At 36.8% G+C, this 144,179-nt stretch overlaps 2 protein-coding genes across 7 annotated transcripts; one reads left to right on the top strand and one right to left on the bottom strand.

Annotated features, from left to right (window-relative positions):
• Positions 1 to 15,924: 15,924 nt before the first annotated feature.
• LOC115930219 (histone-lysine N-methyltransferase SETD1A) lies at positions 15,925 to 23,711 on the bottom strand. The gene is made up of 2 exons (XM_063694537.1): positions 23,615 to 23,711; positions 15,925 to 18,919 (listed from the first exon to the last, which is right to left on the bottom strand). The coding sequence occupies exons 1-2, from the start codon at positions 23,709 to 23,711 to the stop codon at positions 18,237 to 18,239; spliced, it is 780 nt and encodes a 259-aa protein (XP_063550607.1). The 3' UTR covers positions 15,925 to 18,236.
• Positions 23,712 to 61,360: 37,649 nt separating this feature from the next.
• ATP2B1 (ATPase plasma membrane Ca2+ transporting 1) lies at positions 61,361 to 139,988 on the top strand. 6 transcript variants are annotated; one of them, XM_063694206.1, is made up of 22 exons: positions 61,363 to 61,382; positions 72,091 to 72,519; positions 85,616 to 85,813; positions 92,711 to 92,965; positions 93,058 to 93,183; positions 97,397 to 97,537; positions 100,308 to 100,346; positions 101,419 to 101,580; positions 103,641 to 103,855; positions 106,234 to 106,476; positions 107,789 to 108,030; positions 110,977 to 111,214; positions 116,647 to 116,826; positions 117,510 to 117,597; positions 117,977 to 118,083; positions 123,649 to 123,840; positions 124,070 to 124,283; positions 124,744 to 124,955; positions 126,564 to 126,671; positions 128,711 to 128,893; positions 129,267 to 129,420; positions 136,742 to 139,988. In XM_063694206.1, exons 2-22 carry the CDS (start codon positions 72,312 to 72,314, stop codon positions 136,765 to 136,767), a joined length of 3,531 nt encoding a protein of 1,176 aa, XP_063550276.1. In that variant the 5' UTR covers positions 61,363 to 61,382; positions 72,091 to 72,311; the 3' UTR covers positions 136,768 to 139,988. The 6 variants fall into 6 exon arrangements, with proteins under 6 accessions (XP_055213891.1, XP_055213889.1, XP_063550276.1 ...); XM_031000581.3 differs by having other exon boundaries at positions 61,364 to 61,382; positions 129,267 to 129,353; XM_055357916.2 differs by lacking the exon at positions 126,564 to 126,671 and having other exon boundaries at positions 61,361 to 61,382.
• The last annotated feature ends 4,191 nt before the right edge of the window (positions 139,989 to 144,179 follow it).

Below are 144,179 nucleotides of genomic sequence, written 5' to 3'. Positions count from 1 at the left end.
CCATCTTGAGTTGATTTTTGTACATGGTGTAAGGAAGGGATCCAGTTTCAATCTTCTGCATGTGGCTAGCCAGTTATCCCAGCACCATTATAAAATTATTTTTAGTATAATATTTGTTTTGTTGGTTTGTTGTTTTTATTTTTTAACTTTTATTTGAAGTTCAGGGGTACAGGTGCGTGTTTGTTACATAGGTAAACTCATGTCACAGGGGTTTGTTGTACAGATTATTTTGTCACCCAAGTATTAAGCCTAGTACCCATTAGTTATTTTTTCTGATCCTTTCCCTTCGCCCACTCTCCACCCTCCAGTAGGCCCCAGTGTCTGTTGTTTTCCTCTATGTGTCCATGTGCTCTCATCATTCGGCTTCTACTTATAAGTAAGAACATGCAATATTTGGCTTTCTGTTTCTGCATTAGTTTGCTAAGAAACATGGCCTCCAGCTCCATCCAAGTTCTCTCAAATGACATGATCTCATTCTTTTTTTGTGGTTTGATAGTATTCTATAGTGTATATGTACCACATTGTCTTTATCCAGTCAACTACTGATGGCATTTAAGTTGATTCTATGTCTTTGCTGTTGTGAATCATGCTGCAATGAACATACATGAGAATGTGTCCTTATGGTAGAATAATTTGTATTCCTTTGAGTATATATCCAGTAATGGGATTGCTAGGTTGAATGGTAGTTCTGTTTTTAGGTCTTTGAGGAATCATCACACTGTTTTCCACAATAATTGAACCAACTTACACTCTCACCAACAGTGTCTAAGCATTCGTTTTTCTCCATAATCTCACTAGCATGTTATTTTTTGACTTTTTAATGTAGCCATTCTGACTGGTGTGAGACGGTATCTCATTTTGGTTTATGATTGGCATTTCTCCCATCCAAGTACTAACCAGGCCTGATCCTGCTTAGCTTCCGAGATCAGACAAGACTGGTTGGGTTCAGGGTGGTATGGCCATAGATTGATTTGCATTTCTCAAATGATCCATGATGTTGAGCTTTTTAAAATATGATTGTTGGCTGCATGTATGTCTTTTGGAAAGTGTCTATTTAAGTCCTTTGCCCACTTTTTAATGGAGATGTTTGTTTTTTTCTTGTAAGTTTAAGTTATTTATAGATGCTGGATATTAGACCTTTGTCAGATGCATAGTTTTCAAATATTTTCTCCCATACTATAGGTCGATTGTTTACTTTGTTGATAGTTTCTTTTGCTGTGCAGAAGCTCTTTAGTTCAATTAGATCCCATTTATCAATTTTCGCAACTGCTTTGGAAGTCTTCATCATGAAATCTTTGCCATTTCCTATGTCCAGAATGGTATTGCCCAGGTTGTCCTCCAGGGATTTTGTAGCTTGGGGTTTTACATTTAAGTCTTTAATCCATCTTGAGTTGGTCTTTGTATATGATGTAAGGAAGGGGTCCAGTTTCAATCTTCTGCATATAGCTAGCCAGTTCTCCCAGTACCCTTTATTGAATAAGGAGTCCTGAGTCTTTTCCCCATTGCCTGTTTTTGTCAGTGTTGTCAAAGATTAGATGGGTGGTAAGTGTGCAGCCTTCTGTCTGGGCTCTCTATTCCATTTCATTTGTCTGTGGGCCTGTTTTTGTATCTGTACCATGCTGTTTTGGTTCCTGAAGCTCTGTGGTATAGTTTGAAGTTGGGTAGCATAATGCTTCCAGTTTTCTACCTTTTGCTTAGAATTGCCTTTGTTATTTGAGCTCTATTTTGGTTCCATATGAATTCTAAAATAGATTTTTCTGGTTCTGTGAAGACTATCATTAGTAGTTTGATAGTAATAGCACTGAATCTATAAATTGCTTTGGGCAGTATGGCCATTTTAATGATATGCATTCTTTCTATCCATGAGTATGGAATATTTTTCCATTTGTCTGTGTCATCTCTGAATCAATCTTTGAGCAATGTTTTCTAGTTCTCCTTGCAGAGATCTTTCACCTCCCTGTTAGCTGTATTCCTAGGTATTTTATTCTTTTTGTGACAATTGTGAATGAGATTGTGTTCCTGATTTGGCTTTCAGCTTGACTGTTGTTGGTGTATAGGAATGCTAGTGACTTTTGTACATTGATTTTGTATCCTGAGATTTCACTGAAGTTGTTTATCAGCTTAAGTAGCTTTTGAGCTGAGACTATGGAGTTTTCTAGATACAGAATTATGTCAGCTGGAAATAAAGATAGTTTGACTTCTTTTCCTTTTTGGATGCCATTTATTTCTTTCTCTTGACTGATTGCTCTGGCCAGGACTTTCAAAACTGTGTTGAATAGGAGTGGTGAGAGAGGGCATCCTTGTCTTGTGCCAGTTTTCAAGAGAACATTTCCAGCTTTTGCCCATGCAGTATGATGTTAGATGTGGGTTTGTCATAGACGGTTCTTTTTATTTTCAGGTATGTTCCTTCAATACGTAGTTTATTGAGAGTTTTTAACATAAATGGGTGCTGAATTTTATAAAAAGCTTTTCAGCATCTATTGAGGTGATTATGGGGCTTTTGTCTTATGTTTATGTGATGAATCACATTTATTGATTTGCATATGTTGAACCAAACTTGCATCCCAGAAATAAGGCCTACTTGATTGTGGTAGACACACTTTTTGATGTGCTGCTGGATTTAGTTTGCCAGTATTGTGGTGAAGATTTTTGCATTGATATTCATCAAGGATATTGGCCTTAAGTTTTCTTTTTGTGTTGCCAGCATCATTTATTGAATAGGGAATCTTTTCTCTGTTGCTTGTTTTTCTCTACTTTGTCAAAGAGCAGATGGTTGTAGGTATGCTGCTTTATTTCAGGACTCTCTTATTTTTATCTGTTACTTTACAAGTATTAGAATTATTGAACTATTCAAAAACTGCTATCTTATTTTGTTGCAGTACTGAAAATAATGTAAGATAAGTGTTGCTCTCCCTGTTTTAAAGATGAGTGACTAGGATTGTAAAGAATTCACTGATTTGTTTTATCTTCTTGAGTCCACTACAACAAAATTAAAATAATGTAACATATTTTATGCCCTCCACAAAGTTTCCAGTCATAAATGTCTCCATATCTTATTCCTACCATTATTGCCCATGCATAATAACTTAAATAATGACAGCCATCAGCATTTACAATAAAGTAGGAATTTTGTTTATGATTTAGATTTCTAGATATAAATTTTAAAGCCCAAGTTTTATTAAGACTAATTAAGAGGGAAAGTATTATACTTCACAATAATTTAAAATATTCTTGTCTTACACATGCCAGTTATGACTGATTTCCAAGTTAATTAAATATAGAATTGCTACATATTTCTCTCTCTCTCTCTCTCTCTGTCTCTCTCTCTCTCTTTCTCTCTCTCTCTCACACACACACACACACACACACACACATATATATATATGCTAGATTCTAGCATATTAGTCATCATCAGTATGTCTTTCAGGACTTTAGAGATAACCATATAGAATATAATTTTTTTTGAAAGTGCTCTCAGGATATCTAAAGTACTATTTTTATATTTTGATCTCAGAGTGCAATAGCTTCATTATTTTGCTTAGAAATTCATTGCTTAGTTTTTGCATGTACATGAAGGATGTCATAGGCTCCATCTATAATAAGCAGCTTATCCAGTATGTTAATTTTTTAAATGCTGCTCAAAAAAAAGAGGCTGCCTCCTTCTGATAAACCCCAGAGTTTAATAACATGTCCTCTGAATTAATTCTGTAAATGCAGTACTAAAGTTTAGCACAACGATCTGGGCTGTTTAATTAGCTCACAGCTGCACTGCTGGGATAACATTTCTTGTTGAGGAGGTAGCTTGATATTCATTATTGGGCTTTGGTTCAGAGTTCAATGGCCATTTTAAGCTTTCTTAAAGAATTGCTTGTCTTTGTTTTCAGGGAAGAACATAATCATTACTCAGAAACACTTGTTAGTTTTCTTGCCATGCCTGTATAGTCATTGATTTGACCCTAACATAACAAATTGTGGCAATCTTTTAGACACCGAAGGATCCTATAAGATAAAAAACGTTATCTGACTTATTAGTTTGACTAATATATGTCACATCGATAGAGCCTAAATCTCAATTTCTTTACTATTTCAAAATTCTTTAAATTTTTTAAATCTCCTTTTAAATGATGAACATGGATAAAATTTAAAAATTCCCTTTGAGGCTATATAATTATATAAAAATTCCCTTTGAGGCTGTATAAATTATAACTATGTTTTCTACATTTTTCAGTACATTATATTATTTTTATACACACTAGAGAATATTAAGACAATATCAAATGTGGCAGATTATGTGGGTAAATAATGAATTTAAACACCTATTTACTGAGTATCTATCATGAAAAACTACATTAATTTCAACCTCACAAGAACCTTAGAAGTTTATCCTCATTTTATACAGGCAGGAACTAAAAAATCAGAGCAGTTAAGGAACTTGCCCAAGATCACACAGCTGATAAATTTCAGAAATGGAGTTGGAATCCCTACATCAAAGCTCAGGCTCTTTCTAACATTATGTTGCCTCCTTCTCAAAGCTAAGTTTCAGATTTATCTTTCTCATAATATTCTTTCCAATTAACTTGAATTCCTTCAGCATGAATTGATACAGCATGTATTACACTGTCACATTTTTATGTTTTTCTTTGGACTTCTCTCTCTTGCTGTTTCACTTGTCAGCACCACTAGATGTATATGTTCCCTAAGTCCAGACACTCTATGCTGTATCCTCTATTTCCTTGTATGTCCCCACAGCAAGAACCACTTTGGAAAAATAACAACTTTTTACCCTGGTTATGCTGGGGTATGATTACAGGGATCTTTCACTTTTTACACTATATATATCTGTATTGTTTGAATTATAAAAAAACACACATACATACATACATACAGATAATTATCTATACCTAATATTTAAAAACTTAATGATAAATGTCCAATGCGAAAAAAAACAAAGAATATATACACATTTATATAATATACCTAGTTTTACCATTTGAATTCTAGGAGATTAAAAACAAAAGAGTTAAATGAGGGAGGCATCTTAGTATTTTTCTATTTATAATAGTAATGGAAAAGGTTCTAAAAATCTGGAAGAAATGTCTAAGACACAGAACTAAGAAAAATACGAGGATATTCAGTGCCCAACACTTCATTTTTAGAGACACAAAAAGGAATGATTAAGGAGAATAAGAATTTATATCACTGTTGGAAAGTGATGCAAAATTTAAATGTAAACATGTATGCAAAACAAGCATTAAAACAATATATAGGTTGGGCACAGTAGCTCACGCCTGTAATCCCAGCACTTTGGGAGGCCAAGGCAGGTGGATCATGAGGTCAAGAGATGGAGACCATCCTGGCCAATATGGTGAAACCCCGTCCCTACTAAAAATACAAAAATTAGCTGGGCAAGGTGGTGTGCACCTGTAGTCCCAGCTACTCGAGAGGCTGAGGCAGGAGAATCACTTGAACCTGGGAGACGGAGGTTGCAGTGAGCCCCGATTGCGTCTGAAAAAAAAATAATATATGTGAGAAAATCAAAGAACTAAAAACATGATTTTTAGTTAGACTAGGGCCACCCTCCAAAACGTTAACACAAATACAGAAGTTATGTATTTATATCAGTAACAGCCCAAAGAAAACGTATTATGACCAAATCAAAATGATTAAATCTTCATTCTTTGTGATAGATTATTTAGGTAGAAGTGTTCTTGAAGTCCTATAAACAAGACTGTATTGGGAAAAGCAATTTTGCTTGGTAAACTTTGTGTTTGACAGTAGAGTGACTTTCTATAGCTTACATTGAAAGAAGGCATTTGAGAAATGTGTACTTTTTAAAAAACAAATTAGTTGAATAAAATAAGAAATGAAACTGGTAATAGAAAAATACAGTTAACTCTTAATGCTGTGATTGTGATAAAGGATAGCCAAGCATTATAAATTGGCTAGAATTTGGAACTGGAAAAGCCAGAAATTCAGCAGAGTTGAGAATTTTGACAAGGTATGGGAATCAGTCATCAGGACTTTTTCTTTTTTCAGAAACAGGCATAAATAAAGTTCAAGACGAGCCAGTGAGGTCAGAAACTAAGCAACAAGTAAGCAGAAGTGAGTATAAATAGATATGAGAAGTAAGTCTAATCATTGGGCCAGCAATTGGGCAAGCAAGAAGAATAAGAAAGTAGTTATTGGAGTTCAGGGCAAACAATGTGGACCTGGAGGATACCGGCTCCAAAAGAGGAAAGGAAGTAAATGGTCAGAACCCGGCAGGTGGTCGGGAACCAGGAAATTCACAATAGCCCGATGGGGAGAGTAAGTTGGACAACTTAATTCTGTGACAAGCTGTCTCCAGAAGTTTCTCCATCATTACCATAAAGAAATGTCATGAAGAAATCAGCATTTGTAGGTCTTGAGAGTAGAAATAGGAAGGTGCATCTGACCAGACATAGCTCATTGCCAGGTTTTCATGGTGTTAATCATTCAGCAGTTTTATATATAAAATTTTAAAATTGATTCTCCCGCCCTGTCTCTACCTCAAGTACGTCCTTAACTGTCACATCAGCCCTCTTTCTGGAAAGCTACCTAAGCTGTGTTTCGTGTATCTGTGATCTGTAACTGCATCATGTCTTCCAATTCACTCATGTGTTTATTCCTACTCTGATTTCATTTGCCTACCTATTTGGTTAGGGCCTCAAGCTCAGCTCAATGAGGTATTTTTCTTGAACAACTGATTTCAACCATGATCCAATGAATACTCCACACCTGTTCCTCAACTACAGCTGAAGCAGAGCCTTTAACTTTCTGGGACCTTTGAACTCTTCTGGGAGTTTTTAGAAGAGGCCAGCAAAGCCTTCTACTGCCTATCAATGAAATTTTAATCTACTACTGTTAAAATCTTAAATCTCTATCTGAGTAAAAGGTTCTCTCCCCCATCACTGTCTGTGTGTATTGAGGAGTGGAGAGTGCTCACTCAGTATCTGCATTTTACTCCCCTCCCCTTTCCCTTCTGGAAGCTGTGGTTCTTCCAGTGTTGAGGGCACGGAAGGTGGAGAAGAAAAGGGCAGTCCCTTTGCTTGGCTAGCCTCTATCGAAATCCCCTCTGGCTGTCAATACTTTTAATGTGGCAGGCAACCAAACACTGACTTTTTTGTGGGTCTATGTGGGAGTTTCTGGAAGAGCTCAGCAAGGCCTTGTACTGCTGTCTCCTATCATATGAGATAGGCTTCTTACCAATAGGCTTCTTGTTCCTCATTCTAACTCTCTTCTCTGGAGCTGCACCCTGTAGTCTCCTGATAGGTGCTCTCACCTGGCTGGCAGCTTCATTCCAAGCTGTCTTACAAGGAAACTTAAGCATCTATGCCAAGCCACATGGTGGGGACAAAAAGATGACTCTCCTTCCACTCTTCCTCTCACTCTGGCTCCCCTCTCCATTTCTCTTTACTCTCCTAAGTTAAAAACAGATATGTCAACACATCTGTGCCTATGCAGACATCCAACAGGGTATGCAGAAACTTCAAATGTTTATGAAAAGGAGCGACTTTCTTGGGAACTCTGCCTTTTTTTTTTTTGAGATGGAATTTCGCTCGTCGCCCAGGCTGGAGTACAGTGGCACGATCTTGGCTCACTGCAACCTCCACCTCCCAGGTTCACGTGATTCTCCTGCCTCAGCCTCCCAAGTAGGTGGGATTACAGGTATGCACCACTACGCCCGGCTGATTTTTTGTATTTTTAGTAGAGATGGGGTTTCACCATGTTGGGCAGGCTGGTCTCAAACTCCTGACCTCAGGTGATCCAGCCACCTCGGCCTCCCAAAGTGCTGGGATGGGAACTCTGCTCTTTTGGTTTGTGAGAAGTATGTTCCTAGTGTTTTTCTGAAAACGTTACATTCATCTTCACTCCTATGATATTTTACCTCAATATACATTCTGGGAGAGTTATTGTATTAGTCCATTTTCACGCTGCTGATAAAGACATACCCAAGACTGGGCAAATTTACAAAACAAAGAGGTTTATTGGACTTACAGTTCCACATGGCTGGGGAGGCCTCACAATCATGGTGGAAGGCAAGGAGGAGCAAGTTAATCTTATGTGGATGGCGGCACTGAAAGAGAGGGCTTTTGCAGAGAAACTTCTGTTTTTTAAAACCATCAGATCTCATGAGACCCATTCACTATCACAACGACAGTACAGGAAAGACCTGCCCCCATGATTCAATTACCTCCTACAGGGTTCCTCCCAGGACATGTGGGAATTGCGGGAGTTACAATGCAAGATGAGATTTGGGTGGGGACACAGCCAAACCATATCAGTTATTTCCCTAAAAACTTTAAAGATGTTATTCCTTTTTCTCTTGGCCTATCTACAATTGCCAATACAAAGGTGGCTGTCATGCTAAATTGTTTTTGTTTGTTTTATCCTGTCTGGTTGCTGCTAAGACTTCTCTTTGTCTTTTAATGTCATGAAGTTTCTCAGTGACGTGACTAGGGTAGATTTATTTTATGTCTTTTGTTTTTGGTACCTCTTTCCCAAAGTCTTGGGAAGAAGATGAGATTCCCTGATGCTTTTGTGACACTTCCTGAGCTAGGTAAGTTGGTAGGAAGTAGTACCAGCATACCACTGGCTATAAAGCAGGATTCTGGCTTTATGTGGTGTCATGGTCCATTTGGGCTCCTACAACAAAGTACCATAGACTGGGTAGCTCATAAACAATAGGAACTTACTTCTCACAGTTCTGGAGGCTGGGAAGTGAAAGATCCAGGTGGAGGCAGTTTTGGTGTCTGGTGAGGTCTCACTTCCAGGTATCATAGATAGTGCCTTATAGCTGTGTCCTTCCATGGTAGAAGGGGCAGAATAATTTCCCTGGGTCTACTATATTTTAAAAGGGTACTAATTCCATTTGTGTGAGCTCTGCCTTATCTCCTAAAAGGTTCCACCTCCTCATCCTATCACCTTAGTGGTCAGGATTTCAACATGTGAATTTTGGGACAACATAAATATTCAGACCATAGCACATAAGGGTTCAATTTCAGCTCCTTGCCTCACTCAGATCCAGCCACATCTCCTACCTTTAAAACTCCATGCTTACACATATCTGACTTATTTCTGAGTATGGTAATCCCCTGGGCTTAATATCTGCTTATTGTGTACTCACTCTACCTTTGAGTTCTCTATTTCTAGCACTGCATTTTTCTTCTGTTTTTGTACTCAGTTGTATATTAACATTGTTTCATATATTTGTCCCAGCATTCATACATAACACCACACACATATATACATAAACAAACATTTGAGGAGTGGGGTTGCATAATACAGGAAATCTAATCCAGTGGATCTGAAGGACCTTGTTATGTGAATTTTGAAAAATGCTAACCAAATGAGTCTGCATTATGAACTGAATTTTGTCCTCCAAAAATGTGTATGTTGAAGCCCTAATCTCCAAAGTGACTGTTTGGAGATAGGGCCTTTAGGGCTGTAATTAAGATTAAATGACATCACAAGAGTGGGTCTTTAATCTGAAAGAACTGGTGTCTTTATAAGAAGAGGAAGAGATACCTCTCCATGCACTCGCACCAAGGAAAGGCCATGTGAGGACAGGGCAGAAGGTAGCCATTTGTAAGCCAGGTAAAGAGACCTCACCAGAAAGCAATGCTGATGACACCATAATCTTGGACATCTGGCCTCCAGAACTGTGAGAAAATAAATGCCTGTTGTTTTAGCCACCAAGTCTATGGTATTTTATTACGGAAGCCTGAGAAGACTTCATAAGCAGTCTGGTAATACAGCCTGGTAATCAGTGCCCAACTCCATCCCTCTGCACCAGAATATCCTGAACTCTTAATAGCTTTAACTATAATGGGAGACCCAAGTTTCAGCCACCAGAGAATATCATGTAAACCTATACTGCTATAAAATTGTACTCTATTTATTTACCTGGGCCTTGGATAACATTTTCTTTATCCTTTGCTCGTCCTTCAGTTTCTTTAATCTGCCCATTTCAGTCCTTAGCCTCATTCAATTCTGGCTAATGATCATAGGCAACAATTATATAAGGAATATTAAGACTGACATTTATGTGCCTATGTCATCCACTCCTGAAACTTCAAATTTTACTCTTTCTTCACATTTTTTTTTTTTTTGCCTTTTTTCTGCCTCAGAGAAAGAGATGTTCCCTTTTCTACTCATGGTGAATTCTTTCTATATGTTCTAGATCTTACCTTCCTTTTAACTCTCCACTCACTCACCAGCACTTTTCAGCTTTCCTCCCTTGACCCCTTTTCCTCTGACACCAACAATACATAGGTCAACAAATTGGTTTTCAGTGACTTTCTTTTGATGATTGGTGAATTGGCTTCATTCCATTTTTCCTATCTGAAAGACAAAAAGAATTGACCCTGTAAGAAGTTTGTCAGGTCATCAGAATAAAGGAACAAGGCTGTGGGTATAAATTTAGAATTCATCATCAGGGAGGTGATAGTTCATTTGTTTGTTCATTCATTTGGGACAAATCTTTATTTCAAGTGCCAATTATATGCCAGTTTCAGTTAGGCATGGCATGTGTATTAGTCCATTGTCACGCTGCTAATAAAGACATACATGAGACTGGGTAACTTATAAAGAAAAGAGATCTAATTGACTCACCGTTCAGCATGGCTGGGAAGGCTTCAGGATACTTATGATCATGGCAGAAAGGGAAGCAAAGATGTCCTTCTTCACATGGTGGCAAGTAGAGAAAAATGAGAACCGAGCAAAGTGGGAAGCCCCTTATAAAACCATCAGCTCTCATGAAAACTTACTCACTATCAAGAGAATAGCATAGGGGAAACTGCCCCCATGATTCAATTACCTCCCACCAGGTCCCTCCCACAACACGTGGGGATTATGGAAACTACAATTCAAGATGAGATTTGGGTGGGGACACAGCCAAACCACATCAGCATGTAATAAGTGATTAATAAGCTTCTTTGTATAAATGAATAGATAAACCATCCTCTTATTGCCAATGCCTCCTAAAAAGACATTTCGTTTTCCTACCTTATAACAGAGGAGGGATACAGACAATGTGGTGCATCAGAATCAGCTAAACGGACTGTCAAAAATGCAGATCTGCTGGCTCTAGTCCAGACTCCATCAGAAGCTCTGGGAGTGGGACCCAGGAATCTGCATCAGTAAACTCATAAAAGTGATTCTTTTGCGTACCCTCAAAAGTGGAGTTTTGAAGAAAAATGGGCAACAATGAAAAATTATATAAAAGTATAAGCATTAGAAAACCACAAATGTGAGAAAATCCTGCTGATATTCTTATTGATATCATATAATAGGGATGGTTGAGCCTGGATCTTCGATGGCTATGTTTAACAGCTGAATCAACCATACCATAATTTTAAGAATAATAAACTGCTATTCATTAAAGCCACTACTAGTTTAGCTCTTGGTTACTTGCAGCCAAAAGCATGTCTTACTGATTCAGATTAAGATTTTATTTGCTAGGAAGAGGCTTAGACTTTATTTAGTCAAATTAAGTGATGATTAGTGACTAAATTTGGTGCACTTTAAAAGTATCACAAATAATGTCTGTCTCACAGTATGCAAAAAATAATAATAATTTTAAGATAATAGTGTACTTGACCAAATGACACAGTTTGCATGTTGTCCCCTCCAAATCTCATGTTGAATTGTAATTCCTGACATTGGAGTTGCAGCCTGGTGGGAAGTAATTGGGTCATGGGGGCAGATCTTCATGGCTTGGTGCTGTCCTCGCAGTAGTAAATACTCATGAGATCTGGTTGTTTAAATGTGTGTGACACCTCCTCTGCTTCTCACTCCTGCTCTTGTCATATGACATATCTGCTCCTGCCTCACCTTCTGCCATGAATAAAAGCTCCCTGAGGCCTCCCCAGAAGCTGAGCAGATACTGGTGCTATACTTCCTGTACAGCCTGCAGACTTGTGAGCCAATTAAACCTCTTTTCTTTATAAATTACCCAGTCTTTGGTATGCCTTCAAAGCAAAGCAAGAACAAGCTAACACAGAAAATTGGTACTGAGAAGTAGGGCATTGTTATAGAGATACCTGAAAATGTGGAAGCAGCTTTGGAATAGTGTAATAGGCAGAGGTTGGAAGAGTTTGGAGAGCTCAGAAGAAGATAGGAAGATGAGGGAAAGTTTGGAACTTCTTAGAGACTGGTTAAATGGTTATGATTCTGACAGTGATATGAACAGTGAAGTGCAGGCTGACTAGGTCTCAGATGCAAATGAGAATTTATTGGGAAATGGAGCAAAGGTCATCCATATTATGCCTTAGCAAAGAACTTGGCTGAATTCTGTTCATGTCCTAGTATGTGGAAGTTTGAACTAAAAAGTAATGACTTAGGGTATTTGGTGGAAGAAATTTCTAAGCAGCAAAGCATTCAAGAAATTATTTGGTTGCTTCTAACAGCCTATCTTTGGGTGTAAGAGCAAATAAATGACTTAAAGTTGGAAGTTATATTGAAAGGGGAAGCAGAGCATAAAAGTTTAGAAAATTTGCAGCCTAGCTATGTGGCAAAGAAAAAGCATTATCAGGAGAGGAATTCAAGGAGGCTGGGGAGCAACCACTTGCTAGAGTTATTAGCATGACTAAAAGGGAGCCAAGTGCTAATAACCAAGACAATTGGAAAAAGGCCTCAAAGGCATTTCAAAGATCTTCGAGGGAACCCCTCCCATCACAGGCCCAGAGGTCTAGGAAGAAAGAACAGTTTTATGGGCCAGATCCAGGACTTTGCTGCGTTGTGCAGCCTTGGAACACTGCTCCCTGCATCCTGGTTGCTCCAGCTCCAGCCTTGGCTCAAAGGGACCCAGATAGAGCTCAGACCACTGCTTCAAAGGGTGTAAGCCTTCCACCATAAGGCTTAGCAGCTTCCATGTGGTGTTAAGCCTGTTGGTACACAGAGTGAAAGAGTGAAGGAGGCTTAGCAGCCTCCACCTAGATTTTAGAGGATGTATGAGAAAGCTTGCATGCCCAGGAAGAAGCCTGACACAGGGGCGGAGCCCTCAAAGAGAACTTCTACTAGGGCAGTGCCAAGGGGAAATGTGGGATCTGACTCCCTACACAGAGTACCCACTGGGGAATTACCTAGTATAGCTATGGGAAGGTGGCCATCATCCTCCAGACCCCAGAATGGTAGATCCACTGTCAGCTTGCACCCTGCACCTGGAAAAGTCACAAGCACTCAATTCCAACTCGTGAGAACAGCCATGGTGGCTGAATCCTGCAAAGCCACAGGGGTGGAGTTGCCCAGTGCTTTGATAGCCCAACCCTTGTGCCAGTATGCCCTAAATGCAGGACATGGAATCAAAGGAATTGTTTTGAAGCTTTAAGATTTAATGACTGCCCTGTTAGATTTCATTGTGTGGGTCCTGTAGCCCCATTCTTATGGCTGGTTTCTCCCTTTACAAATGGGAGTGTTTACCCAATGCCTATAGCCCCACTGTATCTTGAAAGAAAATAACTTCCTTTGATTTTACAGGCTTATAGGTGGAAGGAACTCATCTCCAGATGAGCTTTTGGACTTGGGACTTTTAATTGAGTTCATGCTGGAATGAGTTAAGACTTAGGTGGACTATTGGCAACAGATGAATATATTTTGCAGTGCCAGAAGACCATGAGATTTGAAGGGTCAGGGTGGAATGATATAGTTTGAATACTGTCCCCTCAAAATCTCATGTTGAATTGTAATCTCCAGTGTTGGGGGCGGGGCCTGTGGGACGTGATTGGATCATGGAGGCAGATCCCTCATAGGTTGGTGCTGTCCTCCCAATAGTGTGTACTCAAGAGATCTGGTTGTTTAAAGGTGTGTAGCACCTCTCTCCTTCCTCCTGCTCTGGCCATGTGATGTGCTTGCTCCTGCTTCACCTTCCACCATGAGTAAAAGCTCCCTGAGGCCTCCCCAGAAGCTGAGCATATTCCAGTGCCATGCTTGTACACGCTGCAGAACTGTCAGCCAATTAAATCTCTTTTCTTTTTAAATTATCCAGCCTCAGAAACTTCCTTATAGCAACACAAGAATGGCTTAATACATCAAACAAGTAAAAATGAGTAACATTTGCTGCTGTTGGTATATCTTCTTGGTAATAGAGAATGTTTATGAATGATAATTATGACATTTATTGAACATATACTATACATCAAGCACTATGTTAAGAACTTTATATACATATCTCACCCAAACCTCATCACCCTGTATCATAACTCACCATTACTGATGATTATGAAACATCATAACTCACCATTATTAGTGAGAAAATTAACGAGTTCCACTTCGGGAAGTGAGGGATATCAAAGGTAGTAAACACGTTTCTTGAATATTAAAGGATAGAAAAATAAATGTGGTAAACTTATTAGTTCCCAGGTACGTTTCCTGGCATTACTACTGCGGATCTTTTGCATTAATTTAAATCCTATATCTTTCAGCACAAATCAAGTCCAAATCCTCCTTAGAAAAACTTCCTCAACATTTAGGTATGAGCTACGTCTTTTTCGCTTCTCTGGAATTTAGATTTAGGACCATACTACGTGGGTTAGAACATTTGGGGTTAAAAAAAATGTGTTATACCTAGAAGAGCACATTGTATGTAGGCACTAATAATTCCTGTCAAATGACATCTAACGATTTTGCATTTTTCACCTACAAAAATTTTCCATTATGTGACTTGAAAATTCTTATTTTAGGCTTACACATAATTATACTCCATTTAATTCAGCAAATGTAATTAATTTGTTACTAATAGATAACAGTTCTCTGTGGGTTTCAGCTAAGTAATCTTTCTCTTGACACCTCTCTCTGGTGATTCAGGTTAATAGAAATTTGAGAACATATACAGCTATTTTAAATTAAGAATTTAATATCCTCCTTCTCTGCCTCCCTGTACTCATCAGTCCTCTTTAGGATTCTGTAATGATCAGGACTGATGCATTCACATATGTAAAATGTGTTTATGGGGAAAGAATATGTTTTTTAAAATACACTGCAGTTGATATGTCTTTATTTTGTCCTATTGCTAGATGCATGTGACAGAATAAAGTTGTTTCTCTTTACACTTAATTACATTGAGGATTTTAGAAAACTGTCTTCATGTGTTGTATCTCTTGAATCGATCAGCTTTTCAGCAAATATCTCAGTTGTTTAGATTTACTCTATGAAAAAGAGCATACCTTAAAAATACCAAATATATTATTTTGAATCTGCAGCCACTCTTCAATGTTAACATCTCATATAGTAACTTGTCATGGGGTTTAAATACTTTTTTGTTTTGTTTTGTTTCGTTTTGTTTTTGAGACTGAGACTCACTCTGTCGCCAGGCTGGAGTGCAGTGGTGCGATCTCGGCTCCCTGCAACCTTGGACTCCCTGGTTCAAGCGATTCTCCTGCCTCAGCCTCCTGAGTAGCTGGGATTACAGGCATGAGCCACCACGCCCAGCTAATTTTCGTATTTTTAGTAGAGACGGGGTTTCACCATGTTGGCCAGGATGGTCTCAATCTCCAGACCTCGTGATCTGCCCGCCTCAGTCTCCCGAAGTGCTGGGATTACAGACGTGAGCCACCGCACCTGACTGGATTTAAATACTTTTATAAGTTTTGCATTGTAGCTAAAATGCATATTAAAAGAACTTTAAAATATTATTTCCCCAGTAAATTGTATTATTATATTGTTCCTTATGCAAAGATACATCTCTAGATCAGTTAAACACATGGGATAAGTTAGGTCTAAGATTAAGAGAATACTGTTACATACAGTGGTATCTTTGATTTCAGATAGTTCAATTTTTTTTCAAGGAAACAGTAAGCAATGCAATATTTTCTTGATATTTACATAGAAAAATATGTGTGAGGGATGCTTTAGTACTAAGCCTGTGGGAGAAAAAAATTGAATTTCTTAATGTAATGTGAACAGTTATTTCTATATTGCTTTCACCCTTTATTTCCTATTTGAAGGATAAAAATATAAAAACCAAACTACAGTACAATTTTCTTGACTATGACAGTAAAAGTTTGTCATTGCATATGACTCACATTTCATTAAAATGCATACAAATATGTTCCGGGATACACACACACACACGTTTTCATTTATGGATATACATGAATATATATATTCCGTATGTTTCATTTATAGATTTATCGATATAAATGAAAATTTAATTGAATCGTGTTCTTAAATAAAGATGCTCAATAATTGTTTCATGACCACAACACTTTAAGAGCATTCATTCTATAATCTGGAACTGGAACAAACCCACAAAGTGAACAGATTCTAGTTTAATCTATTACCCATTTTGCTAGTGTACTATAGCAATGATTCACATTACTTTAATGTCAGATTCTTGATTAAAGTAGAATACATAATTCAACATTGTATTGTAACTTCCTTGGAGGAAAAGTTGGAAAAAAAGCCAGTGATTCTTAAATGTCTCTGAGTCGTTTTGAAAGATATTTTAGGGGGAAATAATATTGAAATTTATTAGGTGAAATTTAGGTTATTCTTCTGTTAAAAAGATTAGAAATAGTGTCAGGAAGGGCTATTTATTGTACCACATTAACCAATTCTCCATCAGTGACTGAAGAGAGGAAAAATGCTATCATTCTGTTCAACGTTGGTTCATCTTACACATCAAGGGCACAGCTCAGAAGGCTGGTAACGTCTAGCCTAGTGAGATACATAAACTGATAAAAAAAATTATTTGCAACAGCATTGATTTATATTTATTCACTTTTAAACGTCTTTTACACATTTTGTGTCTAATCTTTTAAAATATTTTAAAACAAACGCTATCATCAGATCGTGAACATAATACCATACTTCCTATTGCCTGTATGCTTTTGAGGAGGCTATACAAATATTAATTTTCCAGTTCTGGAATTAAGAGAAAGAAGATTGCAGAACTTATCTTTTTGTTCTGATTAACTGATACTGAAAATAGCACTGACAAGGTCTCTGGGCCAGTGGCGACGGTGAGTTCAAATAAAGATTAGATGAAGATGAAGCGCGGTATCTTAGGTAAGATACACATCTTTACTGTGTATATGCGTGTACAAGAAGGAAAACTTGCTTTTTTTTTTTAAGTAGATGTTACGAAGGATGGGTTTTTTTTTTTTTTTCAACTTGCAAAATCTCTTGAAGGTTGGAGCAGAGCCGCCGGTTACCTTTGAGCATCGAAATACCGCAAGTTATCCCGTTTCCTTTTCCCCTCAGGAAAGATGGGTGCAGGGTTGAGATGTTACAAGAGAATTAAAAGAGAGCCACCAGCTTGGCTTAGAAGAAACAAACCCAAAATGAAAACACCCGGATTTTAAGCGCGGATCCTGCGAGGCCGGTTTGCACTGGCAGAACGCCTGCGTTAACCCTTTGGGCGCCGCAGCTGGGATCCCCGGTGTTTGCGGACCCGACCGGCAGGAACAGAGATGGGGTGTCCCGCGCCCGCATGGGGAGTGAGCTCTCTTCCCCAAAGAGGGAGCGAGCCGAGAAGCACTTTTGTCCTCCGGTGCGTGCGTCACGGCCCGGGACAGGCGTCGAGTCCGGTTTGGAGTGGGGGCAGAGACGCGGCGAGGAGCCGCTCAAATGCCCGCTGACTGGGGGTTCGCCTTAATCTGTCCTCGCCAGGAGCGCTCGCCCTCGCCCTCCCGCTGGCTCGCTCCTGGGCCCTGGAGGGGCATGGGCCCGGGGGCGGTTCGGGATGGGCCCCAGGTGAAGGGTGCCCGCACTTCTCCTGCGGCAATCATCGCTCTCCTGCCTCCACACGTCGCGGCAGCGGCCCGGCCCCGCGCCGAAACAGCAGCTGTGACTGACGGAGTCACCTCCCCGCGCGCCTGAGCCACCCCCTCCTCCCCCGCCGCTCCCTCCTGCACCAACACGTCATGGAAACACGGACGTCAGAGCCTCTCAGCCAATCGCAGGCCGCGGCAGGAGGGAAGGGGCGCGCTGGAGGGGGCGGGGGCAGCGGCAAGCCAAGGCGCTCAGGGGAAGGAAGAAAGGGAGGGGCGTGCGAAGGCGCAAGTCCCCACCTCCGCCCCTCACTCCGGCCACCCTTTCCCGACCGCGCGGCAAGTTCTAATCGCCAGGCGCGCGCTCGCCAGCCGAGGGCGCGCTCGCCGGGTCCTCCCCTTAAACGCCCTCCCAGTGCCGCTCAGCTCCCAGTCCCGGTCCGAGCCGCGGTTCCTCCGCGCGCGCGCGCGCGCACTCGCCCGCCCCCAGGCTCCCCGCGGATCGCGTCACGTGACCGCGCTCAGCCAAGGCGGCAGCGGCGGCGGCGCGAGCTTCGGCGGCGGTGGCGGCTGTGGCAGCGGGAGCAGCTGCGCCGCCAGCGTGGAGCGGGAGGCGTGTGGGTGTGGAGAGAAGGGAGCGCCAGACCGGAACGGGTGAGCGTTCTCCTCCCCCTGCCTACCCCGGCAATCTTGCAGGCCACCCGGTGCAGACGGGGTCCCTGCCCGGAGCTGCGCGCAGCCCCCTCGTGCTCGGCCGTCCGCTCTCCGGTGCCCGCGGGCCCCGCCCCGAGGGGGGCGGGCTGCGGCGCTCACGGAGGTGGCTGCACCCCGCCCGCGGCTGCTGTTGCGGACGGCGGCGTGAGGCCGGCTGAGCTGCCCGTGCCGAGCGAGCGCGGCGCGCCCTGTGTGCCGCTCTGCGGAGCCGAGGAGGCGGGTCCTGCGGGGACGCGGGCGGCCACTCGGTGGCTGCCGGGCTCTGGGCGGGGACGGCCGGGCGCCGCCTCCTCCTCCTTCGCTGCCGCCGCCGCCGCCTCCTCGCAGTGCAGCGTGAGTAGGGAGCCCCGGCTGGTGGACGCCGAGCCTCTCGGCTCCTTGGCCGCCCCATCCCCGAGGTGCAGCTGCACCTCCGCGTGGCGCCCCGAGCCCTGCGAGCCGGCTGAGGACGGAGCCCCCATCCTCTGCGTTTCCCGCTGCCCCTCACCGCCCCGCGACCCTCCCGCAGCCTGCCTTTCCTTCCCCCTCGGAAAATGGTTCCCACTGCCGGGCGAGGTGAGTGGCGGCCGCCGCCCGCCCGCGGCCGGGGGCGGCGGGGCAGGTCACCTGCGGGGGAGGCCAGGCGGAGCACGGAGGTCGGGCGTCGCGGCGGGGGTCCTGATAGCTGGGTGCGCGGCGGGTTGCGCCGGATTCGGGAGAAGCTGACGGGGGCGGTCGGGGCCCCTCGCAGGTTGCCTCTTGCCGGGAGATTGTGAAGGTGAGCGGGCTTCTCGCCGTGCACCTCAGCGCCGGGTCAGTCTGGGAGTCGCTGCTCCGGGCCCGAGGGATGGGGCTCGTTGGGGCTTCTGGTCTACACCCGCAGGTCTTCGGCTTCACGAAGCCGCCTCGGCCGCGCCACAGCCCATCCCGCCACCGGTCGCCCCCGCCACGGCGCGTGGTGACCTTGAGGGCACCGTGCCCGGCACTCCCTCTCCCCGCGCCCCGGGAGGGTCACCCCTCTAATCCTTGGCCTCGGCCCCCCAGACGCACTGCGGGAGGGGAGCGGGGGCCCCTGGTCGGCCCCTGGCCCTGGTGGTTGATTGTTGGCGTGTCAGGACGGTGATTCCTCGGGAGTTGGAGAGCCGCCTGGTCTTTCTCCTCACGCCTTCCGTCTGGCCCCCCAGGATGTTCACAGTTGTTTCCGATTCGTGTTTATTCACTTAGTTTAAGAGAAAAAAGCCTGCGCCCCCACCTCCCTTTTTGGGGAAGGAGTCTGTAGGAGGACCGCGTTCCAGTGGCAGGGGTGTGGGGTGGGGGCTGTGCTCTCTTTATCCTATCCTGCGGGAGAATCCTGTGGCTAAGCTGGTTAGCGACCCCTGGTTCTGCGCCGAGGTCACCAGCCAGGTTGGTCTCTGTGCGCATTTCATTCACCAGTTTTCTGCGGGACTCGCAGCGCTGGGAGTGCTCGCACCCTGTGCGCTGCTTGGCTCGGAGGGGAGGGCAGGGCGTCCGGGTGGGCTAAAGAGGTCTGCAGGTACTTGGAGGGCTCGACCCTCCTCGACAGGCTGATATTTACCTTTTCCTTGGGTTAGAGCCCTGCAGACAGCCACCTTTCACTTCTGTGCCCGCTACTTTTCTTGGTTTATTAATAATCTAATGGCTTCTGTTGGTATCGATTGCTGTTCGTGATAAATTAGCTACATAGATTTTTTTCATACGTGTGTAGGTATATGCATATATCTGAACTTGTCTGCCTGTCAACATGGAAGCCTTTGTTGTGTTTAACCTCCCCCACCTGAGGACAGTCTTATTTTAAAATAAGGCTTTTGTTCAGCGTGGGTGTATTTTATAATAAGAAGTACTTGTAAGGGCCTGGTTTGTATGAGGCTCTCATCTGGCAGAGGGTGTGTAACCCTTTGGATGGTGGCCCACGTGAGTGAATGGAGGGCCTTCATCACTTGCCCCGATGCCAGCCTTCCCGAGACTCCCTGTCCTTGTGTGTGGCAGGGGTGGATTGGGGGAATTAAGAGGGATTGGAGGAGAATCTGCTTTTTGTACTTGTGCGTTTCATTTGGGTCCTCCTCCTCCCCTCTCTTTTTCTTTATCCTCCTGGTGAGTTCAAATTTGAAGTAAATAGAAACATTTTTTTTAATTGGGAACCTTTGATAGCTAGTATATGAAATGAGCTTATTTAGCTATGATTTCAGGAGGACGTTTTAGTTTTTACCTTGCTTTAGATAAGACAGCTAAATTGCTGTAATTAAGGGTGGATCTCTGTCCTGATTTTGGCTTGGGTGTAACTGCAAAGATCTTTGAAAAGTAACTGTTAATTTCCTACCATATAGTCTGCAAAAGTGAGTCACATTCGGGTGAGTTGAGGACAGAGCGCCACCTTTAATTTAAAATTTCGTGATTTTCTTTTATTAAAATGGTGAAAATTCGGGGTACGCCTTCTTGATTTTTATCGCAGCTGTCATTATTGGCATCCCCATTTTGACGTGTAAGAGGGAATTGTCTTCATTTTTCTGTATTCTCTCGTTTCTCTTTTGAGAGAAATTTCTGCAATTGTATGGGAAATCTTTTTTTTATTGAAGCTTGGGATTTTAGCATTCTGAGATGAGATGAGAAACTAGTTTTGATTTGTGTTTATAATAATATTGATGGTCTGGATCTTCTTGGTAAAAGAAGGAAAGTAATAGCTGCTTTTAATAGGTGGTTTGAACTAGCCATTGCCACCAAATAAAGGTACCTACCAGTATGACAGTGGCTTTACAATTTTTTTTTTTTTTTTTTAGCTGTAGGCCTATTAACAGATTCTAAAATAAACACGCAGGATCAGATATAGTAATTCTTTTTTGTTGTCTTCCAACAACTTACCTTTTGTGATTTTACTGTTTTACAGTTGCTTGTTCTTAAATAATATAGATGAACACTTCGAGCAGGTGTACTTATATTCAAAGTTTAATAAAGACCATGTTAGAAAAAGTGGTTTGTATACATCGCTCCTCTCAGGTGCATCTCATGTAAAAATAAATGGAGATTTTAATACTTAGAAAACAGATACTGTAGTGACAGCTGAGATTTCTTTCCCTTCCCTTCCTTCCCAAATCATAAGTATAAGGAACACTGTCTCTTTAGGCACAGCCTCCTTTTTTGATGTAACATGAGAAAAGGGATTTAGCTCCCAAGTAATGAATTAAGATGTGGATATTATTACATATAGTCTTACTTACAAACCGCAAAATATTACTGCCCTTCTATCTGCATTTAAGGTTTCATTCAACACTTGCAATTTCTCTATAGACAATGTAAAGCATTGGCTATTGAGCTGTAGATAAGTCTTTATTAAACTAAAATTAGCCAAAAACTCTGAGATGAAAGGTGTTTTATCCCCTTACTGCTATGTGTTCTCTGTCGAACTATGGAATATGGCCCCGGGATAAAGGACATTATTTGAGCTATTAGATTGTTGCATGTAGAGTAATTATATGTTGTTATGTATACTTTGATAGATTCCTTGATTTTAGAGTAAGATTTACTAATTTCCTTTGTCTGACAGACATGTTAACTTCATTTCAGATGCAACAGTCTCTTACCATGGGAAATGAGTTTTAAAAGGAACGGCCACTTATAACTATTGGTCTTCTGTAATACTGAACAAAATAATATTTGTTTTTTTTCCCTTACATTTTACACATGAATACAGTAAAATTGATGTTTTCACTTTTTTATTCTGGAATTTTGTAATGAATGAGCAAAAAACGATAAAAGGACTGAGAATCAGAAAGCAGAAACAAAGATTTAGGTTTTTGCATCTTGGGCAAGAGTATTGACCAGTTGGAAGGGAATAATTATTTTCTAGTAGCTGTCATGATATGTAATAAAGGTACTAATAGTAGCTTATTTAGGACTAGGTAGAATCTGAGGTGACATTGCAAGGAAAATAACATACAATGGTTATGGGAATAATTTTCATAAAGATAAATAACTTCAAAAAATTCACTTTTTAGCTTTTAGAAATGTTATCTATACATACCACATATATTGTTGTCTTGTTAAAATTTTTTATTATAGAAATTATCAAACATAGGAAAGTAGAGAGAATGGTATACTTACTGGCCAGTTTTGACAATTACGAACTCTCGTGGTCCATCACATTTCATTTATATCTTGACACAAGAAATGGTTCTGTTATAAATGGGGACATAGGACAGGTAATCGAATCGAATTTTTGTATTTGTTTTTTTTCAGAATACGGTATACTCAATAGTGTCCAATATCTAATTAAATCTGAATGGTCAGTTTTTATGTTCTTCATTGATTCTTTAGTGGCATATACATTTTAATTTTTCTGTTGATAGTTTGTGTATTTTACAGCAGGTGTCCAAAGATAGTGTCTCTCAAATTTTGCTGTCTTCAGAAATCACAGGTATTATTATTAACTACTTTACAGTTTTCAGAATGTATTTACATATGACCTCATTTGATTGTCACAATAATCCTGTGTGGTGAGTAAGGTAGACAGTTGTACTTTTTTTTGTTTTTTGTTTTTTTTCTGGTAGGTAAAGTGATTTGTCTAGGCCCTAAGGTCATATAACTAGCAGCTTTTTTAGCCCAAACTGGACTTTAGGTGGCTTCTAGATTTTGCTCATTGCTCTTCTCATTATACACGTTTATGTAAGTTTATGAAAGTTATGTATGGAAAATCAATTTTGATCAGAGTAAATTTAATAGAGAAATATGAATGGGTTTGTTTGGATTGAGCTTTATAAATTTAATCATTACTTATATTTGGTGTAATACAAACAGTTTGTGTTTTGATTTACTTAACAGCTGAGTGAATGTGAACGTATCTGAAATACTATATTTTTAATATTGTGGATTTTTTTTAAGTTAGGACTTTTGATTTCAAAGAACTGTTGGCCTAGGGGTGTCTTAAATCTTGAATAAAAATAAAATGTGCTGTACTAAAAGTTTCTTCTTTAAATTTCTGCTGTAACTTTTTATGCACTTGTTTTTATACTATAACATGTTTATTACCTAAATCTCTTTGAAATACTGATTTGTTCTGTAATGAAATTTACTTTAAAAGGTTCCAAATGAGGAGGTTTTAGTTCCTGAAATCCAAAACCTGGTTATAAATCTCACAAGAAAGGTGTGGTTCTCCAGCATTAATGTGCATGAAGAATCACCTGGGGGAGTTACTGAAAGTGCAGATTCCTTGGCATTGCCCCTGGAATTTTGATTCAGCAGATTTGAGGTGGGGCCAAATGCTAGAGTAGTCTGCATTTTGAGAAACATTGACATTGCATTTATAACTAAGTTAAAGTTACGTGGTAGAGATATCTAAATCAGTAGCAAAGTTTGATTTGTTGATGTCGGTGGTTTTTGTGACAATCCTAGAACTGATAAATTGAAAATATTTCTGTTATCTATGTATGCCCAGTCTTTCAGAAGATCCATCTGTGGTTACTTAAGTTACTTACTAAGCACTGTAAACTATTAGAGAATGTTCTTTTATTTTCATGTCTTAATGTCTGCCATTTTCAAATGACTTGGACACCAGAGTTTATATTCATAAAAATAATGCATGCTGTATCCTTACAGTAGTGTGTGTTTATCCTTTAGTCTAGCTCTTTGTTAGAAGAAAAGATCGGATATTCCTTCAGACTAAAAGGACATAATTAGTGGATAGATAGCTCTCTTTAATTTTAGTTAACAAGCAGTTGCTCTTTCAAAAACAGCAAGTAGATCTTCCAAGAATATTAGTGATAGCATACTAATTGATAATTTACTATTTTATGCATTAAAACAGAAGTTACTGCTGTCTCACTTAAATGTTAAATAACCGTTTGTGTAGATCACCAATCTACTCTGACTTTTGGAACTATTTTATCTAATACCATATACCACGTGAATTACCTGCCTTTAATAATTTTCCTCTTTAAGACCAGTTTTGAAATGCAGTTGTTTTTTGCTTCATTTATAACAGTATAGCAAATAGCCTGTATCTGCATTTAAAATATATTTTATAATAAAATTAATTTCAAAGCAGGTTCATCTCAAGACTGTTGGGAACCTGTTTTTGTTTGTTCCAAAACTTAGTCTTGTTGGCTACACCTTAAGGTTTATTTAGGAATCATAGCTTGTAATTTACTAAAGCTTATGGTAATCTAAATTAATAAATATTTTTGGCAGAGAGGTCTAAATAAACTGTGGGCACATTTTTTTTGCCATATTTTTAAAAGCTATTTTCTATTAAATTTTTCCTAGGACAGTGTCAGCTATTCCAAATAGTATGTGGTGTTTTTAGTTATAAGAATATTTGGTATTTCTAAGTACAGTGACTTCCAACAATATGGTTTCTTAAAATATGGGATACCTGCTTTTGTAGTAATACTACTGTCACCTGGGCCTCTGAGGGAACAAATAAAGGTAGTTTTGAATGGACCAATGCTTGCTTACACTGTGAAATCTGAGATTACACTGCCTAACTGTAAACTGGCATGACTACTGTACAGACCTGATAAATTTAGGAGTCAAATTTATGTTTTCTGAAAAAATAGGTCTTAAAGAAGATTTGACTGTTTAACTTGAAAGATGCTTTTTAAATACTTTTTTATTAACAATGTGGATCTGTTATTCATTGTATTAACCCTGTGAGTGAGTTCTCTCTCAGGAGGATTTTAAATAATAATCTTGTACTCTCAAAACTCTCAGATCTGCTGCTTTAATCTACCTTTCATATTTGTGCCAGAATTTTCTTTTGTTTTTCAATAACCTATTTTAAACCACAGTTTCTTCACTAAAACTTTCATCGTTTTTTTTATTTTTCTCTTTATCAAAACACAACTTGACTCTGAAGGCCTTTTATAAAGTAGCTCAGTGTTTTCTAAATTGTGTTTTAGAATGCTGGTTCCAAAAAATATTAATAGGGATTTCCTGGGGGAAAGAGGCACAACCAAACTCCAGGATATGCTGGTTTATGCAGTTTGGAACTTCTCTGGTACTTCAATGTGCTAATAAGGGCTGAATCTAAATATGGCTAGTGTTTTGTCCTCTCATTTCACAAAACTCCCTTTAGTGGAACATCTCACCTTGTTAACTTTGTGTACCAGGATCACTGCTTTGCACAACTCCAGGGGACGCTGTTCACATACAACACAAAATGAATTGTGTTTCCTGGAGTTGAGAGCTGTGTTGCATACTGTAGTATTGCTGACTGTCCACTGTGTGACGGTCTTAGAGTCTGGTGGTCCCTCATCCTTTTGTTGTGAACGTGTATGTGTTTTTCCTCTCACCTGATAGGACCCTTAGGGGCCAGATGCTGTGCTTGATGCCTATAAGTCCTAGCACTTTGGGAGGCTGAGGCAGGAGGTTCGCTTGAGGCCAGGAGTTCGAGGCTGCCTGGGTGACACAGCAAAGAACCTGTTTACCAAACAAAAAAACCAAATTAACTGCCACATTGAAATTCAGAAGTGGAAAAGTCCTGCCTGTAGAGAAGCTAAATTCTACTGTCCTAGTAACATTCTGTGAAATGTATGTAGCTGTCTTCCAGAAATAAAACATTGCCTTATGAACCCATCTGAGTAAGGTTAAAATTCCAAAGGTAAAAAGGTTTTAAAAATCTCCCAGAAAAATTTCCTTAACCTTCTCTGCTTTACCTTAACAGAAGCTACACAATGTCCAAATCCTAAACCAATATGCCAAAAAAATAGTACCTGAACATTTGCTGGATAAAGTTCTATATATCGTCATATAGAACCCTATATCTTATCTCAGTTCTTTTATGTTATCTCCAAATGAATTACTAAGACAAAGGGATAATAAATGGGAAGTGTACAACCCAGAGGACTTCAGACCAGAAAATCAAAGAGAGATGATGGGAAAGGGTGGAGTAATGCTGAGTTTTGAAGAATGGGCACATTTAGACAGACCAAAGACTGAGCATCATATCATTGCTGCCGTTCCATGAACTGAGAGCAAACTGTTAGCTCATGACCTGCTACAGAATCACTAGGCATCAGGAAGAAGAGTAGGTATGTGGTCTGTATTAGAGTATAGCAATGGATTATTCTTCCAGCTGCCAAGAAGTCAAGAAGGAAAGCCTGTATTTGACTTTATCATTTCTATTGAATGACTGAGTGATACATAGAGTAGTAATTTTAGACATTTAAGTAACTAAAGATTTATATAGCTTTAGTATGTAAGCTGTTATATTTGAAAATGCTTGAAAAAATAAGAGTTGTTCTCCAGAAATTATTCATTTTCCTATGATTAGCACAGCTGAGACCTTACAGGTGCACTGCTATTGAGTATTCTCCCAACCTTTTAAATTTTATACGTCTAATTGTTGGTAAAGTATTGTGGAAGGAGTTCTAAGACTTGCTCCTGCTTTAATTGACGTTGCAGTAATAATCATAATAAAATTGTTGGTCAAAGAGTAGCACAGGAGTGGTTTTGGTAGTGAAGAAAATAAAAAGAAATCTGAAGGTAGAGGTGAATGGAATCAGCAAAAGTGAAATTGGTTAGATTAGTAAGTTGTTTTTCTACTGGGACACTCATGGATGATACTGGCATATACTCCATTCTCCCTTGCTAATGTCTAGATTTTTTTAATACCTCTAACACTAAGAGATTTTTAATTTCTTTGCTATACTTCTGTCCTTTTCTTCTCTATTCATGCTCAAAAGCAAGTAAGTGCTATAACTACTCTTTTTTTGTTTGCTTAAAAAATGACTCATGAACTTAAGGTACTTAAGTATGGACACTCCTGACAACTAATACCATAGCGGAGAACTACTGAGTTAAAGGGTACCAGTGCAAATAGAGGGCTGAAAACAAGGAAGGTCAGTCAGTGAATGGGAAAGAAATATGACAAAGCCTAGGAAAGGGAGCTCCTCTAGCATCAAACTGTCTGCATGTCGAGTCTCAGAAAAACAAGGATTCGTCAGTCAACCCCTTTCTGCATGCACAGTGGATTTAGGGTAAAGTTTATGTTACCCTGTCTTTGGCCGAGCGCAGTGGCTCCTGCCTGTAATCCCAGCCCTTTGGGAGGCTGAGGCAGGAGGATTGCTTGACCACAGGAGTCTGAGACCCGCCTGGGCAACATGACAAAACCTCATCTCTACTAAAAAAAAAAAAAAAAAAAAAAAAAAATTAGCCAGGTGTGGTGTCGTGTACCTGTAGTCCTAGCTACCTGGGAGGCTGAGATAGGAGGATCGCTTGATTCTGGGAGGTAGAGGTTGCAGTGAACTGAGATTGTGCCGCAGCACTACAGCCTGGGCGACAGAGGGAGACCGTCTCTGTCTCAAAAAATAGATGACCCTGCCTTTGAGCTTAAGCACTACTGTTTTTATGTACGTAATTTAATGCTGGAACTTGATCACCTCCGGCCCTCCTGCTGACAGCATTTCTTTTGCTAGAAATACCCACCTTTCTCAGAGCCTGTGTCTCCTTTGGTTTTGGTTTTTACTCCGTGATATGTTAAGGACTCACCAGATTTAAATGTGAAATTTATCTTCACCACTAAAAAGCCCACTTGTCTTGGATAAATCACTTGGTTTCTTTAACTCCTCAAAAAGTACAAAGTCAGGGGGTTTTGATTTTTCTCTCTTGAAAATCTGGCTTTTAACAAAATTTGTATAGCAAAAACAGGTTACTCGCTCCCCCCAAACTTTCAACCATTTATTTCTTTATTCTCTTAGGTTTGCCTTCCAATTTTGTCTTTTAACTACTTTGTCATCATTTTGACGTTTCATCTGTGATATGCCATGTTTGATTTATGAAGATAAATACATTTATTGAAAAGCTAAATTATCTAAGATTTCAGTTAAACAAGTGGCATATTACTAGCATTTAACTCTGCCTCTTGCCAAACATATACTAAAATGAGAATAAGGGAATTCTTTTTTAAAAAAGCCATAAATCCACAAGGGAGAAGAGAAGCCCACACCAAAATTTTAGAAGGAGTTGACTTAGTAGACTTAAAAAGCTGATCTCTAAGTAATAGAAAAGCCCAGAAACAAGTCAGTTTATAGAATTCCCTGAGAGCTCAGAGCTGGGAAAACATGGTACCCATGGTGAAGAGGGGACAGGGGGGCAAAACGGGAGAACTGGTTGAAATTTTAGGAATTTGATACCCAGATATCTTTCCCTCTGTCTGTACTCTGTGATCTCTTTTCCTTCATCCTTGCAGAAGGCTGGAAGCTTGCTTTCTGGAGAAGGCTATGCACACTGGGAATACAGTTGAAAACCAGGGTACCACACTCAAAACCGAGTGTTTACCTATTTATGTTAAGATCACCAGTCTTCTTCCCTCACCCAGCTTTCAGAATTCTGGCCAGAATAGAAGTGTCTTATCTAACCTGACCAGCTCAAGGTAAAAGACCTCAAGAATCGGACATTGGCTGTGTCTGTGTCTCCAAAGAAAATGTCCCAGTCAGCTCACCCTACTGTGAAACCCATATTGAATCCAGAACTTCTATTTAGTTTGTGTCCTTTTTTTCTCATAAACAAATTTGTTATAGTCTTACTAAGATATAATTGGCATAGAATAAACTTTACACTTAAAGTGAAAAACTTGAGTTCTGAGGCATGTATATATTTCCACAGTCGCCACCACAGTCAGGTAATCATTCCCCTAAATTTTTTGTGCCTCCTTATCTTCCTTCCCTTCCCCTACCCCAGCTCCTCCTTTCCTCAGGCAGCCCCGATCTGCTTTCTGTCGTTATAGAATAATTTGACTTTTCTGGAATTTTATGTACATGGAATCATACAGTATGTGTTCTTTTTTGGTCTGACATTCACTCACCATAATTGAGGTTCATCCATGTTGTGTATATTAATAGTTCTTGTTATTGCTGATGAGGATTCACTGTATAGATACACCACAATTTGTCCGTTTGCCTGTTGATGGACATTTTGGTTCCAGTAACATATAGTCTCTTCCTATTATCAAGTTGTAATTTCTTTATATGTTCTTGATAAAAGTACTTTAGGAAGCATTTGTGTTTGTGCTGGGGATGGGAAGAAGAATGGTGATAAAAGATGAGTGGATCACTTGAGGTCAGGAGTTCGAGACCAGCCTGGCCAAAATGGTGAAACCCCGTCTTTACTAAAAATACAAAAATTAGCCGGGCGTAGTGGCATGGGCCTGTAATCCCCACTACTAGAGGCTGAGGCAGGAGAATTGTTTGAGCCCAGGAGGCGGAGGTAGTGAGCTGAGATCGTGCCACTGCACTCCAGCCTGGACAACAGAGTGAGACTCCATCTCGGCAGGTGGGGGAAAGATATATATGAAGCCTGTAACTGAAAAAGCAAGCGGTAGCTTTGTAAGCATTATTTGTGGAGATGAAGGATTTGAGGGTACTGTTCCTAGTCGCTTCAGAGTAGAAAATGGGATGGGGGACTAAGAGGACTGCTGATATTTAAAAAAACGGTGGGGGTGGGGAGGAACTAAGAGGACTGCTAATATTTAAAAAAAAAAAAAAAAAAAAAGCCTTTTGGATCTGTTTTCCTAAACAGACTTTATGCATGTATAAGTTTGTCAAAACTGAAAATGAATACATGTATGAAATAAGTTTAAATGTGTGGATAACCCAGATATGTCATCTGTCATTCATCTCCTGTGTCTTTGTACAGTCTTGTGCAATTTAGATACACAACTCAATTTTACTTTGGGTAAAATAATCCATTTTTACAAAAGCAGAAGTGAGCAATGTGGACATGAAGGAACATTTCTTTAGTGAAGACAGTCTATGGATAACTCTAGAGTCCCCTTCCTTAATTTCTCCCTCCAGTCATCCTCTACTTTGCAAATCCAGATTCCTCATTTCTTTATTATATAGAACAATTGATTGCCTTATTTGGTTTCTTGAGTCTTCCCCTGGGATTCTGACCCGCCATACCCCAAGCTCATAAAGACATATAATGACATTTTTTCCAAATAATTACATCATATAGCCCACTGCCTGATAAGAGTCCGGTGTATGATTTCTGTTTCTTCATCTGGATAAGGCCAAATTCCATTCCACTCATTAAATTTCTGTCTTCCTATTAAGGAACTTGATATTTGAATTACTTCTTGTTTTTTTTTTTTTTTTTTTTTGAAGGAAGTAGAATCTCGGGAAAACAGCAGTCATTTCTTAAGAGATGTTAGAATTTAGAGGGTGAAAAAAAAAAACAAAACTAATGTTCTTTTGTTAACATGCCATGAAAAATAGACTAGCTCCAAAACACACTAGTTACTTTGACTAAAGGGAATGTATGATTATTGAATAAAATGAACACCTGTGTAGCTGCCTTCTACTTGCTGGTACTGTTCAAAGCAATTTACACATATTAACCCATTTAAATGAGTGGGTTCTGTGTAATATATGGATGAGATATTCTCTATAGAAAGAGATGAAAAGGGCTATGAATACCCTAAAATACAGTGACTTACATAACCTTTTTACCAGTTAGAAATGTAACACTATATAATGTTTGGAAAATAGGACAATGTAAAGTGAAACAAATCACTCATAATCCTCCATCTGAGAAATAGCTAGTTTTAACACTTTAATAGTTTTTATCTTTTGAAAAACTTACCTATTAACATCCTTCAGATAATGTAGGTATAATTATGTGCTTTTTAGAAACTTTGTATTATTTTCTCATGTCATTAAATTTTTTCATTAACATCATTTTAATAATGTTGTATCCTATGGCTAGTCCCTTGTTATTGGATGTTTTGATTTTAATTCTTTTCTATTAAATAATCTTCCAGTGAGCATCTTTATTTGCATATGTTTGTCTTCATTTATGATTGTTTCTCTGTAATTACTGTATTTAAAGGATTTTGGTAGTTTGTGGTCTTATGACTAAAATTTTCTTCCAGTCTCCTTTCTCTGAGGCTGGTCAGATTTTGGGGAGTCTGTCTTTTCTTGCTGTGTCTATAGTATGTCCCACTCATTTCCAGGTCTCTGCTTTACTTTTCCAAATTTCCATAGCACTTTTAAGAATTCATATTTTGTTGTTCACATGTTTGACACTTCCGTGACATGTTCAATTTGGGAGCAGGAACTGTTCATCTTTCTGTCACTCACCCTTGGCACAATGCCCTGTTTATACCTGTGAGGTTGTTAATGATTCTTGAATGAGCCTCTTGTGTCTGGTCTTGAGCTTGAATCCACTGACACTGGACTTCTGCATCTTATAGAAACTGTAGTGTGCTTGGGGTGAGAATTTATCACAGATACTGTTTCTTTTAAATTTGAGCTGAATGATATGTCAGGTAAATGACACAAAGATTGGAAATATTTTCTTATAACTATGTTATATAAATTTAATTTTTTGTGAAACAAGAATTTTACTATCCCTGCTTCTAAAGAGCAGGATAGACTTTACTAAATAGAATAGAATACTAAGAAGCAGCCGATGGAAATGGGTATTACTATTTAAAAATGCCAGTGAGTAGATGTTTTTGTAAAATGTTGCTTAACAGATTAATGTATCTATCTTTTTTTTTAATAGAGGAGAAAACTTCAGAAGTTTGACATCTAAACTTAAATACAACTACAGCTAAAGAGTTAGTCCAAAAAAGTTAAGTTTCAGTATTGTAAACGAGGTAAAACTTTAGGGAAATTTAAAGGTGTCTTGGCAGGCTCTTTCTGTGACATCATATATGAATTTTTTTCTTTTTTTTAATTCTCATTTCAAGTAGAAAATTTCAGATTTGAGATAAATATTTTCTTTTAAAAAATATTTATATGATTGCTAGGGTAGACCGTAACAACTGTGACCTGCTGAGAGGAGAGACTGTTATGTAGAGCTTTAAGTCAGCCTTGCTTAGTGTGTCTGGTGTTCCTTCTTGGTTTCCTTTTTTGTGCAGTGATTCATCAGGTGCTGTATGCTTCCAGAACCAGTGTAAATGTGTGCACATGTCCCATTCCTGGTCTGTGATCTCTTCTATAATGAATAGGGGTATATTGTTTCCAGCTATTCTTATACAAGTAAAGAAGAAAAGCGTTCTAGAATCTGCTGTCAGACCTTCAGACTTCAGTAGTTTTGCTACCATTGTATCCTATTCTTATAATTCTTTTCTTTTTTTTTTTTTTTTGAAACAGCATCTTGCTCTTGTTGCCCAGGCTGGAGTGCAATGGCACGATCATGGCTCACTGCAGACTCGATCTCTCTGGGCTTAGGTGATCCTCCCACCTTAGCCTCCCAGGTAGCTGGGACTATAGGCGTGTGCCACCATGCTCGGCTAATTTTTGTACTTTTTGTAGAGATAGGGTTTCGCCATGTTGCCCAGGCTGGTCTCAAACTCCTGGGCTCAAGCAATTCCCCTTCCTCGGCCTCACAAAGTGCTGGGATTACAGGCGTGAGCCACTGTGCCTGGCCAGTTCTTAGAATTCTTGTTGGTGATCTCTGGCCTTCTGTCACAGTTACATTTGGAGGGTTTTCTAAGTTGTGCTGAGCTCTGTTTGTACTTCTGCACACAGCCTAGTTAGCAAGCCAGGCTATCAGTTTTTCATAATGTTGGACTTGCTCCTCCTGTCTCCCTTCCTGAAGTATACCTGTGGCCCTAGATTTAAATTAAATGTTTCCACAAGTGGGAATTGTATTGGTTGAAGGCCTTATTCCCGAGTGGAGGGAAAGCTCTTTTGAGCAGATTCTTTGGCCGTGCCCCTTCAGTGTATTTGATACCAGGTAACCCCCCAATAAGCAGATACCCTAAGGAGTTGAAAGGAGGAAACTTTGAGTGGTTTGGGGGATGTTGAGAGATTATAGTTTAATCTAGATCTGCACATGCACAGAAGGAGTTTGAGGTTGTCATTAAAAGTTATAGATAATAGTGGCATTGGGGATTTTTTAAAATTAAGGTGACAGCTGTAAGTGGGATATGAGAGGGAGAGAGAATAGGACAGATTATGTAGTTGAATATAACTTTTTTATATCTAGTTAGTAGATACACATCTTTATATATATGTATTTGAACATTCAGTGCAAGTGTTTCTTTTGGCTACTCAAGTAATTCTTAATTACTTAGAATAGTTATAGGTATAAAAGGACGAAATGTATCAAATTAATTGTACCATGACATTCCTCTAATTTTGAGGTCAGTGGAAACCAGTCTTCTTGTCCTGGAATGTAACTTAGTGGACTAATCGCTATCTGGAATGCTACTGGAATGGGGAGGAATCAAAGAGAAAGCAGAAATAGAAGAAGAATGGAGAGAGGTGTAGGATAATTTTTCTCCCAGCCTAAGGCTATTATTTATCCAGTTTCCTGAACCATGTAAAACAAAGTAGAGAACCAGGAAATTGGCAGAAAAGCCCTCTAAGCCGCCAGAAGTTCATGAATCAAGACTCTCAGCACCTTACTCCACTTTAGGTGTTTACTTGCTGTATTTATTCATATTTTAAATACATTTTGATAACTGGTTTGCCAGCACACTGCAGATGAAAGAGAGCAAATTTCAGAAACTAGAAAAACTATTTAGAATCAAGCACAAATATCATAGGAACTAATTGAAAATTTACATTTTAGTGGTGGAAAAGAAGGTTTTTAAAGTAAAAAATAAGAATTCACAAAACTTAATAGGCATGGACAATTTGGTTAAAAAGCAATGGCTGTGTGCTGCTCTTCCTATCTGGAATGTCCTCATCCAAACTAGTCATTTTTTTAGGACTCATTATGAAGCTCCTTCATGAAGTTCTTCTGTCCTGTCCAGAAAGTTAGGTGCTTATCATTTAGATTATTCATTAAGTTAGTACTTAATAAATGAATGTGTCCAGTTAAACTCTGAGCCCTCTATACTGCTCCATTCCTCCTGTCACAATGGTTACTTCGTATCATAGCAGGAGTTCTTCCTGTATTAAAGACGTGCCCAACCTTTTCATTGTTTATGCCTTTGTAAATCATACTCCCCTTGCCTAAATATTACAAAATAGGACTCTTCATTCAAGACTCACTTTAAAAGTCAGTTCTTTGATAAGGCATTGCTGCAGCTTCCCTAGGCACAGTCATTTCCTTGTCTGTGTTGCCATCACTTCATATTCAGTATTTACTTAATTCTGAAATAACAGTTAGAAAATAAATTATTGGCTTAATACTACTTGTAGGGAGTAAAATGGAAAATTAAGTAAACATTCAGAAATACTTTACTGACAGAAGCATACAGTACATCCTCAGTGTGGCCGATAGGTTCTTGGACACTGCAACATTAAGTGAAATGATGTGTAACGAAACCAATTTTACCATAGACTAGTCGATATAAACAAGAGTTAAGTTCTTATGGCATATTTCTGGTCACAAAAACATTACCAAATATCTGATATTAAACATTGAAATAAGTAATTCCATACATACATTTAAGAAAGATTAATAAAACAAGACAACCCAATTTTTGGTGAATCAGTGAGTGACAGTGGTCATGGTAGGTAGTAGGTTAAATCAAAGAATAAATGTTTGCTAAGTGAAAATTGTAAGGAGCACCTCCTACCACACGAAGTTCAAAAACAATCATAAAAACAGCAAGCTTGCAGATTGCTCTCATACCACATCATTTATTATAGAGCATTTGTATGATTATTGTATACTTTAGTAATTTTTATTTGACAATAATTTGTAATTATTAATTCATTTCTCTGATCTGCTGATTCCAGTTCAGGGTCATGAGTGGCCAGAGCCTCTCCCTGAAGCACATCTTTAGTATGTGGGAGAAAACCAGAATACCTGGAGAAAACCCATGCAGATATAGGGAGAAAGTGAAGATTCCACACAGTCGTCCCAGCCTGGAATTGATTTTGTTTTTTCTCATCAATGTCGTAATGAAACCATGTTAAATGAAATATTATTCAAGGATCTGCTGTCGTCTAGGCATAGTTCACTTTCTTCAATATAGAAAAATTTGAGTCTTAGCCTGAGTTTTAAGTCAACTAAATCATTTTGGCCATTGATTAAGAATAACATCATGGTAGCATGTTGCTTTTTTTTTTAACCTATGTTCTATGATCTTAACCTCTTTAGCAACTTTGTCATTGACCTGTAACTTTGAAACTTAAAATGTATAGGTTTCATTAGAATTTCCTACTGGTTAATCCCAGCTTTTTCATTGTCTTTGTGTTTTTAATTTTTATTTTTGTCCTTAATGTAATAGTGACCCTGAGTACTAATGCATGAAAAGGAAACACCGTCCTTTCTTAGTTTGAAAATTCTGTGATTTTCTGAGTTGGCAAATTCTTTAATTGCTTTGCCTGACTTGTGACAGGCAATCTGTGTATAAGCTAGCTTTTGGTTTCAGTGTTACTTCTTAATTATAGGCTTCTAAAAGATATTTTAAACAAAAATTAGGGATTCAAATTCCCATAGACTCAACATGGAAAAAGGGGTGGAATTTCCTGTTTTGTGGGCTAAGAATGCTGGGAAGTGGAAAGAATGATTATTTGAGTCGGAAATATGGCTCTTAAGTTTATCTGTTTGCAAATCTGTCTCCCTAGATAGACTCAGTTCTTTGTTGGGACCTAGCATAGTATGTGACATGTATTATAAGTCTTAACAAACTGAGTAATAATCCTGAGTGATCACTTTCTGGTTAATTATGTTTGACTTTTACAAATTATCTAGGATAAATTATGTGGTACATTGACAGAAGATTTTTATGTAAAATATTTAATAAAGGTTTGTCTTTATAATGATAAGTTTTAGCTTATGGCAAATATCTTATAACCCAATTCTGGTGAATAAATAAGTGTTTTTGACATGGAGAAGAGTTTGAGTATTATACTAATAACAGTCACAGACTTCAAACCATTGCTTTCCTTAAAGAAAATGGAGTTGGCTTATAGGCTTTAATATTTGAGGTCATAAGGATAAAGAATCTGATTTTCTTTTTTAGTTAGAAGAGGACTGATTGTATCAGAAGCATGTTGCATGTAACAGTTGGTATTATTTAATCCATATAATAGCCCTCTAAATAGGATGATGATTTTTTTTTCCCTATAGACAGAGAAATGAGTCAGTTTACATGCCCAAATGCTGAATGGCAGAAAGGCATGTGGGCCCAGCTGTCTAACTCTAGTCCACTGCTCTTTCTGCTGTACACAGTTGAGCCTCTCACATGTTACTAGAAGTTTGAAATAATGTCAAAAGCTAGATCGTTTTTCCTTTTTGGAATTAAAATGTTCTTGGATGATTCTTAAAGTGCTTGCCTAATTTACCCAAAGATTGATGGAAAATGTACAAGAGGCTAGGGATTTGGTTTATTCTTATTGATTCTAAATATTGACTGCAAAAAAGCCAGATTTAAATCCGGTTCTCCTTAGGTTGTGGGAATATTGTGCCACACACTTAAAGTGACAAGCAGTGAAGATTTGATATTATCCTGATTTTAAAGGGAGAATTTATACTACCAGAAGTTTTAGGAGAAAATAGTAATTCTTGATTAAATGTGGTATTTCCAGTGATAGCAGGGGAAAATAGTTAAGGTCTGTAGTAGAAAAACACAATAATCAAGATCTTAGAAAGCATTCATGTCAAAATTAGTAAGTGGTAAGTAATAAATGGTAAAATATGTGTTTATTAGTTTTTTTTTTTTTAAAAAAAGCAAAACTGTTTAATTCAACTCACAAGAATGAGCAAGTTCTTTGGACTTAAGTTGTTGACATTCTGAGTTGATTCAGGGGATCCTGTATTACAAGACACTTTATTGCCTTGCCTCTGATAAACAACAATATTTGTGATATAATTTTTACCGATGTCCCTATACTTAAAATGTGTGAGCTACCCACTTTATTAATAAGACTTTTATACAGAATTACTCTTAATGATAAATCTTCCAAAAAAAAAAAAAGATTTGCCATCATTGAGGATATTTTCTTTAAAAAGTATCCCAGAGTATGAAGGAAATTTCAAAAAAGGAGAGCAAATGTTTTAAGCAATGGCAGCATTATTAGAATGATTTAAGTTAATTCTTGGTAGAAAAATAAACATTTATTAGGCTATGTATGTTCTGGTATTTATTTTGAAATATCTGTTATTGCTTTATAGTCATACCACATAGTAAGCAGCATATAGGACAGAGTTTAGAGTATCTTAGCTATTCAGTAAAAGCTTACCGCAAAGAATCCTAGCATACAGAAAGTTCATAACTGGGGTTTCTGTACATTTTATGCCTAAACTATAGAAAAGTAAAGCAATTGATAGGAATTTATTCAAAAGTTGAATTCTAGGTTTGTGTTAGGATTAGTAGGAATTCAATTCAGACCATTACAATTTCTGTATTTACAGTATTCTACAATGACATTTAATATTTAGAAAACATTTGCTAAACTTTTGATATTCAGAAAATATTTGCTAAACTTCTGTACACATGACTTTGTGTGTACTATGTGTATGAGGAAGGATAGGAGATGAAGGTGAGGATACAGAAGGTATCTCCCTTACTAGTTTCTAATATGTGTGTTTAAAATAGACAAATAGAAGTCTACAAATATATAGCAAGTTAACAAATAGATAAGGAGTAAGAAGCCATATTAAATATGGGCCAGATGTGGAATAAGGCAGCCCCAGAGCTGCAAATTGGGAATTTAGTGTTTTTAAATTCCCTCTCAGAGGCATGATGGTTGTTAGTGCATTTGTTTGGGGCCAGAAAGGCAGGCCAGATGGAAACGCCATTTTACAGTTCATTTCCAATGTTTTGTAAGTGTGGTAGGTTGGGAGACAGAGTGAGTTTATACTCAGCTGCTGGAAGACCCAATTTCCTTCTGAATCAAAGAAAGTTTAAATTTTATTTCGTGTTTACCTGCATTGTAAAATTACATTTCTTTGAAAACTGTTAATTTATGACACTAGGAAATCAGGACCAGATAGCCAGTGAATAATTTTTTTTAGTATGAGTGTCCTAAGTATTGTATAGGACATACATGGGATTAAAAAATTATTTGTTGATTATCTGAAATTTAAATTTAACTGGGTGGCTTGTATTTTATTTTGTAGCCCTGTTAGGACCTGACAAGAGAAGCTGAAATACAGACTGTATGTAAGTTTTAAAAAGAGTGCTAGCATTGAAAACAACGTCTAAAGAGCATCTGTTTATTGCCAATCAGAATAGGTGGTTTTTAGATTCACTGAGGTCAGTGAATGTGGTGAACTAAGGTTCTGAACTATCAAAGAGAATTTGATAATGAATCTAAATAACAACTAAGGTTGAGGCTTCTTCCTGTGTATTTTTTGGTAAAGTAACCTATAAGCAAAAGATACGATTAGCCCTAAGCTTATGGATGGCAAAACCAATATTTTATACTTGGACTGGGAGACATAAGGAAGATTTGGGGGGTAGACAAAGAATTTTAGAGCTAGAAAAGTGCTTTGAAAACCTGGTCCAACCCTTTCTTTAACAGATGAGAAGACTGAGTCCCAGGTACACAGCAACCTACCCCAAGATCCTGCAGTAAGGATCAAAGCCCAGATCTGACTCCCACCTTAGTGCCTGTTCCACTGTTCAATGTTTAGCTTTCCTAAACCGTGACAAAAGTAGTATTCATTCAACAAAGAATTTGAGTGCCAGCTGTATGTAGTGCCACCTATAGTTTCAGATACTAGGCTGGATTTTGGGGATAATATTGGCCAAAGCAGGTAGTCTCTGTCCTATATAAAATGAAATTTATTGTCTGTCCATTTATCATAGTGCTAAATGAGCAAGACTTAGGATAAAATAGTTTCATTAAAATGTACAGTCCAGAGCTAGAAGTCTGACTCCTGATCCCTGGAGCTCACTCCCCATTCAGCAGTTTATAATAGTTGTGAAAAAATTTATGTGAGTCTCCAGATATTTTATAACCTAAAACATTTGTGCAGTTAATAGTTTGAACTGCTGCTTTATTTATAGTTCATTCAGTTATCCTCAGTAATGAAGAGTAACATTGATGAGACCTCAACAGTTACATGAAATGAAGTGCTGTAAATTCATCACCTGGCACAGTGAACAAAAATCTGACCTTGGCTGAAGGCCGTATCTTCTCCTTGGGTTAGATTCCTACCTGCTGAGAGCCTTGGTGTGGAATGATGTCTAATTTATAAGAAAGTGAGTGCCTTTGGGTGCTTACATAGGAGCTCTGGATTTGTCAGCGCTATGGTCTTGATTTTCTTCTCCTCACCTGGAGGAGAGTGTTCTTACATGTTCTTGGTTTTAGTTTACTTTTGTTTTTGTTTTTAAATAACTATCTGATTTAGCATTCTACATATAACTAAATTGATGGAAAAGGTGATATTGCACATACTGTATGAGTTTTGCCTCCTAATTCACAGTCCAGTGAATTCTTGGATATGTTTTAATGGTTCCTAAATAAATATATGAAATATATTTTGTTTGATTTAAACGTTTAAAAAGTAAATATTATTGTAAGTTGTAAAATACTAACATTGCTGTTTAAGCAGCATTTATTTTAATCCCATGTTGAATTTAATCCCAAAATATTAGTATCTTTCTCTCTCAGTAAATAGAGTGTATGGAATAAAACTTAATGTTTCTTGTAGTGAGAAAGACACTAGGTGATTTGACCACTTTCTTGGCCTTACTGCCTAATAATTTGAAAGTACAGTTGTCCCTCAGTTTCCATGGGGGATTGATTCCAGGACCACCCCACCTTCACCCACCTAGATAGCAAAACCCACAGATGTTCAAGTACCTCATGTAAAATATGTTTGCATGTAACCTACACACATCCTCCCATATACAGAAATGCGTTGCAATTTCGTTATTGTGCAAATTCACACAGTGTACTACACAAACCTAGATGGTATAGCCTACTACAGCCCCTAAGCTATGTGGCATAGCCTATTGCTTCTAGGCTGCAAACCCATATAGCATGTTACTGTACTAAATATTGTAGGCAGTGTAACACGACAGTAAATGTTTGTGTATCTAAACATAAAAAGGTTACAGTAAAAATTGGTATTATAATCTTATGGGACCATTATCAAATCTGTGGTTTGTCCTTGTTGACCGAAACGTTATGCAGTGCATGGCTGTACTTTAATCATCTCTAGATTGCTTATAATACCTAACATAATTAAATGCTATGTAAATAGTTGTTATGCTGTATTGTTCAGGGAATAACGACAGGAAAAACATGTCTGTAAATGCTCAGACACATCCTTTTTTTTTCCCCCGAATATTTTCTTTTCGTGGTTGGTTGGATACAGAACCCACAGATAGAGAGGGTCAACTGTATTAGTAACCCCAGGAGGGGTATTATATTAAAGGAATTATAGATATGTGGTAGAGACAGGATCTGTATATTTTTATCTGGACTAATACTCAGTTTTCTCTTAATGTGTATGTGGCCACTGTAACAACACTTATTGTCACTTTAATATAAATTTATGTGCATCTATGCATGTGTATACACCATATACATGAATCGTGTAATTTCATATTGAGAATGAACATAAATATGCCATGCACCGATGTAGGCATAGTGAAACATGGAAATGGCCTTTGTCCAGAGAGTGCTCTTAGACCAGTTAGGTTGTTTATCAGTATGATTAGTTGGCCATAACATTCATTTATTACAGTAGTATTTCTTAAGGGTATACTCACTGTAAAACAAATTTTGCTAAAATTTCCTTGGGAAATTTTTTGGAAGGTTTAATGATAATGTTGCGTTACATTGGATAAAAGGCAAAATACAGTTATGGTTTTAAAAATTCTAACTACAAAGTAAAATAAAAGTGAGTGTACGCAAAAGCATGTCAGTATCTGGCATTCTTGTAGTAGGGGAGAAGAGAGGAAAGGAATTTGAGAAAGGGGTCTGGTCTTTGCTTAGGGTAAAGAGTAAATCAAATTACAATGGATTGTAGATATTGGAACTGCATTATTTAGTACTTGGAAATACATTTCTAACAGCTTAAGCTGGATATACTTTTGGTTTATCTTCTCAAGGGATTAGGGTATAAAATAATCCATCATCTAAAAATGGTGAAAGATTGCCTTGAAGAACACATGCTGAAGGAAATTTTAGAAAATTTTCTTTCTTTAAAAATGGTAGTGTTTTCATTCCATACCTGGAGATAAAAAGTATATTAAAATTAAATAATGTCCGAAGCAAAAGTGGATCTGTTAGTATGCTAGGGCTCCATAACAGAATGCTACAGACAAGGTGGCTTAAACAACAGAAATTTATTTTCTCATAGTTCCGGAGTTTGGAATTCCAAGATCAAGGTGTCAGCAAGGTAAGTTTTCTCCTGAGGCCTCTCTCCTTGGCTTGCTGATGGCTTTCTTCTTGCTGTGTCCTCATATGGCCTTTTTGCTGGTGTCTCTTCTTAAGGACACCAGTTCTATTGGATTAGGGTCCCACCCATAAGACCTGTTTCAATGCTTAATTACCTCTTAAGACCTTATTGCCAAATATGGTCACATTGGAATTTAAGGCTTTAACATAGGAATTTTAGGGGGACACAATCCAGTCCATAATAGAGAAAGCAAAGAAATTCACACTAAAATGTAATTTTAGTCAACTAAAACATGGTTCTCAAACTTTAGCATGCACCAGAATCACTTGGAAGGCTTGGTGAGGCCACACCCCCAGAGTTTCTGACTTAAGCAGTCTGGAGTGGGTCTGAGAATTTGCATTTCTGCCAAGCTCCATGGTGATGCTGATACTGCTAGTCTGGGGACCATACTTTGAGAGTCACTGATTTCATATTTACTGTTTGGATTGAAAGAAGTTGTTGAAGAAAGCCCCTGAAATAAGGGAAACTGTCCTGAGGATGGGGGAGGGAGGATAGTGACCAGAGGGATTGCAGTGGGAAATAGAAGACACAGTGGACATGTTGGTGAAACATTGATTTCGTTTACCCATAGTTACGTTTCCCAATTCAGTGAGTTGAAGAGATACTTTGATTGGAGGTTAAAAGCAAGCACTTCTGTTGTCTGTTACAAGAGGAAAAATGACTCTAGGCTTTATTATTAAGGAACTTAATTCCCAGACTACTTATCACCTCATTTAGATTTTTGGTCAAATGTCCCACTCTTGGTGAGGCACTCCCTTGATCATCCTGCTAAATTGCATCTATGAATGACTGTCACAATAAAATATGGCAATGGCGGAGGCTACATTGAGAAATACAAATTAGGTAGACTGGTGCCTGAAGCTTGGAATTTAGAGTTTACTTAATTTCAACAAACTTTTTGAGTTCAAAGTATAGGCAGTTACTAAAATTGGATTGTGCTCCAAAAGTTCTCTTTCATTGATTTAGAAATTGAAATGAATTTTTCTGTAGAAATACAACTGTAAACAATGGTCAAGGAAATTCTAAAAGGAAATGAAATCGCTCGTATTAGTAAAATGAGACATGAGGGTCCTGTTTAGATTAATATGGGTTAATAGGCAAGAGGGAGAGAAGCCAAGTTTCTCTCCCCTGTCCAATCTCAAATGGTCCAAAAGGAAAAGATTAAGTTTTAGACAGTAAACATAAAGCTCTGCATTACCTGCTCTAAAATAACTCACTTTTTTTTATTTAAAAATTACTCTTTTCTTGGTGTGGCTGATTTTAGCTGAGTGCTGAAACAGTCCTAATTTGTTACGTAGTCTGAATGACCACTATTTCCCTAATCCTTCAGAGGTTCTTGTGTTTTAAGAAGTGGATAGGCATGTATATGTTGTCTGTATATGTGTGTATAGCTGTGTATAAATATATATGAAACATGAGTTCATACTGATAGCTCCAATTCCAGTCCAGTTTACAGGGTTCTTCCTTGCCTTCCCCTCATCCCATTTTTGTCTTTATTCTTCCATAGCGAGAATGGTAGCTCCCAGCGTTAGCACATTTAATTCTTGGCCCTCTGCCCCAACCCAGTTTGTTTCAGTTTTACGTTTTGAATATGTAGAACATTAATGTGCTTCTAAAAGTTCAGAACTGCCTACACAAAAAATGTACAGTCAGTCCTTTCCTTTTCTACTTTCCCGTCCCTGCTCTTTTTGTAAGTAACCAATTTTCATGTTTTTTGATTTATTATTTCTGTGTTTCTTTTCCAAAAATAGACATGTATGTTTTCTTATTTCTTCTTTCTTACACAGAAAGTAGCATGTGTTTTGTACTTTGCTTTTTTTCCCCCCCTAATGGATATATCTTGGAAATTCCACCATATTGACTTGTAGACATTGTCCTCATTCTTTTTTACAGCTGTATGGTATTTGGCCATTCTGCATATTCCAAACATTAGGATATTGAAGTAGTTTCCAGCATTTTGAATTTATTAATAATGCTGCAATGAAAAACTTGGTTCATTTGTATTTTCATAGTGCTAAGGTTTATCTTCGAAGTGGATTCCTGGAATTGAGATTGCTGGAATGAAGGGTAAATTAATATATAGTTTTATTAGCTATTGTCAGATTCCCTTCTCTAGCAATCCGTTACTGCATAACAGACCACCCCAAACTTAATTGTGTAAAAGAGTTGTTTTATTATGCTCCTGGATCCTCAGTCAGAAATTTGGGTTGGGGACATCGGGGTGACTTGTTCTCTCCTCTACACTGTCTGGAACTTTCATTGGAAAGTCTCAAATGACCAGGGGCTGGATAGAATAGTTATGGGCTAGAATTACATGTTGATTTCTTCATTCATGTCTGGTGCCTAGGCTGGGATGACTGCTGATATTGGGCTCAGTTTAGACTGTCAACCAGACATGTACACATGGCCTCTCTTTGTAGCTTACGCTTCTTTACGGAATTGGGAGCCTGATTTCTGATAGGGCATATCCTAAGAGTGGGCATTCCAAGACAGTCAGACAGAAGCTGACCTGGCTTCAAGTCCCATAATGTTGCTTCTGTGATATTCTTTTGGCCAAAGCAGTACTAAGTCTGCCCAGATTCAAGTGTAGGGACATAGACTACAACCTCTCCACATGGCTGTGTAAAAGAAAAATTGTGACTAAGTTTTAAAATTGCCATATGACATTTTAAGTACATTGCTGGTGAATTGATTGTTTCCCCCAAACCTTGCCAAACAGTATTTTCTGGCTTTTGAACTTTCATTAATGTGAATGATGAGAGACGATATTTTCAGCATAGTTTTAATTTGCATTTCTCTTTTGAGTGAAGTTGAACATCTTATTTTTTAAGGGCTATTTTTATATTTTGGTGAATTGTCTATGGCTTTCAATCATTCTTCTTTAGGAGATTTGATTCTTTTTTCCCTCAACTTAAAACATTTATTTTATGTATTAGGGAAAGTAGCCCTTTTTCTGTGATATTGCTAATATTTTCTCCAAATTTGTTACTTCTGTCTCATCTTTGCTTATGTTGTGTTTTGCCATGCAGAAGTTTAATTTTGTGGTCAAATTTATCAACGCTTATGTAATGCCTCTGATTTTTAAGTCACAGTTAAACCTTACCCTATACTCCGATTACAGAGTGGTTCACCTATGTTTTCTTCTAATTCTTGTGTAGTTTCATTGCTTTGTTCCATTTGGAATTTATTCTTATGTGGTATAAGAAATTGATCTAATTTTATCTTTGAATGACTGTTCAGTAGTCCCAACACAGTTTATGGAAAAGTCCATTTTTGCTTCCTCTCCCTCACAAATGATTTAAGCTACTACCATTGTCATATATTTATTTCTGTATGTAGTTAGATCTGTTTCTGGACTTTCTATTTCAGTCCATTGGTCTTTTTATCTATCAGTGCCATACTGTTTTATTCATAGGGACTTTACAGTGTATTTTAGTATCTGGTAGAGCTAATATTTCCATCATCTTTATTCTTCGCTGTGGTTTCTTGGCTATTTTTGCATGTTTCGTTTCCCCTAAACAAAAACTAAACTAAACACTAGCTTGTTTAGTTTCAGGAAAAAAGCTTGTTGTTTTTATTAGGCTTGCATTAAATTTACAAATTGACTTAGAGAAGTCCTAATCATGACAAAGAATGTCTCTCTTTGTTTAAGTCTACCATGTTATATTTCAGGTGTTTTTACAGTTTTCTTTATATAGATTTTAAACATTTCTTGTTAAATTTATTCATAAGTGTCTTTAATCTTTTTTGGTTGCTATCGTGGTGGAGTTTTCTGTTATATTTTGTAATGGGTTATTGTGTATATAAAGGCTATTTTATGTATGTTTTGATTTTTATATTTAGTTGTTTCATTGAATTAATTTTCATTGGCTCTCAGTCTGTGATATTCAAGGTCTACTATTATGTCATCTGTAGAGATCATTTTTCCTTCCTAATTCTTATGTTTCTAGTTGTTTTCTTTTGTCTAATTCTTCACTGGTATCTTTAGAATGGTGTTAAATAGTAGTGGAACTAGCAGGCATCCTTTGCCTTGTATATTAAATGCCTCTAGTTTTCCCCATTAATTAAGATAATTGACTTTAGAACTGAGGTGGATATAATTTATAATGTAAAGTACTCATTTATTTCTGTTTACCAGATTTTCTAATATTGGACTATATATTCCTGGTATAAATTCCACTTGATCATGGTATATTTTTTCTTCATGCCATTTGGAGACTATTTGCAGAAATCCTAACTAAAATATTAGCATCAATTTTTGTAAGTAATGTTGGTCTAAATTTTCTCTTTATTAGGTTTAGATGTCAGTGTTTTATTTGCTTCATAAGAAACTTGCATTAGCTGGGCGTGGTGGTACACGTCTGTAATCCCAGCCACTCAGGAGGCTGAGGCACGAGAATCGCTTGAATCTGGGAGGCGGAGGTTGCAGTGAGCCAAGATCACGCCACTGCACTCCAGCCTGGGTGACAGAGTGAGACTCTGTCTCAAAAAAAAAAAAAAATTATAGGGATTTTTCTTTGCAACATTTTCTGTTTCATCTGTCTCTGTTATGGTCAGTTTTGATAAGCTGTATTTTCTTAAGAAATTATTTCATTTAGGTTTTAAGATTTATTTTCATAGAAGTCTTTAATCTCTTATTTTGGGGGATTTCCTCTTCTGTCATTTTTATTCAGTATATCTGTGCATTTTTCCTACGTTATCAGCATGTGTATAACATATGCATTCTTTTCTTTTTACCGTGTTCCACTTTTGTTTTAGTCCTACGATTAAATATATTAAATGCTTGCCATTAGTCATTTTGCTAAAGCTTCCCAGATTAGCTCTTAGTTGGATGAATTTCACTCTCTAATAAATTCCTTAGGAATGCTCCAATGTATTGCTGAGTTCTTGTACATTCAAAACTGTTTTTCTTTTTGTATACTTAATGCTTGAAGGAAAGCTCGGCTCCCACATTCTGAAGTTTCTTGAAAATGCTGTTCCATGGTTATCTTTCTTTGTATGTTTTTGAAGTCTAGTTTTCTTACTTTTTAAAGTAATGTTTGTTTTTTTGTTCGGATGCTCTGGGGATTTTTTTTTTTTAATCTTTAAAGTAAACTAGTTTAGTACATGTCTTGAAGTAGATTGTTCTAGGTCCAGTTTTCCAGATATACAGTGGACCCTTTCATTATGCTGGTTTAGATTGCCTCTTCTCTGTGGAAAGATTTCTTGAATTATAGTTTTTATATACTAGTTCTGTTCCATTGTTTCTGAAAAGACTCCAGTTATACAGTGTTGGATCTGTTGCACGTTTTCTGTTTCAGCTACTACCTCTTGACCCTTACTCCTTTTTTAAAAAATCTAATTTTCATTCTCTTATTTTTCTTAATTTCTTCAGTGACCCTTGCTAGATTTTCTACTCGAAATCCGTTCTCCAGTGAGCATTTTGTAATTCTTAATTTCCAAAATAATTTTGTCTTTTTTCTTTCAATTTCCTCCCTGAGAATGATCAGGTGTCATTGTATTTCTTCCTGGATTTGTGTTCATCTCTCTTTTTAGTTTTTGAAATTTTGGTTCCAGGTGATTTTTGTTTCTGTTGTTAATATCTGCAAATACTTGCTTGAGTATTTAATTTAATTTGAAGTATTGCTTTACAGTTTTCTTCCATTTTGTGGAGTGTGTTTGGGGCAGGGGGTGATTGTTTTGTGGAGAGAATGTTCATCAGCTGAAATGTGATTTGCATTTTCTGTTTTCTTCCTCCAGTTCCTTTTCTACGGAGTTGGCTTGATTTTTATTTTCTTTTATTCCTTGGTAGTTTGTGAACTAGGTTCTTAGTTTAAGAATGCTTATTGTCAAAATAGCGAAGTACATCTTTTTAATGGATAATGATGGTAGTGAAGAGGAGGCAGGAGTTTATGTGTCTTTCTCTTTGGTTTCTATAAGATCCTTAATTTTCTCTTCTTTTCCTTTACTGCCATATCTCCAAGGGACACCTCCCTTCTCTGTTTATCTTCTCCCCCAGAAGCCCTAATTGTGCCTGCCATTTCCGCTGCTATTCCCTTTCAATCTCTTGTATAGCTGATATTGTGAAATATCAAATTCTAGTATTTAGTATTTTGTCAGTGTGTGTTGGACTTTCTTTTCTATGGGTGATTTTGTCCATACTTCCTCTATGTCCTTTGGTCCCCTTTTCTCTTTTGTCATAGAGTCTTAAGCCTCCCCTCTCCTACGATGTACCCTCAGACTTGCATTGGCCAAGGGAGTTTTGTTGGATTTTGGCATTTATTTCTCTACTTACAGGTAATTTGAAGTTTGTGGTACTCAATTTGCTATTAATACTGGAGGCTACCTATGGTTTTATTTGTACTTCTTATGATATTGTGCTTTTTGGGGGAAAAGAGAGATTGGGATCAGGCTACTGCCATTATCCTTCTGGCTCAGAAGTTCCACAGGAGCTTTTTAAAATCAAGATTCTTAAATCTTGGTCCTGGAGACTGATTCCAATGGTATGAAGTGAATTTTTTAAAAGAGTAGTTCCATTATGTGGATATAGAGCTAATTTTAGCAACTGGTTGCTTTAGACCAGGGAGAGGCCAATATTTTTGTAAAGGGTCAGATATTAAATATTTTAGGCTTTGAGGACTATCTTTGTTGTGTATTCTTCATTTTTAAGCCTTTAAAATGTGAAATAATAAAATAAAAATTCTTAGTCTTTGGCTGTGCAAACTCAGGCTGTGGGTGATTTTGGCCAGCCTCTGCCTTAGACCACCTTCAGAAGTCCTTTTTTTTTTTCAAAAGCTTGGCTTAAAAGTTATTGTAATGTTTACCTTTTTCTGAGAGCCTAAAATAGTGATTTTTTTTTTTTTTTTTTATGCCTTAAGTAGCTTTGGATCTACTCTGGAGCATAAACCAAGAGGTACAAACTAGAAAACATGGAAGTAACAATATGAAATGGGAAATGTAAATGTAGTTGTTACCAGTTAGATGCTTCAGCAACAGAGGAACTTTATATTATTCCTGTAAAACACCTAACTTTACGAACACTGTGGATGCCTAGCATATTGACCACCACAATGAGTAGCAGCTAGTATGCATGTAAATGTGCGAATGAGAAGTTCTTGGAGAATAAGTTGCAAATGGCCCTCCAGAGTTGTTTAAATTTTAAAAATTTATGTCGAAACGATTTTGACTTTTGCATGGCTGAAATTGAGCCTTTCTGGCAGTATACAGGTTCAGTTGCTTCTTAGGGCAAGTCTTGATTTTTGTTAGTAAGACACATGCAAAATAGCTTCCTATTTGCCATGGCCAGAGGGCATATCCTTAGTCTTGAAGCTGTATCCCATTGTCTAAATATATTGGAGAAAGTGTGTGAAATCTTACTGTGTGTGTGACCATCTTTACTACTTCTGATTTTCCCCAGCAGCAGTAGTAAATAAAACTAAAGGCGCCAAAGAGATCATTTCAGAAGAGTAAATAAGATGAATAACAGCATAGTGTTGAGAACAGATAAAGCTTAGTTTGCAGGCTCATTAGTCATTGAGCACCTCTGAATGTCACTCACTGACAGGTTCTCTCTACACCCACAAGAAGAAAACATGAAACGGAGGCCAAATGGCCACTTCAAAAAATATCATTTAATCCTTCTGTATTCCACGAGGGGATTGATTTCTATTATGGAATCACTATGGTTTGAAGTATGGGTTATTGGGGTTTTTTTAGGGAAAAGAAAGGCAGTATGTTACGCATCTTTAGTTTTTTGGTCACCAGTCATTTTATCTTCATTATTCATGGATGTGTAGTCAGTGTGTAAAAATCTTTTGTTAAGTAGGGGCCAGTTAGGTTAGTTTGTAGTGAACTGAAACCCTTGGATTTTTTTTTTAAATGATTTCTCCATTCTGTGTGTGTGTGTGTGTGTGTGTGTGTGTGTATAATTCCTGCATGCCCCCAACCCCCTGAAATCCAAAGGCGGGATTTAGTATTTGTAAAATGTCATTTGTTCCTTTCTTTGTCCCATTCTGTGAACATCTAGTTACGGTATTTGAAACTTGTCTTTTATGCTTTCCTTTAGGTTTTTGATTAAAGAGTGAAAAGGATGAACATATAATTTAATTGGTATTCTACTACTGGTGGAATTCTGAATAGTCACACCCGATTTTATGATACTGTCTAAGAAGAAGAAATGAACATTGGTATGAAGTTTGGTATCAGGAGAAATAAGCAAATGAAAAGAGTTGAAGGAACCAGTTTATGTATTTTTATGGAAGTAAGTAGTAGTATAATGTTACTTCCAGTACAGTTTTCCTTTGAAGGTAGTAGAGGAGGATGCAGAGAGGGTACATTTGTTCTGTGGCATTTTCAGTTGTAAAATGAGTAAATCATAAGTTTCATTATAAGCTTGGTCTTGTGTTCTTCCATTTAAAGTGTGGTGAATCAGATATTGCCATTAGTGAATAAAGAGGAGAATATTTGAAGGACAAATTAATCTCAGTTGGAGACTATTCCTTAAAATGTTCATTAGTGTGCTAGAAAGATTTGGGAGAAGGTATAATCACTACCTCCCGCTTCCCAGCATACAATTGAAATTAAACTCCTGTGGATAAATCACTCAAAACAGCTGGGCTCTGCCTAGGAGTATCTCAAAAGCTGGGCCCTAGATCCATGTAAAATACAAGGTGTTTAATATCCTACAGGGTCTGTATTCAGTATCATTTGGCAGTGACAAAGGAAGCTTCTGTCTGCTGATCCTTGTGTATCCCTGCACATATACAAAGTAGTTGTTAATCTTTAAAATTGCGAAATGCTTTTCAGGATAGCACTGTGATTGTTTTTGTTTATTTCTTTGTTTGGTGGTGGTGGTGGTGGTGGTTTTTATTTTTGAGAGAGAGTGACTTCTGAATTTTTTGGTCCATAATGCATACAAGTTCCTACAGAGCTTTCTTCTGAGGAAAGAATGTGATTTGCCACCGTGTAGAAAAGGCTCACTTTTTTTGTGTTCTATAATAATAACTAAAAAGTCTGCTTTATAAATTTGGGAATTATTCTTTTAACAATGAGAATTTAGAACGATAAGTATCTTGTAAGACTGTGGAGCCAGAATGTTTTGTTTTATATGTGTGGCACAGCTATAAAATGAATAAGCTGTATCTATTTGCAATTTTTATACTCAGTTAAGTAAAAGTGTCTTCCCTTAGGGAAGACTGCATTCCCCAAACTTCGCATACTACTTTATTATCCTGTTAAAGCAGATATTACCTACATAAACATCAATAGTAGAAATATTTCTTCTCATTTAAAAATTGTAATATAGCTGGGTGTGGTAGCTTATGCCTGTAATCCAAGCTTCTTGGGAATCCCAGCTACCAGGAGGTGGAGATCAGCCTGGGCAACGTAGTGAGACCCTGTCTCTACCTAATATACATATTATATATATGTGTAGCGAGAGAGGGAGAAAATATTTATTTTTCTAGACAATTATGACTTTAAGATGAGTGTTCTAAGGCATATGCAGTTGTATCTGATGCTGCACAAAGTCTGACAAAATACATCACCAGTAATTCTAGCAACCATCAATTGTGTAAACCTTGTCTGTAATTTCTTTTGCAATACCTTACATGATTCTGTACATCCAAGGTAAATTCAGAAACTATTTATTGTTGAGGGTAAACTGAACACCTTCGGTTTTAACCTTGTAATCTGTACTTCCCAGAGCCTCTCAGGAGTACCTACAATGGGAGAGAGGAGATTGGGAGGTTCTCTAAGATTGGTAGGTTCTCCGTCACTGCACTTCTTTCCCTAACCTCCACCTCATCCAAACTCCTAGCTTGGATTTTGTGTTTTACATATCAGACATAATTAACCCCCTCCCCCAATGAGGAAACATTTGATGACAAATTTCTGAAGTTGTTTAAAAAAGAAATTCTTCCAGTCTAAATTGATTTGTTAAATATTCTTCAAGTAATGTTATTTTCTGGGAATGTTTTATTATTTGTTTTTGAAATAATAATACTAAAAATAACTCCTGGCTCATCAGGAAACTTTACAGTAAAAGTAGTATCTTTCCCCAGAAAGTTAACAGAACACCTATCACTGGAATTATAAATGTGTCTGGGGCAATCCAGAAAAGACCCCTCTCTTACCTGTTTTACCAGTCATGTGAAATATTTTGGTGGTCCTGAACTTGAGTTGTGGTGGTCACTTTTTTTTGGAATGTAGTAAAAGCGCTTCATTGCTTCAATTGTAAGTTATATGACAGCAATATATATGGAAAGGGTGCAGATTTTATATTTCTGTGTTTTTCTAGCAGTGCCATTTATTCATTTAACAAATATATAAGTGCCTAACTTGTGTTCGACCGCATACTTAGGCTCATTGCTAATATAGCAATAAGACATATTCTCAAAATTCAAAATAATAATTTTTAAAGATTGAGGAACTACAGTAATTCTGCTTTCAGAATACAGGTCGTCATCCATCAGAATAGATTAATTAACTTGTCTTGAATATTTTGATTCTGAAAGACGTAAGTTGACATTTATATAACATGATTTTCTCTATACTGTTAAATTTACGCATTATGTATGAAAAGTATAAGCTTATTGCTAGAACAAATTGAGGTTTTCTAGTTCATTTTTAATGAGCAATTCTTGGATTGTAAGCTAGACGGGATCTTTTCCCTTTTTCAGTCTCTTTGTGTTTCCTTAGTGTAATATGATGCCTTTCACATAATGGGCTTTATTAAATATTGATGATAATGAAAATTGTTGATCCCTAAAACACAGGACACTTCCGGATTAAAATTCCCAAGAATTTTGGTGACAGCTTCTTAATACATAATATCTCGAGTTTCTGAAATACCTGTAAGAGCTTTTCAGATTTTGGCTAATCTTAGCATGTGACAATTTTAAGTGTTCAAATATCTGATTCAAGCAAGTATACTTTATGTAAAGGCTAGTGTTTTCAGTAATGTGAACAATATTTTACATTTACTTGGTAGTCTATTTTTTGTTTTTAATTCTATGCATTGCTTTTCCAAATAGATGATTGTCTCAGAGAGGTGTGGTTCCATGCCTCCATAACATACATGCAAAGGCAGAGTGCTGAGGAGCAAACCACACTGACTGGGTGTGAATCCCAGCTCTGCCCCTTAATAGTTGTGTGAACTTGGACAAATTTCTTAACCTGCCTCACTTCAGTTTCCTCTATTGTAAAATGGAAAGCTGATTAATACCAGTCTCATAGGAGCACAATAAACCAAAAACGCTGTTGAAATGTTAGCTGTTGTTACCGTCATCATTAATAATCATCCACTTTATGTAAAACTGGCAGCATAGTGCTCTCTATATAGTAAGCATTCAAAATTGGGTGGTTTTTCATTTAGATTTGGCAGCAAGCCAGAGGTAGTACTTTGAGATGTGTTTGCTAGTATAGGTACAAGTTCAAAGAATTTGTTTCTAATACTGCCTTGTGACCAGACATTTCCCATTTACCCATCCTTATCTTTCTCCAGATTCCTTTCCTTTTTTTTTTTTTTTTTTTGCCAATTCTAAAAGGCTCTAATCAGACACTGCTTTGAACCCTGTGTGAACTTCATGCCTACTTTTTTCCTTTTTTACTGAACTATGAATAATAAAAGGTTAAAAAAAGAATCAACCAATATATACTTACCACAATTGTAATTAAATTGTGTAATTAGTAGTTTGATTGATTGATTGATTGATTGATACCTCCTTCAAAGGAATATAAGTTCCATGGAGACAGGAATTATTGTGTCTTGCTCACCACTGTGTCCCCAACACCTACCATGCAGATAAGCCTTGAATGAGGAAATACTATATGAATACCTGGTCTTTTCTTGCCCATGTCAGTAAGAGGTTAAACGACAAGAAAGTCAGTCTTCACCTCTTCAGAAACATATAAATTAATTGAGGTATGCAGTATACAGGTATAAAGAGCTAGAAAAACCCAACTTGAAATGCTCGAATAAGAAACTAGCTGTAAACTGTTCCTTGTTGTTTATCTCCTGATTGTATTTTGGAGGGAATGATGACCCAGTGCTAGCTGTGACACCCCCTGTACCACTGGTTTTACTCATGTCATATTCATAACATTTTCTAATTACCTCATCAGCCCTCAATCATAGCTGATATGTATAAGACCACTGCTGCCCTTATCTTGGAGATGAAAATCCATACACTTCAAATTAAAATTTGGCATAGTAAAGAACATTTTGCAACTATCAGGTAGAAATGTTGGGTCCTTATGAAAGAGATAGTATGCAAGATGTCGTATTTGTTGTCTTTTAGTCCTCATGGCACCCTCACAGTGTTGATAGCAATGTATCTAATGTTTTATGGACAGGATTTGTAACTGTTATATATGACCAGATCTGAAATTTTGTGGTTTAGAGGGAATAGAAAGAAAAGATGAATGTGATAACTTGGGAGGAAAAAGGAACTTAGCTACTTATTGGATATTGGGAAACAGAAATCAGAAGTGCTTTTATATTTAAGTGGTGGATACTTTGAAATAGGAAAGACGAGAGCAGCATATATTATTCTGTGAAACAGTAGTTTGAAGTGATATTAATAGGTTCTCTGTAGGAAAAAGTAGGTAAAAACAAGTGCAGGAAATGTTGCATATAATATTTCCGTCTTGTAGGTTCACAAATATGCAAGGCTATGAAAAGTATCTGGCTGAAGAAAACCTATTTAACTGTACTGAACACAAAACACCTTTTTTCACAGCACAACTATTAACATACTATGAGATAGCTTCTCCAGCTCACCAGTTTGGAAGTCTAGTCTAGAGGAATTTGGAAGTTCTTAATAGCAATAGAGTTTTTGTGTTTGAGTTTGAGGATAGGACTAAGATTACTGTCAAGATTTTGGAGATGAAAGATAAATGAGGCTTAGAATTATAGTTTCGTAAATTCAGCTAAGTGGAAACAAGAGGCTAAACTTGGAAAGGAAAATACAAATATCCAATTGTAATCCTGAACCCATTATTGAATTGCATGTGGGTCTTTCAGACAAGGCACAGTATTTCAGTACCTCAAGTGTGTACAGATAACCGCACTAGACTTAATATGATTCACAGTAGTTGGGTAATGAAGGGTACAGGTAGTGTTTATAAATAGAAATCTACAGTCATAAGTTTGAGTGCCAGTGAGATGAAAATAGAAGACTCCAGACTCTACTGTGGTGGGTGTGGAGATAGTGGTTGGGTGGGAGAGAGGCAGAAAGTACATAGGGGAGCCAGTCAGAGACAGAGAAGGAAGGGTCAGATAAATAGATATAAAATTAGAATTGTACACGGAAGGCAAGAGACGTGTACAAGGCAAGAGGATTTGGCGCGATAGGCAGCCATATGTGCTAGATAAGAAAGGAATAGAAAGGAATATACATACATCAGAGGGCCCAGTTTCTTTTTCTTCCTTTTTAAAATTTTTTTTATTTTTTATTTTTTGAGAGGGAGTCTCATTCTGTCACCCGTGCTGGAGTGCAGTAGCGTGATATCAGCTCACTGCAGCCTCTCCCTCCCTGATTCAAGCAATCCTTCTACCTCAGCCTCTTGTATAGCTGGGATTACAGGCACCCGCCACTATGCCCAGCTAATTTGGGTATTTTAATAGAGACGGGGTTTCACCATGTTGACCAGGCTGCCCTTGAACTCCTGGCCTCAGGTGATCTGCCTGCCTCAGCCTCCCAAAGTGCTGGGATTACAGGCGTGAGCCACTGCACCAGCCAGTTTCTCTATTTTACACATGAGAAAAATGAAACCAAGGGAGATAGAGCAATTTGCTTAGGATTAAGTGCTAGCACAGCAGAGTCAGAATTAGAATTTTGTCATTTCGTTGTTGCTTCTTTCTACTCTAGAGATTTCAAAAAGGAAGAGATTGCTAATGATGATACTGAGGTATCTCCTCTCTTGGGGTAAAGGAGACTTGCTGTCTCTAAAGGGACCTCTCAGGATAGGGATTGCATTTCTTAGTAGTTTACCATAGTAAAGAGTCTGAAACTTATAGACCCTGAAGCCTAGTATTTCTACAGTTACCTAATTTTTGTCTCAGGTTCATATTTACAGAGTTCATGAGCTTGATATAAAAATCAGAATGTCCATTAATTTACAGTAAAAAACAAAAAAACTGCCTTGGGAAACAGACTCTCAGGTCTTGGCTAGCACATTCTCTTCCCTGTAGATTTACCACATGGGAAACCACGTTATAATTAGGAGGTTGCTTAGTGAGTATGTAGGCAGAACAAGCAGTATGTTTGGAATGTGTGATGGACTCAGGCTTTTCTTAACTTCTCAAAGACCGGTTAGTTACCTCATCTGGCAATTGGGGGTAATAATATTAAATACTACATTGCATAGGGCATTGGGGAGATTAGGTGAAAGGATCCATGTAGAGTATACTGCAAATTGCTAAACACAGTGTCTGGCACAGGTGTCCTCCTCTTAACTCTCGTAAGTAGTCAACATTTTAATCCCTCAGTTAGGATACAAATACTACTGTAACCTCATTGTGAACGTAGAAAACTCTTCCTTCTAAATACTGCTTGAATGAGAAAGGCCAGATTTTCTTTTCCTCTTCTAATGATCGTCCTTTGCCTGTGCTTTCATGTTTGACCAACCCATTTCTGACTGTTAAATGCTTTTTTTCTCCCATTGAATTAAACTGACTCATTCAGTCTACCTAATGTCAGATCTTGAGACCTGGGCTCCATTTTGCTCTTTTTAGGTTGCCCATTTTGAATGTTCTGCTCAATCCATTTTATTAGGTTGAGCTCTATGAAATTGCTGATATTCTACTGGTTTTCATCCACAAAAATGGCAGTGTCATATGGTTTAACCTGATATAATATATAATGATTTTAAATTTTAATTCCTTTCAGATGATCCTAGCAGTTCCTATTCCAAGTCAGTTGATGAGGTCTAAGCCCCCCCACCCCCTTTTTTTTTTTTTTAATGTATAAGGCCTGAACTGTTATACTTCTTTCCCTGTGATCAGGTTCCAAGAAGGTTCTTCTGTTGTATGTGGGCATGTGTCTTTTGTATAGTGTATCATTTTTCCTTTTCTCTTTACATTTAGCTCAGACCAGCATTAACCAGGCGAATGATTACTTGTACTTCCTTAACTGATAGTTTACGTTTTGCATTTATTATTAATTTTTTTGATTGTTAAGCCAAAGTTTGCTGCTCAGTATACATTCTGTTTATTATATTCTAGGACATAAGCATTAATTTTAAAACCGTCACAGCTTTGGTAAGGATATTGTGGATTAGTACCAGGATTGGTAGATTTCTTCTGTTATACTAGAATTTCAGTGTAATGCCGATAGATCAAAGTCAGAATGTTGGATACTCTGTTCAATACTTGCACGACGGGATCTTTCATACTCCAAACCTCAGCATCTGGCAGTATACCCAGGTAATAAGCCTGCACATGTACTCACTGAATCTAAAATAAAAGTTAAAAAAAACAAACCAAAACAACAACAACTACAAAAAGTCAGAATGCGTAACAATTGAAAAAAAAAAAAAAACTTTGGTTTTATTTTGTGCACATAACATCCATTGCATTTAGGAAATAATCTGTATTTATTTTTTATTTATTGTTAAACGTATTTATTATTTTTATTATTATTTAGAAAAGAATCTGTTGGATTGCTCCTCTGACAGATTAGCTCCTTTCCCCTCCTGTTTCTGGTTCTTGTCCATTTCCAGTATGTCAATTCTACATGATTATATCTATCTTTGGGTAGATACATTTCTGTGCTTTCCCCCTGAATATTGTGTCACAAAGAGTTTTCCAGTTTGGCATTTAATTTCCTAGTCATTATTTTTAAATCTCTAAGAATCTTAAACAGTTAATCATCTGATTTGAATTGTGAGAAGAAAACTTTTTTCTCCCACTGGTGTGTCACTCTCCTTTTCTTCTTAAAGTCGACCATTCTGGTTTGGAGATCAGCAGTTATAAAATTATAGATACGTAATACATCCCTCTTGCTTTTTAATTCTTAAATACTGTTTGATGTCATATATAAGGACATCACATTCATATACTGAACTGAATATTTTTGTTTATTTAACAAATATATATTGTGTGCCTTCTATATCACCAAGCTAACTTAAGCATTATGTAATGTATGCAAAATAGGAGAGTTTATTAGAGACAAATTAAAAATATTACTATTAATTATTACCATAGTTATTACACTTAATAATATACACTATACAGTTCATGACTGTTTTTTATTAAGTGCCAGGCCCTAGCTCTAAGACATTGGGATGATTCTAAGATACTTCATATAGTAATTCATTTAATCTGCTCAGAAATTATGAGATGGGGGTGATATCCATATTCCACAAACGAGGAAGCTGAAGCACTACGTAAGTTGTTCAGGGTCACGCAGCTAGTACGAGAAAGTGCTGGGAGGAAATCTAAGAAGCTGTGGACCTGTCATCATCCTAGTTATGATTTAGTGTCAGGTCAGGCATCCTCTTGAGTGCTGAAAAAAATCTTTGCTTCTTTGGGATTGACAGTCTTTTTTGCTGGCACCTGAGATGGGCCTTGCTAAAGGACATCTGTTTGTCTTCAATATCATTGCCACGTTCTCCAGTTCCGTTAAGTGACCCTGTGTTGAGCAGTTTCTGTGGGCAAGGTACTGTTGCTGGAGTGGTCACTAGGAGATACAGAAATGAACAAGACCATCCTGCCCTCAGCTTACAGTTTAATCAGAAAGAAAGATTAAACTGTAAGCTGAAAATGTACACAAGAAATGTACACAAGAAAATGCACAAAAGAAAATGCAGTACACAAGAAAATGCAGTACATACTGAGTGTGTGCACAAGAAAATGCAGTACATACTGAGTGTGTTGTAGAAGCTCAAAAAGATTATAGAAGCACAGATACATATTTTAATTCCATGCCATGGAGTCAGAGTAGAAGGAGCATTTTAATTGTTCCTTGAAGAAGTTAATAGAAAGGCAAAGGGAATCGACTAGCTTTCATTAGGGAAAACTCTTTAGTATGACAGTAGGAGACTGTTACTTGGAACTTGTCCAAAGAGAGAAAAAAGGAGATGGGAAATCTACGAGCTATGTTGGAACAAATGGATGAGAGAAGGGATGCTGATTTGGGACATGACACCCATACTGAAGCTGTCAGTATCAGTACCTCCTCTATTGGTCTACTACATGTATGATCTGTTGAAAACCTCGTGAGAGGGGAGATGTTTATAGGCTAGATGCTGTGCAGCTTCCATCACCATCTTGAAAGTAATCCCTCCTTATTATCTCCCTGGTTCATTCGTTTTACCTTTTGCAGTTGGTAAGAATGGAAACATCTTCTCAAAAGATGGTGCAAATCTCTCTTTAGGCTTATAAAATAATTTCAATTGCCTATATTAAAAAGTTACCAGAAAGAATTAGGAAGTCAGGAGCTTTTGAAAACTGTATGTTTTTTCTCCCTGAGTCCAAAAATAACCCAGAGTTTTGGTTACATTTCTTTTTTATGTGTGTGCTGGTTATCTTATTTTAGTTTTCTGTTAGGAGAGCTTGAGGATTTTAATAGCATTAATCTTTTGCAATGTAAATTTTATTCTAATAAACAGTGAAGCAATCTGTTAGCCTCTGTAGGGGCTATAAAAGAACATGAGTTGTGGCTACTGCTCTGCCCTCAGGAAGCTTAAGTTGTATTTGAGAAGATGAAATTTTAAGAAAACCTCCGGAGGTACAAATAGGTAATGTGTTTTTATCACGGTAGCAGCTTTTTTCTGTGTTGCCTTCTTGTTTTCCTGTGTTCAGCTATATTAAACTATCATTCACACTGCAGTGTTTAGCCCCTTCCCCAGCTGTGCACTACTCTGCCTCAATTTAGGTATATCCTAGACAGTGAAGCTGTTCTTGAAGTCACGTGCCTGGCTAACACTTTGTGTTCATCGTATCTTTTGTGATGTTCTCTGTAGCACTTAATTGTTTGCTTGTTTTGGCTATTCAGATTCTTTTTTGGTTCCATATGAATTTTAGAATGATTTTTTCTAATTCTGTGAAAAATGGTGTTGGTAGTTTGATAGGAATAGCACCGAATCTGTAGATTGCTTTCAGCAGTATGGCCATTTTAACGATCCTGATTCTTCCAATCCATGAGCATGGATGGAATGTTTTTCCATTTGTTTGTATCATCTATGATTTCTTTTAGCAGTGTACAACACTTAATTTTACTTTCTAGTATGCTTGTCTTTCTCCCTCATTTAGACTGTAAACTCCTTGAAGACAGAGCCTTGGACATAGAGTTTACTCAGATACCTTTGGGACTGGTAAGAACTTTGGAGAACAACAACAGGTGTTGGGGGACAGTGATAAGTTTAATATTGGTGACTGCATTTGAAGTACAGCAAGATACTCAGATAGAAATGTCTGTTAACAGAACATGGCCTGGCACTTGATTAAGGTGGTAGATGTAGGCCATAATATGGTATGAGTTGCCAAGAGGCCTGTGGATAGATCCCTGGGTAATACCCTCATTTAAGATGTGGTAAAGATTTTAAAAGGGGGTGAATGTGAGCAGAGGAGGATGGGTTAGAGACCTGTGAGAATAAGTAAGTGATACAATGGACAGGAGGGAACAGTACTGTCAAGTGACACAGAATTAAGAGGAGGATGAGGACTGATAAAAAGCCTGAGATCATTAATAGATGATGGCTAATAGAAGCATTAATAGAAGATGGCTCTTCATACAGAGCCATCTTAGTAGTGTGTGGACAGAAGAATGGATTCAGTTTGTCAGGGTCAAGGTGAGAGTGGGCCATTAGGAGGAAGCATTGTGAATAGATCTTTTTAAAAAGTGGGATAAAAGGAGGGGGAAAAAAAAGAATAGCCTGATGGGTTATCAAAATCCAGGAGAGACATGTTTTTTGGTTTTTTTTGTTTTTGTTTGTTTGTTTTTTGTGGCAGGGAGGTGGGTGGAGAAAAATGGTCTTTTATGTAGTAGAATGTATCTGAATATTGGCTAGTCTGAGGAAACCAAGAGAAGGGGGATGGAAGTGGTGGTAGCTTGCAGTGGCAATCAAGGAAGCAAGGTCTTGGAGCAGACTTGAGGACCCTGGAAAGAGCTGGAGTAATTTAAGAAAGTCTTGGAATTGAAAGAGGAACATGACAGGAAGTTAGAGATATGTCTGTGAATCATATATGACTGAGAAAAAATTCTGATGGAACTAAGAACTCAGTTTTTAAACTTGTACCAACATTGCTCAGCCAGATGGTATGTCTATTCAGGGGTAGCTAATTAACCATATGGGTGGTAGGAGGATAAAGAGCAAGTGAGACATAAGAGCAAAACTGGAGTCGCTGACCATTGAGAAGTAAGCATTTTTAGGGAGGCAAGTGTTGATCAGAAAGGATCTTGACTACCTTTGAGCTTGAAGGTCAGAATGTTTACACAAGACTCAGTAGAAGTGAAGAGAAATAAAGTGAGATAAGTTGTTCACTGGAGAGGAAATTTTGAAAATAGAACAATTCCACGGGATGATAAGTTTACCTTGTGGCCCTCTGCTTGAATAGCAGGTAGAGAATACAGATCAAAGTCTTAGAATGAAGGTCAAGAGTGTGTGAAACCAGAGAGTTTGAAGGATCACCAACATGTTGTGATGGAGTGGGCTACAGTTCAGCACATCCCTGTTGCCCATATTCTTTGCACTTTGGTGAGTTAACCATAAATAAATTCTTGTCTGATATCCTCTTAAAATAGAATTTACCTTATTTTCCAACCAGATTATTTAAATGTTTTGCAGAAGTGAGTATTGATTTACTGAACTGTTCTTTAATAATCACAGCTGGAAATTGCAAAAGATCATCAACTATGAAACTATATAAATAAAACGAGATAAAGAAATGGGAAAGTGCCTTCTTCCCTTAGTTCTCTATTCAATTGGTGAAGAACTGTAATAAATCTTATTGAAATCTAGAGTTTTTAATTAAGAAAACAGAAAGCTCATGTTAAATTTACAGATAAGAGTTATGCCTCCCTCAATATTGCCAACTTTATTTTTGTGAGCTCTTTCAGTGACATAATGAGCATCCTGTTTCCTTAAGCATGTAAGTGTAGGTTCTTGTGAATTGACAGGATAGAAGCTCTTAAGAACTGAGTAGGCCGACAGAGCAGCTGGTGTGACATTCAAGTGTTCATGTTGCCTTCTAGCTCCTGAACAGAAGGAAAAACACAGTTTTAATTTAGAAATCTCTTCTTTGACTATAGCTGAAAATTTCAACACCAGTGAGACTGGAAAATGATAGAACATTTGGTTCTCATATTTAACTGGAGATATAGTATGTTCTTATATTTGGTAAACTGCACAGGATTATATAAAATTAACTTTATTTTTTGAGCTTTTCAAAAGCTTATTTTACTAGGAAACTTACTGTAAAGATGAAAGGTTTATAAAATGCCTAAATAGAACAATAGAATAGGAGAAAACAAAGTAGTTTATTTTCTGGGAGAGCAAAAGAAAGTAGGTACCTAAGATTCTCTGTTAAACTCTTAAAAATTTCATATTTTTTAGGTGTTTAAAGTAATTTAACATACGTTCAGAATGTATCAATATGAGTCTCCACATATTTTGAATAAAAGAAATTATTTGCAGTGTTTATGTATATTTGTGTATTGTAAGGCTTAAATGGAAAAATATTAGTATACTTGATACTAAAAATCAAAACACACAAAAAAATCAACTCAAGTAATATTTTTAGAAAGTAGTCTGCTTTCAGTTATCCATGCACATCAAGAATAGCATAATAGGCCGGGTGTGGTGGCTCACGCCTATACTCCCAGCACTTTGGGAGGCCGAGGCGGGCGGATCACGAAGTCAGGAGATCGAGACTATCCTGACCAACATGGTGAAACCCCATCTCTACTAAAAATACAAAAATTAGCTGGATATGGTGGTGCATGCCTGTAATCCCAGCTGAGGCACGAGAATCACTTGAACCCAGGAGGCGGAGGTTGCAGTGAGCTGAGTGCACTGCACTCCAGCCTGGCAACAGAGCGAGACTCTGTCTCAAAAAAAAAAAAAAAAAAAAAAAAAAAGAATAGCATAATAAAGAACCATAAGTAATTTGCTTATATTTGTTTGAGGAAACTTTTGGATCAAGGTGACAATCCAGCAGTTTGTTCCCTAGTCAAGGTTGAGGCTACACTTTGTCAGTAGTGGCTCTCCAGACCAGTAGCATTGGCATCACTGTTATCTGAGAAGTTGTTAGACAGTCTCATGAAGTCTTCGATCAACTGAGTGAGGCTCAGGAATCTGTGTTTTCACAGGTAATTGAGGTGATTCTGATGCATGCTGAAGTTTAAGAACCACTAATCTGTAGTGTGTTAACTTTTAAGTTTGTTCTGGTTTTGGTAAATTCAGAGGGATTGTTTTTGGTTTTGTAAGTATAACCTTGCAAAATTAGACCAACCTCCCAAGAGACAGCTATCATAAATGTTTGGGATAAGATGATACCAACTGACTTGACCATAGACCAAAAATTTCTATAGTTCAAGATACCTGTGTATGAGATCATTCACATTAAAATTTTATCATATACTCTGCTTAATTAAGTACTTTGTTGGCATGAATGAATAATCTGTACTGAAAATGACAGCTATCAAAAGCCAAAATAGTTATCTAACAGCCCCAGGGAGGGAGGTGAGTCACCTGTTCTGCTTTGGGCTGGCATATTTCTTTATAAACTAAAGGCTGTGGGAAACAGGAGCTGTGCTTGGGCCTTTAGGATAAGAAAACCTGGGTGTTTTTTTTTTTTTTAACACTTTCACTGAGCCAGACTGTTACATTGTGGTTTCATCATTTTAATTGAATTGTGGAATTCTGAAATATGAGAGAAACAAAATAAATAGGCCCTGTAAATGCACATGCAAATAAATTTTTATTATTATCAATAAACGAATCTCGTTTCCTCTGACTAAAAACAGATGAAAGCAATTATAAAGGCTGCTGTGCCATCCAACCCCTCCCTACTGACTGCTTTGACTTCTTTGAAAAAAGGGACAAACAGTGGAAAGTGAAAACAAGCAGCTAGAGATGACAGTGTAGTGGGAATAAGTGTCAGACATCAGAGAAATGAAGGCAGAAGAACATTTCAATAGGGAGTGGTTAACAGTAGCAAAGGTTGCTAGTAGGTTAGATTAGGGCTAAATGTGTCCATTAGATTTAAGAACAGGATCAATGGTCACCTGGAAGAGTAGTTTCAACGCAGCATAAAAGAGGAAGCTAGATTGTCATGGGTTGATTTATGAGTGGGAGATAGTGTAGAAACAGCAAATTTTGGAGCAGGTGTTAGTTAGATGTGGAGTTAAGTGTTTTTTTTTTACCAAATGGTATTTACTGGGTAAGATTGTATTCATTATTATTTAGACCTACTTGCCAACTTTATTACCATGTTGATTTGGCAGATTTTTATTTAGCATGGGTAACCCTAACAAATTATTTTTCAAATAAATGTAATGTTTCTTTCAGGCTGTATGAAATATTATAATTCAGTATTATTTCTTTGCATACCCTCAAGAATCTAAGACCCTGGTTAAAAAACTTTGCCATGTAGCAGGCGTGTAATTCATTTTAAAATCTGAAATATCCTTTAACTTATTCTGCTGTCTAAAAGGATTTAAAGGAAAGCTATAATATATCTGGCATACCAAGATGGTTTGGAAACTCCTTGAAAGCTGTGACTTTCTCTTAACTCATCTAACACCTAACATATTCTTTTAAACAGTGTTAGGAAGTTTTGTTTAGCTCTGCTATTTAAATTGTGGTTGCTTCCATTGTAAAATCTGTTTTTCAAATTTATTTTAACTTATGGTTCAAGAGTACCTACTATGTTCCAGACAGTGCTGGGGTTAAAAATGAATGGCACAGATTCTCCCATGAGTTACAGTTCACTGGGAAAGACAGAGAGGTAAACAAATCATTGCAGCTGTGTGATAAAGGCTATAATAGAAGAACAAATTAATGCCTTATTCTAATCTAGTTGTTTCCCACCCTGAGAGATTTGCTAAAGTGTTTATGCCAAGTTTATAACTGACAGCAGCTGTAACTTGCCCTTTAAAGTACTGTACTTAGTCTCTGCCTCTGGAAGAGTCTACTAGATAAGTAAGTTACTTAGGGGAGTAGGACTAATTTTAGTCAACACAGACACAGGGATGGTATTTAGGAATCCTTTGAGACTAATAAATCAGGCATTTTAGATAATGCTTATTTTCTGCTTTATCAGCTCTATAAAACTAAAATCCTTTGAATTTACTCTTGTTTATGTGTTATTCTTGACTCATCTAATATAAATTACTTTTCTAAACAAGCAGTATAGGTTTAATGATCTTTTATGTGAGTGTGTATGTTTTCTTGAAGCCCCTTAAAAAGTGAAAAATGTGACTTGAGTAAATTTAAATTTGAGTCATTCCTTGATTTCTTTAAAGCATTTTAATGAAATAATTTGAATGTACCAAAACTTTGTAGAATAAACTCTTTACCATTCTTAATCTTGTAGTGTCTGTTTGATATGTATAATAATAAACCATCTGCTCGTTTCACCATGAGCGTGAGATATTACATGCAAGCACTTATATTTAAGTTTACAGTAAATTATCATGGTTGAAGGAGTTCAGATTTTTAGGGTGTGAATCGGGTAAAAGGTTGTTGTCTTTCTGCAGAAAGTGACTATATAAGAAGGTTGAAAGATCATAGTCTTTTTGGAAGACTGAGTAATAATAAAACTCCAGTCTCGTGTTAAAAAAAAAAGAAAGATCATAGTCTCTCTTGATAAGATATGGAGATCAAAGATGGATAAAGCATGGTTTGTTGCCTTTAAATAACTTTTCAGTGTAATGGGTCATAAATTTAGGCTCAGTTATGTAGTATACTATCCAAACCTTCTATAGGACATTTGCAGTGCTAAGTTTCAGATTGTCCACACTGATTGAGAATCACTGCTGATATCTAAGAGGACTGGGTGGGGTGGGGCTGGATTTTTAAACTCACGAGGTAGCTGTCACTGTCAATAAAATGCCAATAGCAACCACAGTGAGAAACAGCTATGTAGGCTAGCTGTCGCTCTTGCTGTAACTGTGTCTGTGTGCAAAGGAAGTGGAATTGATTTTGTGTTACAGAAAAAAACACACACAAAGAAAAAAACACACAATGAAAATGGAGATCTCTTGAGTTCTTTTTTGAAAGCCCGTGTCAAAAATTATTTTTTAGTTCTTTGTCAGTCAAATGGTGCATCTAATGGTCAGGGTGTCAGTACCAGTTTTAAAGTACAGTGCCAGTTATTTCCCTGATGGTAGTAGCCTCCTTAAAACTTGGATATTGTTTATCCTGCGATTTAAATTTCAGCTATTTACTCTCATTTTTAATGATTTTGTGAGTATTTAATGCTTGCTTTATTTTATAAGTATCTTTATCCATTTTGGAAGTAGACAATTATGAGTGTTTGGTTTTAATGGCCATAAAATGAACTATTGGATTTGATCTCCAGCATCCCTTTAGCTGTTAAATTCTAGAATTCTTTGCTTTGTAACCATGATTTAACAGAAAAGTCTTTTTAAAATAGTGTTTTATTTTGATTTTGATTTAGTAACTTTTATAAAAAGTAATACTTGCTTAATCACTCCAAAAAATCAGTAATTACTCTGATTAAGGTATCATATTAGTATATTTGGGTCCGGGGAATAAGCTCTAATTGTGTACAGTTATGTCAAAGTTGATACTAATTTATGAGATGGTACACATTGACTTCTAAACACCAAAGAACTAAAAATTTGAAACTTAAAACTTTGTATTCTCATTAAATGAATGAAAATAAAGTGTCTTTATCTTTAGAAGATTTTTTTTTTTAAACCCTAAATCAATAATTTGTGCTCATATAGAGCACAAATTCATGCTTAATCCATGACTGGTCATGGATTAAGACCCTTTGTAAATACTAGTTTTGGATTTAAAAATTTTCTGAGACATGTATTAAAACTAATAAATCAAAATTTGACTTAACATTTAAATTATTTCAGTATATCAAATCATATACTGATTCTCTCTTCCTCTAATTTTAAAAATCTTATTAAACCTTCCATATCTGAAATGGTTTGAGGTCTTCCTCATCTGGGGTGGGAGAAGGCTATTCTCTGCAGAATGGATCTGCAAATATTCTTAAAGAACAGTAAAAATAGCTAAAATGTATTTGTCATTTACTGTGTGTCAAGGTAAGTTCAAAGTGTTTTACATGTATTTACACATTTAATAAGATGTGTACTGTTTTTGTATCTCTATTTTACAGATGAGCCTGTTACATAATAGGTGTGTATGTCCAAGGCAAAGTAAAACAGATCTGTTACCTCTCTTTGTTAGATACTATATTCCTGTCCCTACTGCCTGAGAACACACATGCTTTGGGAGTGAGGGAAGGCACTTACATCAATCATGCTAATTAACACCAAATTAATGCATTTTTTAGCTTTGAGTAAACTGAACTTTTGTCTTTGCATATATGGTGTTGCATTTCTTATATGCCATATTTGTACAGTTATGTTTTGGGAATTAAATGTAAGAGGCCATACTTTTATACCAATTAAATTTAACCTCTCATTCCCATTTGTCCAGATCCCAATTCTGTCATGTAACGTATTGCCGATTTTTACCTAGCTTTGAGTTGCTTATAGATTGGGTGAATACAACTTCTAGGTCTTCAAATTTCTAACAAAAATTTCGAATCATTCAGGAATTAGGAACCCAACAATGCGTTAAGAAAACACCTCTTTCTAGATTGGTCCTTTTCTATCTAATATATTTAGTTGTATTAGCATATATTTCTGTCTTGCCTGCAAAAATCTCATGCTGATGTACAATATTAATAATCATTTTTAGCACTCCATGTCTTACCTGTTAATTTACTTTGCTATTTTCTTATATTTATTTAGTTTTTCTAATAATTGATTTTTTATTGTTGAGTCTGGATAACTTTTCTCTTTTTTTTTTTTTTTTTTTTTTGAGTCTCGCTTTGTCCCCAGGCTGCAGTGCAGTGGCGCGATCTCAGCTCACTGCAAGCTCTGCCTCCTGGGTTCACACCATTCTCCTGCCTCAGCCTCCCGAGTAGCTGGGACTACAGGCGCCTGCCACCAGACCCAGCTAATTTTTTGTATTTTTTAGTAGAGACGGGGTTTCACCGTGTTAGCCAGGATGGTCTTGATCTCCTGACCTCGTGATCCGCCCGCCTCAGCCTCCCAAAGTGCTGGAATTACAGTCATGAGCCACTGCGCCTGACCAAGTCTGGATAACTTTCACACAACTTTTCCTTGATCTGTAAAGTAACCTTGTGAAAGAAGGAATTGAAATTGTATTATTAACCAACCTCTTTATGAGCTCTACTAACTACTGGGATATAATCTCCTTTTGTCTTTTTCTAAGGCCCTACCCATTCACAGTAAAGATTATATGTCAGTAAAAATCCACCTTATTGTTCTTTTTGAATATTGTAACCTTTTTTGCCCAACTCCAGTCTTCAGCTACGTGTGCGTGTGCGTGTGTGTGTGTTCTGTAATACCTCAAAGACTACCAACAGTGGTTTGTTCAGAGACAACATTTATTCTGGGATAAATTTTGTAAGCCAGGAGGCCTACATGTGCTTTCTTTAAAATCTCCCTCTTCTTGGGCCTCAGCTTGCACTTAACATTTTTTCTTAGACTTTTCAAGTAGAAGATAAAATTCTATTAGAAAATGAAGAGAAGCAAAATAGATGTTCTGCTTTCTGTTGTATATCAGTCCCAAATAGCCTGTGTCTCAACTTGATTGTCATGTTGTAGCTAACAAGTGAAAAGCAAAACTTTTTTATTGTCCTTCGTATTTTTGTCAACCAGCCAGTTAGATGAATGGAAGAGTAGGTAAAGAAGAAAATAGTAAAAGGAGCTATAGGTGATCTAGAAATAGACAACAACCTGCTGCATAATTTGTAGGTGATTGGTAATTCAAATAGGTCCACTTTGGGAAAGTGGCTCATTTGCATTTGGTGCTTTTGTCTGGGTTTCCTTTTCTTTAAACAGTGAGGGAATTGAGCATGATTAATATTCATCTGCTTATCAAAGCTCTGTGGCTTGCAAAGTAATAGAAAACTCAACCCCTGAAGGGCATTTATTGACAGATTACGGAAAAGATCAGTGATAGGACAAACTTTAGTCACTGATTGACCCAGGGGCTCAATTGATGTTCAGGATTGACAGGCACATGCTATCTCTCTCTCTCTCTCTCTCTCTCTCTCTCTCTCTCTCTCTCTCTCTCTCTCTCTCTCTGTCTCTCTCTCTGTCTCTCTGTTTCTGTCTCTCTGTCTCTCTCGCCCCTCCACATGCTCTCTATTGGATCCATTTTCAGAGGCTTTCCCCTTGTGGTACGAGATGACCACAGTAGCTCTTCATGTGTCTCTCAGATTTAAGTTCAATTAGTATAAACAAGCGTTTGCCCCAGAGTCACAGCAGAAGTCTTGTTACCACCCATTGGCTCTTGTTGGGTCACATGCACATTCCAGAACTGATGATCAGAATGGCTGCTGGGGATGTCTGGGAATGGGGATAGAACTCTGCTCAGACTCTGTTGAGCGTTGGGGAATCACAGATTCCTAAACGAAAAGTGAGGCTATTGCTGAAAGATAGGGAAAGGGATGCTGAGATGGCAAATAGCAAATACAACAGTGCTCCTTCAGTTCTGATTTATTGTATAAATTGGTACATTTGGTAGTATTTCACGATTTTGTGACCTACAAAAATGTCCATTTTGACCTATTAAATGTGAAGACCTAATGTGGAGGCTGTAGTGGATAATAGGTTCCAGTCTTAGCTGTATTATGTATCCTTATTGTTGAGGAATTTAAAGGCATTCAATTAATAACGTTCTTTTCTCCTGTTTGAATTATGTGAAAAGAAAAGACAGATTGGCACGTAGGAATAAAAAAAAACAGTTTTATTACTGATAAAAGCTGGAATGGATGACTTGGTTTTTGTGTGACAACAACGCTCTAGTATTGAACCCAGAACTAAGCAATTATTTACCTCTACTCCAGTAGGCTTTTAAACCTTGGGGTCTGCCCCTAAAAGTTCAAACCAGAATACATGAGTCCTACAGTTATCTGGCTCCCCAAAGAAGGCAGAGGTGAAGAAGCTACATATGTCTAGTTTCTCTAGGAAAATCTCCTATCAGGCAGGTCATTTCACATCCATGGTGATTGATGGGATAGCAGGCCAGGAGTTGTTGAGGAAAATTCCTCTTTGTGGAAACCAGAGGACAGATGAACAAACATGCCCTCAACACACAGACTTATCTTAATTATTTTATTTGTTAAATAATAATCTATTTTAAGGTTAGTGTGATGTTCAGGCCAACAAATTCTGGATATAGAAACCTAAGGAGATTATGAAATAACCACCCTTTCCAGTTTTTCAAGTTGGATTATTATTATAATTGATGTGTGCGTAGGAGGGAACCCACTTTGCCTGGGAGATGAGTAAAATTGGTAATAATTAGACAAGCATAAGGATTTGTGAAGTGGGAGGAAGGAGGCAATGCAAGAAAATGTCTTGCAGAATCTGTAACTGTCACATCTTTGCAAGTTTAACCTAAGGCAAGCAAACTTTTCTCACCCAGCCATCCTCAACTCACTCATATGAATTCTAAGTTTTTAGCCCATTCTCCAGTTCAGTCATTCTCACAAGTGTGCTCCCTAGACTGATAGCATCAGCATCACCCCAAAAATTATTAGAAATGCAGATTATTGAGCCCCACCTTAATCTGCCTGAATCTAAAGATGCTTGAGGTGTGGGGCCCAGCAATCTAACTGATTCTCTGGGTGATTCTGATATATGCTGAAGTATGAGGACCATACACCATGATTTACAGACATCTTCATAGCAATTTCATAGCTGAAGATTTATTGCATTTGCCATTCTAATCTTTTCTAGTTCTAATCATCAAACATTTTAAAAATATTTTGGAGCGCAGGTAGATTGCTTGAGGTGGGAAGACGTTAAATCTGTAAAATGGAGCCAGACAGTCATGAGCAGTGGGACTGCATTTTCATCTTGTAGGTTTAGATTTAGTGGCATGATGCCTATTTCAAAAACTAAATGTAGCAGCAAAATGCTTAGGGCATTGTATGTGTGAGACATTAGAATGAGGAAGAACCAAGGGGTTAATAATTATAATTTGCATAGAGGAACTTGAAGATCAGGAAGAAAAGGGGTTATATACAGAAGAGACTTTTCAAAGGTAGAATTAACTTAGTAACTGACTGAAGCCAGAAAGGATGGAATCAAAGATGATTTAAGATTCCTAGCTGAGGTGATAAGGATAATGGTGGTGGCAGAGCTATTTAATGAGTGAATGAGATGAGTCCATTGTTGGGCATGTTAACTTTGAGGTGATTGTGTGGAGAGGAGAGCTTATCTTTAGGCAGATTAGTATAATAGGAGGACTTGAAAGTATGATGAAGAAATAAATGTGATGCATGTATTCGTTCCTCAAACTTTTACTGAGTGTCTACCATGTGTCTGGTACAGTTCTAGGTTCTCAAGATGTAGTAATGGGCAAACTCTGCCCTCAGAACTAATACTGTAGATGGAGGGAAAAAAATAACATATAAACAAATGAACAAGATAAATTCAGGTAATAAGAAGACTGGGCAAGGACAACAAAAGAGTAGAGAATTTCTTTAGATAGGGGGTCAAAGGAAGACCTGAGGTGGTAACATGTGACAAATCATATAGAGTATAGTTTTTGCCGGCCAAAAGATTTTAGAGTCACAGAGTGGCCAATGAGAATTACAGGAAATAATATTAAAGGATCTCTTACGCTTTTTGTCCTTTCAGGGGCTATTCTATATGAAAGACTTGGAGAGAGAGAGATCCAAGTATAATGTTAAAAGGAACTTGGGCTTGGAGACAGTCCACCTCAGACATTTCAGCCATTTGTTAGCTGCGCAGAAAACTCACTTTCTTGAAGTCTGCTCTTATCAGTAGAAGAAGAAGGAGTAACACCTCATGGGATTAAATTGTAATGATTAAGTGAGAGAATGAATTTAAAACAACTAGCATAGTGCTTGGAACAATAACAGTAATACTGAGTGGATCATAAAATTCAGTCATGTGAAGTGCAGTTTTATTTAATAGTGTAATCTAATGTCTTCTGATATACAGTTTTATTTAAAAGTTGTGCTTTGATCTTTTATCATGCAAAGCACTTTAAAAGCACAAGACTGGAGTTCAAAAATATTTATATATTAAATAATCTACTTTAGCTACCTGATGACATTTAGAAAATATGCTTACATGCATAATACTCTTAAGATAGATTTTATTAACTTTTAAATATTTTCTTCTTACAGATGTGTATATCTCATGATTGATATGGAGAAACTAGTCATGGGCCAAAGGTCAAGATACTTCTCTGGGAAATGTTGCTGCTGATGCTGCTTTACAAAGTCATACAATGAGTGTTTGGTTTAAGAAAGATTTTCATATTTAAAAGATTTTCATCTTGGAAATACATCAAGTGAAAATTAAATTCTTTTGGGAAACATTTTCCTTCTGATATATTATACTTGTAATGGGCGATATGGCAAACAACTCAGTTGCTTACAGTGGTGTGAAAAACTCTTTGAAGGAAGCTAATCATGATGGAGACTTTGGAATTACGCTCGCAGAGCTGCGGGCTCTCATGGAGCTCAGGTCCACAGATGCATTACGAAAAATACAGGAAAGCTATGGAGACGTCTATGGAATTTGCACCAAATTGAAAACATCTCCCAATGAAGGTGAGTTTTATTATGCTTGTTTTTGGTTCTTTGTGCAAAGAGTTCTATATATTTGGCTTATAAATGAGCATGCTTATATTATCTTGGCGATTGTATGATTATGACATAATTATAGTGACATTAAAAATGGGTTAGTTATCAGATTAATACAGTTAAAGTATTTTTATATTAACACATAAATGTTGCAAATTAATTTATATGTTTTAGATTGGCGGGATGAAATATTTTGTTCCATTATATATACTACTGCTGCCTGTTTATGATAAAAAGATTGTCTTCCCTTTGAGCTATAGAGGATGGAACCAGGCTTGGATGCCTCCCAGGGATTTGGTGGAAATAAACTCTCGGATCACTATCCTTCATTTTACTGGGTGGCTTAAAATAGTTGTCACTCAGTAGTTGATTGAGTTGGTTTTAGCATATGAGGCTTAACCTAACCTTTAATAATTAGCTCAGGAGTTCCTAAAGCAAATGAAATAGAAGAGATGGAAGTTAGTTTTTCACCTAACAGACATTTCCTTTAATGAAACTAGATTTAGTCTTTGAATTATGTTGAATATTCCTGTGTTCACAGAAGCCTTTGGTTTCATAAATTTGTATTTGTGGCAGGTTTTCCTTTTGAGAATCAAAAAGGAAAATTCATTATAACTTTCTGGCATTATGGTCTTTGAAATGATTTCAGAAGATTGCCTTTTATAAATTAATCAGATTAAACATAAAATAAAGGTTAGGACATTTCAGGAAAGCATTTCCAAATTGTAAAGGCAGGGATGGGAAGGGACACATATGAGGATGAATGGGGATTACAATTTATTTTATTAAGGATGAGAAATTATTAATGTAAAATTTTAAAGTATATTAGTATATATTCCAAAGCTAACTCTAGAGAAATTAAGCAAAAGTATTTTTCTTAATATTTTTCCTGAAACATTTTATGCCATGCTATTGCTTAGATAATATATAATGTAATAGCAAAAAGTCTTTTCCAAAATTAAATAACTTTAAATTGTATTTAAAAATTCTTTAAAACCTTTGTAACCTATGTAATTCATTGTGAATTGTTAATTATTTTAATGATAGGTAGTTACTTTGATTTCTCTGAAGTAGCATGATCTTGAGGAAGTCAGAGTCAGTATTCACACATGTCCCAACAGGGCTTCTTTAGACTATTTGGAATATATTCTTTGCCTGCAAGACCTGTTAACTCTTCAAGGTTTTCTGTATCTTTTCAAATTGGAACCACTAGAAACACCAGCTTCTTAGTTATACCTTAGATATGCTACACCATTTTGATGTAGTTAGGTTTGATTACTACAAGATTGATCCCAACTATTAATACATTAAAATGGTATTGCATATCTAAGGTATAACTAAGAGTATCAGGAACAGTTCCCATGAACTTGAATAGACAGTAATTTGACAAAATTGGTTGCATACTTAAGGTATAACTAAGAGTATCGGGAACAGTTCCCATGGACTTTAATAGACAGTAATTTGACAAAATTTGAAGCTTGTTCATTATGCAAACTGACTTTGAGATGTTATATAGCATCTTAGAGATTTGTACATTAGTATGCTATTCTCAGCTGGTAGATCTATTAATTCAGCTTAATCATTAAAAAATCTCATTGTTTTATCATCATCAAGTTGATAGGGGACACTAACATTAAGGAGCCCTCAATATAACAACATAGTTTGTTCATAAAAGCAATATTGAACTTTAGTTTCAAATCTTCACTCAACTGTACTTCCCCTAACCAGGTCCTTGCATTTCTCTATTAATCAAAGTTCTTGTCTTCTGATAACTGAATACCCCACCATTTGAGAATGAGAATGGCTTCTCATTTTTATAGACATGATTTCTCATGAGTTTGCACTACAGTTTCTTTCACGGTATTATTTGGAGCAGTGCCTTTTAAATTGGTTTAATTAGTGAAGTTAAGTTAACTGAAAATTTTGCCTCTAGTACAGTGGTTTTTAAAATTTGAGAAGGGGATAGTTATGTACCCTTTTGACAGTATGTTGGAAGCTATGGATAATCTCTAGAAATATCCACTTGGCACTCAAAATTCTATGAATTGTTGCTGCTTTGGGCTATTAGATAAATTCATGCATTATCCCCTCTTTAATTCGTAGAAAGTTTTTGCTCATGTTCTTCCTAGTATTGTGAATTTAATATTTGCTAAAATTTGTATAAACTGTTGTCCTCACTGTTTATATATACACAATTTGTTTTTTTGAAATGTTTTAAAAAGAATGTGAAGCAAGCCATTTTAAGCATTATACTTATATTTACAGTTGAAACTACAAATGAAAACAGCAGTGCAGTGGCTCGCACCCGTAATCCCAACACTTTGAAAGGCCAAGGCAGGAGGTTTTCTTGAACCTAGGAGTTCAGGACCAGGCTAGGCAATGTAGCAAAACCCCATCTTTGCAAATAAAAAGATTAACCACTGTGGTGGCACATGCGTCTCTGCTATTCAGGAGGCTGAGGCAGGAGGATCACTTGAGCCCAGGAGTTTGAGGCTGCAGTGAGCTATGATTGCACCACTGCACCTCAGCCTGGGTAACAGAGGGAGACCCTGTCTCAAAAATAAAAAAAAACACAGCAGCAGCCTTCACAAGAATGTTATTTCCAAAGGAATATTCATAGTTTTAGTTTAACTTAGTGGAAATAATTCACTCAGAAGCATTTTGTCACTGATCAAGCATACAAATGGTAATAAATGAAACATGACCAGGAGTAAGCAATTAGGAGTTTGTACGTCCAAGGAAATGAACTAGACAGCAAGTACTCTTTCGTTAGAATACCCTGTGTATAGTCAGGGAAAGTGAGAATTAAAATGATTCTTCAAAGTACATGAATTTCAATTAGGTAAAACTGAAGTTGTCTTACCTGTCCCTTTAGTTCATTCATTTATTGATTCATTCATTGACATATACTTTCTTCAGACTTGGGATATTGATTGTCCTGTGTTTTATATACTTCCTCTAAAAAAGGTGGTGGGGCCTGGCAGTTACTGGAAGGCAGTTGTTGGTGTGTAATTAAATCATCACAATTTTAGAGACTTTATGTAAGAATATGTGCATCTTAGAATTGCTGAAATTTTGTAGTATTTATTAGTATCTGCCATGCAGTAGGCATTTTTCTAGGCCCTGAGTATACAGCCATGAATAAAACAAATATCTCTGCCTAATTTTCACATGTTCACATGGGGAGACAGTTCACAAGACAACTAGATGAAATGTGTAGTGTGTTGGCGATACATGTTTAAAAAAAATGAGTGGAGAAGGGAAATCAGAAATATTGGGGGTGTCAATATTGGATTTCTGTCAAGTATGGAGGAGCAACCCAAGACATTTCTTAAGCAAAACCACAAAAATGATAGGCTATCCTTATGATGGGTAACACTTTTTGTGCCATATTGGCTATTAGCACTTGAAAATATTAAAATAAGTTAATATTTTAACAAGTTTATCCTATTTTACAGCCAAAGAACCCTCAGGACAAAAAAGTTAAGCAGTTTACCCAGAGTCTCACTCTGGCTCCAGTCTTATTCTGGCTTCAGAGACCATGCTTTAACCACTGCATTGTATGTTACCTGTTACAAAAGTTCAGTTTACATAGCTTGTAAAAGAGTTGCACTATGAAGAACGAGGTATCTGTGTTCCCTCTTCTCAATAGTAATTTTTGATAGGGAAAAAAATTTTTGGAATTACATGGTGAAAAAAATTTTGGTTTAAGGTTCTGCTTATCAATTTGTTCTTTATTTAAAAAATATACCCTGGCCAGGTATGGTGGCTCACACCTGTAATCCTAGCATTTTGGGAGGCTGAGGTGGGAGGATCGTTTGAACCCAGGAATTTGAGACCAGCCTGGGCAACATTAAAAAAGGAAAAAATGAGCCAGGAGTGGTGGCACATGCCTGTGGTCCCAGCTACTCAGGAGGCTGAGGTGGGAGGATCGCTTGAGTGTGGGAGGATCGCTTGAGTGTGGGAGGATCGCCTGAGTCAAGGCTGCAGTGATCCATGTGTGATCCCACAAAAGAGTGAGACCCTGTCTCAAGAACAAAAAGTGCGCCCTATTCAAGAAATTGTATTTATGTGATTCCTGTTTGTCTTGCCCATTTATCACTTGTTTTCTAACAATATGTTTTGAAGAATATCATATGCATACTGGTCAATAGGAAGTGTTTTGAGCAGATATAATTTTCATATTAAAAACTTCCCAGTGGTTCTGATTAACCATCCTAACTCCTAAAGAAATTGGAACTGTAAATTTCAAAGTGACCTGGAATTGAGGCTTGTAACTTCATATTTTTGGCTCCGTTAGAGAAAGCATCTGTCTTACAGTCCTCAGAATCCAAGAATGCACTTTTATACCAAAATAACCTGCTTATAACATCCTAACTGCATAAAATTACCTTCACAGTTTTTTTTTCTTCTGTATCTTTGTTGTTTTCCTGCATTGACTTTCTTATTCATATTCTGAATCACATTCCTTGATCCTTATATTTTTACACTAGCTTTTGGTATATCTTTCATCTCATTGTGGTCGTATGTTATATTTTATACTGGATGGTAGACTTTTGGATAATAGGGTTTCTGGTATACAGGCCTCCAGCCCTAGGATCATGTTTGTTATTTAGAGTTCTACATTAAAAAAGGAATTCATTTTTATAAATGAATTCATAAAAATTAAAGGCAGGTGCCAAGTGGTATTCTGTAAGAGGCATGGCTTCATGGACTTGTAAAGGGCAAGAAAGCAAATGAGACACTAAGCTTTTAAGTGGTGGTTGCTGAAATTAGGTCCAGGAGTTTCTCCTGAGCTTTAGGTTTGAAAGCCCAAAACACACACAACCCACAGTGTTTAACTGGTTGCTTGTCAGTCTCCCCCACCAAACTGTGAGCTCTTTGAGGGCAAGTGGTAGGGAAAGGCATCCTGAGTCATTTCCCTTTGTATGCCTAGTGCACAGTGACGTAGTAGGCATTTGGGAAAGAATGTGTAAGTTTGACTTTAGAACAGTGTCTCTTAAATTTGCAGTTAGGGACGGGATCACCTCCTCTTTTGAAAATTGAGAAAATCATGAGAATACTGGATTGTTTCCCAAGAAGAATAAACATAAACATAAATTTTTATGTACTTTCTTGGTCTGCACATTTTCCGGTGTCCCTCACTTAGAAAAGTCAGTTTGGCTGCTGCTATAGGTCCACCATGATACAGACTGTGTTACTCTGTTTGCGCATTGCTATAAAGAAATACCTGAGGCAGGGTAATTTATAAAGAAAAGAGGTTTAATTGGCCTCATGGTTCTGCAGGGCTGTACAGGAAGCATGGCATCAGCATCTGCTTGGCTTCTGGTGAGTCCTCAGGGAGATTTTACTCATGGCAGAAGGTAAAGTGGAAGCAGGCACATCATATGGTGAGAGAGGGAGCAAGAGAAACAAGGGGGAGGTCCCAGACTCTTTTAAACAGCCAGATCTCATGTGAACTAACTGAGCAAGAACTCACTTATCACCAAGGGGATGGTGCTAAACTGTCCATGAGAAATCTGCCCCCATGATCTAATCACCTCCCACTAGACCCCACCTCCAACATTTGGAATCACATTTCAGCATGAAATTTGGAGGGAACAGACATCCAAACCATATTATTCCACCCCTGCCCCCCCCAAATCTCGTGTTTTTCTCACATTTCAAAATACAGTCATGCTTTCTCAACAGTGTCCCAAAGTTTTAACTAATACCAGTATTAATTCAAAAGTTCAAAGTCCAAAATCTCATCTGGAGATGAGTTCCTTCCATTTATGAGCCTGTGAGATCAAAAACAAGCTATTTACTCCAAGATGCAGTCGTGGTACAGGCATTGGGTTTACCTTCCCATTTCAAAAGGGAAAAATCAGCCAAAAGAAAGGAGTGGTAGACCACACAAGTCTGAAACCCAACAGGACAGTCATTAGAGTTCCAAAACAATCTTCTTTGACTGCATATTCTGCGTCTAGGGCACACTGATAGAAAGGGTGAAGTCCCAAGACCTTGGGCAGCTCCGCCTCTGTGGCTTTATAAGGTAGGTGCAGCCCCTGTGGCTACTCTTAGGTTGTAGTTGAGTGATTGAGGCTTTCTAGGCTTAGGATGCAAACTGCCAGTGGCTCCACCGTTCTAGGATCTAGAAAACAATGGCCCCCTTCCCACAGCTCCACTAAGCAGTGCCCTAGTGGGGGGACTTTCTGGGGGTTCCAACCCTACAATTCCCCTTGGCACTGCCCTAGTGGAGTTTCACTATGGGGGCTCTGCCCCTAGACAGGCTTCTCTTGTGGCACCAAGCCTTTCTGATATTTCCTTTGAAATCTAGGGGAAAACTGCCAACCCTCCTCCACACTTGAATTCTGAGTATTTGCAAATTTAATACCACATAGGAACTACCAAGGCTTATGGCTTGCACCCTCCAGAGCTGTGGCCCAAGCTGTTCCTGGGCCCCTTTGAGCCGAGGCTGGAGCCAGAGCAGCCAGGATGCAGGGAGCAGTCTCCTGAAGCTGAGCGGGACAGCTGCACCCTGGGCCTAGCCCTTGAAAGCATTCTTTCCGCCTAGGCTGCTGGGCCTGTGATGGGAGGGGCTGTCCCAAAGATCTCTGAAATGCCTTTGAGGCCTTTTTCTCATTGCCTTATCTATTAGCACTCAGCTCTCTTTTAGTCATGCTAATCTCTCTAGAAAGTGATTGCACCACAGCCCACTTGTTTTCCTTCTCTACCACAGGGCCAGGCTGCACATTTTCCAGACTTTACCCTCTGCTTTGCTTTTAATTATAAGTTCCAACTTCAGGTCATTCCTTTGCTCCTGCTAATAGTAGGCTGTTAGAATCAGCCATGCCATTCTTGAATGTTTTGCTGCTGAGAACCGTCTTGTGCTAGATACCCTAGGTCATTACTCTTAAGTTCAAACTTCCACAGATCCCTCAGGCATGGACACAATACAGCCAAGTTCTTTGCTAAGGCCTAACAAGGGTGACCCTTGTTGCAGTTCCCAGTAAGTTTCTCATTTCCATCTGAGAACTTGTCAGCTTGGACTTCAGTGTTTATATCTCTATCAGCATTTTGGTCAGAACCATTTAACCAGTCTTTAAGAAGTTTCCAGACTTTCCCTCATTTCCCTGTCTTCTTCTAAGCCCTCCAAACTCTTCCAGCCTCTGCCTGTTACCCAGCTACAAAGCCACTTCCACTTTTTAAGGTATCTTTATAGCAGTGCCCCACACTTCAGTACCAATTTTCTGTGTGTGTTCATTTTTGTGTTGTTATAAAGAAATACTTGAGACTGGGTAATTTATAAAGAAAAGAGATTTAATGAGCTCACAGTTCTGCGGGCTATACAGGTAGCATGGCACTGGCATCTGCCTGGCTTCTAGGGATGTCTCAGAGTGCTTTTACTCATGGCAGAAGGTGAAGCAGGAGCAGGCACGTTACATGATGAGAGCGAGAGTGAGAGAAGGAGGAGTTCCCAGACTCTTAACCAGATCTGGCATGAACCTACTGAGCAAGAACTCTCTTATTACCAAGGGGATGATGCTGAACCATTCATGAAGGATTCGCCCCCATGATCCAATTACCCCACTAGGACCCTCCTCCAACATTTGTAATCACATTTCAACATGAGATTTGGAAGGGATAAACATCCTTACCATATCACAGACATACATACATGTACATGTAATATAAACACAGACACACATATACATATGATATATACACAAATACAAAATTTCTAGTACAGAATTTGATAAGACTGTAGTATGTGCTGTGTGTTAGCTGTGATTGTCGGTTAAATCTACATCCAACATTCCAGTAAATTCCCCCCACTTTATTCCTAAACTGGGACATAATTTTATTAGTGCCTGCAATTGGGATGCTACATTTTCTTGTAAAACATTAAGGTCTTAATATAAGTGACATTTTATTTCATTGTATGTTCTTTTCAAATATAAAGACAGTACTTCTGAGCTGTTATCTACTCATAGATCAAATATAGACTTTTATTTCTCCAAACAGTGATGGAGTCAGACCCCAAAAGCATGTAATTCTGAGGCTACTTTTGATGTGTTTTGGTTGTATTTTCTCTTTGTGAAGCTAACTGGGCCATAAGAAGATCAATTCCATGCATGACCTTGGCCTCATTGCCACTACACTACAATTAACTGAGCCAATTAGGCAGAAGAGTTCTCATTATATTTTCTTATAAGTTATTCCTAGTAATTTGATATCATCATTTATATTTTTAAAACTAGGACCAGTAATTTCTTTGCCAGTTCCACCAGCTTAGCTATATCTCATACTTTACTTTCTCCCTCCTTGCAGTAGAAGCCTCCTCCTGCATCTGTATTAGACAAACATTGCAGCCCTGAATTCCATGGCCTCTGGCCCCTTCGAAGGCTTACCTGTGGTATTACCCTTCATCTCCTGTATCATCAGTGTTGTCTTCTCCACTTGATCATTGTCATTAAGTCACTTGTCTTAATGTCTGTCACCTACTTTTAAAAAACAAAATGCAAATAAAACCCATTTGAACTCATCTTCACTGATTTATTTCTGCCCACTGGATCACACTCTTGGAAAAAGTTAGCTATGCTTACTGTTGCCACTTGCTCATTCCCACTCTCTGTTCAGCTCTTTTCTAATCAGACTTTCTTCCACACCATTGCAGTGGAATATTCCTTACAAGGTCATCAGCCTCTAGTGAAAGAAAGTGTTCCATTCTCTGGTCTGTTACTCATCCTTTTAACATCATTTGTCATGGTCAGCCACATCATCTTTTTAAAACCTCTTTTCGTCTCTGGGCTTCTGTGGTACTACCTGAACATGTTTTGTTTTGTTCCTCCCTCCCCTGCCTTCCTTGCCTCCCTCACTGGCTGTTTCTTCTTAGGTGCCTTGGGCTCCTCTTGCCATATTTGAACATCAGTGTTGGGTGCTCCAACGCTGTAGCCTCAGCCTAGCTCCCTTCTTGTCTACTTTAACTTTCTGAGAGCTCTCATTGGGCTTGTGGCTCCAGAATCATCTGTATATTGATGCCTCTGGCTCAGACTTCTCCTTGAGTTCTGAATATGGATAGCCAGCTGTCTACTAGACACCTACACTTGTTTTGTTTAAATCTATGAAACAGAACCATTAACTCCTCCCTCCCCTTTCCTCCTAATTCTTCAGTTCTCAAAATTGCCTGTCTTGGAATATGACTACCATCCACCCACTTAAGTGCTTGAAGACCCCTCCCCCTTGCAAACAAAAACAAACACAAAAACATTCTTTCCCTGTCATCCTACATCCAGTCCTTAAGTACGTTGTCTGATCTCCTTCCAAAATACCTGGCAAATCCACTTATCCCCTTCTGCCTCCACTTCTGAAACCCAAATTCAAGCACCATCATCTATACTTTATAAACAGCAACCTCCCAACTGGTCTTTTTCCTTCAATCTTGTTCTCTTCAATTTCCTTCAGATAGCAATTTATGTGATTTTTCTAAAATGCAGGTTAGTTACCACTACTCTGCTTTAATGGTTTTCATTGCACTTTAAGGTGAGAATGCCATTCTCCTCTCCCTAGCCCCCATGTGCTTACCTTTGGCCACTTTTTCCATTTTGACCCTCCCTTCTTTCCTCCAGGGTCACTGGGTTTTACTACAGTGGCTTTGCTTCTGGCTAGTAAATCTTCTAATCTTGTTTTGATCTCTGGGCCTTTGTATTTGCTTTTGCGCTGCTGGGAATGTTCTGCTCGAAAGTCTTCTCACCCTTGACCCCTGGAAGTTCAGACAGAAGCCAAATGTTAGCTCCTTAGAAAGGCTAATGTAGCCCACTAAGAGAGTTCTATTGGCCCTTTTTTATTGTCTTCATTGTACTTGTCTGTAGTTATTTTAATTGTCTACTGTCTACCTCCAGGATAGTATAAACTTACTGAATGTTCTTGTTCACACTGACTCCTCAGCATGTAGAACAGTCCCTAGAAGTAGTAAATATTCAGTAAATATGTATTGGGAAACAGACTATTGTTACAAAACTGTTCATTTTATTATATTTAGATTGTGTAAGTTTATTAATAGAAATTAATTGTCCCCAAAATTGAATTAATAACTATAGTGTTCAGTCAGTTTATAATTTGTGTTCCACTTATTTAACTTAAGAGTTGCCCTGTTTATGATTTATGAACTGTGTATACCTTCTCTTTTGGTTCTTCAAAACAACCTTGTAAGTTTGGCCAACTGATATTAGTGCCCTCCCTTGACCCCCAAAGAGTTAAGTGACTTGCACAAGATTTCAGTAGGTGAACTGGAACCTAGGTCTTCTGCTTCCTATACCAGATAGTTTTATTGGTATAGTGTCCTAGGTGTGTGTTTTTGTGTGTGTTAGTAGTTTAGAGGAATTATAATAGCATTTAAGACCTTTGCTTCCCATATACTCTCCAAGATACGTTTTAAAGCTATCTTTAGCTCTGTGGCTGTTCTTTTCAGTGGTAACATAAAATATTGGTCCCTGTTATAACCAATATGTTAAGAATTGGCCAATTATTTTTTAGTGGTGATAATTATCAGGTGTTACAGGTATGTCATATGCATGCAATTAATGGTAGTCTTTATACAGTGTGAGTTAGGCTGATATAACCACTATTTCCATTTTTTTTTTTCTTTTTGCTGGTAAGAGCATTCAAACACAAAACAAGACAAACCTACCCATAGACTAATCTCATCCTTATTACTGCAGTCCATTGCTGCCTTGCTTTCTATTGACTCTGTCTTAAAGATTAGAGCTCTTTGGAAGCTTTCAACTGATAAGTCTTTTTTTTTTTTCTTTTTTTTTTTCAACTGAGAAATCTAAAATACTTTCCGTATTGCCCAGTATGGACCCTGTTATAGTTGCTAGTGAGATCATTTTCTGAAATCTTTGAATCTTGTTGAATCCTTCAATGAAGTAAATAATTACTTTAAAGCTGTATGTTCATTTCTCATTATTTATTCTAATAATGTATTTATATTCCCTCTTCTACTCTTTGCCTGCCTGAGCAGTGAGATTAATAGTTAAAGCACTTAAAGCTGAGAGCTTTACAGTAATCTACTGTTTTCCTGTCTTCCTCCTTTGATGTTCTCTTGGAATAGGCTCTTGCCAAAAAAACAAATTGAAGTTAGGTTTAATATGAGAAGTCAAAAATGATGTTATCCTGGTTATCTCTGCCTTCTTCTCTAGCATTCTTTTTCTTTCTTTCTTTCTTTTTTTTCGGAAACAGAGTCTTGCTCTATCCCCCAGGCTGGAGTTCAGTGGCGTGATCTTGGCTCACTGCAACCTCAGCCTCCTGGGTTCAAGTGATTCTCATGCCTCAGCCTCCTGAGTAGCTGGGATTACAGGAACCCACCGCCATACCCGGTTAATTTTTGTGTTTTTAGTAGAGATGGGATTTTACCATGTTGGGCAGGCTGGTCTTGAACTCCCGACCTCAGGTGATCTGCCTGCCTCGGCCTCCCAACCTCAGGTGATCTGCCTGCCTCAGCCTCCCAAAGTGTTGGGATTATAGGCATGAGCCACTGTGCCTGGCTTCTCTAGCATTCTTAAACAGACAAGGAAAAATATCATTTGTCACTGCTGTCTGTACTGTTACACTCCCACAATAATGTACATGTGTACACACTTTGCATTAACTAATTGGAATATATCTGGGTTTGACAGGATCAACAAGGTCAAAGACTTACTTGGTAGGGTGAAGGAATGGCAAAATGGATGTTCATCCAACTAGCTCTGTCTTAACCTCCTCATATCTTTCTAATTCCATACTCCAGACAATAAATGTTACATCCTACAGTATACCTCCTACAGTATACCTTTTACCTTAAGTGACAATAGGTACATTCAATAGCACCACCTATTACTTCTAAGAAAGATCATCCTAAGTATCCTGTTATGTGACTTGTGAATCTTTTATCAATCGAAGTATAACAGAGACATTTTAGTAGAGAAGTTTTTAGAGCTTGTGATAGATTAACTTTTCACTGTTACTCAGCAAATGAGAGTAAAAAATCAGACTTTCACAGTTGTCCAGGGTGCAATAACTAAACCAAATCTATATCTTTATCTATATAACTGAACCAAATATATATGTATGTGTATATATGTGTGTGTGTGTATATATATACATATATATACACATATACATATATACACATATATACATATATACATATACACGTGTATATACATATATACATGTATATACGTATATGTATATTTATACACATGTATATACATATATACATGTATATACGTATATGTATATGTATATACGTGTATATATACGTATATATATACGTATGTATACATATGTGTGTATATGTGTGTGTGTGTGTATGTATCTTTATATATAAACTTCCCAGTTTTGTGGGGGCAATATCCTCAGGTCAGGGAAATGTTTAACTCCAATATGAAAACCATCAGACTGTCACAACAGTTCTGATGGCTAACATCTACAAGATGGTATAAGATAGCACGATCAGAAATAAGCAGTTCTGGCCAGGCATGGTGGCTCACATTTGTAATCCCAGCACTTTGGGAGGCTGAGGCAGGTGCATCACCTTAGGTCAGGAGTTCGAGACCAGCCTGACCAACATGGTGAAACCCTGTCACTACTAAAGATACAAAAATTAGCCAGGTGTGGTGGCATGCACCTATAGTCCCAGCTACTCGAGAAGGTGAGGTAGGAGAATCGCTTGAACCTGGGAGGCAGAGGTTGCAGTGAGCCGAGATTGTGCCACTGCACGCCAGCCTGGGTGACAGAGCAAGACTCTGTCTCAAAAAAACAAACAAGCAAAATAAAAAACAAAAAACAAAACTAAGCAGTTGGGAAAGTGAAAATTCTTAGTGCAGTCCTAACTTATCTACTTAAAGTGTTCTTTTAAAGACCTGCACATGTTTTTCAGTGATTTAAATTCTGTACACTTAAAGCATGAAAGTAAACATTTTGGTAGGGTCTTAGGAATTACAATCTAGAGTGATGAGTTGAGGTATTTTGAATAAAACTATATATTTTCATTTGTAAGAAGTAAAACTGTTCACTGAAATTTGTTTCTTTTTATTAGGTTTAAGTGGAAACCCTGCAGATTTAGAAAGAAGAGAAGCAGTGTTTGGAAAGAATTTTATACCTCCTAAAAAGCCAAAAACCTTTCTTCAATTAGTATGGGAAGCATTACAAGATGTCACTTTAATTATATTAGAAATTGCAGCCATAGTATCATTGGGCCTTTCTTTTTATCAGCCTCCAGAAGGGGATAATGCACGTAAGTAAATGGGGGGAAAAAAGACATGTCTGATGCTAGTTCAGCTAATTCATTTAGTTAATGCACAATAATAATAGCTGGCCAGCATTTATTGATGTTTGCTATGTGCTAGGCACTGTTCTAAGTACTTTAAATATATTATCTCAGATAACTTTCACAGTAACCCTATGAATTAGATTGTGTTACCTCCCTTTTACAGTGAGGCACAGAGGTTAAATAACCTATCTATATATGCTTACTATGTGTCTGGCACAGACCTATGCCATGTATATGACATGGTCTTTGCTATCACAGTTTTTAAGTTTTTTTAGAACACTATACTGTGAAACAATTTCAGTTTTTAGTTTTTGGTTTCTTTTGGAAAATGTCATTATGAAAGCAAAATTCTGTTCTCTTCCCAAATTCATTACTTGTCAAGTTCTTAAAGTGTTTTGCTATGTACACCATTTGGATAATTTCCTTGCCATTATGGAAAATGTCCTTGCCATTATAGTATAGGTTGAACATCCCTAATATGAAAATCCGAAATACTTTGAAATTCAAAATTTTTGAGTGCCGACATGATGCCACAAGTGGAAAAATTCCACACATAAGTACTTACCACAAATTTTGTCTCATATACAAGATTATTTTTTAAATATTGTATAAAATTACTTTTAAGCTGTGTGTATAAGGTGTATATGAAACATAAATTGATGTTTGGACTTGGGTCCCATCCCCAAGATATCTGATTTTATGTATATGCACTTATTCCCAAATCTGAAAAAATAAAAACATTTTTGGCCCCAAGCATTTCAGAAAAGGGATACTCAACCTGTGCAGAGTATCCTAACCAATAGAGAAATACATTATAGCGTGGTAGATTTGCTTTAACTTGTGGCTACAGATGTTTTTTTCTCCTATCTTTCCCTTTCTCTTTTAAATTTCTTTATCTGCCTTTTAAAAAATTTGTTTAAAATTAATAGTTCTGCTGGTAGATTCTGTAACTGGTAGGAAATCTAGCATGCATTTTGGTTACTATATTTAAGTAGCTATAATATAAAACAAACCAGTAGTATTTTATGTATCAAAAGGCTGATTCACCAAAATATTTTTGTGAAAGCTTCATTCCTATACCCTTTCGAGTTGTGAAGAGATACTTGCTAACTCTAAAAGTTGGGTAAGGTAATTATGTTAGTCTGTTTGCATTGCTGTATAAGAATACCTGAGACTGGCTAACTTATAAGAAAAGGTTCTGCAGGCTGTACAGGAAACGTGGTGCCAGCATCTGCTTCTGGTGAGGGCCTCAGAAAGCTTACAGTCATGGCAGAAGGCGAAGCAGGAGCAGGCAGAACACATGGAGAGAGAGGGAGCAAGAGGTGGCCTGGAGGGGCCAGGATTTTTCAAGGACCTGCTCTTGTGTGAAGTAGTCACCATGGGGAGGGCACCAAGCCATTCATGAGGGTTCCACCCCTATGATCCAAACACCTCCCCTTAGGCCCTGCTTTCAACACTAGGGATCATATTTCAGCATGAGATTTGGAGGGGAAAAACATCCAAACTCTATCAATAATTATGTAATTATTTATAAGACGTACCTAGGCTCACGTAAGACTGTATTCTTTCTCTTTAAAGAAATTTGGACACAGCATAAACCAGTTTATCTGAGATTGGTATAGATTAAGGTTTCTTAGAAGCAGCACAGCTGACATATTGAGCGACAAAATTATTTGTCGCAATATTCATTCTGCACCCCACCCCCAGTGAGGCAACCGAAAACGTCTCCAGATTTTGCTGTGTGTCCCATAGGGGGCAAAGTTGCCTCTGGTTGAAAATCACTATAGATAAGGAGAGGCTTAGACAATATTCTTGTCACTGCTGAGCTAAATTATTTTTTAAACTTTTATTTATTTTTACCAAATAAGTAGTACCTATTTTACTGTTTAAAAAAAATAATGGGGGTGGGCAAAGACAGTCCAAAGGAAATAATATTCACTGGAAATCCCACTTCTTAGAGATTCCTGCTATACCCTTTTATGTATATATCCTTTAAGATTTTAAATATGTATCCGTGTGTCTGTGTCTATGAGCACTAATATATGTAAAGGTATGATGGTGCATAGATACATGTGTTTATCTGAAAGGGGAGTCATATCATCTTAAGCAACATACAGCTGAATTTTTGTCAGTTTTCCACCTGTCTAGCTGTCACTATCAAATATTGGGTATTGGTTTTCTAGAACTGAGTTAGCAGATTAATAAAAGCTTTTTACTTTGAACATTTTAGTTTTCTTAGAAAACAAAAGAAAAAATACTTTCAAGAAGTGGAGTTTATTACCAGCAAGGTCCAGGACAATTCTTTTTGGAATTCAAACTGCTTCCTTTGTAAGATGTAGTGACAGGTCCTTTCCTAAATTTGTTAAAGGAGATACAGGTATTAAAATCCAACTGAGAAGATAATCTAGAGCTGTCGGTGTTGTAAGGCCCTTTTAAAAGAGTCAGAGTTCACTAGAAGTTCTTAATGAAACATATAAAGATTTTTTTGCTCCATGGTGAAAAGTTATTTAGTAATTGCATTTTTTATTTTTTGTTTTTATTATATATATAAAATAAAATATGTATATTGAGACAGATATATATATAAAATATATATAGAGAGACTATATAGAGAGAGAGAGACAGAGTCTCATTTTGTCGCCCAGGCTGGAGTGCAGTGGCGCTATCTCGGCTCACTGCAACCTCCATCTCCAAGGTTCAAGCGATTCTGCTGCCTCAGCCTCCTGAGTAGCTGGGACTATAGGCATGCGCCACCATGCCTGGCTTATTTTTGTATTTTTAGTAGACACGGGGTTTCACCATGTTGGCCAGGCTGGTCTCAAACCCCTGACCTCAGGTTATCTGCCCGCCTCGGCCTCCCAAAGTGCTCAGATTATAGGCGTGAGCCACTGTGACCAGCCTTGCATTTTTAAAAATCATTTATTAGTACACTACATGTATCTTTTTGTCTCGTTACATCTCAACACTGAGGTGTGGTAACTTGCTTAAAAGGAATCTATTTGTAAATCTACAGTCATAGAAATCTAAATGATCAAAATGTCTTCCTAATATTACTTGATGTGAAAATATGTGCTATAGCCCAAACCATAAATAAATCTAGAGTTACTGGTATCTGCACTTAACAGGAGTTCTCAAACTTTTTGGTCTCGAGACCTCTTTAAACTCTTCAAGTATTGAGGACTCCAAAGAGCTTTTGATTATGTGAATTATTCCTATAAATATTTAGTATATTCTAAATTAAAATGGAAAAATTTTTGAATATTAATGTGTTCTCACCACAAAAGTAACTATATGAGGTGATGGATATGTTAACTGATTGTGGCAATCTTTTCACAGCATATACATATATCAAAATACTTTGCTGTATATCCTAAATATATGTAGTTTTATCAATCATACTGCAGTAAAGCTGGATAAAATATTTATCAGTGCATTTTTAAATAATAATCTATTGTATATTCACATAGATAGCATTTTGATGAAAAATGTTCCCCCAATAATGAATTTTTAAATGAAATAATAGAGTGGTGTTATATCTCTTTAATGCCCAGCTTAATTGAAGATAGCTCGGTTCTCCTGTCTGCTTCTGTATTTATTATGTCACATTATCACATGCAGTGTAATCTTTGGAAAATTATGTTACACATTAATGAAATATGAGACCAATAATTATGTCTTCAAATTATGAAAATAGGAATCCCTCTCAGGTTTCACGACAGCACTTTGAGAACTACTTCTCTGTACTGTTAATGTACAAACTTGGTACATCACCCAATGAATAGCTCAGCTAGGAGGTTTTAAAATGGAATATTTGCCTTGTGGTAGAGAGTATTGACTGAGTTTAGATTGTGCATGTCTCTCAGTTGAATATATTTACAAGAGAATACCTTTGATAATACAGGTTTTTATTATTATATTTGAGCTTGGACTTTACTGAAAACATTGTTAAAATTTTTTATATATTTATACATATATATAACTGTAAGCTATAGTCATTTTGTAACTTTGATCCTTTTTCCCCATAACTTCTCTAAAAATTTGTAATCATTGTCAGTAGGAAAGGATTTATATTTTGTACTGTTTCAAGATTATTTTGGTCTTATCTGTATGATGTAGAGTAGAACTATATATGAAATGATATATGTCATTAATTTGCTTCAAGTTCTCTTTTGAAATATTCAGTAGTTTAGTGATGGATATCCATGTCAGATTCAGAGCTGAAAATTGTATAATTGTCCGTAATTCTTTCCCCTCCTTAACCTCTGTTGTGTTGGTCTTAAACTTTTTTGGTTATTTACTCTATCAGGAAAAAAATGAGCACATACCTCCAAGTGATGCATTTATTAATTATATTTATAACTATATAATTTGTATATTTTCAGCATATAGAAAAAATAGAAATTGAAAGTAAAAGATAAAGCTGGGCACAGTGGCTCATGCCTGTAATCCCAGCACTTTGGGAGGCTGAGATGGGAGGATTGCTTGAGGCCAGGAGTTCAAGGCCAATCTGGGCAATGTGGCGAGATCCCATCTCTACAGAAAATTTTAAAATGAGCTGGGCGTGGTGGCATGCGCCTTGTGGTCTAAGCTACTTGGGAGGCTGAGGTGGGAAGATTGCTTGAGCCTGCAGTGAGCCACATTGGCACCACTGCACTCCAGCATGAGCAACAAAGTGAGACTCTGTCTCAAAAAAAAAAAAAAAATTAAAATTTAATGTTTGCTTTCTTCTTGTAGCCATAAAACATTATTGTTAACCTGATTTAGGTCTAAGTTTAATTTCAGAAGTTGGCTTTAATGTCTCACAGCTAAAAGAAACACAACATTATATAAGTCCAAGTGGGAAAAGTGTAGTTACTAAATCATACTCATTTTCATGATACCTACCCACCAGTTATGCAAAGGTATTTGTTAAAATATGACTGGTAAATTCCATTGTCTGATGTCAATCTGTTGTTTTTATATGCTGTTATAAAGTATTGCATTTTTTGTGTAATAAATGACATCAAAACCCAGTAAAATGCTTCACTTGGATAATATGTTAGCTGTGTTTCCAAGTTGGTGAAAGTGGTCAGCATGGTGTTCTGTCATCTGATTCTGAGTCCAGAGTTGCTCTAATTCAGAGTTAATCTCCTGTCTTCTGGCTAGAGGGAGGAATGGAGCGGGGAGAGTCATTCTTACAGCCTTGACTGTTAAACAGAATGTAAATCATAAAATCACTTTAACTGATTATTATACACAATGACACATGGTGATTTCTTGAGCTTGAAAATAATTAAAATAGAAATTCTGGTATTTGGGTCGGAGGGGGTTCTGTTGGATTATCCTGCTTGTACCTCACAGTTGAATCCTGCTGGTGGTTCTCAGGATATTTTTTGTAACTGTTCATGTCAAGTCTTCCATTTCATCCCCAATTGATCTTCATTCCCTGTCTTCCCTCCCAGATTGCTTTTTAGTCAGCACCCTCACACCTCAGATTTTTTCTTCAGTCTGTGCTCACCATGCTAGAACACGCTTTAGTCATTTCTAGTGTCATTTATTTACTCATTCTTTTCTTCTGAATAATCCTCCTGCTTTGTCTGTTAGAGAGAACCAATGGCTTTCAGACATTTCAATTCAATTCAAAAAGAAATAACTTCACATAGCAACCCAGAAGCCTGTATTCCTTCATGCGAATTTATAAGTAATCAGCGTCTCAGGAAATAATACTTATCCTTACTACATACATATCCTTTGTATTTTGTTTTGTTCCATTTTTCAGAATGCTGGTCATGAGCCACTGAATTGATTTTGGACTCACAACTAGATTACAGCCCGAAATCAAAAAGCACTGTTCTGTTATTCTTCACCATTATTGACTATAGAGTTTTGGCTCATTCTCTCCCCCCTCCCCACCTCCCACCCCACATCCTTTTCTGATCTCTATTCTGCCATTTGTACTGACTTTAATCTCTCCCTGGATTTTTTTTTTCTTAGATGGCTGGTTCTCTACCAACATTTGGTAGCTCAAATGTCATGCATACCTTAATGGGGCCTTCTCTGCTCACTGAACCTCAGTTATCCCTCTTTTTTCATTAGCACATCACTATGTTTTTCTTCATGGTACTTGTTGATATGTGAAATTAATTATTTGTGTATTATTATCTGAATTCTTCATGTACCGTCCCCAGTCTGAGTATGGATTCCATGAGGAGAGAGAGCTTGTGTGTCTTACTGCTGTATTTCTAGGCCCTAAAATAGTATCTGGCACCTAGCAGGTGCTCAAATGGTTGGAATAACAAGTAGCAGTTTGCTTAACTTTTCATGTTATAAAAGCCAAGTTTTGATCATATTTCAGTAAAAATGACATAGTAAATAAGCATGATTCATGGGTTTCACATAATACTAACTTTTCATGTATATCTTGTCTATCATATGTAATAATTAATATGGTTAGCTCTTGGTTGAGTGTGAAGAAAGCCTTAGCCACTGCTGTACCTACTTTAACAGTATCCTCACATATAATCCTCACAATAACTCTGGAATAGCTGGTGGTATCATAATTTGACGATGAAGAAACCAAGTTTCAAAAATTAAGTAACTTGCCTTAGGACTGATATTTCATCTCCTTCAGTGTCCTTACTCTTAACTAGTACCCTACCTAGACTGCCTCCCTCTCCTGAGATTAAGAATTGCAGAAGCAGGGAACTTGAAAGTGACGTAGAGTTCTTATGGAATGCTTTGAATTTAATAAAGTATTTATTGCTATAAGTAAAATTGATAAAGTAAACATAATTAACACAAAAATATGATTTAGACGTTCTATATGTATGTTGTCATCAATTCAGAATCTTTTTGATAAGCATTTTCTTTCTTTCCAAATAGTTTGTGGAGAAGTTTCTGTTGGGGAGGAAGAAGGTGAAGGTGAAACTGGTTGGATTGAAGGAGCTGCAATCCTCTTGTCTGTAGTGTGTGTGGTGTTAGTAACAGCTTTCAATGACTGGAGTAAGGAAAAACAGTTTAGAGGTTTGCAGAGCCGAATTGAACAAGAACAGAAGTTCACTGTCATCAGGGGTGGTCAGGTCATTCAGATACCTGTAGCTGACATTACTGTTGGAGATATTGCTCAAGTGAAATATGGTAAGTAAGTAAAAAGAGCAGTACATCTGACACTAAACATAAAATTACTGTAATCTTGTTTATAGTTTAGTATATCATGCTTTTTATTTTAGGTGATCTTCTTCCAGCTGACGGCATACTTATTCAAGGCAACGATCTTAAAATTGATGAAAGCTCATTGACTGGTGAATCAGATCATGTTAAAAAGTCTTTAGATAAGGATCCCTTACTTCTATCAGGTAAAAATTTCATTTATATCTTTGAACACTTTCCTCTTTCGCAACTATGTACCATTGTCAGCAAACACCATTTTCCTAAGAGTCAATAATATAAAGAGGAATCTGTATTTTATGCTACCTTCTACCGTTGTAATCCTTGGAGACTTTTTTTGGTAAGCTGACAAAAACATTAGAAATCTTTGAATGCAGAGCTATATTTTACAAATGAGGGACCAGAGTCCAAAAAATCAAGAGATTTGAGATTCAGCATTCATGCTAGTGTAATGATAAAACTGAAATATAGGCCTAATGATATCTCTTGAGTTGGTCTGTTATTCTGTATCATGACTATTTTTAATGCCTATTGAAGTATAAAATTAAAGAATGAATATATGTTTAAAGCAAATTAATGAATTCTCTGTGATGCTCTACAAAGGACAGGTTGTTTTTTCTTAAGAACTGGTAAAATCCTTAAAGGTTACCTAATCCAACTCCTTTAACTGCTGAAGAATGAGTTTGAGATATAAACTATTTAGTATTATATGACTAACCAAGAGTAGGTCTAGCAGTCACACCTCCATCTAGTCAGAATTGAATTTGCAAATGGTTAAGATATGTTCTGGGATTGGAGAAGGGAAGGATAGGTGAGGATACTGTTTGAAATGGAGGGTGACGGCTTGGGAGGCTCTTGTAGTAACCTCATTGTGATAGCTTGAACTAAGTTGAACTAAGTAAATATGAAATGGAAGGGGTGGTGGGAAAAATTACAAGTTCACTTCCAAAACACTGAATGAGAGAAAGCTATAGTATCACAAATTGACCCCCAAGTCATATTAATTATTCTAACTTTTAGGTTCTGGGGTTCCTATTCTTATTTTCCCAGTATTCTATATGGAATTTATGAAATTGTCTATCAGAACTGTACTTGTCAGATTGAATTTATACTAGAGTTTTGGGAAAGCCAAATGTAGCCTTCTACATGTAGTCTTCTGTCATTGTCAGGTGTTGATAGATTGCCAACATTTTATACATTGTCAGATGATTGCTGCTGAAACCAGAGTCAAACCTGTGATATCCACAAGGGTCAGTTAAGTTAGAATCACAACTTTAGAGCAAAACCTAAGTTTAACCATAACTTTTTAAGATTTATAAATGCATGCCAAAAGAAGCTTATTGCAAAGAACCAGACACATTTATATTGGCCAGAAAATCTTATTGCAAAAAAATCAGAGTAATTACATTTATAAACACCATTATAAATAGGATAAAAGTTCCAATTCTAATATAGACTTAATATTTCATCAAAAAAAAAAATCTTGAGATGTGTATACCTTCAGTATCCTGTGCCACTTAGAACATTAGGAGATATACGTAATGCTAAATAACGAGTTAATGGGTGCAGCACACCAACATGGCACATGTATACATATGTAACAAACCTACACATTGTGCACATGTACCCTAAAACTTAAAATATAATAATAATAAAATTAAAAAAAAAAAAAGAAAAAAGAACATTCACACCCTGTTTGGATTTTTCTTTGTATTGGTGTGGTTGTCATTTATACCAAATAGCCAGAAAGAGCTTAGATATGTAAATATAATGTATTTAAGTATAATGTGTTAACTCATTCTACTTACCTTGCCATGCTTCTAAGGAACTGTAGTTAATGTTAACCAAATAAAATCTATAACCTTTCCAAAGGAGAGGGAAGCTATCTAATCATACCTTACCATCACAGATTAACCAGACCACAATGTGTAACAAACTAAGATAGTCTCCGGTTTGCTATGTATACTGCATGGACTTTTATGTACATCTCACTTATTTACATAGTGCTTAGCTCTTCAGGTTGATTTCCTTTAACTGAACTTTGGTCCTTTCTGTTTTAACAGAGATGACTGGTAAGCTTTATGTAGACTCAGGTTCCTAACACACCAAGTATACCAGGAGAACTCTATAAATTTTCCACATTTAAGAAAAGACTGAAATAACTTTGTAGAGTCCCTTATCGCAGTATGGGTGGGAAAGTTTTTCTGCATTTATTTCCCTATTCCAAAAATGTACTAAAAAACATGACATGCATTTATTTTTAAATTTACTCTCATGATGCCATCTCTGACTGCTGTTCTTGGCTTCTTAAGTTTAGATTTTTAAAAGCAGTATTCAGTTAGTGGTGGGGATATGACCAAGACTTAAAACTGTTTACTTTGCCTGAGCACATTCACTGCCAACATCTGATTACCTGTGGTAAGGCAAAATAGAACCTAAACAATTGGAGTCTGGAGAAAACCAGAATTGTTAAAAGAAATAAATTACCTACTTTTTCACTGTCTTGAATTATATTTCTTGTTTTCCCTGCACTTTCACTGGCAAAGAAGCTAATAACTAGTGAAATAATCAATATGAATTTTTAAAAGCAAGGAAGCAAAGGCCTAAAAAACAATATTGGATAAGTTACTCAGTAATTAATAGCCAAATATAGATTCTTAAATACTTGAGTAAGTACATATATTTTATGAGCGTACTTAGCAAATAATCCTTGAGCATCAACTTGGTTCATAAGATTATTGTAGATGCTACGTTCACTATGCTCCAGAAGATTGTAAACGAGGAAATAAAATACAAATCAATGATAACTGTAAAGAAGACTTCAGTGTAAAAAAAAAAAAAAGTTGCTTTAAAGCCTGCTTAAAACTAACAAAAAGACTAGAATAGAGGGATTAGAAGCCTTTTAGTGAATAAGAAAAGATATAGAGATGTGGATGTACAAGTTGGAGAACCGTAAGCAGACTTATCAGCATTATAACTAAAGAAGAATATACTCTTTATCCTCTGACAGAGCTGGACTGAATCTTTGCCTTGACATTTAATAGTTGTATAACCTTCAGGCCGAGCATGGTGACTCGCACCTGTAATTCCAGCACTTTGGGGGCTAAGACAGGAGACAATTATGGAGACCAGCCTGGGCAACACATACCCTGTCTCTACAAAAAAAAAAAAAAAAAAAAAAAAAAAAAAAGTTGTATAACCTTGGGCAAGTTTCTAGAAAATGAGAATAGTAATGCCTGCCAACTTGCAAAATTGTTTTGAGGGACATAGAATTTAATCCATGTTCCCATCTCTGATTCCTAGTTTTCTGTAATGAAATTTTATGTTAGAGTAGTGGATGAGTAAGTTTGTAAGATTGGGTCGGTCTCAAGGTGAGGACTTTGGACTCAATCCAGTAGGCAACGAAGAATCAGAAATTTTTGAGCCATGAGAAGTATATGATGAAATCACATTTTAGGAAGATTAAAATGGATTTCAGGATGAACTGGGAAGACACAGAGACTAGGTAGGGGGCTATTGCAGTTACGAAGGCGTGCTGGAATGAAAGCTTGTGTTAGGTAGAGGTTATGAGGTTGGGTGTGGGAAATGTGACATTGGTTGTCATTGATACATATGTTGTTTCTTTATAAGCAGTGTTTTTCTCAGAGAAATGTCCCTCATACCTGAGGTTACAATTAATGAGCATTCATTGAACCCCTACAAATTCTAGGCGGTATGCTAAGCACTTTACATTTATAGGTTTATATGAGAAATGTAAATCTCATATTTCTATGAAGTGTACAGACAGGGAACTGAGTTGTTAAAATTTACCTAATATTACATGGTAAGTGAGTAGTAGATTGAGCTTTGAACTTGGATATGACTGATTAGAGTTAAAACCTTAAGCACAAGAAATAAGTTTTATTTGATGTCTTACTAAATGTATTTTATTGATCAAGACATGGTGGCTCACATCTGTAATCCCAACACTTTGGGTGGCCAAGACAGGAGGATTGCTTGAGCCCAGGAGTTTGAGACCAGCCTGAGCAATATAGTGAGACCCTGTCTCTACAAAATTTTTTCAAAAAAATTAGCAGAGTGTAGTGGCGTGTACAAAATTTTTTTTAAAAAATTAGCAGAGAGTAGTGGGTCCCAGCTACTCGGGAGGGTTACTTCAGCCCAGGAGATCCAGGCTGTAGTAAGCCATGTTCACACCATTGCACTCCAGCCTGGGTGACAGACCAAGACCCTGACTTAAAAAATAAATAAATATATATATATATATATATATATATATATATATATATATATATTTTCCTAAATGTTGAGGCTGTTAAAAACAATATTACTGAAGTTTGAAATTTGGTGGTAGCAAGGAAATCTATCAGTATTTTTAAAAACAAACTATGTTTTTGGTTATAGGTACTCATGTAATGGAAGGCTCTGGAAGAATGGTAGTTACAGCTGTAGGTGTAAATTCTCAAACTGGAATTATCTTTACCTTACTTGGAGCTGGAGGTGAAGAGGAAGAGAAGAAAGATGAGAAGAAAAAGGAAAAGAAAAGTAAGAATAACAATTTTCTATAATTGGTATTTGGAAATAGGGCAAATAATTTGTAAGAACTAGTACCTTCTTTCAAGAGATTCTGGTATGAAAAATTCTACAAAAAGTTAAAAGAAGATTTTTCTATTAGACTTAATAGCATGGGCCTTTAGAGAATACATCAGTCCCCTTTACCGTGGCCAGAGAAATTCAGCATCTACTTGAATACTTCCATCGGCATTCTTGCATTTATTCTCTAGGTGTAGAATCTCCCGTCATCTGATGAGCAAAATGAATTGAACTCTCACGGCGGATTTTTTCTGCTACTTTAGCAGTGGCTTTCTTTATCAGCCATATTATATTTTGGTTTCACTGAGCTTTCTTTTAATCTTCTTCAACTATTCACATTTCTATTCTACTATACTTAATGTGCTTGGTTTTTGAACACAAGACTAGGACTTCACTTTGACACCTTACATTTCTCTTGTTATATTCAGCCCATCATTAGATATCAAAATCTTTTTAAAATGTTGATCCATTGTATCTACTGTCCCTCCAAGTGTTCTGTTATCAGAAAACTTGATAATCATACATACCATTTATCTGCAGGGATCTTACAAGAAACCGTTATACACAAGAGACATCTCAGAATCTCCTAGTTAGGGGTATGACACTTTTAAAAAGCCCTCCCCACCCTGCTTCTAAGTGTCTGCTATACCACCCTTCCTTCGCACTCAGGATTACCCCTCTGGAGTCTTTTCCCTTTAGGTTGACAACATTTTACGGTGGTTTAGCCACTTAGATTTATTTGATGTTATTTAGGATAGTAAACCCATATTGTTGTTTCTCACATGAATATTTTGAAACATTCTAAAATAACTGCCTGGCTAAAATCCTGGTTTGCTATAACTACAGCAGTGTTTTTAATATTTGAGTGGTTTGTTTTGTTCTTTGAGTTTTGCCGTTAGCTATAAAATCTCTATTTTGAAACAAAAATGTATGTGAAAAATTCTGGACGCAGATCCAGGTGGCAAGCCCCCCATTCTAGGTTTTTTTTCTATGTCCTCCTTGAAGCAGTTCTCAGTGTGCTTCCATACGTTTCTTAAGGCTGAGTAGAACGCAGTTTGAAAACCAGCACAGTAATGATTCCATTTATTGAATGTTTTACATGCACTATCTCATTAATCCTCACAACCGTACAAAGTAAAGACTATTATTATTTTTTTACTGATAAGTAAACTGAGGCTTGTGGAGATTATGTAATTTGCTCTAGATCAAAGTGCTAGTAAGTGACAGGTCACATCCTCTTCTCTGGCTCAAGAGTCTACCCTTTTATGCTGTGCTCCATCCTAATCCACAAGAGTTGAAAGTCATTGAACGCTGAAGGGAAGTTTGCATCCTCACTGTATTCCACAGTGTCTTTTCCAGTAATCTCCTTTTCCCCCTGAGTCTTATACACTGGTTTTATTAATCTAGTCTAGAACATTCCCCAGAAATTAACATCTAATTTGTTGACTCCCTTTTTTTGTTGTTGTTGTTTTTTTAAAAGAACAGGGCAACATTTTTTCTTCTGTGGGCCTCCAGCCCTTCTCCCATTCCCTTGACTGCCTTAGAGATTACTCAGAAGCAGTCCGGGGTAATCTGTCTCAGTTCCCTCAGTGGCCTGGACTGTGGCCGTCTGGTCTCTCCAAACTTGAGCTCATTAAAAGTAGCTAGGTATTATCTTACTATCTCCTCATCAATCTTGAGCTTCTATTCCTTCTTGACCATGTTTGTTCCTTGTTTTCCGTTTGAAGATAGTTCTCCTCGATAAAGAAGCTAGAAGAATATAGGATGAATGGTTCTCCTGCTCTTTGGCATTTTTAATATTGTAGTGCCTACTCCAGACAATAGGCCTGTCCCTTCGTTACTTTATTGCTTCAGATATGCTCATCTTTCTGTGTTTTCCAAATATCAGCTGATTTGGAGAGCTACCCTACCTGGTAGTCTTACTGGCTTATTCTATACATTCGTATTCTAGTTTTACTAAGTTACCTCTCCTATCTTTTGTACATACAATTTTTGTCCTCTCATCAACACTCTCCTGTGTGCCAGTTGTCTTTTTTTTTTTTTTTTTTTTGAGACGAAGTCTCACTCTATCCCCCAGGCTGGAGTGCAGTGGCGTGATCTTGGCTCACTGCAACTTCCGCCTTCTGGGTTCAAGCAACTCTCCCACCTCAACCTCCTGACTAGCTGGGACTACAGGTGCATGCCACCACACCCGGCTAATTTTTTATTTTTAGTAGAGATGGGGTTTCACCATGTTGGCCAGGCTGGTCTTGAACTCCCGACCTCAGATGATCCACCCACCTTGGCCTCCCAAAGTGTTGGGATTACAGGCATGAGCCACCACACCCGACTGCCCGTTGTCTTTTTATAACATCCCTTCCTCCTCCCTCTCTACCCCTGCTCTTCCTCCTCCCTCTCCACCTCTGCCCTTTTCTGCTTTCTTGGGGTTATATTTGTATTTAGTTTTAAAACTTTTTGTATCATATTTAGGTTTATTACAGCTTATAAAATAAGTCCTATGGAAAAATAAAACAAATATAGACACCCTAAATTATTTTGCGGTATTCTCCCATAGGTAAGACTTAGGACCCAGCAGGTCATCACAAGTCAAATGTTTTCTAATCTGTAGACACACACACCATTGTGTAACAACTGTTATAGAAATGTGAACTACTTCTGCATAATTTAGCATGGCTGTATTCATTTCTTTTGGAAAGCTTTAATTCCCATTTTGTTCCTACAGATAAGAAACAAGATGGAGCTATTGAGAATCGCAACAAAGGTAAATTTAGGAGAACAAAAGTACAGTGAGCTTGTTTTCATTATATCCAAAAATCTACCGTATACCATATTTATTCAAAAGTAAGATACATGTGGCAGGGAAAATCAACAATATACGTTAGCTTGGGTTAACCTTTCTTCCTGCCGGTGTCTTAGTCATGTCGTCACTGCAATGTTAATAAGATTTTAAGTATGATTTGTGGTACAGGTTGAGTATCCCTTATCCGAAATGCTTGGGACCAGAAGTGTTTCAGATTTCAGATTTTTTTTTTTTTTTTTTTTTTTGGATTTTGGAATATTTGCACGTACATAATGAGATACCTTGGGGAAGAGACCCAACTCCAAACACGAAATTTATTTATACATTGCCATATATACACCTTCTACACATTGCCTGATGGTAATTTTGTACAATATTTTTAATAATTTTGTGCATGAAACAGTTTTGACTATTCCGCATCACAGGAGATCAGGTGTGGAATTTTCCACTTGTGTCATGTCAGTGCTCAAAAAGTTTCAGATTTTGAGGTATTTTAGATTTTCGGATTAGGGTAAATTTATGTAGATTGACTTTCAACTTAAGTATTTCAGGTATTTGAACGCTGGTTATTATATAGTTAGTAGCAAAAATGCATAAGAAACAAAATATATAGCATAAATGTTACTGCATTTATTTAAGAGTCATATATGCATATTTCTATATGCATATGGTTATACATAATCTCTACATTATGGTCATAAATTATAGGGGAGGGATTTATGTTGTTTAGATGTTACCTAACATAACACACAGGAAAAGAGATTTAGTATTCTTTAGTTCTCAGTTTAAGGACCCTGTATGCCTCATCCTCATTACCTAGCACAACATTTTCAAATATGGTACAAAGTTTCACAACCTAATGTCACTATTGTCTTATTTTCTCTGTGTAGACACACACGCACACACACACAAAGCTGAATGCTTATACCTTTACTGGTTTCTGTAAGAAACTGATTTTTAAAATATCTTTAAAATGTCAATAGTGATATGTGCCTTTAAAGTATAGTGAAGTTCTATTTGCTTTTAAATGTAGCAAAAGCCCAGGATGGTGCAGCCATGGAAATGCAGCCATTGAAGAGTGAAGAAGGTGGAGATGGTGATGAAAAAGATAAAAAGAAAGCAAATTTGCCAAAAAAGGAAAAATCTGTTTTACAAGGGAAACTTACAAAACTGGCTGTTCAGATTGGCAAAGCAGGTATGATATAGAGAAGAAAATTAAGTGTTTTATTTTTAAATATGTTTTCTGCTTAAAAATTGTCTTTTGACACACTTAAGGCTGGAAATTGTTGCTTTGTGAATAGAAGGGGAGTTTGAAATATTTTCAGTTCTAGCTACAATGCGCCAGGCCCTTTGAGATACTATAGGTACTTATAATTTGCTAATAAGTGGTCGGGTTAGGATTAGTATCTAAGTCTGTCCAGTTACAAGCCTGTGCACTCATCTCTGAATTTCTGCATTAAGTGGAGAAAAGGCAACCTGTGAGGTTATTTAGTAAAGATGAACTAATTATATTTTAATAAAATTTCATCACACATTTTGCTCATCTTTTTACTGGTTATGAGAATTTTTAGTTATGTCTCTAATGTTTAAAGTTCTGCACTGAATGGAGTCGTTGTAGTGCGGCTGAAGTTACTATATTACTGCCATCGCTAGAAAATACCTGTTAATACAGCCATTCTTTAAGGGAAAAAGCAGAGCTCTGAGGTTAGAAACAGCGTGACCTCCAGCGGTAGCATCTTTTTGGAAGAACACTGTGTGGATAAATAAGCATGTATTATTAAAATTGCTTAAATTGCATCATTTTACTGCTCTCTAGGAGTATGATGGAAAAAGTGACGTTTTTGCTTCTGTCCTCAGTACACTTACTATCTAATAGCAAATATTTGCTCTTTGTAATATGTAGCCAAGTGGTAATGCTGACTCATGTAGTGTTGGGGGAAAAGGTGGATTTGAGGTGGTAAATCCACTTAGTAGACATTAGATTGGGATGTTAGAACCAGATATGTGGACTTACACCTTTTTTTTTCTTTTTTTCTTTTTTTCTTTTTTCTTTTTTTTTTTTTTGAGACAGGGTCTCACTCTGTCAGCCAGGCTGGAATACAGTGGCAGGATCACAGCTCACTGAACCCTCGACATCCCAAGGCTCAGGTTATCCTCCTGCCTCCACCCCCGAAGTAGCTGGGACTACAGATGCACGCCACTACACCCGGCTGATTTTTGTATTTTTAGTAGAGACGGGGTTTCACCGTGTTGGCCAGGCTGGTCTCAAATGCCTAGGCTCAAGTGATCCTCCCACCTCAGCTTCCCAAAGTGCTGGGATTAAAGGCGTGAGCCACTGCGCCCAGCTGCCTCTATTTTTGGGGGGCGGAGGGGGTTGAGGGTGGGAGACAGAGTCTTGCTCTGTCACCCAGGCTGGAGTGCAGTGGTGCGATCTCGGCTCACTGCAACCTCTGCCTCCTGGGTTCAGGCGATTCTCCTGCCTCAGCCTGAGTAGCTGGTATTACAGGCACACGCCACCATGCCCAGCTAATTTTTGTATTTTTGGTAGAGATGGGGTTTCACCATGTTTGTCTGGCTGGTCTCGAATTCCTGACCTCAGGTGATCCACCCACCTTGACTTCCCAAAGTGCTGGGATTACAGGCGTGAGCCACTGCGCCCAGCCAGCTGCCCTGTTTTTTAATACACATGTCAGAGAGCAGAGTATCCCACAAGATACATGGTTAACTCTTGGTTTACTAAGTTAATGAAACAGTAAGGATAGAGCAAAAAAATTGAAGAAATAATACTTTGTGTTATATAATTTTATTTATTATAATGTTATTTTTTTAAAACATGGGTTGAGTATTTAATTCGAGGTCTCCCCATTGATGAGATTTTTACCAGTTTCTCTTTAAGCATCAGGGAGCTTGCCTCTTGAACATATAAAGCACCAGTTTATTCTAAGCTTTGGATACTTCCTTATCATTGCGTATTATTTTGTCTTAGTTTCAGTACAAGGCCAAAGATATAATTAAGTCTAAGAAAGAATCGTAAGTGTTTTTCTCCCAGTTCTCCTGGGGACAAGACTGTACTTGGAAGCAAAAAATTAAATCTGACAATGTCAAGTTATAAGGTGCAAGAAAGAAGTAATTTCTCGGAGAAATTCAATACTATCAAGCAAGTTATAACTCTTTACAGTGTTTAATTTATATCTGGCAATGGTTAGTGTCTGGAAATTTAATAATCACATTTTTCTTTCATTTCTATTCTGAAAGGTCTGTTGATGTCTGCCATCACAGTTATCATTCTAGTATTATATTTTGTCATTGACACCTTCTGGGTTCAGAAAAGACCATGGCTTGCTGAGTGCACACCAATTTATATACAATACTTTGTGAAGTTCTTCATTATTGGAGTTACAGTTTTAGTGGTCGCAGTGCCAGAAGGTCTTCCACTTGCAGTCACGATCTCACTGGCTTATTCAGTCAAAGTAAGTAGAAAATAGTTCAGTAGATGTTGTTATGTTTAAAGCCTTAGCTGGTATAGAAAATGCCCATCTAGTTATTCCTTTTCTGCTTCTGAAAGTGAGGACTTTTCATATAAATGTACACTATTTTCTCTAGAAATGTTGTCATTGATGCCCTGTACCTCCCACCAGTTGAATATCTCTGTAGGAGACCTGTGCATTCCACATAGGGCAGCCTTGACACAATACTAAGCACGACTCTGCTGGGCAAAGTTCTAGCATAATTTTCTCTATGTGATAGTTATATTGTCAAGTCATGTCACCTCCTCTTTCCCGTCTGTAAAATTAAGGTGAGCGTGTTAGGCTAATGTTTCTAAAAATTAAAAAAAAAGTTAAAAATTATGATTTCCATGTGTAAAACCTTTCAGTCAGTTCTCATGACAATTAGAGTAAAATGCAAACTCCTTACCATGGCCTGCAGGGCCCTGCCAGTCTGGCCTTTGCTTACCTCTCAGTGCTCAATTCCCTTCTCCTTTGGCCCAACCTCACCAGCCTTCCTGATGATTTTCAAACATCTCAACTGTATTCTTACTTCAGAGCCCACTTGTTCCTTCCTTTGAGTAACCTGCTCTCTTTCTTTATTCAGGTCTCTTCAAATGTCACCTTCCTCTGACCACTTGATTTACAGTAGCTCAGTCCTTCTTGTTTTCCAAGTAGAATGCTAAGAAATGAGCTTTGATGGCTTTGCTTACTGCTGTTTACCTTAAAGTAATAATCCTTTTGAAGATTATTAATTTATTTTTATCAATTTTCTATCTTACGGAAAAGGTGGATTGGAAATAAAAAAAAAAGATGTAGCTTGGACAATTTTGAACTTTTTTTTTTTCAAAATGATCTTGCAGGTAAAAAATTACAACCAAACAAAGAATGCTGCTTTTGTAAATTTTCAAGTGTTAATTACTAGTTCTCTTTAAGAAACACTGCTGACAGTGAGCAATATTAATTAATTAGTCATCGTTTCTACCTTTGCACTCTTCATTATTAGACCTGTCTTGATAAGAATTTTTTTTGCTTACTGTTTGAGTTTATTTTCTTTTCAGGCATTTAACAACTTTCGTTTCAAAAATAAAGTGGTAAATGTATCAAAGTGATAAGATACAGTATAATCATCTATCTGTCCTTTTTTGATATTTTAAAGTAATTTGAAATATTTGGGGTAAATACAAGTTTTGGACACATAGTCATTTTACCGAACTGCCATTAGTTCATTTTGAGTAGTCATTAATGATACTAATTTTTCAGTTGATTAGAAAGATACTGGTAGGATTGACTTATGTTTTTTGAATAGAAAATTAATAAGAACAAGTTAACTACTTTTTTAAGCTTTTATTAGATGTTTATCTAGTTCTGTTACCAATTACTGTTCTTTTCACAGAGGTATAGTCTTTATGGATTCTCTGTTAGTGTTTCACAAAACTGAACATGGTTTCTTTACTGCAGAACTTCATTTTTCTAATCTTTAATATGTAAATCACAAGTAATTTAGGAAATACACATCCGTTTTTCACATATTTTTTCAAGGAACCAGTTTTTTTTCAGTATCTTGCATATTAGTCATCACAAAAAACACTTTGTAAAATAACTCCATATAGTTTTTAACCCATTCCACATTAAGTGCTGAGAACTAATTAAAAGGTATTTTAACTTAAATGCCTTGTGAGACTCCTGTGAAAACTGTTGGTTTTTTAGAAATGATTTTTTCTGTTGTAAATGAGAGAAAGAAGTGAGACACAGTTTGATGGTAAGGATGAAAATGCCAAGTCTGTCAGCATATAGAATAGCTAAAAAATGACTCATTCTAGTTTTGATATGTTAACTCTATCAGAGAAAAAATCAAGCAACTACATACCCACAAGCTCTTTATTTTAGCTGCTAAAGGCTATTTTTTCCTTGGCGCTGATGTAAGAATTTTTTGTTTTCTACTTAATAAGGAGGCTTAATCCTTTAATATACTCTTAGACTACTATAAGTACCACTGTACTTAACAGTACCGATTGTCATTGTCTTGTAATGTGAGGACATTTTGCAAAAACCGTTGGAGACATATATTCAGTATGATTTGTGTACGGATGTAGGTACCTGAATTGATTCACTAGGTTATGTTATGCAGCAGTAAAATGATTGAAACCCCAGAAAGCTCTGGTACTGTGTTTAGCTTATTTTAATAGGTCAAATATGCTAAAAAAAAAAAAATTTCAGTATTACATTGGTACTTTATACATTGTATTTATAGAAAGCTGGGAGTTTTCTAATTTTAAAACAATTTATAATCATTTTAATGTAATGAGGTGATTGGTTTTATATCCAGCTTAACTAGTTTTTTTTTTTTTTTGTCACTGTAGAAAATGATGAAAGATAATAACTTAGTAAGGCATCTGGATGCTTGTGAAACCATGGGAAATGCTACAGCTATTTGTTCAGATAAAACAGGAACTTTGACAATGAACAGAATGACAGTCGTTCAAGCTTACATAAATGAAAAACATTATAAAAAGGTTCCTGAACCAGAAGCTATTCCACCAAATATTTTGTCCTATCTTGTAACAGGAATTTCTGTGAATTGTGCTTATACATCAAAAATATTGGTAAGGTTTTTGAAATAATTTATGAAAATTAATTTTTAAATCTATAGTGATCAGACTATATGTAAGTCTTCAGACCACCATTACTGTATGTAAACTGAACTGTGTTAAGTTTTTAAAAGGCATATATTTATTTATATAATGGTTTTTAAATTTGTGTTATGAGTGAGGTCTGCTAATCAACGTAAACATTGTTTGCTTAATTTTTCTCCTATATTTTGAATTTCTTGTGTTCAGAAACTCTCCAGCCTTATAACCAGAGCATGTATTTAATTTTAAATTCTTGTTAAGCTCATTTTTGAGAAAGATCAAACTGTCTTACTATAGGAGGTCAGCTCTCAACTTAGAGAACATTTTGAAGCCGATTTCAACTTAAAATAACATGTTTTATATATGGTTGCCATGTGTTCTGTTTGGTTTCTCAGTAGTTCCTACCTAAAAGGTGGTCCTTAGACCTTTTTAGAACTAATGCAGTAAAGTAATTCTAGACTTGTGCCACCATATAATAAAAAATTTTCAACTTTACAAGTTTTAAAAATCTTATTTATAACAAAGAATGCGATGTTATGTTTGACTTAATCTCTTCTAGTGATTTATGGATGAAAATCATTAACAAAAATAATATTGCAAGCTGTTCATTAGGGAAAACATACATGAATTGGATGATTGCATTGGAAAGTTATGGGATCTTGGTTCTAGATCTAGCTTTGCCTTTTACTAGCTGAAAGTCTGAGCTACCTTCTTTAATTACTAAGTAAAGATGATCACATCTGCCCTTAATACCATTGTGATAATTATGTAAAGTGGTATTTCTGAAGGCACTATGAAGGAATTGAAGCTTCTCACTGCATTAAGAGAACAGTATTTTAATGAATGTACTTTTAAGCCATAAAAATTGGTAAAGTAGATTTAATTTTGAATGATTTAGTATAAAAGTTAAGTGAAAACAGGAAAAGGAAATTAAAATTAAGTTCCACTCTGTATTAGGAACCAACTATAAACTTCATACATCTTATATCACTTAATTTTGGGGTCATAAGTGCTCCTATTTTACAGATGCTGAAGCCAAGGACCAAAGCAATTGGGTAATTGTCAAATTTCACGTAGCTAGTAACTGGCAGGACTGAGATTAGAATCCATGTCATTCTGTCCCCAGGCTCCTTTCTACCTTACTTTTCTATATCCTTCTTTAAAATGTTGATATTAGACAATTGCTTTGTAATTTTATTTTAGAATATCGCATTCTGTTTTACATTATAAATTAAACGTTCTTAGAGAAACGAGATACTAGCTACTAAACGTTTTTCTCTTATAGCCACCAGAGAAAGAGGGTGGATTACCTCGTCACGTTGGTAATAAAACTGAATGTGCCTTGTTGGGACTTCTTTTGGATTTAAAACGGGATTATCAGGATGTTAGAAATGAAATACCAGAAGAAGCACTGTACAAAGTCTACACCTTCAATTCTGTTAGGAAGTCCATGAGTACTGTCCTGAAAAATTCAGATGGAAGTTATCGAATATTCAGCAAGGGTGCATCTGAGATAATTCTGAAAAAGTAAGAGTAAAATGCTTGGATGAATAAATTGCTGACTATAGTTGCTTTATGGAGTATCTACTGTGTTGTTATTGTTGTTGTCTTTTTGTGAACATCAGGCATTTGATAGGACCTCAGAGCTTTTTAGCATATTTTATGGTATCCAGATATTTGCCTCTGCTATTCTGCCATTTTCACACTCTAGCTTCTCTTATTTCTTAGTATTTTGTTATAGGGAAAATAATCTCATTACATTCAATCTGGTATGTTTAATGAAGTATACTTTGATGTTTATTTTTAGAAGTCGATTTACTTGTTATTTAATATGTAGAATCTTGAAAAGCCTCCTGGGAAGAAAATCAAGTTTATGTCTTTCTTTCTTTTTTTTTTTTTTGTTTAAGGTGGAGTTTCCCTGTATCACCCAGGCTGGAGTGCAGTGGCGCGATCTCAGCTCACTTCACCCTCCACCCCTGGGTTCAAGGGATTCTCCTGCCTCAGCCTCCCAAGTAACTGGGATTACAGGCACCTGCCACCACGCCTGGCTAATTTTTGTATTTTTAGTAGAGTTAGGGTTTCACCATGTTGGCCAGGCTGGTCTTGAACTCCTGACCTCAAGTAATCTGCCCGTGTCGGCCTCCCAAAGTGCTGGGATTACAGACATGAGTCACCGCACCTGGCCTCAAGTTTAGATCTTCAACGCTCATTGTGGTTACTGGACTCTGAATGTGATAAGAGAATTATGAAGTAATTTTTAGAATAGCAAAGCATAAAAGCTGGATCTTGGAAATTCCCCATTTATATCAAAATGAGATTTATCATGTTTATGCTGCTGCAGTGTCATATTTAAATATCTCCTGTCATTTTGAATACTAATTTTCTTACTGTCCTTTTACAGACCAGTAGCTTTAATTTTGTTATTACATGTTCACATATAATTTCCCTGATGTTTATTTGTCATTAAAGGTGGTGAAATTATTTTGGTTTCTTTAATTTCATTAAAGAAGTAGAGAACTGGTTAAAAAAAAATACTGGTTAAGAGCAAGTTGGGAAAATTGGAACTCATTTGAAATTATAATATTTAAAATATTAAAGTAAATGTTTAAGATATACTTTTAATTTGCTTACATGTGGATTATAAGCCGGTATTAATGAACACTTTACAATTAGTTTAAGAGACAAATATATAAATAAATAACTGAAGGCAGCATATAATAAATTGGTACAAAGTTTTTGGGTGAGAGATCACACTGTAGGGATGTGGCATTTAAGATAGATTTTGGTATGAAATGAGAACTTCGAGGTGGGGAAACCACAGCAGAGGAAAGGAGATGAGAATATGCAGGTCATACTGGGGGGATATCTGGTTGTATAGTTCAGCTGAATAGTGATGGGCTTTTGTGGCACACAGGCCATATACAGCTTTCTTCTTGCCACAGTACACTCAGTTACCTGATTTCATTGAAAAGGTTAGAAATCTGTTTCAACCCTGGCTTGCTGGGTAGTAGATAGATGGTTTAGGAGAGAATTTTTTTTAGTCAAAACTGATCAGGCATTGACTCTTTCTCTGCAACTAACTAGCTTCTGGATATGGGGCAGATTTTTCCCTTACTTCCATTTTTCTCGTCTGAGAAAGCGGGTGATGACCACCAACTCTGTGGCACTTAAATGAAATAATGCATACCAACTGTCTAGCATGAAGCCTGGTGGACAGTAAACATACAGCAAGTGTTCCCACAGTAATATTTGCATTTTGTTGTGGAGACTTTTTAAATGTTGGGCTGAGCAGTTAAAATTGAAGTAAGCCAGATAACGCAAATGAGGTATTTTTTTCTTCAAGTAGTAGAATCATCAAAGCTGTGATTAAAGATAGTTCTTGCATCAGGGAACAAGGTGGGTTAGAGGAAAAAAAAAATCAACTAGAGACAGATATCAGTTAAAAGGCTATTGCTATTACAATAGCTGTAGCTTTGTAGCTTGAAGTAAGAACCAGAAGAAAGTAGTAGCAGGAGAAATAAAAAGGAGTGGACACATTGAGGAGGCTGTTCAGAGGAGAAATGTATAGGACTTAGGAGCTAATAGTAGAGAGATGATCAGGAAAAATAAGTATTAAGGTGAAATTTTAGACTTACATCAAAATGATTAGGGTAATGTTGATGCACATTACATGGGCAGTGAAGAGGCAGCTTCCAGTCTTTCATCCATTAAGGTTTAGGTACTGATAAAACATCTGGGTAGAATTTTTCAGCAGTGATGGAAGGCTTTGAAAAACAAAACGGAAGATGTGGATTTGGGAATTACCTCCCTAGAAGCAGGAAGAGATGGCATCATCAAGGGAGAGGAGTATAGAGAGGCATTATGAAAAACAAACTTTAAATAGGTTTATAGTATGATTTTTATTCATTACGTAATGAAAGAAAAGGTAGTAGTGTCACTGAAAATAACTATTTTGGCATTAACTCTCATTCTGATAGAATGCTTATTTTAACAATAAGTTATTTTTTTTCTTTCATGGTTAAAACAATATAGGTGATGAAACAACATCTCAGGTAAGGGGTTGACTACACTTGGCTTTTTACCTTAAAAGAAGAAAACATTTGTGATTTTGATATTATTTCAAACTAATGTCTGATTCTGTACCAAAATGGTGAAGTATATAGTTTATTCTCCTTTGCCACCCAGGGATTCTTTATGAAAGTTTGAAAGCACTGCATTTCCAAAAGACAAGGTTTAGAGAAGTTCTAGAGTAACTGATAAATGGAGAACTGTCAAATGAGAACCATACATATTAGTTCTGTTTTGTAAAAGGGAGGGTGAAAAGTGAATTTAAGTCTATAAAAATGAATTGTATGTAATTCTCTAAATTCCAGATATCAGATCCCATGATTTCTAGGCCTGCCAGTTCACTTAAATGGCATTAACCATTATTTTTTTAAATTATTGATGTTTGGATTCAACATTTCCTTTTAGGTGTTTCAAAATCTTGAGTGCTAATGGTGAGGCAAAAGTGTTCAGACCAAGGGACCGTGATGATATTGTAAAAACTGTGATTGAACCGATGGCATCAGAAGGCTTGAGAACCATATGTCTTGCATTCAGAGATTTTCCAGCAGGAGAACCAGAACCAGAGTGGGATAATGAAAATGATATTGTCACCGGCCTTACATGCATTGCTGTTGTGGGGATTGAAGATCCTGTGAGACCTGAGGTGGTGAAACATTCTGTGTTCTGCATGTGCAGAATCTCATAACTATAGAGGACCTAGGCCTTAATTGTAACCAGTTTTCTAGTAAAATTCTTGGTGTTTGTGATTTTTTTTTTTTTCTGTGTGAACTCAAGATAAATGAAATAATAGTACCTACGGTGCATATGCTAGCTTTTATGGTTTTTAAAGACAGCGTCTCTTTGGGATCCTATGTGTTCATAGCACCATAACCTAGCACAGTGCCTTGAAGTGGGTATAATTTTCAGTTATTATTTATCTTAAATTAAATAATAGGTGCCATTATTTGTTTTCACGGTCTCTAGACTAGCATTGTCTAGTAGAGCTTTCTGTGATAATAGGAATGTTCTGTATATTGTTTAGTACAGTAGCCACTAGCCATGTGTGAATACTGACTTCTAGTTTTCAGTGGCTAGTGCAACTAAAAGACAGGATTTTTAAATTTTATTTAATTCGAATTAAAATATCTTGCTAGTAGTTGTCATATTGGATGGCATGCAGCTCTAGACTGATTTCCCTCTTTAATTTTTTTTTGCTATTTGGTTTTTCGCCTTTTTTAAGTTTGTTGAACAACTACTGTGTGCCAGGCACTAATCCTGAGGTACTAGAGACTTAAGAGTTTTGAGATCTGATCACCGGCCTCAAAGAAGTTACTGTCTTATGTGGGACGAACCAAACACGTGATTATTGCAACCCAAGATATTAGTACCTTGCTGGGTATATACAGAGCATGTTATATGAGCAGAGAACACGAGTTCCCAACCTAGCCTAATAGCATCTTTTTATTGAGTTCTTACTGTGTGCCATATACTTAAGCCACGTGTTTTACAAGTAATTTTTTTAAATGTCTACCTTTATGAGGTATGCATATTATTACTCTTACTTGGCAGATTTTTAAGAATCAAAAATGTATAGAGCGTTAGACATGTTTAAAAATACATTTTTAAAAATCGAGAATGTATAGAGCGTAGACCTAGTGTGTTAAAATAGCAGCTTTGTCTAAAACACATGTGCTTAAAAGACTACTGTGCTGTATTGACCACTGGAGGGGTTGGGTAAGACTTCCTAGAGATTAATTACCTGATCTGATTCTTAAAGAAGGAGGAAGTATTATCTAAACCAAGAAAGAGAGCGAGCAGTTAGGTATATTCTGAGCAAAGAAGCAACATAAATAAAAGCACTAACAGAAAACCACTTTTGTTCAGTGACTTTATCAGCTAATTGATTCAAAACCTAATGTGTAGCACTCTTCTAGGAGCTGGAAATACTGCAGTGACCAGAATAGGCTTGAGATTTATATTCTAGAGGAAGAAGACAGCTAAGTAGGTAGAATGATAGATACATGGACACCGTGTCAAGTGAAAAATGAATTCTGGGAGGAATAAGACTTGGTCCCTGTTCTCATAGGCCTTAAGATATTCTGGGTGGCAGGGTGGCATATCAGGGGGAATGATATTAAATAAGACAATTACAAGTGCAGAAGGGCTATATAAGATATGCACAGTGTAATGAAATGAAGTAATGGAGAGAGACTGCATTAAGAATTTCTGAGGATGTGGCATTTGAGTTGCAATCTGATGGTTCATAGTGGGTCTGCCATGTAAATGGCTGCAAGAAGAGCATTCCAAGCAAAATGAGAAATGCAAGTGAAAGTGAGAAAAGTATTTAGCTATTTTAAAGGTGGAAAAGAGGCCAGTGTGGCTATAAATGTAAAGAAGAAAGGGGAGACGAGATGATCTCTGGCCTTACTGGACTGTGAGGACTCTGAATTTTCTGAAATTCAGGCTGGGAAGTGACATGATTTATGTTGTTAAAATACTATTTTGGGTACGTGTAAGACAGGGATTAGAGATGAAGAAGAGTAGAAGCAGGGAAGCTAATGAGATTATTGTAGTGATCCCAGGCAAGAGATGATAATGGCTTGGCCCACAGTTGTGGCATAGGAGATGGAAAGAAAGGAATGATTTCAAAGTAAGTGGAGATAGAACCAGTAGGAAGTAATATGTTGGGTTTGGATATGCTGTTTTTGACATTGTTGAGGTGTCTGAGACATCCAAATGTATGTCAAGCATTTGGACCTCAGAGCCTGAAAGTGGGATAGTCTGAAGAAATCACTGATGAAACTAAAGATATTTAGAGAAAGTGTGTAGCTAGGGAAGAGGGCTTTTATGACTAAGAGGTTGCCACAATTAGAAGTCTTATAAAGGAGATGGTCGCTAACCATCTCTATACAAGTTAGAGAACCAGTCTGTAACTTGGTGGCTGATAGAGGGTTACCAATGTAATAAGAGAACCAGAAACAGCAGCCTGTTGAGAGATTAAGATAAATTTGGTTTGGGGTTTTGTAATTTCAAATGCTTATAAAATAGCCAGGTGGGTAATGTTTGCCATGTGGTCACAGGAGAATCATTCAAAGGTTGTTTTTTTATTTTGTCTTGTTTTTGTTTTTTTTTAAGGAAGGAGTCTTCCTATGTTGCCCAGGCTGGAGTACAGTGGCTTTTCACAGGCAGGAGATCATGGTGCACTGCAGCCTCAAACTCCTGGCCTCAAGCAGCCTCCCACCTCAGCCTCCTGAATAGCTGTAATTACAGGCATGCACCACTGTGCCTGGCTTTTCAAAGTTCTATACATTGACTTACGGTTTAAACTTTAACATGAAATCAGGGTATCTGCAACTTTCATTCTTTGGAAGACAAATCAGTCTATTATCATGCTCTTGGCATTGCAGTTGATGGAGAGTTTTATCTTTTTTAAAGCATGTAAATGGCACTTGTTTTTCAGTATCACAAAATGAGATGGGTATTTATATACTAAATTGAGACGATGTAATATGAAACAGTTTTCTCTGAGTTTATTTTGTACAGTGCAGTTCTGGTGGAGGGATTCTTGAATAATTAGATGTCTAGAACAAATCCAGTTTTTATTACATATGTATAAGTACTTGGCCTTGCTTTAGTTTCTTATATGTAAAAGTAGAGATAGTTTGTAAGTTTTAAGCTGAAAGCATCTGATGACTAGTAGGCAGTTAATAAATGTTAGTGTGCCTTTCTTATGTATTATTTGCCACATAGTTTTAACCTGAGACCAATTTCTCCCTTTTACTCATTGTTTCCCTGTACAGATGATCCTGGGATACTACCTAATCAAGGACTGCTTAGATACAAAAATTTAAGATAGATTTTATCTCAAATGAGATAACAGGAGATATATACATTTATAAAACAGACAAGTGTTTTTAGTGTCAAATATTGATTTTTTTGAAAAAATAATCTAAGCAGGCCCTGTCCTTTTGCTCATCACTCTGGCACTAGGACCTAAGCACAGTGCCTGGCATTCAGTAAATATTAGTTTGAGTAAATGCACGTGATGTTCCCCTCCAATGATTTGAATCACTAAGAGTTGACTGGGTAGAGGGAAATAACTTTCATGATGTAAATCTTAAAACTTATAGATAAATATGTATTTAAATTGCAATTAATTACATTGCATACATGTTTTAAAACATGGTACCCTGGGCCAGGCATGGTGGCTCACACCTATAATCCCATTACTTTGGGAGGCTGAGGCAGACGGATCGCCTGAGCTCAGGAGTTCAAGACCAGCCTGGGCAACATGGTGAAACCCCATCTCTACCAAAAATACAAAAAAGTAGCTGTGCATGGTGGTGTGTACCTGTGATCCCGGCTACTCAGGAGGCTGAGGTGGGAGGATCACTTGAGCCTGGGAGGCAGAGGTTGCAGTGAATCAACATTGTACCCCTGCACTTTATCCTGGGTGATGGAGTGAGACCCATCTTAAAAAAAAAGTACCTTGTCTGGAATGTGCACCCCTTAGAAAATGTACCTTGCTGTTATCCCAAAGATATTTAATTCAGCAGTTCAGTAAATACTTAGCTCCAGTTACATGCCTGGTGCTTATTTGTTAAATGAACAAAAGGTATACTAGGTGTTGGTGATGCAAAGATAAGGTAAAGGTCCTACCTTCAAGAAGCTCATTGAAGATTCAGGTAAACAATAACTATAGTATGAGTTAATGATCTGTAATAGAGGTATGTGTAAGATGAAGGTGCAGTTTTGTCTAGGTAGACCAAGAAAGCTCCAGATAAGTTAGATTTACACTGGATTTAGGATAGACTTCACAAACAGCTAGGCTGCAGTTCAAAGTTAGCCTTCAGTCAAGTTATCTTTGTTGGGCGGGGGGAGTTAGAAACATTAAGTATGAAGAGATTACGCACAAATCTGTGTTTCTTTCTTTTGCAGTTACAGGTTCTGTTAACACTGGGCTCTCATTCCATCATGGCAGAAATAGGCTAGAGCTAAATAGCTCTTTCATTAGGCATTTGTCTCGGGGGTTTGTCATTTTCAGCATATTTTCTTCATGTATGTTACCTCCATGATCCTGTAGGCATTTTAATTTGCAACCCCTGCTCCAGTAGGATCCGTGTGGATTTTCTGGTTACAGAAAAGCAGGAAAAGATTTTCTAGGTGAAAGGAACTGTAGTAGCACAGGCACAAACAGTGATTGTGTTATACTGAGAACTTTGTGGTTTGTGTATAACAGCTGAGGAATCATCATATATTTTAAGAAAGTGTATTTCTGTTTAAAAAATAAAAAACTCTACCATCAAGTATATCATATGTTTTAAAGGAGGAACAAACTTAAAGGCAGGGTACCAATTAAAAAGCCATTGCAGTAGGTTGGGCAACAAGCAACAGAGACATGATGCAGGGCAAGTTTGAGGTAGAATCCACAGGACTTACTGGCTTCTAAGGATGTAGGATAAGAGAGCTGAAAGAAGAGGTACAGGTGACTCTTAGGTTTCTGCTAGATAGGTAAAGGAAACATGGTTTCACTTTTAGACACCTGAATCGATACCCACTTTTCAGGTGGAACTATGACTCCTCTTACAGTGAGGTAGGGGCAGGATGTGGATTCTAAAGTCATTAGAATATGATGGAATTAGATGGAAATTGAAGGTATGGGAGTAGGTAAGGTAACACTTAAAAGATATGGATTGTGAGCCACCCTTAACCCTAAATGAAAGAATACCAACATTTTACTCATGTAATCTGGGTAGTAAAACCAGAAGGGTAGAAAGCCAGCCAGAAAAGAATTGCCTAATGGTTGCCTGGGGAAAGGGTGCTTTAAAAAGCCTTCTGTAAATAAATACTGCAAACAAATTAGTAGATGACAACTGAAAACGAAGCCTGAGCTAAGTGGCAGTGGAATTGGAAAGAGATTATTGAAAATAGTGCAAGAAATGTTGAGTATTGGAAATGAAATCAATCATTATTAAGTCATTGTATCATTGTCATCATTTGGGGGACTATAAATTAATGCAGTTGTGTGCAGTGAAATATGTTTCCTTCTAAAAATACCAAATTAACTTTGTAATTTTTTTTTTTAATGTAAACCAGGTGCCAGATGCAATTAAAAAGTGTCAGAGGGCTGGAATTACTGTGCGGATGGTTACTGGTGATAATATTAATACTGCTCGGGCCATTGCTACCAAATGTGGTATTTTACATCCTGGGGAAGATTTTCTGTGCCTAGAAGGTAAAGATTTTAACAGAAGAATACGAAATGAAAAAGGAGAGGTAAAGATTTATTATTATTTTGTTTTTGGTTGACAGATGTTTAATATATTAGGAATTTAACTCAACAAACACATATTGAATATGCACTATGTTAGGCACCATGCATGAAATAAATGCAGTCTATACCTTAGGAAGCAAAATACTAGTGTTCTAAGGGATAAAAGAGAGAAGTAGTAAATTGGTACTAAAGGGAGTAAGCATTTGTTGCTATGAATGCTATATAAAAGTAGCAGCAGTGAATCTAGGCCAATTTCAGAAGTACAGTATGTATAAGGGAGTAATGGGAGATGGGTTGGAAAGGCTGATATGGAGCATATTTTAGGGGCCCCAAACTCTCTGAACTTCTTATGCTAAATTAAGGAAGTTCTATTTTCATAGGCAGTAGGGGGATTTTTTTAATTTGGTCTCATAATGATATATAAAAACAGTGGCTTTTAAACTTGAGTATGCATCAAAGTCACCTAGCAAGATTATTAAAACACAGATTGCTGGGCCTGCCCCACAGTATTCACTAAGATAGATCTGGGTCCATGCCCAAGAATTCACGTTTCTAACAAGTTCCCAGGAGTTTCTGATTGTTCTATGGACCACACTTTGAGAGCTACTGATAAATATGCCAGATAGCTCATTAGGATTTAAGAAACTATGTTTGGGCATATTTTAACTTTGATAAACACTTATAGATTGAGCAAGAGAGGATAGACAAGATTTGGCCAAAACTTCGAGTACTTGCAAGATCATCTCCTACTGATAAGCATACACTGGTTAAAGGTAAGTAGATTTTTCAGTTATTTCACAATTTCTTAATACAGAAATGTGTTCTGCTTCCCAAAATAGTAATAGATACTGAATATTAGATTGAGTCATGGATATCATCTGTTTTAATAAAATCTAAATACATTTCCTTTGATAACTTAGGTAAATTGTGTTCTTAAGTGATTATCTTAAGTGTTTAAAACAGGATATTGCTCTGAATATACCCATAGTTTCTGAAGTAGGTTCTCACCCAACATCTAAGCAATTTCCATTTTTATGTTCGTTTATTTATTTTTAACCTTGAGTCTATAAAACCGACTAGTCAGGATATTCTTCAGAATCATCTTATTAAAGAGTAATGTTTTTATAACACAAATATTTGCTTGTATTTAAGGTATAATTGACAGCACTGTCTCAGACCAACGCCAGGTTGTAGCTGTAACTGGTGATGGTACAAATGATGGCCCAGCACTAAAGAAAGCAGATGTTGGATTTGCAATGGTAAGAATTTACTCATTCAAATATCCAAACGTAATTTACTGACTGGTTTGTTTGTTTGTTTGTTTGTTGACTAAATTACTATGGATTTTAAACACTGTCCCTCAAGATTAGTTCGAGGGATAATTAATAAGCCTAAATTGGTTTATAAGTCTAATTAGTTTATGCATTAGCTTTATTTGATGTCATGAAATCTGACTAGATTGTTTCTTTTGGACAATTTAATAATATTGTATGTTGGCTTTGTATTCTGTTAATTTTTTAATGTCTGTCAACTCACCTGAACGTTTTAATAACCCTTTTATGCAGGACACAGGCTTAGAACAGTTGTGTGTGTTTAAATTAAAAATATAATTGAAACTCTTCCATTCATCTACTCAGTTACTCTTCAGTTATTTAAAAAGTAATTGAATACCATCATTTTATATATAATCTTTTGATTGAAAAAAATCCTACCTACTTCTTTTCCCCAAAGTCCTCAATTTAAGTATTTTATTTTCTTTGAGTTTCATTTTATTTTTGGAAAATACTGGTTCATAATCACAATTCTCAAATCCAGAACTATCAGGAAACTGAAATTTTTAACCTAAATTTTGCAGCAGACTCATTTGATTGCAAAATTTGTTCTGAACTGATGTGAGGCTGTTATATGTCCTACTTAGTGTGAATATTCATAGCCATTGTGGAGATTTTAATGTGATTTTTATGGGGTGCTAAGCTCTTTTGGGAAAATTGAGATATAAGGTTATGTGTCTCATTATCTTTCCAAACTATGAGAGACTGAATTCCGAATCACAGTCTGGCCCTAAGGTTTTCAGATGAGAGATTGTTTTTGTGTACAAATGTTTATTTGCATAATTTGTCCCCCTGATATTTTGCTGCTAAAATGGAAATTTAGAAGACCTACCATGGCAGCCTTTCAACAGGAGTGAGAGAGATGAGGAAAGGAAATTATGGGTAAATTTCCCTCAATCAAAAGCAGTGAATCCAAAGATCCCCCGCCCTACCCCATCCCAAATTTAAATGGTTGGCAGCTGCATTGGTAGGAGCTTCTGAAGACATGTGAAACATAGCTGAAGAGGTCTATGGAATAATTAAGTGCTCTTCCTTTTGCTGTAGGCAAACAGGCTCATTCCCTTTAGGAACATAGGATCACTCACTGCTGCTGTTGAGCATTTAGCAGGATTCTTATTGCTATTTACATTCTGACAGCTGACCAGAAAGGCAGTTCTGTAAAATGAATTTTAAAATAAAAAAAGCTTTCTTCCCAAAACTTGAATGTAAGACAGATACAGTGGGCTTTAAATAAATACAGGTAAATATAATCAAACAAATACACAATACAATGGCTTGTTGGTTAGTGTTTTTTAAGCTCTTCATGGTTTTAGGCCCAGTTGTACCACTTTTTTTTTTTTTAAATGATAACATCAGAAGTCTAAATTTAGTTCAAAAACAGGCTGGCCATGATGGCTCACGCCTGTAATCCCAGCACTTTGGGAGGCTGAGGCGGGCGGATCACATAAGGTCAGGTGTTCAAGAACAGCCTGGCCAACATGGCAAAACCCCATCTCTACTTAAAAAAAAAAAAAAAATACAAAAATTAGCTGGGTGTGGTGGTCGCGCCTGTAATCCCAACTACTTGGAAGGCCGAGGCATGAGAATCACTTGAACCCAGGAGGCGCAGGCTGCAGTGAGCCAAGATGGCACCACTGCACTCCAGCCTAGATGACAGAGCAAGACTCTGTCTCAAATAAATAAATTTAGTTTAAAAACATAGAGAAACTGTAAGTGTTTGGTAGCTTGGACTTGAAACTACTCTTGTTAAAGCTTGAATTTACTTTGGTTTTGCATTTGTACAATTAAAACTTAGACAAACGTATTGTCTTAGAGTTTTTTTTTTTAGTTACAAGAAATCGCTGTTGATAATTTCTTTCTAAATGTATCTCCTATTTTCAGGCAGATATAGCATTTTAGAGCATACTTTCTTGATTTGTTGATCTATAGATAAAGTGTGCGTTCTGCTTGTACGTTTGGCCATTTGTATCCATGGATTCTGCATCCGCAGAATCAACCAACTGTGGATCGAAAATATTTGGGACAAAAATATGGATGGTTGCATCTGTAGTGAACATGTGCAGACTTTTTCTTGTCATGATTCCCTAAATAATATAGTGTAACAATTATCTGCATAGCAAGTTTTGGTCAAAGGAGAGAATCCTTGTCACATGAAATTATTCTTTGCCAAAAATTAGTTAACCATGTATAGAGATACTGCTGTCATCAAAGACTGAATCTCATGGTGTAATCCAATAATCAAATACATCTATGGTAGTAAAACCTAAGGTAATTAAAATACTTTTATTTTAAACTTTATTTGGATTAATGCGGGACTCCAAATATTGAGACTGTGTTCAGTATTCCAGTCCAGGAACATTAGAAGTGAAGAGTTGCTGTCTCCTAAAAATTCACAGCACATGGAAATAATCACAGGACAGTGACAAGTGTCTCAGGCAGAAGTCCTTGACTCTGCCTGTAGAGACTGAGAAGGGTTTTCTGGAAGAGGTGCCAGTTTAGCTGAGGGAAGGAGAGGAACCAAGAGGCCCTCATTCATCAGCGAATTATGTACAAGTTGTTCCATCTAACTAGAAGAGGTTGCAGTGCTGTAATGAGATACGAAGCTAGAAGAATTCACAGGGGGCCACATTAAAAAGGCCTTGAATGCCATGATAAGGAATTTTTTTTCTCTTATCCTGTAGATGAACATTTGCCAAGCCTACTTCTGATGAAGTAAGTTTAGAGACACACTATGCGATATCATATGACTCCTAGAAGCTCATTTTTAAAAAGCAGTTTAACCTTTTGTGATTGAAAGTTTTCCAGACTTGTTTCATCATAGAACTAGTTTTTATTTGAATACCAATTAACACCATAGAGTTACTTTTAGAAATTTTAAGGATTTTGAGCAAGGGAATGGTGAGATTTGTATTTGTATAATATGGGTATGATGAGAATCAAGAAATCCCATTGAGTTTAAGTGTGTTAAATATATGGGACATTGGCCAGGCATGGTGGCTCACACCTGTAATCCCAGCACTTTGGGAGGCCGAGGCGGGTGGATCTCTTGAGGTCAGGAGTTCAAGACCAGTCTCGCCAACATGGTAAATTAAAACCCTGTCTCTACTAAAAATACAAAATAGTGGGTGTGGTGATGTGTGACTGTAATCTCAGCTACTCCGGAGGCTGAGGCAGGAGAATGGCGTGAACCCGGAAGGCAGAGCTTGCAGTGAGCTGAGATCGCACCACTGCACTCCAGCCTGGGCAACAGAGCGAGACTCTGTCTCAAAAAAAAAAAAAAAAAAAAAAGTGGGACATTAAAAGTAAAATATTCACATTGGGAGCTGGAGACTAAGATTCTAAAATAAGATTGTTTCTTCATTGAGTATTTTGAGAAAGGTTTCATCTGAACTTCGTGTTTATCAAAACAATGTATGCGTAGCATTTAAAAGGTCAAGTAGTTCTATAAGACTTAATAGCAAGTTCCCTGCCACATACCAAGTTTTTGGCTCCCAAAGGAAACTGTTTTAGCTGCTTCTTTTCCTTAGTTATGTACCTTTATATCTCTAAATCACATGATTCTGGTGCTTTTTTGATTTTTTTAATATAAGGCTTTAACTACTGACTTTCATTAATGAAGGTGAGGACTTCATGCTTTCACAAGCATATAGACCACATTCACCGCATATACCTTCATGCTCACTACCTATCCCATCATCTGCCAGCAGAGTTATATCATAATTTAGATTTGATCAATATTCAGTCCTTACTGTGACTGTAAATGCTGTTTCAACCTGATCTGTGTGGTCTACTGTAATTACTTTTCCTTCCTTACACAGCTTTTTATGTTCCCTATAATTTGTTGTCTTTTACTTGCTTTCTTTTAATTTTTATTTGGTTTGTTTGAATTTTTTTGGCTTAGTTTTTCTATGTACTTAAGTAATTCATCCCCAAATTCTCTGTTCCATACATCAGAGACCTTTAGCACTCTTACCAGTTTTAGTGTCTAAGAGATACATCTCTCAGCATCTTTCAACGTGCTTTAATCTGCACTCGCTGTTTGCTAGCCTTGCTGCACAGCTGTCTTCTTGGTCTCCATACCTGAGGATTTTCTTTCTTCTCCTTTGTGTTGGATCTTGTACTTCATGAATTCAGTGGCATCATCTTCTTTGGTTTATTCTCTTATCTGGTGGAGTCATCTTCTCCAGCTGCTTCCTGAGAAAGGGTTTGTCTTAGTCCATTTTGTATTGCGATAACAAAATACCTAAGACTTAATAATTCATGAACAATAAAAGTTTATTTGACTTGAGGTTCTGGAAGTGAGTAAATCCAAGAGCCAGGGTGCCAGCATCTGGTGAGGGCCTTCATGCTGTGTCATGTCATGGGAGAAGGGCAAGAGAACACCGCAAGTGAGCACAAAAGCGAGTGGGGGTCAAACTCACCTTTACAATGATGTCACTCTTGATAATGAAACCACTCCCAAAATAATGACATTAATCCATACATGAGGGCAGAGCCTTCATCATATCACCTCTGAGTTTCCATGTCTGCACTTGGTTGATTGGAGATTATGTTTCCAACACATGAATTTGGGGAATGCTTTCAGCTCGTGGCAAGGTTCATGAGGTTAAGCTTTTTGATAATTTTTTAGTGAATCCTACTCCCTTCTAATTACTGCCTTATGTCTCTGCAAAGATAACCAGTATCTTGAAGATTATTCCTTTTGCCTGTTTTTGAACTTTGTACAGAAGAGTCATACATTATGTGTTGAGTTCATCTTCTTTATTCAGCATTATGTTTGTGAGATCATTTATGTTAATATAGTTGTAGTTCACTCATTTTATTAATCCACAATTTATTAATTACCCCATTCTCCTGTTGATGACATTGTTATTAGTTTGAAGCTTCTAAATGCATCTTCAGTAGACTTTCAAGAGATCTTCCTTTTTTTATTCCTACCTTCACCCCTACTTCCAGTGCCATGTAAATCTGCCAAGTCTGGAGCTGACAGGGGGTTTCTGTTGTTGGGGGGAAAGGGGGCTACTTCTACTTTCTCTACACTTGGATTAGGATTCAGCTTTCTTGTGTCTGCTGAGTTACTTACCATTTGGCTGTCTGCTTTCTAGCCTCTAAGGTTTTATGGGTTTTTTTTTTTTGGTAGAATCTCCTTTTCCTCTAACTTTGTCTTCATAGAGTTTGTTTGCTTTTTATTAACAGATACCTTTTTGTGTGGCTTTTGGAAGGAACTTGGGTAATGTCTTTGTTCATTCCTCCATTTTTAACCCAACTTGAACCTTATTTTTAATACTTCATTCTTTGTTTGATTTCTGCTAAACCAGAATGTCTTTCCTAGTAATATCTTAGAATAACTCTGTTACCTTCTTTTAGTGTAAATTTAAGTAATATTTATTAGGTATAATGGTAAACTTTTTGTTTATTAAGTGTGTATTTTTTGACTATTTGAAAGTTATACTTAAAACATTTAGTCTAATTCACAAAAATTTTTTTTAACAGGGTATTGCTGGAACTGATGTAGCTAAAGAAGCATCCGATATTATTCTCACAGATGACAACTTTACAAGCATTGTTAAAGCAGTTATGTGGGGACGAAATGTCTATGACAGCATCTCAAAATTCCTTCAGTTCCAACTTACTGTTAATGTAGTAGCAGTGATTGTTGCTTTTACGGGCGCCTGCATTACTCAAGTAGGTGATGACTTGTCTATCAAAACTTGTTTACTTTAAATTTAAAAAGTATATTAAATGCCTTTTAAAAAATACTTAATATTTAAGCTGAAGCTTAATATTTTAGGTTAGTTAATATAAAAATATAATCCTGTTCTGTTTCTCAAGTTTTTAAACCCTAAAGGCTTCCTGAGAATTGCTGAGCCCCTGAGTAGTTGTGAATGTCTATTAGGAAACATATCTTTTCTAGGACTCACCGCTTAAGGCTGTGCAGATGCTGTGGGTAAACCTCATAATGGATACGCTCGCTTCCCTGGCTCTGGCAACGGAACCACCCACTGAGTCTCTCTTGCTTCGGAAACCTTATGGTAGAAATAAGCCTCTCATCTCACGTACAATGATGAAGAATATTTTGGGTCATGCATTCTATCAACTTGTAGTAGTCTTTACACTCTTATTTGCTGGTAAGAATTCAGTGTCTAATAAAGCTTCAGTTAATTGTTTCTTTTCCAAGCTAATCATCCAAGATGTTATAATGTTACAAATTTTCAAGAGCCTAAATTCTACTCCTGACTTCCCATTTATCTTTAATTTCTTCTTAATCAGTGAGTGCTTAGTAAATTTGGGAGGACAATAAGCTAGATAGTAGAATAAACAGGAGAATAAACAGTCCTGATGTCTTACCCTGGCTCTCCACTAATTTAGATATGTGATCCTGAGATTATCACCATAGTTTTGGGAGCTTCTGTTTCCTTGCCTATAAAACAAGAGAGTTGTACTAGATAATCCCAGGTTTCTCTAGCTCCTTCCATGCTGCCATTTCAGATCAAATAAAAGGTCTAGTAGCTAAGTTTTAATTTGTATACCTCCTTGAAATCTTATTTGGTATGATAATTACAAAATAGTCATTTTTCATTCTTTCAGGAGAAAAGTTTTTTGACATTGATAGTGGAAGAAATGCTCCTTTGCATGCTCCTCCTTCAGAACATTATACTATTGTTTTTAATACCTTTGTGCTGATGCAACTTTTCAACGAAATAAATGCCCGGAAAATTCATGGTGAAAGAAATGTATTCGAAGGAATCTTTAACAATGCCATCTTCTGCACAATTGTTTTAGGCACTTTTGTGGTACAGGTGGGTAATTGGAAAAGATAGTTTCAAATTTGCCTGTTAAATGGGAGACATTAGGTAAACAGCTTGTTCTAGCAATCACTTGTGTGGAACATGTGTGGAACTATTGCCTTGGTGACATATATAATATCGTGGTGATTTAAGGTATATGTTAAAGAATATGGGAAGTGAATCTCCTGTTCTTAGAAGTAAATGCCACAACCAACTAGACAAACAGTTTTATTTCTTCCAACTGTAAAGTGAAAGATATTATTTCTTAGGAAACAAAGTCAGCCAATCAATTAATTGTTTCCCAGCATTTTAGTATTCTTTTTACATCCCACATTATACCAAAAAAAAGATCAGGTTTAAATTAAAAAAAAAATTAAGATCACTTGTACAAATACATATTGAACTCTTTTCATGCTCATTATTTTCTTGATTTATAAAAGAAAATTACTTCAGTTTTATATCTACTAAAATCCAGACCTGATTGTCAAATCAGTTGTAATCTAATTGGGCTACTAACAAAGCAGTTGGAAATCTATCTGTACAAGTGCACAAATTAACTTTAAAATAGTGGAACCGAGAAGTAAAAATCACTTGAATTTGAATAAAGTAGAGCTAAAAAGAAAGGAATTGTAACTTTAAGGTTTTAAAATGTTAACTACCAAAATTTTTTTTGATTTTAATATTTGGGAACTACTTAACTGCCATATCAAAGAGAGGCCTGTCAGACTCACAGGAGGGTGAATATTGTTAATTGATTCTTTTTAAAAAAAATTATTTATTTTTTAATTAAGACAGGGTCTTGCTATGTTGCCTAGGCTGGTCTTGAACTCCTGGGCTCAAGCAGTCCTCTCACCTCAGCCTCCAAAAGTGCTAGAATTACAGGTATGAGTCACCACACCCAACCCCAGTTAATTCTTAATATTTCCATGCACGCTATTTTAGGCCTTTTAGAATAACAAGCAAAACATAAGCACTGTTATTATGAATTTATATTCATCATCAGACCTCACTCTTTTCATAAAGGAGAGCAAATCTGAGATCACCTCACCTGAGTTAGCCCATATTTCATAGAACTTTCCAAGTTGCCTTTCTTCTCATACAGTCTGTGTTTATCTTAGTATGTCTAAATGTTAACTAGAAATAAACAGCTATGTGGAATTTTTTTAATATTGTGCATTTTTCCAGTAACATACAGTCTTTTCTACAAAAGAGTACTATAGTTTGAGAAAGGCATAAATTATTTGAAGAATTGTACTAAATACAGGGGAATGTAGTTGCTTGGGGTTATATTGGAAACAGTATAAAATTATTATTCTTGGTCATAAGAATTTTACTTTTTAGTAAGCGTAATTTAAACATGAAATACGCATGCATCAAAAATATTGGGCAGAGATTTTACTTTATTTCAGTTGTCTTTTTTTTTAAGAGGGAAAGTGGACTGGAGGGGAAAGAGGAAAGGTCTATTTCAGTTGTCTTATTTTCAGTTGTGACTGATATAATACAATTCATCAGAATAGTGGTTGTTCACCTTGTTTTAGAGGACATAAATTTGATATTTTTTAAGTATATGAATTTTAAAATTTAAGATTTAAGTAAATTTACTCTTGATTATTCCTCCAGATAATAATTGTGCAGTTTGGTGGAAAACCTTTCAGTTGTTCAGAACTTTCAATAGAACAGTGGCTATGGTCAATATTCCTAGGAATGGGAACATTACTCTGGGGCCAGGTAAAAATTTCATCAGTTTTTGTTTAAACCTAAAGTGATTTTTTTTTTTTAAATTTCTAGTGTGTATTTTCTTTAACAGTTTCATTACTTGATTCTAAATCATTAATGTGGTGAGTAAAGAGAGGGCATTCAAAGATAAGTTTTTTTAATGTCGTATTAGTTCCAGTATGTCACTTGTTCATTATGATTATGCCTGTACTATAAAATACTATCCTAACTTTTTATGTGTTTTTTTAACTTGTTTTTTTAGAAGTTTTGTAGCGGTTTTTAAAAATGATGTATTTATAACTGGTTAGGATGCTAATATCTGTATCTTTTACTCTATAACCTATTTTACATTTTCGGAAAAAAATTTTTTACAACAATGTAAAAAATACATGGCCGGGTGCAGTGGCTCATGCCTGTAATCCCAGCACTTTGGGAGGCCAAGGCGGGCGGATCACCTGAGGTAAGGAGTTAGAGAACAGCCTGGCCAACATGGTGAAACCCCGTCTCTACTAAAAGTATAAAAATTAGCTGGGTATGGTGGCAGGCGCCTGTAATCCCAGCTACTTGGGAGGCTGAGGCAGGAGAATTGCTTGAACCCAGGAGGCAGAGGTTGCAGTGAGCCAAGATCGTGCCATTGCACTCCAGCCAGGGAGAGAAGAGCGAGACTTCATCTCAAAAAAAAAAAAAAAAAAAAAAATACATTGTCATTTTGTTCTGTAATTTAATCCAATATGCAGCATAGGAAAAACTGACCTTAGAGAATGTTTTTATAAAAATAATGTTACCTGGAAAAAGGGGTCACAAAATGATGTTTTAGACTTGAATTGAATAGCTTTAACAGTGTATATATAAAATAAAGTGCCTGAAATAAGAGATATACCTCATATTTACTATAGGCAGCTTACTTGCAAGTGCATGTCATTATTTTTTAAATGTGACAGTGATTTATGCATTGTTCATTTTAAGCCCATTACTATAAAACTAATTTATAGAAAATCTAACATTTTCATAGATGAAGGTTAATATATATTATGGCATATAATTTGCATGAGCTAATTTATTGTCATTCTGCAAATCAGTGAAACCAGACTTTCAGGTTTTCCTTAAATGTAGCCCAATCTTTACATCTTTCTGTCTCTTCTTTTTCTTAACTATGTTTCTAGATTCTGAGGTTTCTTTTCTTATCTATTTTGAGTACCTCATTAATAGAGATCATCTTTTAAGTAAGACCCATACTAAGTGTACCATGGTAGAACAAGCACTGCCTTTGGTGGTCAGGAGACCTAGGTTCCTAGTCACTCCATGAGCAAGTCACTTTATGTGCCTTGAAGCCTATTTCACCTTGGTGAAATGAGGTGGGTGTACTAGAAGTTCTCCAAGCAGAATTCTATAGCTGACTACATGCTTGTTTCTCCCTGATAAACCCAACTGCTGCCTTAGAGAATGGATGTTAACACATAAGCTAATATACGTGTATTGGTGTTTCTTGTATCCTTTGTGTTTTCTAGGGCATCTGTTTTTGTTTGGCGTCATCAATCAGTACTAATCCAATTTTAAACTGTTGCATTTTAAAAAAAATATGTAACAAAACTATTTTCAGTGTAACCTTAATGATTTTTTAAAAAATTTTATACATTTTTTCTCATTGAACTCTGACAGCATTAATGAAATGTAAACGTGTTTTGCATCTAGTAAGACCACCTGCCATTTTCATTGTATTCAAAATAAATAGGACTTTTTAAGTAAACACATATATCAGAGCATGGTTTTACAATGTACTGTCTTGAATGTCCTGATGAAAATATGAAAAATGTAATCAGGTTAATTTCCATTTAGGAAAACTTTTTATCCTTCAAACTCAAATCTTTTGTGTAGCTAAGAGAAGAATGTATTTTGCTGTGGGAGAGAGAGACTAATCAACAGGATCCCATTACTTCATTGGTAAAGATAGTCGGATACTCTCACCACTTTTAATACCTTTAGTATTACAGTTGATCAGCTTACCTTTACTTGATATGATTTATTTCTAAGTTCATTCCCCTGTGTTGTAGCTTATTTCAACAATTCCAACTAGCCGTTTAAAATTCCTCAAAGAAGCTGGTCATGGAACACAAAAGGAAGAAATACCTGAGGAGGAATTAGCAGAGGATGTTGAAGAGATTGATCACGCTGAAAGGGAGTTGCGGCGTGGCCAAATCTTGTGGTTTAGAGGTCTGAACAGAATCCAAACACAGGTATGGGCCTGGTAGAGAGGTAGGAGAGATGATGGGAGCCAGGGCTTTTTGACCTGGGGAGGAGGTTCGAGTGTGCTCCTTAAACTTCCTCTCTAGCCTTCCCAACCCACAAATTGTATTCTCTTGAAAAGTAATACTGGTGCCTGGAATGAGTGAGACTTTTAACTGATTATGAAAGAATGTGTCTATATGCCCCTAAGCTCCTTTTTTCCTAGCTCCCCCATCCCCCACTTCATCTCAAAATGCTATTCTTGCCTATATGCTGTGTAAAAAGTGCCTTTTTCTTTTTATATGTTGATAGATGGAATGGTCCTTTCTCTTGTTCTCTCTCTCTCTTGCTGAGCAAGCTGTCACAATCTCTGATTCCTTGCAGATGGATGTAGTGAATGCTTTCCAGAGTGGAAGTTCCATTCAGGGGGCTCTAAGGCGGCAACCCTCCATCGCCAGCCAGCATCATGATGTAACAAATATTTCTACCCCTACACATGTAGTGTTTTCCTCTTCTACTGCTTCTACTACTGTGGGGTGTGAGTGTGTGTTCCTAAGTGCATGAAATTAACATTTCCTACTTCACACACCTAACGTTTCTCATTTTCTCCTTAATGTTTGAATTCATTGTTCAGGCTTTTTCATAAAGCTTTCTTTTCGTAAAGTGGATTGAGACCTCAAAGTGTTGTCGTTGTTGTTTTATTTCTTAGAGGGCTAGATAACAGGTGGAACAATTGCAACCAAAGATTAGATGCAATCTGTGAGCTTGTCTCTGTGCTAACTCTGATAGTTAATATGGGGAATAAAATTGTAGCTTAGAACTTGTGGAACTACTATAAATTTTTGAGTATATGCCTTTAAACATGTTTATATTGCATGTTTCCTAAAAGCATGTGATTTGAAACTCATCTAACAGAACCAGGAAATTGCATTTTCAAAGCTAAGAATAAATTTAGCATTTTGACTTTTGTCCAATTTGGAAAGTAAGTTAGTAGCCTGAAGACAAGTTTTCAGTATGTATAGCCAGTTGCTTGCCTTCTTAACCTGAACTTTGCCTTGCTTTGATTTTTTTTTTTTTTTTTTTTTGCTTGGTTGTGGGGTGGTTTCAGGGGAAATCACTGTGTAAATTTAAAAAGTTTCTGTGGTATTTATGGTTTGGGGTGTTTTTTTTTTCCATTTGTATAGACAATTTAGTTAAAAATTACATCATAGGTAAGAAATGTTAAGTTTCAGTAGAAGTAGGAAAAGTATACTATTGATTAATCGTTGAACCAATAAATGTTGTAATTTTCAATAATTGACTAAAATAACATTTTCTTTCAGGTTTTTAGTAAATAGCAAACTTTCTAAAAGCCTTATAAGCTATAAATCTTACTGAGAATTCATGGTGCATTCTCAATATATTGGAGGCATTAAAGATGTAAACCCCAAAATTTACGGAGATACCTAAGGTTAGCCTTGAAGTAGACAGAGACCTATCTTTTCCATTTGGTCTCCAGCCAGCGAAGAACTAGAGGAACCTTGAGAAGCTGCAGAGAGGATGAATTAAGGGAGAAAACAGTGCAGACTTTCCACTTAATGCCTGTTTGTTCCCTATTTACTTAAGTATATTTTCATTTGATATTTTTAAAAATGTGGTGAAACAGGCACAGTAAGAACTGTCCCTGTTTTACAGGTGTGAAAACTGCCTTAGAGTTTAAATAACTTCTTTACGACTAATAAGCAGAGGCCGCATGATGTAAAGCAAAGTGTTCCAAGTGACTCTCTAACATTAAGATATTAAATTTACATAGAGGGACAGCTAGAACTCTTCCTTTTAAAAATTACCTACCTGAATAAAATGGTAACCATAAATTGCCTGGCCTTACGCCTGATACAATAAAAATGCCTCTTCCTCCCTGTATCTGTGGATTTCAAACTATGCCTCTCTCTCTGGTGCTCCTTACCACCTAGCCCTAGATGGTAAATGTTCCACAAGCCTTTATGGAAGGCCTACCATGTGTCAGAACTATGCTGGAACCTCCAGAACCTGCAGCCTAGTAAAGAACAAAAACAAATAGTTGGAAATTTCTACATGGTAGTAAAACACAAACTGTCTTAACAGGGTCTTTAGCCTACCCTGGAAAGTCAAAAAAAATTGCCTGAAGGAGGTGACTCCCAAGATGACCCTTGATAGAATTCACCAAATGAGGCCTCAGTGATTATAATCTGGTACTACAAGAGGAATAAACTAAGGGATTGATAATAGTCTGGTACTGAAAGAGTAATAAACTAAGGGAAGCTGAAATGGAAAGTAAGTATGTGTTTATACCCCACAAGAAGGAGCCAAACTAAGACTTTATCCTGATAGACCCCCTTCCCTCAAAATTTTAAATTTGAAAAATTCAAACCTACAGACAAGTTGAAAAATTAATACATGAAAATCTTTCACCTGGATTTACCACTTAATATTTTATGACACTACTTTATCTGTATATTAATAAAACTTTTTTTCTGAGCCGTTTGAAAATGGCAGATACCAGTGTTTTATCCCTAAATACTTCAGCATGTACCTAAGAATTCCCGTATATAATCATACTTTATTATCCAAGAAATTTAACATTGATACCATATTATCTAACAGACAGTTAGTATTCAGATTTCTCTGGTTGCCCCCAAAATTTCCTTTATAGCTTTTTTAATCCAAGAAATAATTATTGACAGTATGTGTGTTATGAGTCTAGTCTCCAACCTGTATTTATTCCCTGCCTTTATTTTTTATGACATTGACTTATGAAAAATCCAGGTGAATTGTCTTATGAAGGGTTCTATATTCCAGATTTGTCTGATTGATTGCTACTGATTAGCTTCATATTAAACTTTTTCTACAAGTTTATCTCATGGGTAATGTGTATCCTATTTGTTTTTATTTACCAATATTTTAAGTAATTGTTTTTTTCATTTAGAGGGATATCAGATGGCTTTAGGTATACTATACTTATTATATTTCTCAGTCTGATTGTGTTCCAAGCTTTATATTAAATATCAAAGCAATCATAAACTTTTAAGACAGGCAGGCAGACACATATATGCACACACCTCTGCACCCAGGCATCTTTTTTTCCATCCCAGGCTCTTTTTTTCTGACGCACAGTTACATATGAAACCTCTGAGTTTCTGGGCCCATGTGGCTAGGGGAGCAGATACTTCAGGGAAGTAAAGGTGCACTTAAGAGAGTGGCAAAGGAAGGTTTGTAGTTGTTGCTTTATCAAGGTTTGAGATGTTTACTTCTTTATTCTGTGTCCTATGTTCTTGGAGTTATCCAGGGACTAAATCATATCTCGTTAATACAGTTGTCATTATACACCAAGAGTTGCAGTAATTATGTTGCTGTTACCATAAACGTCTTTCAACCTTGTTGGTGGAGCATTGTCTTAGGTGGTACAGAACATCAGCCAAAATATAGAACTATGTTAATATATTTAATGAAAGATTTCATTTTATCACTGTGTTTCTGCCCTAATATGGAATAGTTTTAGAACTACCTATGGGTGTCAAAATTCTTTAACCCTTATTGGGTGACCTTGCTTAGCTAAAATAGAAGAAATAATCCATTTAGACTTTGTCAAATGCTAGACTCAAACATCTCTGAAGAGACCTTTTTCCCTTCATTTATTAGTCAGATCTTCACTCTTACAGGTCTCTAGAGAAAACATTCTGTAGTTTTTTTTCTATTTATAAAGTATATCATTCTAACACCAGTTTTTACCATTAGTAGATTTTTTTTTCCTGAATAAATAAATACACATTCCTGGAAATGAGAAATTGAGAGAAAATTTGGTTTTCTAGGTGAAGGATCAGCAAACTACAGCTTATGGGCCAAATCTAGCCTGTTGTCTATTTTTGGAAATAAGTTGTTATTGGAATGCAGCATTGCCCATTCATTTAAGTATTACCTGTGGCAGATTTTTCACTATAAGGGCAGAGTTGTATAATTATGACAGACTGTATAACTCACAAAACCTAAAATACTTTACTGTCTGGCACTTCACAGAAAAAGTTTACCAACCCCTGTTCCAGATAGATAAGAATGTTACACAGGTGGGTCTCCTTTTGAGAAAATTTAATATGCAAGTACCCAACTTTGGAAAACAATCTAGAATTTTGTTTCTAGTTGCAAAGTATCTTTTACTGTACCATTGCAATTCTTTAAGTTAGTGCACATAGAAAAGTAGTAATGAAAACAAATTTCAGAAGTGGGCAATTTGTTGTAGAAGGTAAGATTTATTGGCTTGTGATTAGTATTTTAGAGCTCTCTCTTCTGTACAATGTTTTAGGCAGTAAACAATGTTATTTTCTGCTATTAAAAGTTAGAATGGTATTTAGAAAAATTGGTTTTGTAGGTACATGATCTTGTTTGGATTTGTTATATTTCATATATTGTTTACCTTGATAATCATTTTCAGTTTCTTAAAATTCATGATTATGATAATCACTTCAGTTTTTTTGTTTACCATATGTGCTTCATGCAGTATTTTTGTTTTTTTTTTTCCTCTGTTGAACAGTTTACTTTTACAGAATATTTTTGACACAGGAATTACTGAATTTTTCTTAATTCTGATAATTTCGAGGGGTATAAGTATGCTCCACAGAGTAGGTTTAAATAGATAATAAATAGGAATTGAATTTTAAAACTGGATAAAATAAATAGGCTTGGATTTTCAAAAGCCTGTAATTAAGTTTACTTATATTTCTACTTAAATTGAATTATTATTAATATAGTTTCCTTCCTACCTAAAGTGTTGTGCACAAAATTATTATTTTCCTCACAGTTACTGTACTGTGAGAATTTTACATACAGAAAGTAATAAAGATCAGAGCAGGTGTGAGCCAGCTCAGTGTCATGCCTTAGATCAAGAGTGCTTTCTTATGTTCTTTATAAGTAGAAAGTAAAACAACTGTGGTTTGATGATTCCTGGTTAATCTGAGCTTTATTGTATGTATCTCGAGAACTGTTCTTTGAAAATTGAATTGCTTTCGAGCATTGCTGAACTGGCCTAGTAATGTGCTGAAACTAACCAGTCATATGGCTTAAATAGATGTGTCAGACAAAGGAAGCATTAACCGTAATCTTATGGAATGTTTTATTCAAGTGAAGTTAGGGATAAAGTAAATGATCGTATGTTTTTGTCTTCTCTTGACTTCCAAGGAATCTGGAATTGGGAGCCCAGAAACCTAGGTTTTAAGACTCTTTAGCACTAATTAGGAGTTCCTTAACAAGTCAGCCACCCATCCTCTCTGTTGCTCAGTTTTATTATTTATGAAGTGGTTAGAAAAAAAAAAATCTCTAATATTGTTCAACAAATTCTTTCAGATAGGAAAAATCTCAGAATTGAAGTTTTGCTAAGAAGGGATTTAATCTTTCTTTGCCTGCCACCAAATGTGTGTATGTGTGTGATTGTGTGTGCACATATACTTGTTGCCCTCACCTTTACACTCTGCCCCTCTTAGAGCTTCACTAACTCTCAAATCTCTAACTTAAGTTTACACTTTTCTTCTGAGCTCTAGATATTTTCCAAATTTAACATGTTTAAAAAGTAGATTTATTTCCCCCGAATTCTTCACTGCTCACTTTTATACCCAGACTGATTACAAAGAAAAACAGACAGAAAACACACACATACACAGAAAGCTTAACTGTTTGTTCTATCTTCAGTAGCAGCAGCACCAGCAACCTTATCAAATAAGCAACATCTTCAGGGTTGTCTTGAACAGTTCTCATCACCCATCAAGTTTGCTGGCTGATCCTCTAATTTGTATTCTCCTCCGTGCCTACGGGCTGCTGATACCAACAAATTTTTTTTTAGGAAGTTATCTTTTTGCATTTTAAGTTTTACAGTTTGTTATTAGGACAGTCAGGATACTTGCTGAATGTTCACATGTATAAAATGTGAATTTTAAGACTTAACAATAAAACACTGAATGAATTACTATAATGTTATATTTAGCAAACATTGTTTACATTCCATATGTAGAACACTTTACATCTTAGTAAAGGGGAAGAGGAACAAGAGCAATAAAAGAAGTTGAAAAATATTTGCTGCTATTCATCAGTCAAATTAAGGAACTAAAGTACAAGCAATCAAATAGAATGAAATTATAAAAGATGGTAAAGCTGCAAGACATTATAGAATAGATGCTTGCTGCTCCAAGTGTGGATCATGGACCAGCAGCTTTAGCATCACCTTGGAGGTTGTTAGAAATGCAGGACTTTAGGCCCCTGCTGAATCAGAATCTGCATTTTAACAAGATCCCCAACTAATTTGTATGCACATTAAAAGTTCGAGAAGCCCTGGCCTCGATACTTGTGACCTAACATTGTTTTAAGTTTGTAGTGTGTTAACGAATTTAATCTCCCACAACAACCCCGTAAGGCAAGTACCATTGCTATTTCCCATTTTATAGTTGAAGAAACCTGTTTGACTTCAACCTGAAGGTTCCTACCTGAAGGTTCCTCAGGTAGTAAGTGGCAGAGCTGGAATTTACACCCAGACATTTTGCTTTTGTATTTCTCAGTTGACTATGCTGTACTCTCTATATAAAGGGCTAAGTGAATATGGACTAAAGCAGCTTACAAATAGGGCTTGGCAAATAAGGAAAGACAACTTGAAGGTGAGATGTGGGTGCATGGCCCTAAACTCTACATTACATTTTTTTAAATGCATTCACATGTTCATTTGAAGAAATGTATTATTCATTATTGCTGTCTAAAGAGATGAATTTGGTGACCGCATCTTTTTTCTAGAATGCCAAAGTGTTATTTACTTCTCTTAACAATGAGTAAATGATGTCTTTATTACTAAACAGGATTTATTAGAATCAAAGCAAAAGCAAACACTGTATTTGAATTGATACATAGTAAATGCTCAACTAGTTGGATTTTGTCCTTTTTTTCTAAATCTGAATGACACTTGAGTTAATAGCACTTAATGTCAGTGTGTGCACTGATGTTTTTAAGTTTGATTGCCCATTAATCTTTTTCATTTATACAGCAGACTGAGAGGAAGATGAATTGTTGAGCTATCTGCTTAGGTGTGAAAATACTAGAAAACTTTTAACACTTTGTGTCTTCTTGGGAAATTTTTCACAGAAGAATCCCAGAGGATTTGTTTTTGTTTTTGATCTATTCTTTCCAGATAACTGTAGTAATTGATTTAAGTTTTAATCTGTTACAGAGAAAAACACTAACACTTTATAGACAAATGATAGACAAATGGCATATACTCAAATATTTATAGCTGTTTAATGGCATTTTATAGACATTTATTTGGGTTTTGTTCTTATTTTTGTTTTTAATTAAGGGAGTAGTGGGGTAGATGTGAGTTCATTGTGGCATTCAGCTTATATTTGCTTGGCTTTTTCATGGTCGGTGACACCCTAATTCCTAGCATGATAAATAGTAACCCTTTGTGCTTGATTTTGTTCAACTTATTTGAGTTGTTTTCAAAATACATTCTTTTTAATTTAAAAAATCAGCTAAGCTTGTGTATGGTTAAGTTTTTGTTTTGTTTTGTGTTTGATTTGTTCTTTTAGGGAAAAAATCCTATAAAATGGCTATTAAATTTTTAGCCAATGACAATGAGATTTTCTTAATATTACTTTGAATTCTTTACCTCTTAATTCTTAGAGTATGTGGTTTTGTTGTTCTGTAGTGTCTTACTAAAATATTCATTTTTTTACAGTGTATTGCAAGTTCCACTGCATTACATGCAAATATGATTCACTCATACCTAGCTGTTTGTGGATTCAAACTCATAAATGAACCATTTTTAAGTTGTTAATAGTGTACTGACATATTTCTGTGTTTTCTGATATTTACAGATTCGAGTGGTGAATGCATTTCGTAGTTCTTTATATGAAGGGTTAGAAAAACCGGAATCAAGAAGTTCGATTCACAACTTTATGACACATCCTGAGTTTAGGATAGAAGATTCAGAGCCTCATATCCCCCTTATTGATGACACTGATGCCGAAGATGATGCTCCTACAAAACGTAACTCCAGTCCTCCACCCTCTCCCAACAAAAATAACAATGCTGTTGACAGTGGAATTCACCTTACAATAGAAATGAACAAGTCTGCTACCTCTTCATCCCCAGGAAGCCCACTACATAGTTTGGAAACATCACTCTGATTGTAAGCTGAATGTTAACACACTAGCTGCATTGTAAAGAAACAAATTGAAACTGGGTCTTTTCACATATTGTGATGGACAAGCTAGTATTCTTGTCTTTGGACTTCAACAGAAGACACACTTGTACGAATGTAGATTTATTTTTTTAAAAAAAAAAAAAGCAAAGCTTTCTGCCAGACTGAGGGTGCTTTTTGGGGGGTGGGAGAAATGAACTGACAGATAAACAGTAACTCAGCGTGAGTGACCCGTGGATCATCAGTAGTACCCAAGCATGGTCCTGAACAGTGTATTAGCAGAGCTTTAGTTTATCTCAGTCCTGGATGGGAGAGAGAGGGAGGAGTAAAACTGGGCAAGACAGAGAGCCCTGGATCGTTGAATTGATAGTTTAATTTCTGCTGTTGGCTGTTAATAATTTGGATTATTTATGTTTATAAATGATACAGATCTGTTTACAAGGTTTGTAGATACTTTTTTTGTTCCTGTTCATAGATGGGAAGCTTCCTTATAACTGATGCAGAGAAAAATTAGTCCTTCAAATACTGCTGTATTTTCAGGAAAAAAAAAAAAGGGGTGTTTCTATTGAAACTGTACTAAATTTTTGCCTACAATTTACCTTGTTAAATATTGTAGATAAATTGCTAATACTAATAGCCAAATAGATAACACTAATGCTTTGTTTAAAAAAACGAAAAAAACAAAACAAAACAAAAAAACATGAGCAGTGGTGTTCTAATGAAGTTATGACATCTGTCCTAATTAGTTTCTTAAATACATTTACTACTTAATGGTTTTGAAGCAACTGTTTAATTTTTAAAATTTTTGAAAACTTGCTAATAACCTTTTGTTCAGAATTTAGTAGATTGTTTAATGCAGGACATCAACTACATAATGAAAGATGCTTGAAATGCTTTTGTTATTTCAGGCAAATCAAATTAAATCAGACTATCAAACTACAAGAGAACCTTAGTCCTTTTTGTTTTTGTCTAAACATGTTAGTTTAGTGATGTCTTGGTGAACTGTGAGTGAACTGTATTGATTTTTCTAATCTTTAGAGACCTTCACACAGCATGAGGGCTGTTGGCATTTTGAAAAAGGTTAATAAGTAGAAGCATACATGTTTTCCTTTTGTTTTTGAAACTTGTTTGTAAACATAAATAAATATGCCCTTTTATTAAATAAATTCATGGCAATGTTTTTTTAAAAGACATTTCAGCTTCTTTACTCAGTTCTGCATATACAGTGCATCAGTCTGTTCTCTTTGACCACAATTGGAATACATTTCAAGATGGTAACAGCCCCATGAAGTACCGCTTTAATTCCTTGCTGGTAATCTAATAGAATCAGATTAAGAAAATTAACACAATTTTACCATTTGACATACTCTTCATTGAATTTAGTTTGTCTAAAATAGTCTTACAGGTAAAAAACATAATAACAATGACCACCATTGTCTTTGATACATTTATTTTAATTCTTAAGTGGCCAAATAACAGATTAGGTAAAATGAGATTACATGAAAAGGTTCTAAAATGATATATTTAGATGCAATAATTAACCATATGCTAGAATGCCCACCTCTAAGCCAATTGGATTCTTTAGCTCTCTTTTTCTTTCCTTTGTCTACCTTCTTCCCTTTTTTGCCTCTGTCTTTACCCTTTAGAAATTGGCATGTGTTAGGGCCCAGATTTCACCAGATACACAATCCTCAGGCTGACATAAAGTTTACGAGGACTGCTACTATAACTGAGAGTGCTGACCAAGCAAAGAAACATTTAGTTGATGGTGCTTGATATTTTTGGTGGGTGGGGGAAATCTTTTTCTCACCATCAAATCTTTGCAGTAATCCTCTGCAGGTCTTAGAAACACATTGGCTCTGTTAGCATTTGTAATTGTACGTTTATTCATCAGGTATTTATAGTGAATCATACTGTAAAAAAGAGGTAGCATGATATGCTGGAAAGCGTATTAGACTAGGAGTCAAGACCTGGTTTCTAGTCTTGGTTTTGCCATTAATGTGCTGCATGATCTTGGGAAAATCATTTACCCTAAATAAGGGTGGTGGACTATCTTGAAGAACCCTTTCAACTCTAAAAATTGACCCTATCAACTGGAGAGCCTACAAGGCATAGGGAATAGAGAAAAGGGAAATGTTTTCAGTTTTCTTTTTTATTTTGGTTATGCTTAAATATGAATGTAATTACCAAAAGATTTAGAAGTGCATGTGCTTTGGAGGATTTGTATTGAGCTTTTACAGTATTCATTTTTCAACTCAAGGCAATGGCTTTCTACACCAACTCTAATCCATAAACGGGTCTTAGGACATCCATGAAGTAGTAGCAAGACATGCTTAGGGTGTATTTCTCTCTTTGAGACACTGTAATTTCTACCAGAAATTTCCAGAGCATTATGTTGGTAGAAAAAAATGCAAGCAAGCTGTTAAAGATCTTGGATCCCATTATATAGTATGTATAGCTGAAATCTGTAATTCAATCACTTTTTCTCTTTTATCCTCTAACCAAAAAATTGTTTAATTTTGCATCCCAAATGTTTTTAATCTTTGTATATTTTTTAAAAATCCTTTTCTCCTCATCATTGCCTTTTTTGTGGTTGTAAATAGACTTACTTGCACTTTGAAGATGAGTTACTCCTTGTCATCTTACAAATATGTGATATGGTAATTTTCATAACAGATGTCAGTTTTGAACCAAGAATTGGTGATTTGTTTATAAGAAAAAAACTGGCTTCATTTCTGTGAAATTGCTCTTTGAAAATTTCTTTTTACACGTGTAAGCCAACTGAGATACCGTGATGGTGTTGATTTCTTTCAATGATGCTTACCATCTATTTTAGCCACTGAGCCTTTTATTATTTGTCTATTTGTAAAGTTTATTTGTCTTAACTCATTTAATAAATATACTGTTTATCTGTTTCTGAATGGGGACTGAACTTTTTGGATATTGATATTGATTTGAAAATATTTTGGAATTTTTTCTACTTGAAATTTTAGAAATCTAATTGAAAATTCTATAATGTACTTGAAATGTTATGGTTGTGTTACAGTGAATCACTCTTCTAATAATATGCATGATCTTGCCTCTAAAATGAGAGTGGGTACATTGTCCCTACTCTCCAACCCACTGTCCTCAACCCTTATAGCACAATAGTTCATTTCTGCAGTCTATGGGAATGTAATCTGCTAGTTTTAGTACAGATTAGTTTTTCACATTAGCTGTAAGAGCTTATTTTTATTTCATTATCCATACTTGTCAATACCAGTTATCTGAACTCTATGGTAAAAATTAATAAAATTATCCATAGTTGTTTTTTATAATAAGTTATTAATATAAATTAGCAACTTTGTTGAAATACTGAGTAAACTTTAAATGATGAATACCATATTTTTCAGTTAGTATAAATCATTAGTAAATTATTGAGTATACTTAAGTACCATATTTGTGACATGAAAGATATTTTCCATTTTGTCAAATTGGGTTATATATATATATTATGTATGTATTAGAATTGAATTTTGAATTAAGTTCTCTTTGTAAAAATTAGCTGAGAAAGAAAGGGGAGTTTAAGCCTTTGCATGTTGACATTGTTCCTTCCCCGCGCCTTTAAGATTGTGTCTTATTGCAGCTGCCTTCTTTCTTTAACCTGTGCTACTCTAAGACTCTTATGCTCAAACCCCCATCAACTTTTATCTTTTTAAATTAGTCTGTTAACACTCATTTATAGACCAAAATAAAAGATATTCTTAATAGCATAATTATACTACCTCACTAAAAATCTGAAAAATAATCTTTCTTTTAGAATAAGTGTTTTTATACCATAAAGACTGTTTCATGTGGTCAGGAAGTTGATAGTTGTGTTTCTGTACTTTTCTCATCAGTATGTGTCACAAAGGCCAGGCATTGTGGCTCATGCCTGTAATCCCAGCAATTGGGGAGGCCAAGGCTGGACAATCATTTGAGACCATCCTGAGCAACAAAGCTAGATCCCCATCTCAACAACAACAACAACAACAACAAAAATTATCTAGTGGTGGTGCAGGTGCAGGTAGTCGTAGATACCAGAGTGGCTGAGGTGAGAGGATCTCTTGAACCCGAGTTCAAGGCTGCAGTGAGCTGTGATCACACCACTGCACTCTAGCCTGGGAAAGAGTGAGACCCTGTCTCAAAGAAAAAAAGGAAATTGCCTTTATGCAAATAGTTTCTTTTTCAACCGATTGATAGCTTTACCCCTTAAACTCACCATTGAGTTTGCTTTTATGCTTTACATCTAAGAACTGTTTAACATTTTTCCTACTAAAGTATTTCAATAGACATGTTAAATCTGTATTCTGTTAGTTCAAGGTATTGTTGTTGAACAGTATAATAATTGTTCCAAAGTAGGGAATCAAAGTTAAGAAAATGTGCATATGTGCTTATACAGAATCAGTCTCTGGCACAACTTCCTTAACCACCACTACATCCTAGAAAAACAAGTTCTCAAATCAGTAACACATAGTCTGGGTTTGGGTTCAGTGCAGGGAATCCTTAGGATTAAGGATTCATTTTTTCCAAATAACGTTTTCAGATCATTAGTTACAAGCACTGATACTGTCGTTAGCTATTATTAAAAGGGACATGTCACAACATAAATTAGTATTTACGGAGTATTGGGTATATACTAAGCACTTTACATGGATTATGTAAGCAACCTGGTAAACATTCGGCCATTTTACAGCAGGGAAATAGGCTTAAAGAGTTCAGGTAACTTACTCTAGGTCACATGGCTAGGTAGTAGAGCTGGGATTCACACTTGAGGCAGACCATTTCAAGAGGCCAAACCAGTAGCCACTGGTCTTTGCTGCAGGACTAGCATCTTGTTAACCTGAATCAGGGCCCAAATTTTTGAACAGTTAAAAATCTCTGCCTGACTAGCATCTTGTTAACCTGAATCAGGGCCCAAATTTTTGAACAGTTAAAAATTTCTGCTTAACTCTTAAGCATTTCCATCAGTGCACTTCTCTGGTATCAAATGCTTCTGAGAGCATCTTAAGAATCTTCACAGCCTTCCTGGGATAGCTCAAAAGACTGAGGCAGAATCACCTATTAAGATGTATAATCCAAGCTTTCCTCATGATCAGACCTCCTCTAGCCGAAGAGTCAAAGATAAACTCGGTAGAATGGTGCTTTTAATAGCATATTTTGAATAGAGAATTTCATTATTTAGTGCTTTTAAAATGGGTGTGTTTATTCAAAGTCTTATAGATAGCCCAATAATTTAACCTGTTGCTTTGTTTCCTAGATAGTTTGGAATGAAAATAAATATAACATTAGTGAGACACTCTGCGTCTCTGCATTTTTTGGTTTTGAAGCATGTGAGACTAAAGAATAGGGTGTTTTACTTTCAATTAACTTTTTATTTTATGAAGAATTATTTTGTCCTTAAACAGTATTTTCCTTGAAAATTCTTCTTTTTTTTTTTTTTTTTTTTGAGATGGAGTCTCACTGTCACCAGGCTGGAGTGCGGTGGCATGATCTCAGCTCACTGCAATCTCTTCCTCCTGGGTTCAAGCGATTCCCCTACCTCAGTTTCCCAAGTAGCTGGGTGCACACCACCATGCCCGGCTAATTTTTTGTATTTTAGTAGAGACAGGGTTTCACCATGTTGGCCAGGATGGTCTCGATCTCCTGACCTCTCCACCTCGGCCTCCCAGAATACTGGGATTACAGGCGTGAGCCACCACGCCCGGCCAATGAAAATTCTTAGTGCTATAATATTTAGTCCTATTGCACATTGGATTTTAAATGATCCATTTTTAAAATAAGAAAATTGTTGCCATTTTTAAACTACTGTCTTGATACCATTTTATATTAATGTTATTTGCTTTGTAAATGGTTCCCCTTGGTCTGTAAAAATTAGGTGCCGAGTTTTATAATCTTAAAGATATCTTTGTTAAGAAAAAGTATCTTAAAACATTGTCCTGGAGGGGAGGTGGGCAAAGTGGTGATTTGGGAAGGTTTTGGATGTGTTGGATGGATTGGTGATTGAAGAGACTGAGGGTAGAGATGTAAACAGAACAGTTAAAACATTGAGTTGTACAGGCCTGGGGTACAGAGGGAATAGACTAGGATAATAACAGCAAAAGTAGAGAGAATAGAAAAGAAAGAGTACTTGAAAGCATAGATGAAATATTTGTAGCAAAACAAGAAACCTAGTTGATGGCATTTCAAGGCATCACCTACTTTTGGATTTGTTAGCTACTTATGTGTAGAATGAAAGAACATTTAATTAGGTGACCCCTTAATTGGCAGAATGATTGGATTAAATATCAGTCTCGTAGTGGTTTCAAAGCATTGTTTGCAGATCTTGTTCATGTCTTTCAGATTTTCTGTGAAACAGTTGTTTCAATAAGGAAGTAGAAGGAAAGCTTGTCACTGTCTTGGGCAGCATTAAGCTGGGAAGGGTTGAGAATAAACTAGATGACAAAATCAGGAGTCAAACTGATATGTGATGAGATGACTAAAACAATAGTTTAATATAGATAGATGTAAAATCCTGCTCTTTGGGACCTAAAGTCAGAAACAAAATGACAAGAGGAGGCAGATGTCTGCTAAAATGTGGAAAAACCATAGGTTTGGTTAACAGAATGGAAAAGGTGCGTTGTAGAGTCCTGAATCCTGGCCTTGAGGGACATAGGAAAGTTTGGAATAAATGCAATGAGGAATGTTCCTGAAAAGAATGAGAGACAAAAGCTAGTTTGAGCATCAGTGAGGAAAACCAGGACCTGAGTATACATTTTGCTCACCAGCAAGACAGATACACTAAAACTGAAAGCAGGTATGAAGTTGAAGGTGGCTCAGGTTTAGGTACCAAGGTAACATAACCTAAAGAAAGCAAAGCCATCTAGGTCAGTCACAGCAGGAGCGAGGTGGCCAACTCGAGCAAATAACTCCAAGAAGCTATGAATGGCTCTTCATTTGCTCCATAACAACTCTAACCTCACATAGTTGTCACTTCCCTCTCTTTTTCCATTGCTATGATCACATTATATGTTCACGTGTTCTTCCTGCTCCTGTAAATTCCTCGAGGCCCCTTTTGTACTTGTATCTCTTCTCAATGCTTGCACCACCCTGCC

The sequence above is a fragment of the Gorilla gorilla genome, chromosome 10 (assembly GCF_029281585.2).
Source record: "Gorilla gorilla gorilla isolate KB3781 chromosome 10, NHGRI_mGorGor1-v2.1_pri, whole genome shotgun sequence".
NCBI classification, from domain to species: Eukaryota; Metazoa; Chordata; class Mammalia; order Primates; family Hominidae; genus Gorilla; species Gorilla gorilla.
This window is presented reverse-complemented; position numbering and strand designations above follow the sequence as displayed.

Excerpts from the sequence above, each read along its gene's own strand:
- LOC115930219 (XM_063694537.1), bottom strand. The coding sequence starts at position 23,711 with ATGCAGACTACTCTAGCATTTGGCCCCACCTCAAATCTGCTGAATCAA. Across the intron at positions 18,920-23,614 it reads ACTTTCAGTAACTCCCCCAG|CGGGAAACGCAGAGGATGGG; the intron begins GTGATTCTTCAT and ends GGTGAGGGGCAG.
- ATP2B1 (XM_031000581.3), top strand. The coding sequence starts at position 72,312 with ATGGGCGATATGGCAAACAACTCAGTTGCTTACAGTGGTGTGAAAAAC. Across the intron at positions 128,894-129,266 it reads TGAACAGAATCCAAACACAG|ATGGATGTAGTGAATGCTTT; the intron begins GTATGGGCCTGG and ends GATTCCTTGCAG. Across the intron at positions 129,354-136,741 it reads TCGCCAGCCAGCATCATGAT|ATTCGAGTGGTGAATGCATT; the intron begins GTAACAAATATT and ends TGATATTTACAG.